Source organism: Dryobates pubescens, chromosome 4, assembly GCF_014839835.1.
Source record: "Dryobates pubescens isolate bDryPub1 chromosome 4, bDryPub1.pri, whole genome shotgun sequence".
In the NCBI taxonomy this organism is placed as follows: domain Eukaryota; kingdom Metazoa; phylum Chordata; class Aves; order Piciformes; family Picidae; genus Dryobates; species Dryobates pubescens.
In genome coordinates, this window is record NC_071615.1 from 33,464,015 (window position 1) to 33,585,910 (window position 121,896).

Here is a 121,896-nt window from a genome sequence, read left to right on the forward strand (position 1 = left end):
TGGCTCTAGTCTATAGGATAAATACTAGTGAAGTGGTTCTATAAAAAAAAGAGTTCTTAGAAGAAACTTCCTCATTATTCAGCTGCATCTTATAGATAGAAGAGAATTAATTTACATGGCCTTTTAAACCAAACTCTGTGGTTTCTGATTCACAGACACATTTGACAACTGATGTGTTTTCAGTTGTGAGTCAGATAAGTGCTCCAAGTTTGTTGGCTAAAGACCAAACCAGCCTGATTTATCTTTGTTTTCCATATCGAAGTTGACCTCACACCTAAAAGAGATGTATGTACAATCAGACATGGCTTTAAGATGGAAGAGGGCAGATTTAGACTGGAGATTAGGAAGGAGTGTGGGTGAGGAGACACTGGAACAGGTTGCCCAGGGAGGTGTTCAAGGCCTGGCTGGATAGGGCCTTGAGCAAGCTGGGCCCATGGCAGGGGGTTTGGAACTAAAAGATCTTGAAGGTCCCTTCCAACCCAAACCATTTTGTGATTCTGTGCTTCTCCAAGACAGCAAGTGAAGCTGTGAAAGGGAGCATGGCACAGTATTTTCTTCTTATACACCAAAACCAGCCATCAAGTGTAAGAACCAAGTAACAGTTATGATGCTGGATACCACACACACACCCCCACCCAGGAGATGCTCAAAGGCTACAACTTGCTGATTCCCAAAGGCTCTGTACACATAGCACCAAATGTCAACATTTTGCAAACATAAGAGCCTCATTTTCTGGTGTGTTTTACAACAGAAACAACACAGAAAATAATTCTAACATTTAGCCCTGTGAGCTAAAAGGCTGCAAGCCCCTAAAGTGTGGGCACAGTCTGCACACAAATATGCACAAAGCCTATTTTTAGAGGTTTACTTGGCACAAAGAAGGCAACACAGGTGTGTGTCAAACCATGAGTAAGCAAGGAGTTGCACCAAGAGCTCCTCTTGTATTCATGGTTTCTAGGCTGTTGGGGTAACAGAAGCTATGCTTAGCCATAGACACTGTTACTGTAGCTACTGAAAACATGGAAGAGTCTTATTGGAAATAGCACCTGTGAGCGTCACTGAGACCTCTTTCCAGAAGGTTGCTGAAGGAGAAGAAATGAAGAGCTGAGAGTGAGCATGGAGACAGGATGAGGAGAAGAAAGGTTCTGCTCCAGATGTATTGCTATGGTTTAACAATTAGCACCTCACTGGATGGCTTGGGTAATTTTTTTTTCTTTGCCTGTTGGATCTGTTTTTCCTGAAGAATTCTGTAGTAGTGATAAAGGGTTAGTGGGAGACAGAAATGGCTCCTTCCATCAGTGAGAACACCCTGTTCTCTGCTGAGAAGAGCACAGTGCTTGCTTGTGAGTACTCTAGGAGCTAACCAGCTATACTTACTTTATTCAGTGGGGTTTAAGGTGCTGCTGAAGTGCTCCTGCAGAACACACATAGGCCTAGCTATGGCTAAGAAGAACTGCTTTCTGAACTCCTATCACAAAGAGTTTTCATCACAGTCTGTGTCCAGGAGCACTTTCACATAAACAATTCCTACATCCTACATGCACACATAGCAGTAATGAGTAAAAGTACTCAAATACCAGAGCTACACCAAGCAAATAAAAAGAGCAAGGGCACAGGCTCCAGCAGAGTCCTTCAGTTATCTGCCTTGTCTAATTAGGAGTGTGATGATTGCTGGCATGACTTTAGCCAGTGCCAGTATTTTGCCCAGCCAATGAATAGGCCTTCTCAGTTTATGAGTGTAAGTGAAGCCCCAGTTTGGCAGAAAAGACTGGAACAGGAGTAATCCTGTGGAGTGTCAAATGGAATTCCTGCCTGAAGAGATTTTGCAAAGGAGGTCATCTGAGAAGTCACTGGTCCTTTGCATCTAAGCCCTTGCTACCCCCCTGCCAAGACAGAACTTAGATTTCTTATCTTGTTCCTGCCATTCCCACTGGAAGGCTGTTCCAGAATGTGACCACTAATGCAGCCCTTCTCAAGCTGTTGTCTTGCATAGCCTCATTGATCACCTACTCCTATAGCAGATGACATACAGCAAGCACCATCTTGCTTCTGATCCCATAAGCCAGCCATTGCTTTTCTCTGTTGTTCTCTGAGCTCTTCTGATACTACTGGTTGGGAAATACTGTTCCAGTAGTTAACTTCCTTGATTTTCATATTCTCTTTAGTTTTGAGGCCAACACTTACCTTTGGCTTAAACTATTCTCTTCTCTCCTTTTTGTTTTTACCGTAAGGATGTTTCTACATTCAGCAATCAGATCTCTTCTAGCCTTAGCTTTGCTAAGCTTAATAGAACAAGCACAGCTGCACATCTCTGTCCGAGAGTTTTGAGTATGATTTGAAAATATCCTCTTTCCTCCTCCATTTGCCCCCTATGTTAGTTTTTGGGGAGCTCTGGGCCTGTTCCCTGACAGCAGCTGGAAAGCCACAGCAGCTGAATAACCTGATGAAGTATGTCTGATAGCTCAGCCCTAGGTAAAATGTGGAATGGTTTTCAAAGTGCTCAGCTCCTATGAAAACTTTGCTATTTGTTACTGTGGCAAAGTTCTCCTTAAGTCTGTCTCTTGGTGTGGTAATTAGTGTTCAAAAATGGTTAAGCAGAAATTTCCCCCTGGCTTGTCCTTTTATGTGAATGTTAAACACTGTCCACTGACCCATGGAATAGAGCTGGGATTACACCAGTGCAATTGGTTTACTGTTCCTCTTGGACCAGAGACCAGAGAGAATGACAGAGGCATGGGCAAGACAAGAGGGTTAGCTGCCATCACCACTCTCTGGCCTTCACCTTGATGCTGGTAGAGCTTCCCAAACCCTCCTGTTATGCATCTGTGGTGTCTCTGGGTGCAGACACCTCATGCATGCTCTTGCCAGGGATAATTTTCAGCTTGCCTGTTCATGCTGGTGGGTTTTTCATAGGCACCACTCTGGGCATGAAGAAGAGCTCAGGCCACTGCACACACTCCACTGTGCCTTTTAAAACCTGGCTTATGTACAACAGCTCTCGTTTAACCACGTCACACACTTGGGTGTTTAACAGTAAGGAAAAGTTTTATCCAAGAGACAGACAGGACCCACTCACTACCCTAGCCATGGGCTGTGTCCCAGACAGTGCAGATACCTGAAACAGAGTGAAGTTGGCCAGCATGCCCAGTCTATCAAGTCTGTCAGAGGACTGAGGAACCTGCCAGCAAGATCACTGAATCACAGAATTGTTTCAATTGGAAAAGACCTCCAAGATCATCAAGTCTAACTGTCAACCCAACACCACCATGGCCATTAGACCATGTCCCCAGGTGCCATGTCCACACATTTCTTGATAGTGATGTGATGGTTACAAGCTCCCATGGCACAGCCCAGAGAATTATATTGCTCAACTCACAGCTTAGGACCCACTTCTGCCAAGAATGCTGTGAATGAAGGGTGGTGGAAGACGGCAACGGGTTGCCCAGGAAAGTGGTGGAGGCACCATCCACCATTCAACGTTTGGATTTGATGGGGCTCTGAGCAACCTGATCCAGTTGGGATGTACTGCATAGTGCAGGGGGGTTGGACTAGATGACCTTTAAAGGTCCCTTCCAACCAGTTCATTCCATGATTCTCTAATGATGCTGGCTCACTGGCTAGGCAAGATGAAATGGAGATGACTATCAGCTGTAAGCAGAGCTAACTGCCTTCATGAAATAGTCTCTATTTATTGGTTGATGGTAAGGGCTAACTCATTGGATCAAAATCATTTCCACGTAAATGTTAGGGAACAGCTTTTATGGATTTAAAAGATTAAAAGACTTTTTTCTTTTTTTTTTTTTTTCCTTTTTCCCCAGTACAGCATTAAAAAAATAAAAGCTTTTTTTCTTTATTATTTTCTTTTTTCTTTCTTCCCCCCACCCAAAATACTGAAAATATCTAAAAAATACTACATATAAAAATTTAAGCTAATATTTAAAACATAACTGTGCTAGAAAGGCATGTGAATTGCTTAGTTATTTTGACATTCAGTGATGGCACAGTAATCCTAGGGGAGAAGGTGCCTGTCGACCCACACGGTGGTTTAGGAGAGGAGCTCATGCATTTCTGCACAGAAACCAAATCTGCTTCAACAGTGACATCCGAGGGACTTTGAGACAGCAGTGCCCACCCACTTGTGAGGCAGGGAGGGGGTGTTGCAGGTAAGGCAGCGCATACAGCACCCAGTGCAGCACAGACACTCAGCTGTGCTCATGGCAGGTACAGGGTTCCCAGCTTCTGAAGGGGAATGTCTGTTTTTTAGTCTCTATTTTATCAGAACAGGTTGAAGGCAAAAAAAAATAATAATTCAGTGTTGCTTTTCATTGCTGCAGATCAGAAAATGTGGAATGAGAGAAGGAAAACGTGCTTGCAGCTGTTTCCGGGGGTGGGGAATGATGGGTTAGATGACGGGCTAGAATGTGCATGGATTTCAGTACAGTCACCATTTGGAAACCCAAGGAGTCTTAGAACAGGACTCCAGAAGCTTCTTAGAACATTTGGGTGGTTTGTTTTGTTTTGGTTTTGTTTTTTGTTTTTCAACATGCACACAAATGTAGCTAGGTCATAACTTGTTTGTGCCTGAAACAACCAAAAAGTTGAGACATTTATTATGATCACCATCATCACTGTCATTTTTATAGAGCAATGAAATGATAAAAGAATCCATCCAAGTTTTCAAGTGGGGAAGCAGCTGCGAATAGGCTACGAGTGAACTGTAGCTGGATGCATTAATGTGTGCCTCAGTCAGCTGCAGGTTGCAGAGACCTGATGTTTCAATGCCATTGTTTAAATATCACTGTAAGAGATCACATCATAATAATTTAAAAAGTACCAAATCATGCTTCAGCAGCTAGAGAGAGAGAGAGAGATTGCATCATGTTTTGGCAGGGACTCGCTCATCCTACTCCACACAGGCAGCGTTCAATACGAGAAGGATAAAATGGCAGCAAAAACAACGGACAGCAGCTTCTCTTCATCTGGAGCATTCCCAGGTAGATAAACAAAACAAACCCAACATGAAGCTGCAATGAGAGTAGGTCAAAGCCCTGGCCTTTGTGTTGCTCTGATGAAAGTAAACTAGATTGATTTCCTTGGATAAGCACATCACAAACCCAAAAGAAAAGCTAAGTGCATAAAACCTCCAAATAAGGGTCTTCGCTAGAAGAATGATGTGGTTTGTACGGGACAGTGGTCTTGTCAGCTACACGTCTTGGTCATGCATGCTTCATCTTCAGTCAGCATTAGGATGTGTTCACCTCACTGGAGTTTTGGCTGGATGACATGTGAGAGTCCAGATTCTCCTTGCATTTCTCCAGGTCATGGAAATAGGGGTGAGAGAGGGCAACATAGGCAGATATTCTCTTGGCTGGATTAAACGCTAAGCATTTCTGTAAGTACGAAAAGAAGGTGTTTTTAACTCAAAATGCAGTTACCAGTGCTAACGTTACATAGATACATCAATGCATACCTCTTGTACTTCAGCATCAGCATGAGATACAGCCCCACAATAAGAAGAACATCCATATTAAAAGAAGCAGTGGGGGCACAGGTGGTGAACAAGACATCCCCAAAGCTATTGGATAATAGCAAGTTAGCAAACTCAAATATTCACAGTTCAGGAAATCTCAGAATTCAGGTTTTCTTGAATTCACATGCACAGGATGTGTGTCTCAAAGACAGCAGAGAGCAACTATCAGTGACCAACTTTTCAATCTCTTCAGTGTTCTATGCACTGGTCTCTTGTGGGTGTACCAACATGGATGGCATCATAAGGCAGATGTTCATTCCTGGACTCACCATTTCTACAGACTTTTTAGCCTTCACATGCTAGTGATCTGTCTTCAGTTTAACCCTCTTCCTATTGTCCTTTCCTTTTCTTCTCTCCAGATCCTTATCCCAGCCTCTCACCAGCCAGAACTGAAATATCTCCATAGCTTGTTTTATACCTTGTTCTTTTTTCCTTGATTCACCTCCAAACAGTATTCTTCCTACTGTCCTTGTTTAACTGCTTCCTACTCCTACTTTCCTTCTTGTATCAGAATTCCTGTCATTTAAGTCCTGAAATTTAATTCAGTTACTTCCAGCCCCTTTTCCCTTTTCATCTGTGGCTCTCAAGTTCTTATCTCTTTGCCCAGCAGGAACAGCTTCACTTCCTGCCTCATCTTCTGGGTAAAGATATTTGTCTTCTTCCTCCCTCACACTCACTGAACTCTCTGTTGTATTTAATTCCTTGTTGTTCACAGAATCTAGTTGTTGTCCCATGTCTAGCTTCCACTTCCAGGCTGCCTGCAAGTACAACAGATGTGTTGCTCCCTTGTCATTTCAAGTGTCCAGATGTAGCCCAGTTGTCACAAGGGCAGTGGGAGATGATGTGCTGTTCTGTAGGGATAAGGATGGCTAGAGACAGCGGTTCTTGAGGGGGTACAGCAAGTTTATCAGGAGTTGCTCTGAGCCCACTCTACCAAGCCCATGTGAGCCAAGACCTTTTCAAGGCTTCTAGCTTAAAATTTTAGATAGATTACAAGAAGCAGGGCAAAAGACAACCTGAGACAAAGCCATTCCCTATACTCCAACCCAAGACTGAAACTCAGGGCTGGGGTTTATATAAGGATCAAAAGCATTTGCTGAGTTCAGTGTTTTCAGCTGTACCAGAATAATTTGTATGCTTCTGTTCAGGCCTGCCATTTGTAAGGTACAACTGGTGAATTCCAAATCTCAAGTTTTCTGCATTCAGCAGAAGGCCTGCAGATGTAACCCGCTTCTGCAGCCCTTGTTCTGCTTTACACTGGTCCACTATACCACAAGAAATACTAGTTTTGAGCTCCTTTTTGAGCTCACCTCAGGCTTATACTGTAAGGATGGCTGAATCAGTGGCACAGCAGTGGTCAGTAATGAGGATCTAAGCACAAGGTAAAGACAGGTCAGCTAAGCACTTCCCTCACACAGCTTCCTAATCTCTAACTGTTCTCAGCTCTGACACCTCTTGAGCCAAAGGTGATGTCTTTGTGCTGACTTTTCACAGACTTACCTACCTACATTGGAGCTTTTCTTTAATAACTCCATGAAATGGAACCAAAAATGTTTCTTGGTATGTTGCATGCACAGTGGGAGCTATCAGTCATGCCACTGGGAGAAGAACAAAATGGAACTCACAAGAAGCAGGTCTTTGCCCAGTTCATCAATATCGGGTATAAATTTTTCAATAGGTTGTGCAGGTCTGGAAGCAAAAGCATTTCTTGGAAGAGCAACATCATTAGGCCAGTCCTCTTCCTCTGGGAGTCCAATTACACTGCAAAAGGCAAAACCCATGATGTTAGGTCTCGATTTTTATGTAGTATCCCCTTCATATTGATCACATTGTATGGCACTTTAGAAATCTTTTTGTTTACATTAGATGAATTGTACAGTGATGAATTGCAGTGATCTCTGTGAACACTCTCAGGCTGGTGGGTGTTGATCCTCAGTGTGCTTGGTAGAAATTATTGTGTGGCCAAGGTCTCAATCTTCTGAGCCTTTTTTTTTTGGTTGTTGTTGTTGTTGTTGACAAAGGGCTGAGTGCTTTGGAAGAAAGTTGCTGAGCCCTTGACTGGATGGTGCAACATATATCGCTGCAGGATGATTAAAAGCAGTGAGTTTCAAAGGCGAATTGCATGCAAGGAGCTTTAGTCACAAGAATGGGGACTGAGAGAATAGTATGGGTCAAGAGAAGGGTAAGGCAATAAAAGAGATGTTTCATAATGCTTCAAAGCTATGGGCAGGAATTGTTGCCCAAAGTTAAACAATTTATTTGCTTCAGAAAGCAGGTTTTAAAGTCTCAGTTCAGAAGGGGCATAGGACTTGAGTGTCTTGATGGTTTAACTTTCAATTGTATTTTAGTTTTTCTTTTTCCCCTTTAAGAGAATGTTTTAATTTCTTTTCATAACTTATTTCTTTATTCTTTAAATTCTAGAAGATATTTATATTTATTAAACCATCATGCTAAGGTTTAAACCCCAAATAAATGATGGATAACATCTCATGCATTTTGTGCTTTGGGCTGATGCTGTTGTTTGTGAGGTTTCTGATGGAATAGCTGGAAAAGCCAGAAAAGCCCATATGTTACTTGTCAGGCTTCAGAGAAAATCCATTTTTACAGCATGCAAAGTCGAGATTTAATAGAAATGCTGACAGGGTAAGAAGGAACATGAGAAAAAAGTTGCTGAATATTTGGTCTGCACTGAGGCAAATGCCACTAGGGAGCAGCATTGGCCTTTCTTCTCACTGAGCTTTGTGGGAAGGTTTGATGATGTGCTTGGATGTAAATCCCAGGTTACCTCAATGAATTTAGTGGAATTACTCCACATTCACCTACATGGATTTCACACTGGAATTTGGCTCATCTAAAATACCTCAGAAAATTAATATGTGCTCAAAACAAGAGCGTGGGTAGAAGGGCAAAGCAATTAAAATCTCAGAACAATTTAATTTTGCTACATCTGAAGAGAAGGCTCCAGGCAGACCTAACAGCAGCCTGCCAGTACCTGAAGGGGGATACAAGAAGACTGCAGAGAAACTGTTTGCAAAGGCCTGCAGTGACAGGATGAGGGACAATGGTTTGAAATGAGAGCAGAACAGATTTAGATTGGATGTGAGGAACAAGTTCTGCACTATGAGGGTGCTGCAACACTGCAACAGGTTGCCCCCAGAGGTGGTTGAGGCTCCATCCCTGGAGATATTCAGGGTCAGGCTGGCCAAGTCTCTGACCAAGCTGCTCTAGTGGAGGATGTCCCTGCTGAGTGCAGTGGGGTTGGACTTGATGATCTTTGTAGGTCCCTTTGAACCCAAACCATTCTATGATACTCTTCTATGATATCACAGCTGTGGGAAAATGGTTAAATCGATATGAAAAATGGAATTTGACTTTTTATCACCAGAGGTACCGTGGGGGGCATGGGGCAACTCCCTTGGCCACAGTGGTTAAAGTCATGAAATTAACTGTTGGGAGAATCTGGACCCATATTAAATTTAATGCATATAACACCACAGGAATATGGGAGAGCTAAATGTTTTAAATAATCATGAATTTTAACCTGCTATTCAAATGGGTTTGGTTAGTCTCAGTTTCTTTAATGTTTGCCTGAGAGAGCCTGAGCAGGGCAGAATAAGCACAGGGAAAGCAAGGAGCCAGCAGGTCAGACAGGTATGGTGGACAAGACCAAGAGTGGAACAGAGAGACCTTTTCAGTTACACACTCAGGTAGCACTCAAAACTCTCAACAATAGATGCCTGAGTAGGTGCCCTCACTCTGCTCTAGCAGCACCACCATTTCAGTGACTAAGTTTGGGCGGATCTTGGATGAGTTTCACCTCCTGCCAAAGGTTCAGGCCTGGTCTTGAGAAATGCTGAGAACTTCCCACTCCCATTGATCACAGTGGGAGACAAGTCTGCTCAATGATTGCAGTGTTTAGCCTGGAATCTGTGAGGATCTTCTACATGCTGATGGTGTCCTGGGAAAGCAGGAAACTGCTTCGGGCCACCTCTGAGGGATTTACCCTCAAATGTGGTGGGATTTTACCTGATGCAAATCAGAATGCCCATGTAAAGCCAAGGCAGAACCCAGCCCTGTTATCTGAACGAACACATCAATCCAGAGTGCACCAAAATCCCCAAACTAGTTTCTGGCCAGATCAGTCTGCAGAATGAGTCACTACTGTAGAAAGAAACAATCCTCCTACAAGAAGAGCTCTGCCTAACTGTAGGGGGTTCTCCAGCTGTGAAAACACAAAATAAACACCATTTAGCCTAAAACCTACTCCCCACAACCAAAGAAAGAAATATGTGAACTACTTAAGAACTGCAGAAAAGAAGCAACCCCAAACTTTCTCGATAAGCAGAAGTGTAATAAGGAGTTTCTTCTGAAGTTAGCATGGCGTTTTCCTCTCTTGATAGATTCTTTTCTACATGGGTAATCTCAGCCCCTAGGGGTGGAAAGATCCCTGTTGGAGGCTGCTGCCAGGAGTTGTGCAGTTAATCTTAGACCAGTTTATTTTGATTTTTCCTCTCAAATGGCACAAATGAATAAAAATCCTTAAAAAAATAGGGGCAGTGTATATTTTTAAATTATAAAATATGCTGCATATATCAATACTATCTTCATTTTCATAGATTCATAGAATGGTTTGGGTTGGAAGGGATCTTGAAGATCATCCAGTTCCAACCCCCATGCCATGGGCAGAGACACCTCCCACTAGACCAAGCTCCCACTAGGCCTCATCCACCCTGGCCTTAAACACCTCCAGGGAAGGGCATCCATATCCTCCCTGGGCAACCTGCTCCAGTGTTTCACCACCGTGACTGTAAAGTATTTCTTCATAATCTCCAGTCTAAATCTGCCCTCTTCAGCTTCAATCCATCCCTCTCATCCCATCACTGCAAGCCCTTGTAAAAAGTCCCTTTCTGGCTTTCTTGCAGGCTGCTTCATGTGCTGGAGGCCATAATAAAGCAGAACACATTTTTTAGTTATAAAATATGCTGCATCATGGATGAGTCCAAACCTTTTAGGAGCAGTGGCTTCAAATTAGGGGCAGTGGCTTCAAACTAAAGAAGAGCAGATTTAGATTGGATGTAAGGAACAAGTTCTGCACCATGAGGGTGCTGGAACACTGGAACAGGTTGCTCAGGGAGGTGGCTGTGGCCCCATCCCTGGAGATATTCAAGGTGAGGCTTGACAAGGCTCTGGCCAGCCTGCTCTAGTGGACCATGTCCCTGCTGATTGCAGAGAGGGTTGGACTAGATGGCCTTTTGAGGTCCTTTCTAACCCAAACCATTCTATGATTCTATGATTCTATGTATCAAGAAGAGACTGGATGAGGCACTTGGTGCCATGGTTTAATTGATTAGATGGTGTTGGGTGATGGGTTGGATTTGATGACCTCAAAGGTCTTTTCCAACCTGGTCTGGTCTGGTCTGGTCTGGTCTATTCTATTCTATTCTATTCTATTCTATTCTATTCTATTCTATTCTATTCTATTCTAAAACTGTCCTCATTTAATAAAGCAGAATATTGCAGGACTGAAGGAGTAGCTTTGGCAGAAGAAGAAGAAGTAAACTTTCAGGACTGATTCTTCTTTTTTTTTTGGATTGGGCAGGAAGAGCTATGCAGCGCATGACAAATTAACCATGCAAGTGAGTCACCCAGGCCGCTGTGGTATGCAGGAAGGGGAAATCAACTGTGTGAAATCAAGACCTGCAGTTTAGGAACCTTGTATTCAGTAATGAAAATGCTTAGAAACAGATCTGTTATGATTTGAGAACTGGGAACTTGGTTAAACAGAGAAACTGATTATCTGTTCTCTTTAAGCTCTTCTCCTTAGAAATGTTACTATCTCCTCCTTGGAGTATCTTGAAGAGAATAATATTTCTGTCTCTCTTTTCCCTCTTTCCCTATCTATTTCCTAAATGATTCTACGATTCTATTTCTTGTTTCATCTGGATACCTGCAGCCCCTCCATGTCAAAAGGGCAGACAAAGGTGCAGAGGAAATAGGTGCTCATTCTCGGGGGTGGGAGCAGCCCTGTGAGGTTTTGATTTCCTAACTACATGACATCTACATCAGATATTAAATCTACATGGTCCTTTAAATACAGAAACATTGCTTACTCTGAAAAGCTTTCACAAGAAAATATGACATAATTCCACTTAATTATAATATGGGTAATATCAATAATTAATTTTCTGGGTTTTAAGTAAGACCATATTTTGGAAGAGAATTATTCTGCTTCAGAGAGTTTAGATCTTCCCTACCTCTGATATATCTGAAGAAGAAAACCACAAACTTCTAGAACTGTACAAAGGTTTTAAAATAAAGCAAATTAGTTTGTCATTTTCACTGGCACCCAGTGACAGGACAAGAGGTAATGGGCACAAACTTGAACATAAGAAGTTCCATCTGAACATGAGGAGGAACTTCTTTACTCTGAGGGTGGCAGAGCACTGGAACAGCCTGTCCAGAGAGGTGGTGGAGTCTCCATCTCTGGAGGCTTTCAAAACCCACCTGGATGCCCTCCTATGAAATCTGCTCTAGGTGAACCTGCTTTGGCAGGGATGTTGGACTGAATGATCTCCAGAGGTCCTTTCCAACCCCACCATTCTGTGACCCTATGATCTCTGATACAGCTCATGTCAAAGAGCTGATACTTCCTCTGCTCTCACATCCTGTCCAAAGTACGGACTGTAGTCATTTTAACAGGCTACAAAGAATGCTTTCAAAGGTAAGGCATTTCTAATGTGCAGCAATCTTTTGGTCAGGGAAGCTATTGGTAATCACCTTAGAGAGATCTTAAAAGTATTCTGATCTTGTTTCCTGAAATTCACAAAGAAATCACTGAAAAATAAACCCTCTGTGTTTGCTTCAGTGAAAGAGTCTCCTGGAGCTCTTTAGGAACAGCACAAATGGTACCTGCACAATATGCTTAAAAGATTTCGAAAGCCCAAAGCAGAAGTCTCTCCCAGCTTCCTGCTGATGGCTGTTAGTTCTGCAGAGCTCTGCTCCATGCTGCTTCCTCCTCCCACTCTGACACAGAATACACAGAAAGATCACGTTGCACAGGGCAGCAATAGGAAATGTGTTCAAGGAATACTTTGTTCTAGTCACCCTATTGCACAAAAACATGGCAAAGAAACCTCAGTGTCTCAGTGTTAAACAGATAGTGACAGCATGCAACGAGTTGGTACTTACTCAAAGATTTTTCCTAGCTGATCAACATCTGAATTTCCACGGAAGAGTGGTCTGAAAGAAGAAAGGAAGGTGTTTAGGATACAACAGGCCTTCATTAATGTGAATTTACATTTGTCATTGACAGCTGCCAACAGAGGGTGAAAAGGTGTTATGGTTGTTTTTATTTTTTGGAGACCTCACTATGACTTCTGCCTCCAGATTTTATCCAGCCTGGGAGTGCACCTCTCAAATTTCTACTGAAAGTGATAAAAAGATGGACAGATGGAGATGTCTTTTGAATATGCTAATTTTGAAAATGTAATTGTGGCCTTTAACATGAATGAAATAACTTCCAACTAATATGATTCTATAAATCATAGAATTATAGAATCATGGAGTTGTTTTGGTTGGAAAAGACCTCTAAGACTGTTGAGTCCAACCTAACTCGTAGTGGACAGCAAGTTCTCCCTGGGACAGCAATGTGCTGTGTGGCCTGGGGTGCATTAAGAAAACTGTGTCCAGCAGGTCTACGGAGGTTCTCCTCCTCCTCTACTCTGCCCCGGTGAGACCACACTTGGAATACTGTGCCCAGTTTTGGGCTCCCCAATTCAAGAAAGACAGGGATCTGTTGGAGAAAGTCCCATGGAGGCCATGAGAATGACTGCAGGACTTGAAGATCTCTCCTATGAAGAGACTGAGAGCCTTGGGGCTGTTTAGCCTGGAGAAGAGAAGGCTGAGAGAGGATCTTATCAATGTCTATAAATATCTGAGGGGTGGGTGTCAAGATGAAGGTGCCAGGCTCTTTTCAGTAGACAAGGGACAATGGGTACAAGTTGGAACACTGGAGGTTCCACCTCAACATGAAGAGACACTTCTTTATGGTGGGGTGACAGAGCCCTGGAGCAGGCTGCCCAGAAAAGTTGTGGAGTCTCCTTCTCTGGAGACTTTCAACACCTGCCTGGATGTGTTCCTGTGTGACCTGAGGTGGTCTGGCTCTGGCAGGGAGGTTGGACTCAATGATCTCTGAAGGTCCCATCCAACCCCTAACATTCTGTGATTCTGTGATTCCACCATGGCCATTAAACCATCAAAATATCATTTACAAAACAGTTCTCACTATAAACACCACACTTCAACACCTTTTACAGCCAGACAAAACCAGAGTGATTGTCATGCAGTTCATCACAACATAATAAAATTACAGATGAATTATTATGGATAAAAAAAAGTAAAGATTAAATTTCTTGTATGTTGTATATTGGAAATCTGTTCCTAGGTTGAAGGAGTCAAAGAAATGACAATGAATTTATGAAGGTCTGTAAGGAATGGGGTGTGAAATGGTACAGAATTTACCTGGAAGGAGAAGATTACTTCTGCTGCATAAAGATATGTTCAGGGAAGAAACAAATTAATAGGCTGAATGTCCAAAGGCTTTCAGAGAAAACAGCGACTGAAAATACTGTCAGAGAGTGGTGCACACCTTTTGTGGAGCCACAAAGATGCTGAGGGGCCTGAAGCATCTAACTCATGAGGAAAGGCTGAGAGCTGTTTAGCCTAGAGAAGAGCAGCCTGAGGGGGGGTCTTCTCAGTGCTGATCAATAGCTAAAGGGTGGGTGTCAGGAAGATGGAGCCAGACTCTTCTCAGTTGTGTCCAGTGACAGGAAAATGAGCAATAGACACAAGATGGAACACAGGAGGTTCCATGTAAACACAAGGAAAAAATTCTTCCCTTTGAGGGTGGCAGAGCAGTGGAGCAGGCTGCTGTAGTAGTTTTAGGCTGTACCTTTAAAATTTTCTACAAATCTTGAATAGAAAGCAGTAAAATGTAAATAAATCACCATTTGATATAGAAAGGAAAATAATGACAGTTCTAAACAAATACCATTGGAGGGATGTCTACCATAAGAATTAGTCTGTTAAATAATCTTTCTCTCTTTTGCCTTCTTGCTCTGAGAGATACTAATTTTGTGCTTCTGCTGTCTCTGCTGACCTTGGCTGCATTGTTTTAGCTAAGTCTAACAAAATAACCCCCTGCTCTGTCACATGTCCCTTTCCATTCAGGGGGGTAAGGGAGGGGGGCAGGGAGTGGGAAGCTATTAGCTCCCCTGGTTTTTGGCCACAGGGGTTTCTGTGCTATTTATAAATTGCAGATACCTGTAAATATTGCAAATACTGTATATGTTGTACATATGCATTGCATTCCATTGTAGATTGTAGCTTTGCTTGTAAATACAGCTTCATTTGCTTCTAACTGGGCTTGTCTGGCAAATTCAGTACTGGGGGGGGAATTTTCAACCCACCACAGCTGCCCAGAGAGGTTGTGGAGTCTCCTTCCTGGGAGGCGTTCAAACCCACCTGGACATGGTGCTGCTTGGTTTGCTCTGGGTGATCCTGCTCTAGCAGCAGGGGTTAGACTAGATGATCTTCAGAGATCCCTGGATTCTGTGACTCTGTGATACTCAGCTGTAATCTTTCCCCTCTCATTGCCCATACTCAGGACCTGGATCTCCTTTTACTAACCATGAGTTCATCCCAAAACCCGGCACCTTATGCGTTGACACTCAGACAAGAGAGATCCGTATCACTGATGGCCTTGAGTTCACACCCAATACAGCAAGCAGCCCCAGAGCACTGTGACATCTCATTCAGACTTACTCACCTCTGCACAACTCTGCCACTAAGACAAAGAGGAGAGCAAGGACTGGAGGACAGGCTGACCATCGTTAATGAGATAAACATGCATTTTGGCTCCTTTGTGCTTGCTGCCACTCCAGTCATCTTCTACCTACTTGCAGTGCTAGCTGCTTTGTGCAGGGACATTAAGAGAACAATTTCCTCAAGCTCAACTGGAAACCATACAACATCAGACTGAAACCCTGTTATCTGTCATCCACAAAGAGCTCTTCACTCAAGAGCTACAATCCCAGGACTGTTTGTGGCAGCAGATACTCCATAGCAGAGAATCAGAGAATGATGGGGATTGAAAGGGAACCTTGGGGATCATCTAGTCCAACCCCGCTGTAAGAGCAGGTTTCTCTACATCAGGTTGCACAAGAACATGTCCAGGCAGGTTTGGAATCTCTCCAGAGAAGAAGACTCCACAATCTCTCTGGGCAGCCTAGGCCAGGGCCCAGCAGCCTCAAAGTAAAGAAGTTTTTCCTTAAGTGAAACCTCCTGGTTCTAGTTTGTGCTTGTTGCCTCTTGTCCTGTAACTGGACACCACTGAGAAGAGCCCAGCCCCATCCTCTTTCCTCCCACCCTGTAGCTCTTGCTAGACAATGATCAGATCCCTTTTCAGGCTGCTCTTCGCCAGGCTAAACAGCCCCAGGCCTCTCAGCCTCTCCTTGTCAGAGATGCTCCACTCCCCTCTGCATCTTTCCAACCTCTGTTGTACTCTCCCCAGTAGTTCCCTGTCTCAAACTGGGGAGCCCAGAACTGAACACAGTACTCCAGGTGTAACCTTACCGGGGCAGACCTGCTGGCTACACAATAGAAGATCCTCCAAAATCAGGGAATATGTCAACCTGAGACATTTTCTTGACTGACTGCTTAGAATTACTAACAGACAGTTTCTTGAGTATTTCCTTGTGGCTCCAGCACTGGAACACGAGGACAAAAATCCCCACAATCCAGGAACCCTCTCCATGCAAATGAGAAGTTGATCTAACGTTTCTAAAAGTCTGCTGAGCTTCGTGTTCCGCTGAAGGCTTGGCACAGCCAGCCCTGCTCTCACATCACCTTAGGCAGTGTCATGCCAAAACAAGTCTAATTCTTGGGATTTTTAAGGCAGGTTTTTCCCATCCTTGCTGCTCTTTCAAATCCACTAAGGGCTGAAGCAAGAATTTAAATTCTTCTGAATCTGAAATTACCCACCACAAGGTGACCTTCCAGTGGACTTCGGTGTTTCACCATAATGAAGTGTTATTAATTCACCTCTCAGCCTCCAATCCATCCCACCACCCTGACTACAACAGGATGCCAACTCCAGCTCAGGCACCTCTAATGGAGTGAGATCTGCCTGATGAATTTTGGCTGGAGGTTCAATTGGAATGTTGGACGGATGACTGGGGAAGTAGATCTACTCAACCAGCAGCCACATGAAGAGCACATCTCACCTCTTGGCACTGTCTGCTCTTCACGAATCACTGCCCAGCACTGCAAGTCCAGAACACATAAAAACTTTCCCCTCCAGCTGATTGGTTTTTCACTTCTGTTCTTAACGGTGGACACCAGTTCCCTCAGCACCAATGAACTGGGAGCATACCCAGCAGCAACAGAGATGTAAAATTTCATAGAATTATTAAAGCTGGAAATGACCTCTAAGATCATCAAGTCCAATCATCAGCCCAACACCACCATGTCCACTAAAGCATGTCCTGAAGTGCCATGTCTACACACTTTTTAACACCTATGGGGACTCCACAACTTTCCTGAGGAGCCTGTTCCAGGCTTTGAGAACCCTTTCTACCAAGAAGTTTCTTCTCATATCCAACCTAACCCTAGCCTGGTGCAACTCGAAGCCTTTTCTTCTTCTCCTATCACTTGTTACTATGGGGAAAAGACCAAAATCTACCTAGCTCCGATCTCGTTTCAGGGAGTTGTAGAGACCCAGGTGGTCTCTCCTCATCCTCCTCCTCTCCAGACTAAACCACCCCAGCTCACTCAGCTGTTCCTCACCAGCCCTGCTCTCCAGACCCTTCAACAGCTTTGCTGTCCTTTTCTGGACCTGCCTCAGCACTTCAATGTCTTTCTTGTAGTGAATGTCCTGAAATTGAACCCAGGACTCAAGGTGCGGCCTCCTCAGTGCAGATTCCAGGGGCACAATCACTTCCAAGGGCACAACCCCCGCCCTGCTCCTGCTGGCCACACCACTGCTGATCCAGGCCAGGATGCTGGTGGCTTTCTTGGCCACCTGGCCATACCCTGGCTCATCTTCAGCTGCTGTCACCCAGCACCCCGAGGCCTTTCTTTGCTGGGCAGTTTTCAGCCACTCTGCCCCAAGCCTGGAGCATTCATGGAGTTGCTCACCTTTGTTCTTGGTACCTTTTACTTGACTCACTCACCCCCTCAACCCCTGAGGTTTATTTATGCAAGCCAAATCCTGAGATGTTAACTTAGGCATACTTCTCTCTGTGATGCTAATCTGTGTAAGACTGATTGAATGTCTGATTTTGGAGAATTCCTCCTTTTTTTCTCAGGAGAGGCTTGGAGCTAGGTTTGCCTCCTGTGGCAGAATAGATGAGTCTGTCCTCTGACTTCAAAGAACTCCTGAAGACTTGTGTAGCTTTATCACAGGAAAGAGGCATATTCCAGTGGAGGAAAAGGCTACCTATAGGAACAGAGTTGCTTTTTGTGTGCTTCCTTGATCCTCTCAGTTCTCCCTGTCTTTGCTTGCTAGAAAATCCATGTTTTGAGGGCTCTAACACCATTCCTGTTACAAAACACCTACTTGAGTAGGGTAGAAGATGGGATGGAAAGACCTACCATGCACCTAAGACAACTAATTTCCCTATTTATTTACTCAAGAAGTCTCAGATATTGTTGTGTCCCTGTGATTTCCTATTTCTAATGACTGTTGCTTCATTGATTATTTTTTTAGGGAGAGGGGGGAAGGAAAAGTTACAGGGTGTCTACAGATGTCTATCTTGTTTGACTGCTCTTCCCCCATGATTAAGGGACTGGAGCACCTGACATATGAGGAAAGGCTGAGGGAGCTGGGACTGTTTAGCCTGGAGAACACTTAGGGGAAATCTTCTTAATATATAGAAATACCTGAAAGAAGGGCAAAAAGCAGATGGAGCCAGGCTCTTTCCACTGACACCCAGTGACAGAACAGGAGGCAGTGGACACCAACAGAAGGACAGAAAATTCCATCTGAACATAAGGAAACACTTTTTTACTGTGAGGGTGACTGAGCACCAGTAGAGGTTCCCCAAAGAGGTTGTGGCATCTCCAACCTTGGAGACATTCAGAAGCCATCTTGATGCAGTACTAGACAACCAATTCTAGGTGGCCCTGACTGAGGAGGGAGGTTGGACTGGATGGTCTCCAGAGGTGTCTTCCAACCTCAACCATTCTGTGACTCTGTGATAATACAGAAATAAACCCACAGATCACACGAGGCTGCAATGCAGAACACCACAAATACTGAAACAGTTACTATCTGCTTGGAGTTTAGAAGAACTTGCATCACCAGTCTTCTGGGGAAAGGCTCTCATGCTTACATGCAGCTGAACAAATCCAATCTCACCATTCAGCAATTTCAGGCTCTTTTTTTCTTCTCCCAAGGAGCAACCTCAACTCATATTGTTGTTTCATGCTGAGTTTTACCTTCACTGAATACCCTGAGCTGGATATTGGTGTCTGAGAGTCTGCCTTCTTTATTTTATAGCCACTGTGTGTCATGTCTATGCTACTCAGTAAAAACTGAGACATAAACATTTCCTAAGCAAGTCCCCATGAAAATTCCTCTGCTGCAACTCCACCAACATGCCAGAACAATTCTAAAAGCATTGTATACAATGACAGCCAAGAGATAAATGAGCTTCAACTGGAAACTACCCACACTACTTCTAGGCTTTACTTTCAGCCTTTGGTCTCCACAGCAAAAAGGGTCTGTAACTTTTCATTACAAAAGTTAGAATTGTCATCAAGTTTGGAATTTGTCAGGGACATGGACAGTGCCATCGAGTGCACCCTCAGCAAGTTTGCTGTGTGGTGTGCTGGACTCACTTGAGGGCAGGGACAACCAGAAGGTTCTAGACAGGCTTGAGAAATGGGACAGTGACAGCTGCATGAGGCTCAACAAGTCAAAGTGCAAGGTCCTGCATCTGGGTCGAGCCAATCCCAGGCACAAATGCAACTGGGTGCAGAGTAGGTTGAGAGCAGCTTTGAAGAGACTTGGGGGTGTTGGTTGCTGAGCAGCTCCCCATGCTGAGCAGCTCCCTATGCTGAGCAGTGCCCTCATGCAGCCCAGGAGGCAGCTGTGTGCTGGGCTGCGTCCAGAGGAGTGTAGCCAGCAGGGCAAGAGAGGGGATTCTGCCCCTTGACTCTGCTCTGCTGAGACCCTGCCTGCAGTTGTGGTGTCCCCAGCAGAAGGACACAGAGTTGTTGGAGTGAGTCCAGAGGAGGCCACAAAGAGGATCCAAGGGCTGGAGCACCTCTGCTATGAGGACAGGCTGAGGGAGCTGGGGTTGCTCAGCCTGAAGAAGAGGAGAGTCCAGGGGGACCTTAGAGCTGCCCTCTAGTACCTGAAGGGATCCTACAGGAAGGCTGCAGAGGGACTTTTCCTGAGGGTGTCTAGAGACAGGACAAGGGGGAATGGTTTGAAGCTGAGGCAGAGCAGGATTAGACTGGATCCAAGGAAGAACTTCTTTAGTAGGAGGGTGGTGAGACTCTGGATAGGCTGTGCAGGGAGGCTGTGGCTGCCTTCTCCCTGGGGGTGTTCAAGGCCAGGCTGGTTGAGGCCTTGAGCAGCTTAGTCTAGTTGAGAGGTTTCTCTGTGCATGGTGGGGAGGTTGGAGTAGATGAGCTCTGAGGTCCCTTCCAACCTGAGCCACCCTATGAGTCTGATATTGCTGTGGTCTGTCCTGCAGTGCAGACATGCACTGAGGTGCAGGACAAGATTTCTGCAGGTGCCTTGGTAGTGGCTGACATTTTGAACCAACTGTTGACATTCTGGCTGGAAACTTTCATTTTGTGATATTGAGTTATTAAACTATGAGTAAAATGGATATATGGGATGAAGGTCATGTGAAGAAAAACAATATTGAAGGAAGAAAAAGAAGTCTAAAAACTATCTATCCAGACAAATTCTATTACAAAGCTATGGTGACAGTTTTAGAGCTGACAAAGCAAGTGCCTCCAAAGCTAGACAAGACTTGTATCTTCCCAGATATGTAAGAAAGAACTTCCAGAATATCCATTTGGCTTCCTCCTGTTAGACCATTTGCCCAGTGTGGTGACAAAAGCAGCTGGAAATTGGAAATTCCATCTTCTTCCTTGTTATCCCAGAAAACCAATAAGGATAATTTCCTGATTCAATAATCAATAATTTTGGGGGTTGGAGTAGATGACCTTTGGAGGTCCCTTCCAACCCAGACCATTCTATGATTCTATGACTTAAATATATACAATATCATCAGTGAAAGGTCCACACGTAAGTAGGGAAGTCATACAAGAACTCCCTCAACTGAAAAGAGCAGCATGGGTGGAAAAGGTACAGCTTGCTTTCTGGCCTTAGAGAGTCTGGTTGAAGAGATGGTAAGGAGAACTGCTGGGAAGAAGAGCAGCGATTCAGAACTAGCAGCTGCTGCTTTGAAGGCATCAGACAAGATGAGGAAGGTGTCAAAAGTCCATGGAAATTTGACATAGTGTAGACAAAAATGTGAAGTGTAAAGTCCTGCATCTGGGGAAGAACAACCCTGTGGATCAGTACAGGTTGGAGGCTGATCTGTTGGGAGAAAAGTTCTGGGGAAAAGGACCTGGGATTCCTGGTGGACAGCGGGATGACCATGAGCCAGCAATGTGCCCTCATGGCCAAGAAGGCCAATGGCATCTGGGGGTACATCAAGAAGAGTGTGGACGTCAGGCCAAGGTAGGTTCTCCTCCTCCTCCACTCTGCCCTGGTGAGGCCACATCTGGAGTATTGTGTCCAGTTCTGGGCTCACCAGATCAAGAAGGGCAGGGACTTGCTGGAGAGGGTGCAGCAAAGGGCTATAAAGATGCTGAGGGGAGTGGAACATCTCTCTTATAAAGAAAGGCTGAGGGATTTGGGGCTTTTTAGCCTGCAGAAGAGAAGACTGGGGGGGGGGTCTCATCAAAGCTGAGCAATACTTAAAGGGTGGGTGTCAGAAGGATGGCACCAGTCTTTTTTTCAGTGCTGCCCAGTGACAGGACGAAGGGTAAGGGGCACAAACTTGAACATAAGTTCCATCGAAAGATGAGGAGGAATTTCTTTACTTTGAGGGTGACAGAGCACTCTAACAAGCTGCCTAGAGAGGTGGTGGAGTCTACATCACTGGAGTAATTCAAAAGCCACTTGGACATGTTCCTGTGTGACCTTCTCTAGGTGACCTTGCCTTGGTAGGATGGTTGGACTGAATGATCTCCAGAGTTCCCTTCCAACCCCACACCATTCTATGACTCTCTGAAAAAACACAGCAGCAGTTGATGGAAGTGGTAAAAGATTTTAGAAGGTGGTAAGGTTGTAGTAGTTAAGTGTAGGAGTTTGTATGTCTCTGTGTATAAGAGCAACAAGGGGGCTGTGGAGGATCTAAAAAGGCCAAGCAACATTAGCCAAGGAATCCTGTCTCATGCCATTGGAAAACTGCCAAGCTCCATAGTCTGTGACTCAGAGATATTTTTAAATGATGGGGTTGGCTTCTTTAGGTTTATGTTACAAAATGTGAAGAGCTGGCAAACAATTTTGTCAGATTCTTTGTTAGGAAGAAAATATTTTCATCTTTGGAATCAAAACCAAACAACACCTTACACCAGCATTATGAGGTGACTTAGAAATAGCATGACCTGGACTGTCCTATGGAAACCTTGATTCAGAGGGATTATTTCTGAACTGACTCCTCACTCTTGTTCTCATCACAGTTTCTTTTTTGATGGATCTTCTGGACAAGTCTGTCCTACAAGCATGAAAAGAGAATCTACGGCATGATAAAAGAAAAAAAAATACTTATCACTGTTCAGGGGTGGAGATCATTTGCCCTTCTGATGGGTAAAATCAATATAGTGCAGTAAGAACACTTTAGCCTGAAAACAGGCCACAAATTCAACATTGCAGGCTCTGGACAGTTACCCACTTCCAGTCACAAGGGACTTGCCTCAGCTGTTGTGCAATTCCAAGTTCTCATTTGAAACCTAACAGTTCTTGTACTTCTCCCTCTCCTTTCCCTTTAATAATATCTTTGTGTGGGTGGCTGCCAGACACAGCATAGGAAGGATTTACTTCATGTAGAGCTTGATCACAACTGGCTCAAAACTTATAAGAAACTTCTCCTACACAAAAGCAAAAAACAACTTTGGCACAGATAAACGTTATGGGTGAGGAAATGCTGACAGAAAGCACAGCAGCCATCTTGAGGTTCTCCTTTTGGTCTTTAACAACCCAACTTGTGGACTCAAAATCTATCAGTCCTCAAGCAGAATGGTACCACAGTCATCAATAACCTTGTAAGATCATTTGAGCCATGCCAGCAGTAAACTATTATTAGAATCCACTTGATGGCCACTGGTGGTCCTTTTCCAACCCCTACCATTCTGTAAATCAGATCGAATGCATCAAAAGAACTACAAGAATTATTATTTTCTTTGGATTTTTCATGTCCCTGGGTCAACAGAAGCAGATAAAGGAAAACAGACAGCTTCTGAAAAACTATTGCAAACTTGCAGTCCTGGAGTGCGTTGAATTTGCTCCCCATTGCTATCTAAAATGAAGCAAACAAACTCTCAAAATAATATCCTGACACTCCCTTCTCTCCCCACCCCCAAAAGCAGATTTAGTCTGTTTCCTAAGAAACATATGGAATTGCTGCCTGAAATGAGAAAGCAAGGTGCTTTCTGACCTCCTTATAGATACCAGTCAACAAGGTTTAGGTTGGCTATGAGAAGAAACTTCTTGACTGAAAGGGTTCTCAAAGCCTGGCACAGGCTGCCCAGGGAGGTAGCTGAATCCCCATCTCTGGAGGTGTTTCAAAGAGGCAAAGATGTGGTACTGAGGGACATAGTTTAGTCCCAGACTTAGTAGAGTTAGAGAATGGTTGGACTTTCTTTCCTGCAAGAGTGGTCAGCATGGGAACAGGCTGCCCAGGGAGGTGGTGGAGTCACCGTCATAGGAGATGTACAAGAAACATGTGGACATGGGACTTTGGGACATGGTTGAAGGTTGAACTCAATGATCTTAGAGGTCTTTTCCAACCAAAACAATTATCTGTTTCTGTGTTCCCTTTGCATGCAGAGGTGAAAGAGAAATGTGACTAAAAGGGAAACCAGAGGCACTGTGTACAGCTTTGCAACCAGAGCAGGCTCAGCCTACTGTGTAGATTGAGTTGCTGATTAAAATTACAGCAAAAAAGTAAGAGAAAGAGCATGAGAGAAAATATTATGAACATCTGCAAGGCTTCCTTAGCAACTGGGCAAGGGAAGGATTTTTTTTTTCTGGATGCTTAACATTTGCTTGACAGCTTTCATGTCAGTGTCGTGTTTCAAGGTCCCAGGTGGCCCTGGAGCAGAATGAGGGGCCTTGTCCCCCACCACTGACATAAAAAGGAGCTTTATCACAGACATCAGTGACCCCAGGATCAAGCCATGTTAGATCTGGTTTCACCACCTCTTGTAAGAAAAAGAAAGGTGCTTCACCTGAAGGACAGACATATATATAAACTCCTGAGAGTAAGGTAAGTGCAGGTGTCATCTTTGACCAGAATCTGCTCTAACATGGGTAGATCTCATCTGTTCCTGCTTCAGCATTCATCATTCAACACTACTTTTTGAAATGGAAGAGCCTTCATGTGTTGAACATCCTTCACTTACTGCCTCAGCATGCACGTCACAGTTCTCTGATCTGTGGACATTTGCTTCTCCAGAAGATTTGTAGGTTTGTTTCACCAGAGCTTTAAGAATCATCCTCTCAGCTCAGGGAGAAGGACATAAAAGGGGTATTTTGAAAACTGTCCCAACATTTGAAGCAAGTTCTGGAAATGTCCACACAACTGACCTTGGAGAAAGGGGAAGGAAGAAAAATGTGTATCTCTGCTCAGTGCAGAAGAAGGAGCATTGCTCTTGTTCAGATTGACAGTTCTACCAGCAATGTGAGTAACCCATTTGTGTGTCAAACAATCCCTGCCCCCATCACTGCACACAGTTAAATGATATCTGTCTTCTCAGCCAGATGGTTGAAGTTTAATGATGGAACTGAACTGCTCTTGTGTTTTTACAGCACCTGGTATGACAAATCTAATGTGGTGGCACAGTTCTCTGTATTCTATTTCCCTCATGACTCCATCTCACATCTGCTTTCACAGAATCACAGAATTGCTCTAGCTGGAAAAGACCTTTAAGATCATCGAGTCATTGGAAATTAGGAACAAGTTCATTACTATGAGGGTGGTAGAACACTGAAACAGGTTGCCCAGGGAGGTGGTGGAGGCCCCATCCCCAGAGATATTCAAAGTCAGGATGGATGAGGCTCTGAGCAGCCTGATCTAGTTAGGGATGTCCCTGCTTACTGCAGAAGAGTTGGAGTAGATGACCTGTGGAGGTCCCTTACAACCCAAACCATTCTGTGATTCAATAATTCCAACTACAAACTAAAATTGCACTCTAAACCTTCCATGCTTCTTTGCTCTTGTTCAGCTCAGTTTGAGGGTAAGCACCATGTCTAACACTGGCCCTTCTCAGGATTTATCAACATCTTATCAACATCTATAAATATCTGAGGAGTGGGTGTCAAGATGATGGTGCCAGGCTCTTTTCAATGGTGCCCACTGATAGGACAAGGAACAGTGGGTAAAACATTACAAGCTAAGAGAGGGAATCTTCAAGTTTCCTCTCCAATTGGGCTTCAGCTGCTCCTGTGTGGTATTGAGCAGATGTTTTGATCTCTGCTCACTTCTGTTGCCCCATATTAGGTGTTAGTGGCACCTGTTGTGCTAAGCCTCTGTAATTTTCAGAGGAACTGCCACCTTCCCCCCACAACTGAATGTCTCATCACCTTCAGCTGTAACAAAACACGCTTGGGTCAGAAAAAAAGATCTCAGCAAGGGGGTTACAATCCTCCAGACAAGAAAGGCAGGGAAACCATCTCAGTACTAACCAGAAATCTGTTACATGAGCAGCAGTAAAATTTCAACTTCAACCTTGTGCACCAGCTGCTGAGTCAGGGTGTCAAAAGAGGATTAGAAGGATGGTGTGAAGAAAATAATTTGTAGCAGCTGCGTTGGCTTACAGTGAATTAACAAACACCTGCAGAAGAACTTGAGATAAGCACTGAAGGTCACAAGTATGTCTAGCAAGCATGCAAGGAAAAGGGATACAATTTTCAAAGGCCAGTTACTGCACTTTTCCCTGAGCAATGCTTTGTCCTATCCAATTCATTCTGGTACTCAGGCTGGAGAAGCTTCAAGATTTCCGCTCACTGGCCCAGGACAGTGCACAGTAACCTGAGTTCATCTGTTGAGAGCTCTCTGGTTTCTTATCCTGTTCAGCTATTAGTGATTTCCCAGGAAATCTTTCATTTGATTCCTGACCAAAAGAAGGAGTAAGTGAACTTCTTCTATTAAAGAGACAAAACAAAGCAGAACTTCCAGGTGATGCCACTGCTCAGATGCCACCTCCTCCATGCAGCTGCAGTATCAACACATTTTATGTTGTAGATTCGTGTGTTCAAAGCCTCCCGAATTAATTTTGTGACAACTTTTATGCTGTTATTTCTTCCTTGCCATTACTGAGCCATAGCCCTGCTCCTGTGTTGTCTGTGGCACAACTCTATGAAGATACTGAAGGGAATGGAACATCTCTCTTATGAAGAAAGGCTGAGGGATTTGGGGCTTTTTAGCATGCGGAAGAGAAGACTGCAGGGGGGATCTCATCAATGCTGAGCAGTACTTAAAGGGTGGGTGTCAGGAGGATGGGACCAGGCTCTTTTCAGGACAAGGGGTAATGAGCACAAACTTGAACATAAGTTCCATCTAAACATGAGGAGGAATTTCTTTACTTTGAGGGTGACAGAGCACTGTGACAGGCTGCCTAGAGAGGTGGTGGAGTCTCCCTCTCTGGAGTCACGCAAAACCTTCCTGGACATGTTAGTTTTTGACATTATTTTAATGGGCAGAGCATACAACTCTGTCTTTATGGAATGAATGTTTCCTCTGTCTTGGAAGTACTGAGCAGCTGTAGCTCCCTGAGCCACCCCAGACCTTGAACTTCTCAGTCCTACACTACCAGGTTGTTCACCACCTTCGTGACCACTTCAAGGAGTTCCCCAAGATCCAGATGGAGCTGGCTTTCATTTCTGGAAAAAAATTCTGCTCTGCTCAGAATTAACCCCTCCAAATCCCCTTCTGGAGTAAGTGAATAACTGAGTAAAAGCTTCCCTCCCTGGAAAGCCCTTTTCTGCCTTGCTTTTCATACAGTTGTGGCTGGAGTCTTTGCCAAAAATGGAGTTTCCCAAAAAGTCTGGGCCCTCTTCAAACTCTGCTCTCACTTTCTGGCTAAGTGCCCTCACCATCAGACTCTTAAAAGATCGAGGAGATGAGCAACACCTACCTCTCCTTTTGCAGTTACTTTCCAGAAAAGGAAAACTGATTCCAAGGCAGGAGAGATGCAAGCAAGCCTGCTTCTGTGCCTCACTGGGTAGGACACTATCCAGCTAAGATACAGCTCTGATTTCATACACTCCTCCATTGTTAATGGCTGATGAGATCTGGTCCTAACTGGGCATCTTCATTCTTACAGCAGCAGAGTTTGATTATCAGTGCCAAAAAGGCTTTAACATAACAGCTACAGATAGGAAAAATCCCTTGCTGTGTGTAGTTCTTTTAAGTGATGAAAGGTCACACTCTAATTATTTGGACATAAAGAGCACTTGAAAGATTATTCTATTGTATGGAGCAGTGTCTGTGCTGTGCTGACGTAGGAATGAAACCTGTTTCATGAATATAATCTAATAACAAATGATCTAATAATTCACTAGAGGTCAAGTTCTGGATGATGTAGCTGATGGAGTCAGTTAGCTTCAGGTAACAGATTCCAACTCAGTCAAAGTCAATAGTAACTGAATCTTCATGCCAATTTACTTCATCTCAGCAGAATGAATGAATGAAAATGAAGTGATCCCTTGGATGAAATTCTTATTTGACAAATGTCTGCATTCCAAAAGCACTTATTGCTGACAAACCTGGATATGCTAGGAGAGAAGCTATGAATATGGAGAATATTTAAGTAAATATCTACACTGAGATTGACACATTGTGGTCTTTCTCCTAGCCACAAGGGCTTTTACTATGACCTCAAACCAGGCTAATCCAGATTGTCACAGAGTGTCACAACTCAAAGGAATGTAGAATTTTTTAAGGCTAATGTGTTCTTTCACTTAAAAATAATGAAAAGCTTCTTTACTTGGAGCACTGGAGCAGGCTGCCCAGAGAGGTTGTGGAGTCTCCTTCTGCCAAGCCTCACCATTCTGTGAGTCTGTGAATCTGTGATTTCAGACTAATGCTGTGCCACCTGCACATGAAGAAGCCGCACAGGTTTTTCAGAAGGGGAGCTCTCCTGCTGGACTTGAGTTCTGTGTGGCTGCCAGCTGTCATCTCAGAGCCACTCAGTCCCAATCTCTTGGCCACTGCCTTGCCTGACCCCACACCTGAACTCAACTCAGCTTAAACTTGGTCAACTATTTCTGCTGGTTGTCTTAGCCCTGCCTCAAGGTTCCCTTCTGGGTTTTGTGTCGTGGGTAGTGACAGTTTTTGGTTTCTATGGTTTATCAACCGTTTCCCTTACCAACAGATCTATTCCTCTGACTGAAAGCCTGGCACAGCTGGAAACTAGAAGGAAAACCACAAATGAATGGCCTGGCACTCACTCACCACTCATCTCCAACCACAGACCCATACAGTTAGTGGATCTAACGGCTATCAATCAGCCCAACTGTAGACACTTAGAGAGATATCAGCTAGAAAAGGCTTGAGGGAAAATGTGAGCTAAAACCCAAAAAGGTATGTTACTCTGAATAGGGTCTTGGAAACTCACATCCATTTTGTGCTTGAGAATTAGTGGTATTATTCTGACTGCTTGCCCTTCTCTCCATTAATGTGCATTTGTCCTCTGCCCAAAGCCAATGGGAGTTCTGCCTGAGAGGTCAGATTAAACAGAAAACAATTCCTGCTTATCCAAACCCAGGAATAATGTGAACAAGTGCAGCCTTCTACCTTCCTTTGTTAGTTATGTTGGAAGCAAAATGTCACTGTTGTTCCATCAGATCACTGAGGTCATTAAGCTACATTGTGGCTTGGGTCCATTCAACTTTAAAAAGGCTAGACAAAAATCTTTGCAATAGACTTGCCACTTATCTGGGGAGGAAGAAAAAACCCCATTTTATTAGGTCTGGTATGGAAAACCCATCAGCCTCCCACACACCCATATGCACATGAATGGCAGAAGACTAAAGGAGGAAAAGTGCAAAGTTTGAACGCTGACAAGATCTTTCCAAGGAAGGAGCCTTCTCCCCATACAGCTGGGCCTGGACTGTGGTGAACTTTTATGGCACTTGCAACTTAAATCATTCTCCTAACAAAACAAGCTAATTCCCAAAAATGGCAAAAACAAACTCCAGCCAGAACTGTACAGTACCTGGGTTCAAAGGTTGCAAATCAAGCTGTGTAGCTTTTACAGTTCTAAGCTGCAGCCTCCCACTCTGCTCGTGAAAACAAAGACAAAACAGAAGAAGGGGAGGGAAAAAAACAAAACCAAACTGTTGTTGTGTTAAACTTCCTGCTACCAAAATCTAACGGCAAGCAAGCAGACGAGTGAATGATTACACTTTGGAGCTCTCGGTCCACTAGATATGTTGGTTTAAGGTTCACTGGAAAACAGCAGATAATATAATTGCAAAGCCTGCGCTCAAAATCGCTGCGTGATAAAGGGAACAGTTTGCATTTAAGGTGTTTGCCAGCTTAGATGGGAAACCCAAATTATAAGCAGTGCTCACGCCAGTATTTGCTTGGTTGCGTCTTGCCTAGATGTCTCTGCTATCTTGGTTTTATTCTTCCTTCCCTCCCACCACCCAGTTGTACATCCTTCTGGAACAAACTGAGGTGCAGAATCAGAGACTTATGGAATTGTTTAGGCTGGAAAAGACCTTTAAGGTCATTGAGTCCAACCATTGCCTAACTCTACCAAGGCTGGGGCTAAACCATGGCACTCAGCACCACATCTTTGCCTCTTTGAAACACCTCCAGGGATGGGGATTCAACCACCTCCCTGGGCAACCTATGCCAGGCTCTGAGAAACCTTTCAGTCACGAAGTTTCTTCTCATGTCCAGCCTAAACCTCCCCTGGTGCACCCTGAGGCCATTTCCACTTGTTCTATCACCTGATACTAGGAAGAACAGATCAGCCCCCACCTGGCTCCAACCTCCTTTCAGGGAGTTGTAGAGAGCAATGAGCTCTCCCCTCAGCCTCCTTTTCTCCAGGCTAAATGACCACAGTTCCCTCAGCTGCTCTTCACCAGACCTGTTCTCTGCCCCAAGCCTGGAGCATTGCAAGGGTGGTAGGGAAAGAAGGCAACAAGTACCCAGCAAGAGAGTAAAAAGAAAAGGTTGCCTCCATATCAAACCTCCATCGACTTCTAAACTTTAGCTGCATTCTCATACCCTTACTCTATCAACTCCAGCAGAAATGCAGATTGGTGATTACCCAAAGGCACTACCATGTTCCAACAGAAACAGCTGTTTGATGTTCAATTTTTTGGAATTCCTCCATGGAGTTTGCAAAATTTGACAGTTGATTGCTATTAAGGTCACAGTAAGATGGGTTTTCTTTTGCAATCCATCACAAGAATCAGAAAGACACCGTCTATATATCACAGAGCGAGAATTGCAACATTAACCCAACACAACAGCCCATGGAGACAGAGTTCAGTGCTGTTCAGTGTAGCCTTGTGGCAATAAGCCTTGAGATCAGGCTTCCAAATCATGCCTGTAAAGTGGAGTATGTGGAAGGCACATTGTTTCTAGTGAGGCACATAGGACATACAGACTTGGCAGATTCCTGACTTCTGCAGCTTTTGACAAGCTCCCAAATTGAGGACTGAGAATGTCAGACTGACCCTGCCTTTGGCAAGAAAAAGAGAAGTCCTCATTTTATCAAACTCTGCTTCAAGTCAGATCTAATTTCCATTTTCTACATCCCTCTCTGGAGCCCTCAACACAGGAGGGAGATGGACCTGATGGACCTAATGCATTGGGTCCAAAGGAAGTCCACAAAAATGATCAGGGGGATGGAGAACCTCTGCTAGGAAGACAGGCTGAGGGAGCTGGGGTTGTTCATCCTGCAAAAGAGAAGGCTCCGGGGAGACCTAACAGAGGCCTGACAGAACCTGAAGGGGGCTAAAAGAAGGCTGCAGAGGGACTGTTAGCAAAGGCCTGCAGGGACAGGACAAGGGGCAATGGTTTGAAATGAGAGCAGAGCAGATTTAGATTGGATATCAGGAACAAGTTCTGCACCATGAGGGTGCTAGAACACTGGTTCAGGTTGCCCAGGGAGGCAGTTGAGGAGATCCCTGGAGATACTCAAGGTGAGGCTGGAGAAGGCCCTGAGCAACCTGCTCTAGTGGAGGATGTCACTGCTGAGTGCAGGGGGTTGGACTGGATGACCTGTGGAGGTCCCTTCCAACTCAAACCATTCTATGATTCTATGACAACGCACTATTTGCATTTGCAAATAAGTAGAAAATAGAACTAGAACTCTCCCTAATTCAGCTGACCATGTGGGATTTGGAGTGTCAGTGAGCTCACACATCATAAAAGGACAAAGAAAATTAAATTGGTGGTGTTGCTATGTGGTAATATTTCTTATCTGTCAGAATACTGCAAATTACATGAGGGGGGAAAATAGAAGTTTTAGGATGGTATAAAGTTCTGTATTCAGTTGTTTTGTCCTGTGTCACTCTTGCTGCAGATGCTGAAATGAAGTTGTTGACTTTGCTACTGGCGGTGCCTGGGACAAGAGGAAATCTTTCGAAGTTTGCAGGGTTTAATTGATACTCCTAAAATCCACATTCTTTTTGTTGTTTCTTTCCCTCTCATTTTCTGACCTCATTTCTGAGTCATAACAGAGAGGGTGGAGGATAATAATTCTACCCAGGCCATTTGACCAGGCAGGAAGCCCAAGAAAAATGATTTTTCCATATACTAACATTAATAAGTAGTAGAATTCCAAAGTTATTTTGCAAGAATTCAATTAGTATTTTTAACTTCATGCTATATAAATTCAGTAGTTGTTTCTCAAGCCCCCTGCAGTATGGCTTCTCCTTGCATATTGAAACAATTTTGGGGTTTAGGCCAACTAGTTGATATTTTTTTTTTCTTCCACATTGTCTTTATAGACATTCTTTGACTTCACACTGGGTGTTATAAAATGTCACAGTTTCTAGATGAAGAGCTCCCAGGTGATGCCAACATGCACTTCTTGCAGTAAGCTCAACCAAAATGTGTGTCATTGGGTTAATATGGAGACAGATTTACCTTGCTAAGATTCCTAGATTCCTGGGGGGTTGTTCCTCTCCTGTGTGGTACAACTTCCATACCAGTGTCCTTCCTTGGGGAAAGACCAGTAGGCAAGTGCTCCTCTTGCCCTCACAACTCATCTGCATCCAGCTGTTGTGTAGCAAGATAGTTCTGATGGGCAATTCAATGGAATTAGCCCTAAAAAAGGCGTTTATCTGTTTCCTTTGAGCTACAATTGCTCAATACTCACACTGAAGACCTTATTCTTAAAAAAATCCTATTTCTCTTTCCCATTTCTAGAAATCAACATTACAGTGACTACTGAGATCTCAAATATGCCTGGGGTGGGGGGACTATGAACAACACCTGATGCTCCAGTGCATGAACTTTCCAACGTAACCATGACGAAGTGCATGAAATCAGACATCACTGCCCACCTGTTCAAGTTTCAAGCTGAAAAGACAGAAGCAATAAAACTGGCTCTTACTTTCGACGGAACATCTCTGCAAAGATGCAGCCAACACTCCAAAGATCAACTGGTGTTGCATAGCTGGACTGCAGTAGAACTTCAGGAGCTCTATACCACAAAGTAACAACCTGCAAAAAGAAAAAGGAATGTAAGAGAGAGCAGGCTTAGCCACAGAACTGCAGTGTCCTAGATGCTATGCTTTGTTCAAATCTGAGAAATTAAGCCAAACTGCTTTTACCAGGAAAGGGTCCTCCATGGAAAACCTGAGTATGGATGGCTGTAGTGACAAGGAGTCTGGGAGCGAGGCCACTTCTTGCCAGGAACAGTGCAGTTCAGGGTGCACCAAGACCAGAGCATCATAGAATGGGGTTGGTGTGGTATCAGAGTATCACAGCACCACAGCACACTCTGAGGACAACTCTGGGAAGCTTGTGCAGCTTACAGAGCCCAAACACCTTCCAGTGGAGGTCTGGATTCTTCATAGAGCAAATCTTGGTCTGTTGAACTCCTTTTCTTTAAACAATGTTTTTGGACCCCTTAGATGTAGTCACCAGAGCCAAAGTGGAACCAAATAAGCTAGGGGATACTGTGAGTTTACTCCTAGGACAAGCCAGAACCTGTAGCCTTTATCTGTCCTGAGCCCTTTCATAGTGCATATGATTTTTTTTGGTAGAAGAAATGAGATTAGGTCAAGTCCATGGGCGAGCCTGGGCTAACATGTCAGGCCTCTTTGAAATTCACCATGAGCCAGCCAGGAGACCTTGTGACCAAGGTCAACAGTGTTCTGGGGTGCATGAAGAAGAGCGTGGCCAACAGGTTGACAGAGGCTCTCTTTCCCCTCTGCTCTGCCCTGGTGAGGCCACACATGGAGTACTGTGTGTAATTCTGGGCTCCCCAGCCCCAGAGGGACAGGAACCACTAGAGAGAGTCCAATGGAGGCCACAAAGATGCTGATACTAGGGAGACTCATGGAATCACAACATCATAGAATGGTTTATGTTGGCAGGGATCTTAAAGGTCATTTAGTTCCCAATTCCCCTGACACAGTCAGGGACTCTTCTTACTAGACCAAATTGCTCAGAAGCCTCATCCAGCCTCGTGTTGAACACTTCCAGGGCAAATTTACATTAGATTTAGACTGGATATTAGGAAGAAATTTTTTACAGTGAAGGTGGTGAGACACTGTAACAGGCTGCCCATGGATGTTGTGGATTACCCCTCCCAGGGGGTGTTCAAGGCCAGGTTGGATGAGGCCTTGAACAAGCTGGGCTAGTGGAAGGTATCCCTGCCCATGGCAGGGGGTTTAGAACTAGATGATTTTCAAGGTCCCTTCCAGTGTACATGATTCTATGACTCTATGAGGTATCCACAACTTCTCTGGGGAACCTGTTCCAGGGTCTCACCACTCTCATAAAAGACAAAGATTAGAATAACTCATAAAGTTATGTTAACAAGGGTAGGGTGTTGTGAAGCTCAAAACCAGCACAAAGAAAGGTGCAAGAAGAGCGGGTTTTGTTGTTTGGTTTTGGGTTTTTTTAAGTGCTAACAATGTAATTGTCTTCTAAGCAAAAAATAACAATGGAAGCAATCAGCTGAATTTGCTGGTCAAAGGCAGCTGAAACAAAAGCAAACACAACATCGATTGCGATCATTACAAGCCCTGACAGCCTTTGGAACTCCTGAATGGATATTTGCACAAGTGGTCATACTTGCTAAAGTTCCTCTTCAGCACTTTGATCTCTGTTCACAAAATCTGTCTTGGAAATAGCTCAATAACACAGTGCAAAGTTCTGCACTGTCAGGCTCAACTCCCAGATAGCTGCCCACAGAAACGCTCCTGCATAGAAGCTGGGCACTACTTAACTCCATTCATTTTGGTTTGGTACCATACCAGTGATGCTTTCACACGGATCACAGAATGCATGGGGTTGGAAAGGACTCCCAAAGGTCACCTTGTCCAATTCCCCTGCAGTCAGCAGGGGCACCTGTAACACAGATCAGTTTGCTCAGGGCTCCATCAGGTCTGATGATGAATATCTCCAGGGATGGGGACCCCACCACATCTCTGGGCAACCTGTTACAATATTTCACTACTGTCATTGCCTTCCAGTACCTGAAGGGGGCTACAAGAAATCTGGAGAGATGGTTTGCAAGGGTGTGTAGCACTAGGACAAGGGGCAGTGGCTTTAAACCAGAGCAGTATAGATTTAGGTTAGACATTAGGAGGAATTTCATTACAGTGAGGGTGGTGAGACACTGGAACAGGTTGCCCAGGGAGGTGGTGGAGGCCCCATCCTAGAATAGAATAGAATAGAATAGAATAGAATAGAATAGAATAGAATAGAATAGAATAGAATAGAATAGAATAGAATTAACCAGCTTGGAAAAGACCTTTGAGATCATTGAGTCCAGCACTATCTAAACCATGGCACCAAGTGCCCCATCCAGTCTCTTCCTAAACACCTCCAATGATGGTGACTCCACCACCTCCCTGGGCAACAGGTGGGCCCAGATTGGTTTTGGTCTGTTAAATGCACGCGTCCCCGGAGGTCGGTGCTCAAGGTCAGGCATTCAAGGTCAGGCTTGATGGGGCTCTGAGCAACCTGATCTAGTTGGGATGTCCCTGCTTACTTGGTTTGGATTAGACAACCTTTAAAAGTCCTTTCCAACCCAGAGCTGTTTGTGATTCTGTGAACACTTCTGCCAATGTGTGCCCTAAACCAAAGCCCCTTTTCCAGCGAAAGGAGGCACAGGAGAGTTGATCCTTTCCTGACTGGAGCATGGCAGCTGGTGGGCAGTGCTCAGGTGCTGAATGAGTAGCACCCCAAGCTCTTGCACCCTGCCACACTCCATTCATGTATGCACAAGGCACTGGGAGATTTCATTGCTGAGACATTTGGAAAGTTAGACCTTGAAAAGAAGCCATTTCCCAAGTCCTACAGCTCAATTCCAGCAAATGCCTGATTGCTTTCTAGTCAGGGGGGGAGGAACCCGTGCTGAGCTTCTTTGATATGCTCTGTTATTACCCTGTAATTAGAAAACGATCAAGAGAACCATTCTGGTTTGGAATGGGCAAGTCTGTGTTTCAAAATGTCAACCTGAATGGGATCAAAGTGTGCTAAATGCTAGTGTGCCCACAAGCAATGCCACAGATGACTCCTCTGGTGATGCAGGTCTTCTCCTGAAAAGCACAGGATGATGCAGACAAGGCAGTGGTTTTGACACAAGGCTTCACACTCTCTTTTCTCTTACCATAGAAACCAAGAAAATATTTGTGGACATTCCATTAACATTTGCAGATAACTAAAACTGAAAATGGTTCTGAACACAGGATATGGTGAGGCTCAACAACTAGATCATCACTTCCTCTTTAGCAGGCTTCTGACTTAAGAGTGAAAAAGAGCTTTGTTTAGGTAAGCCTCACCAGCAGGGAGACAGGCTCCTGCTTTGCTCTGTAGACAACAGGCTCTGTGCTCACATCTTGGTGGACATCCCAAATTCTGCACAAGATTCCTAAAACACTTTTGGAGGCTGAAGGCTTTAGTGATTGTCTTGCATTTTAGTACTCTCATCTAATAGTGTCCCTCCTGGGCTTCCTCCTTGCTTCTCCTCTCTTTGCCTGGTCTCTTTAGCCTCCCTCTTACACCAGCCAGGTTCCTCCCACCTGTCCCCTGATCTCCTAGCTCCTCTCCCCTGCTTCTGCCTTTCTGCCACGTGCCAGTGCCACTGAAGATGCCTGACTCCTGCCTTCCCTGTGCAAACACCCAGATGGACACAGTCTGCTGCCCAGTCATGTTCTGTGTGCTCTGCCTGTCCTCATGTTCCCTGCCTGCTTCCTTCCACCATCAAACTGCCCCCAAATTCACATCTTCTCCCTCCAACTCCCTCCAAATGCTCCTGGGCCAGATTAGCTCCTTTCCCCCCTTTTAGCTTCTCAGCCCCCTTTGCCTGTTCTGAGGATATCCTGTGCCATTTGGATCTCATGGATTAAGCCACACACGAAAAGACAGAGAATAATTAAAACACTGGAAAGAGCCTGTACCTACAGGAGCAGCTCTGCTCCTTCTCCAGTGCACATCTTATGTTTCCATTACCCAGATAAGATGGGATGATAGCAGATAAGGATGTTATCAGTAGCTGCAGATTGCTGCTTCTAATAATTTAAATGTAAATTGATTCTGGCAGAACTTCATGACAAAAAGAAATGAAAGGTGGATCTGGGAGGCATTAGAAAGAAAAAGAACATCTGCAAAAGTCTACCAGGGCTGTGCCTGAGCCCTGCAGAAGGAAATGTGCTCAGTAAGAAGCCAGGGGAGAGCTGCATTTAGTCAGTAAAAGAAAGGCAGCTTCATTCTGACACTGAGCTTTCTGCCTTATTGTACCTGATAGATGCTGCTATGTGGGATTATCTGGCCTCAGGAGTCCTAATTTTGCACTCCATGGTACCTTGTCTCTGATGAAAAATCAAACTGGTGGTAAGAATCTGCTGACCTGCAATGCCAGCACAAGACCCAGGGCTTGTGTCAGTCTCATTTAATTTCCATTTACTTCACAGAGCAGATTTTCAGTTCTGGATAACTGCTGAATTTAATTGCACCATACATAGCCCTTTCCAAATATAGTTGCTGCCTGAACAGCAGAACAGTTCAAAAAGGACAAAGCCAAACAGAGGTTTAGGATGGGGTTGAGTAACACAGACACAAAAGGCTACATTTTGGTTTGCCGCAGACTCTAAGTACAGACCAGTGCCCAGTCGCATGGCTACAGGAACAAAGCAGGGATCAGACTGGAACACAGCAGCTATGTCTGTGCTGGGAAATTAAATGGGACAGGAAATGCTCCTTTGGCACTGAGACCAACAGGCACAGAGTGCCCTATGTCCATATTATTAAATTCTCAGCCTCCCAGAAAAGGTGATTGGATGCAGGCTGCTTACTGGGAACAGTCTTTGGGCCATGCTTTGCTGTGCCTAGGAGCTGTCTGGGGGAAGCTGGTTGGCATAACTCAAAGCCATGCCAGGAACTCCTCTAATAATTTAACAGTATAGACAATTGAGCTCCAGTACCCACGGATGTTTCCTGGCGCTCTTTAATCCACTCCCCAGTGAGTCATACTGTGGCCCCAGGTCTTCCTTTCACTCTCAAGAGAAGGTGGTTTGCTATGCTGCCCTCATCTCTGCTGGTCAGAGGGGACTACAGAGGGTGATGGGGTGGAGAAGGCATGGTCCAATCCTCATCTTGCCCACTGACTGATCTGATGCTAAGTGCATTGTACAAGTCAGGTAAACACATGTTGCAACTGCTGACTGTCTACAAGAATTGACTTGCCTAAGTGGTCGTGCTTTGCAAAGGGGTTGGACTTGATGCTATCTGGAGGTCCCTTACGGTTCCATTCCATTCCATTCCATTCCATTCCATTCCATTCCATTCCATTCCATTCCATGGCTCTATGACTGGCCCATGTGTAGACATCTTCCTTTTACACTTCTAAAGCTGAATGAGATTAATTCTATTCTAATTAGAATCACAGAATTATCAAATGGTTTTGGTTGGAAAAGCCTTTTAAGATCATCCAGTCCAACCATTCTCTAACCCTACCAAGGCTGGAGCCATGGCCCTCAGCATGACATCTCTGCCCCTTGGAAACACTTGCAGGGATGACAAAGAAACATATGAAACCTTCTATAGCATTTGCTTTCATAGAAGTCATTCCACAAAAGCAATTACCAGGGTCCTTAAATTCATACCAAGTATCCTTAATTGCAAATAAAAGTCTGCTTCCAAATCTTTTGCTTTTGGCATTATGGTTTCTACAGCACTCTTTTTGGTGCTGATCTTGTTAATTCTGTTTGCCATCAGACACTGCCTCATTTCATTGCTTAAAACATTTCAACATCAGAAAAGATGATGTGTAAATTAATTTTTTTTTAAGTTCCCAAGTGGTTCTTAAATTAATTTATTATCTTCAGTCCTCACTAACAAGACTTTCACATTGTCTTTGGGGCATCTTTTTGACTCTTATCTATTTTTTAGCAAAAATGAGGGATTGTAGCTACAGAATCTCTGGTGCAGTTTGTAGAATACAGCTTTTAGTCTTGCTTGGTGGTCTCCCAACTTCACCAAAACATCTATTGCTTCAAACTCTTCAGAAGGATTCAAAGTTTCCATCTTCACTATGGAGCTGCTACTGATTTGCTGCTTCTTCAGGGGACTCCAAAATGACCTGCAGAATTTGCAAGCATCATAGAAAGTTTCTTCTCATCGCTATGATCAAGCCTGACACATTCACCAGTCTGGTTGGGAGGACAGAACTTTATCATCACCCTTCATCCCGTCACTCCATGCCTTTATCACAAGTCCCTCTACAGCTCTCTTGGGAGCCCCCTTCAAATCCTGGAAGGCTGCTCTAAGGTCTCCCTGGAGAGACATGACTGGTGGTTCTTCATCCACCATCTAACTGTTTCCATTGCAGGGACAGGTATGATTGGAGAGAGGTGTTTTGGTTTTTTTTTCTTAGAGACAGAGGATGATATTTTGTCTGTTTATAGAAACATGAACATAGTTTCCCTTTTAAAGTAAAAATGTCCCAGACTAGCCCTGGTGGCTTTTAGAGAGCACTTTGTTTCTTGACAAAACCTTTAATATATATAAAAATTACACCCTTTCAAGTGCTGGGACAGCGATTTTATCTTTTTATTCCCATTTGTCTCCCTTTTAGGCAGGAGCTTGATTAGCTGCCTTGTGAAAAGTGGAAGGATTGCTGCTTTTAATTCATTAGTTAAATCATCAAGCAAAAAAATGTTCTATTTATAGAAGGCACAAATCCTGATCACATGCACTACCCACTAGCAAGTTGTTATTTTCAACTGAGATCTCCTCTTGTTGATGCTGAAACATTTGGGCTTTGAAGAAAGCAAGGTTTAGCTTGCTTGGAAGATAACCTGACAAAGAAAGAAGCCATTCATTGCTTTCATGCACACAAAACTCGTCAGAATTTTCCCTTTTTGATTTCCAGGAAGAACCACAGAAGCCAGCTTGATGGTGCTGCTGAAGAATATTTCTAGGTACATCCGTTGTTAGTAGGAATGCATCTGTGTGTGTCTGCACATCAGGTGTGTGCATGAAGATATTTTATCTACACTCAGTAGCTTTTACCTCAAAAGTCTCTGTGCACTAAGCCACTGTGTGCAGCAGCTCCTAGAGAGGGAAACTGGCTCTTCAGATGAGGTAATATTTGTAACCATTACTGATAATTCAGAACTTATCTCAAAACTAATACAAGGAAATGTATTCAAGGAGCTGATTTCATAGAATCCTCTCCTGATACCACATAGATCGCAATTCTGAGAGACTACCTGAAACTTCACTGGAAAAGTGGTTTATCTTTGTACCAAAAGAAAGAAGCAAAAATAGTATCAGCAATATTGTTGTACCTGGCCCAGGGCCCATGAAAGTCAAAGAATCATAGAATCACAGAATAGTAGGGGTTGGAAGGGCCCTCCAGAGATCATTGAGTCCAACCCCTCCTGTCAGAGCAGAATCACCTAGGGCATGTCACACAGGAAGGCCTCCAGGTGGGTTTTGAAATTCTCCAGAGAAGCAGACTCCACAACGTCTCTGGGCAGCCTGCTCCAGTGATCCATCACCCTCACCATAAAGAAGTGTCTCCTCATGTTGAGGTGGAACTTCCTGTGTTCTAGCTTGTACCTGTTGTTCCTCATCAGTGAACACCACTGAAAAGAGCCTGGCACCCATCATCTTGACATCCACCCCTCAGATATTTACAGACATTGATTAGATCCCCTCTCAGCCTTCTCCTGCCCAAACTAAACAGCCTCAGGTCTCTCGGTCTCTCTTCGTAGCAGAGATGTTCAAGTCTCATCATCCTTGTAGCTTTCCATTGGACTATCTCCAGAAGATCCTTGTCTCTCTTGAACTGGGGAGCACAAAACTGGACACACTATTTCAGGTGTGGTCTCAGCAGGGCAGAGTAGAGCGGGAGGGGAACCTCTCTAGACCTGCTTGTTCAAAACCATGATGTCCTAAGCTGCATGGAACAGAATTTTTTATGGACTGTGGGACAACTCAGTTCTTTACAGAAGTGGTCAGGAGTCTTGTGCTTATATTGAAATGTCTTTATCTATGGAGATACTGGACAACAGCACCTGAAATTGACAGCTTTTAACAGAAGCTAGTCATTCTGCAGCCATGCTCCACAGTCAATAACCAACATTTGTAGATTGAAACAGTAAATTATAATGATCTCTCTCAGGGCTGAAAAACCCAGAAAGGCAGAAAAAAAACCAAACACAACTGGCTTCTTATGCTGATCAAGGCAAATATCTGCTGTAAGAACAAAGAGAATCCCTTCCACAGGACCAAAACCAACACAGCACTAAAAGGTGGCAGCCTTGGAATGCAGGTCTTGTTCTGAAACCTGGCACCTTTCCACTCACTCAGTCACCTGCTGGCACTGGCTAGCTGAGGGAATGGTTACAATTTCTAGTACCAGATTTTGGGCCTTGCTCCAGTTGCTTTGCTCTACTCCGTATCTTCAAGTAGCCACAAACCCAGCACATCTAGCACCCTGTGCATTCCTACTGGGTGGCATCCAGCTCTCCTGATCTCACACCACTTATGGACAGTCCCTGGGAGAAGGAGAATATGGAATCACAGAACCATTTTGCTTGGAAAAGCTCTTTAAGCTCATCAAGTCCAACCATTCTCTAACTCTGCCCAGGCTGGTGCTAAACCTGGCCTTCAGCACCACATCTCTGCCACTTTGAAACACCTCCAGGGACAGGGATTCAACCACCTCCTTGGGCAGCCTGTTCCCATGTTTGAGAACCTTTTCACAGTGAAGAAGTTTCTTCTAATAGCCAGTCTAAACCTCCCCTGATTCAGCTTGAATATGTATCTCTAACTTGTCCCAAGGACCAAGCCACAGCTGGCTCCAAGCTGAAATGCCCAGAAACTGGCCTGGTCTCTTCCTAAATTCACCAAACTAGAGAATCTGAGCCTTGCCATTTAGGCCTTGGCTTTCTAATGAAGAGCAGCTTTCCACTGCTACTAGAAACCCTGAGTCTGGTTAAAAGAAAAATAGTCTCCCCACTTCCTGGTGCTGTGCTAGACTTCAGCTCTGAACAGTAGAAACCTAAATAAAGTAAAACCATGAAGGCCACCACAGACCTCTCTCCCATAGAACTTGGGCCTACTTCTGTTTCAAACCATCTTTAGCAAAAGGAGATGATGCACAAAGCAAATAGTGCCTCAGAGAAAGGATTAAATCCTGCCAGTCCTCCAGAGGAGACTGTCCTGTGAAGTCTGCAGCTGCTTCTCGATGAGGAAGAAGCTTTTAATGAAACATGGCCACCAAAACTGACCTGAACAAATGAGTTGCCCTCAAAAGGAATCAGCTGTACTGCTCTGAGGCAAATGTAACCACTGGGTGGGAGCTGAACACAGAATTCTCTTGGGATCCTGACTTGGTACAGAATGCTGTGAATAAAATAAAGCTTTTCAGCTTGGGACTCTAAAAAAGGGGAAACTTGGTGCAAATAACTTCTACAGGATGCTGTTTTCATTTAGTTAAGAATGAAACATAAGAACTCATGCTGGGCTTTGAGTTAATGGCCAGAGCTGGATAGGAAGGATACAGGGCATGTAAAAGAGGTGGTACCTTGATGGCTACAGCAGAGGACACATGTGCATGAGCAGGTTAGCTGCTGGGTAAGAGCATGCCTGATCCTTACTCAGTATGTGCAATGAAGGTAAAATAAACTCAATTAATCAAAAAATATTTCTTCAAATGTATTTTATGCTGAAAGTCTGAGGTGGGCCTAGCACATCTAAGATTAAGATATTTGTGTGGACAAGTTATAAAGCTGATACTTAGGAGAAATTTCTCCTCTCTACCATGTTTAGGCTACAGTTGTTAAAAATACTTGTGGGTTTGGGCCCTCTTCATTTCTATGTCCCAGCAACTCCCAGGAAAAACAGCACTGTGAACTGTAACCATTCCCTAGCAGTGTGGCATGGGATGGTGGAAGCTTTCACAGCACCTGATAGAAACATGGAATCATAGAATCAGGAAATCAGAATCATGGAATCACAGAATCATATAATCATGGAGTCATAGAATGGTTTGGGTTGAAAGGGAGCTTAAGGGTCATCTACTTCAAATCCCCTTGCCAAGGACAGGGACACCCACCCATCTTCCTCCAGGCTCCATCCAAACTGGCTTATGGTGTAACACAGCCTCACACCTCTCCTTCCTCAAAGTGGATTGGGACTGTGATGCCCCTGGTGGAAGTGGACGTGTGTGTTCCTACTGAAACAGACTCCACCAAGGCTTGAGTAGGGGTCTGATTTCATTGATGTCCTGATAGCAAATCAAAGGGCTGGTGGAGCAACATGTGTCAGTGATGCTCATGAGAAGCAAGAGCTTGCAGTTTAACCTCCTGTGTTACAGCAAAACCTGAAGGGAATCCAGGGCTGCAAACAAGGCAGCTTCTCTGCAGCTTGGACAAGGGGAGCCTGAGGGGTGACTTCATTCATGTTTATAAAGATGTCAAGGGCAGTGTCAGGAGGAAGTGTCTGGTCACATGCATTAGAAAGGCCTTTGCTGGAGAAACAAGCAGCTGCATTTCAGCTGAAGCTCAGCTGCGTGTGAAGCATGTTTAGGCAGATACCTGAGACACATGGATGTTCTTAACAGAAGCCCACATGGAGTCCCACCTGGTGAAGCCTGTAACTAAGTGGTGGTGGAAGCAGTGCTTCTTTGCATCCACATTAACATCCTGTACAGATGTTATGTTGTTAACCACAAAGTGGAAACTCACCCTGAAGGGGAATTCACTGACACCTCCTCCATCCAAGCAAATACTTTGACCACGAGGCTGGGGGGGGGTGGTGGGGGGGGTGGGTGACAGCTCTTTCCTTGCCTTTGCTGAAGCCAACTCCCTATTCTGCCAGGAGTATGTGAGTCATGGGGCAAGACTGTGTCTGAAAGTAGCTTAGTGCTTAAGAACAATCAGCTGGAAGGGGCGAGTTCCTGGATCCTGCTCTCTGGAATGTGTATGCATTTTACATTAGACCATCACTGGATAAAAATAAAAGCAGGCATTAATTACATTGACCAGGCTGGATTCAACTTTAGATATAAGCAGACTGTGTTCCATTTCTCTGTCTCTAAAAGCTCTAGAAGATGGCACTCTTCTTTTATTCTGTGGACAAAGAAGCAACATCTCCTCCACTGCTACTCGATACACTACTCACTTGCCAAAACTCAGGAGTCACAATACAAAGCAAAGCCCAAAATATTTAAAGTACCCAAAAGAACATTTCCTTCACTTGTAAACACTTCAAGATTTTCTGAACTGAAGTATCTTAAGATTTAGTAGAATGGTTTGGGTTGGAAGGGACCTTAAACACCATCTACTATCAACTCCTTGCCACAGGTAGGGACACCTCCCACCAGCACAGCTTGCTCAAGGCCTCATCCAACCTGGCCTTCAACACCTCCAGGGAGGGGGCAAAGTTACAGTTGGTCCAGTACTAGACCTTGCTAGGCTTTATTTCCTGTTTTTAAAGCTTGTGTGATTAATTCATGCTCTTTTCAAGAAGCCAGATTCCAAGGGAAATTAATTACAGATAACATATTGGATGAGTTGGATGAAAAAGCCCTGAATTAGTTCATATCACTGAAGACCACTCCAGAGGGCTTACAGACTGTAAAAGCTATCCAGTGTTCTGTTTCTGACAATGATACTGCAGAACAGGGGACTCTTCTCTCTCAGAACTGATACAAAGCATCTTATTTAAGCTAAAGAGATAACAGCTGAAGCCAACACAAACAGGAATGTTCAAGGTAATGGCTGCTTTCATGTTACAAGTTCTCATGTCTGAGGGCACTGCATCAGGCTAAAGGACAAGCAGATAAGGAGATATTGCTAGTTCCTAACAAATGGCAGATAAAAGAAGCTCTTCTGGATTCTGATTAAGTGACAGCATTCTACACATTCCTGCCAGTTGAGAAAGTTTGCCTGAGAACAGCAGCTATGTTACATGTGAAGCAGCACTGAACAAGCATATCTCTATGTTTTCAAATTCCAGGGTGAGTAATGGCCCTTGCCCTCAGCCCTTAAACGTGAACAGAAGCTGCCTCTCTCCTCCTGGCCAGGCAGGAATAGCTCCCCGTGCTTCACTTTCCATTAAGATGTGTAAATGTGTATGCTGAAAGTAAAGAGAAGTTCTGTAGGACTCCATGGCTTGCAGCCAATGTTTACAATGCCCTGGGTGGGAAATGCCAAGGGAAAGGCTCTCCATGGCAGGCTGGAGGAGTCTTTGCTGTTGCCGCTGGTGACCTTCTGCCTGTGTTTTCAAAGCAGCTCCTGGTTAACCCCTTCCTTGCACACTGTGTGCACAGAGGCCTCAGGGAGAAAACACCTTCTCTGAGAGTCCAAGTCCACCTCAAGGCATCTGGTTGCAGCCATGGTTAATGGAGTGTGGACTCTGCATCTGCTGCTGCAGCTGTGAAACTGAGCTGATATTTTAATAGTCTGGGGTAACTGGGTTTAGCTGTGCTCTGCATGGTGCAAGGCAAATGTTCTCAGCTTCAGGCAAGGGACACAAGATGGACACAACGTTTACAAGCACAGGGCTTGTGAAGCACTGATAATACAGACTCTTCAGGTTAGAAGGAAACATCTGCTTTAGTTGTCCCTGGTCAATCAGTAGCAATGCTGTTTGCTGGTAGTAGCACTACCTTCTGGGATCTCCTCAGGAGAAGGACGATGCTTACAACTGAGGGCAGGCTGGCCTGCCCTTGGTTCAATGGAGATACACCACGAGGCAGCACTCAGCGTGGAATGGAGAACATAGAATCACAGAATGGTTTCAATTGGAAGGGACCTTCAAGATTACCTAGTTCCAGCCCCCCGCCATGGACAGGGCCACCTTCCACTAGAGCAGCTTGCTGATCTACTTTAAAAGGTTTTGCCCCTCTCTCGCCTGAGAATGAAAAATCCAATACTGAGGAGGTGTCCTCCTGTGTTACATCCCTTTGTCTGCTCCACAAATCACTCATGGCTCCTAACTGTTCAGGATGAGTCCTTATAAAGATGACAAAAAATTAATGTGCATAAAAGGCCTTCCAAACTCTTCATCACCATATGCAATGCATCCTTGGAAAGGGAGAATGAATCAAATGGTAATTTATCTTCAAGAACTAGTGTAAATGTTCTAATGGTGTCAGATAGGGAGAACATCAAAATTACTACCAGCTCACTTTGGAATAAGCAGTTTCATAGATGTTTCCCCATCATCATAATCAAGATGCCTCTCAATGTCTTTTTCTCACAAAAATCTGTTCTCAGAATCAATAATTCCATGCAAAACCTCCTTACCTATTCCCTGCAAGTGAATGACAGTGTTGCCACCTCCAGCAAACTTTCACAGCATTAACAGCCACAGAGGGACAGCAATATGCAACCCCCCTTGATGACCCTTCAGAGGAAGTCCTGTAAATAACATCCTCATGGGGTCAGGAAATCCTTCATTGCATGGCTCCATGGATCCTGAGGAGGAGAGAAGGGAGAAGCAGTGCTAGAAGTGAGAGCTTCTTCAGAGAAACAAAGCCTGAATGCCATCAGCTCTGGGACTGACACAGATCAACAGCCCCTACAGTTCCTGCCTGGTCTAAAAGTCTAAACATAAAGGTAGAGGAGGTACAGAAGAAGCTGATAGGACCTCATTTACTCTTCTGAGCATTAGAGAAGGTACAGAATAAACTGATAGGACCTGCCTTGTAATACCTGAAGTGATCCTACAGGAAGGCTGGAGAGGGACTTTCATAAGGGTGTCTAGCAATAGGACAAGGTTTGAAGCTGAGGGAGAGAAGGGTTAGACTGGATGTGAGGAAGAAGTTCTTCAGTACAAGTGTGGTGAGACTCTGGAAGAGGCTGCCCAGGGGGGTTGTGGATGCCTCCTCCTGGGGGGTGTTGAAGGGCCAGACTGGATGAGGCCTTGAGCAGGCAAGTTTAGTTGAGAGGCATCTCTGTCCATGGCAGAGAGGTTGGTGCAGATGATCTCTGAGGTCCCTTCCAACCTGAGCCATTCTAGAATTCTATGATCTGCTCTTCTGAGGTTTAGAGAAGGTACAGAACAAGCTGATAGGACCTCATCTATTCTTCTGAAGTAAAAAAATGTCATGCTGATGTTATTAGGCTGTGTTAAAAAAGCCAGCTGCACAACTTATAAAAAGCTCCAACCTAACTCCAAAAAGATATGAAATTCCTACTGCTTTCAGTGGAAGCTCTGAGTGGTGGGAGGAAGACAGATTCAGAGAGTGGAATAATTTCTGTTTAGATTGATACTTGGGTTTAAATGGTAGTGTTTGAAAAAGTAGTTTCAGAAATGAAAAATAAGAAGTAATCCATGTTTTGTAGACAATTCCATCTGATCAACACTATTTTCTAGGAAAGAGGCAGTCTGCAAGGAAAAGGAATTATTGGTTATGGCAAAAAAAGTGTCTTTAGCTTAGAATGTTATTTTCTGTATAAATCATGAAACTTTTAAACTGCTGTTTAAAATCGTTAATGATTGTGGGCTCAGAAACTAAGTGTTTTAAAGAGCTAACAGTGTGGTTGTTTTTAGGAGGATTCTCTCAGGCAGAATTTAGTCCAAGCTGGTCTTTGTATCCTGAAGCTTTTACAAAACATGGGCCTAAATGACCCCTCCTTAAGCTTTTATTTATTTTGTTATTGTTGTTTATTTTATTTTATTTACAAAGCATCTTTAAATACCAGATAAACTTTGTTTTGTTTTGGGCTTCTGCAAGAAAATCTGAAAATGAAACTTGTTTGAAATGGAAGTAGGAACAAGACCAAAATAACCCCATTAGCATAATTCAGCAGAAAGGAAACAGAAGTCAACAGCACAACGAATAAAAGAGAACAGGTTTTCATAGAATCATGGAATTGTTAGGGTTGAAAAGGACCTTCAAGATCATTGAGTCCAACCATCAACCCAACACCACCATGACCATTAAACCATGTCCCCAGGTGCCATGGCCACATGTTTCTGGAACACCTCCAGGGACCGTGACTCCACCACCTCCCTGGGCAGCCTGTGCCAACCCCTGACCACCCTTGGAGGAAAGACATTTTTCCTAATCCTCAACCTAAACTTCCCCTGGCACAATTTCAGGCCATTTCCTCTTGTTCTATCACCTGATACTAGGGAGAAGAGCCCAAGTCCCATCTCACAACCTCCTTTCAGGGAGTTGTAGAGAGATCATTTCAGTTGCAGTAAAGGTGTTATCAGCAATAATAAAAGAGGCCTCTGAGGAACTGAGGTGTCAGTCTGGAAATGTGCCTCAAAAGCAAGTATATGGAAACTCGCAGCATTTCCTAAACCAATTCCAGGGAGCTATCTTCAGGCTGAAAAGTAAAGTGTTGCAGATGATGTCTCCCAACAACCCTGTCCCTCCTGGGATGAATGGCAGTGGAACTGGAAATGCTGTGGACAAGAATGTCAAGTGTTGTAGCTCACAAGTGAGGAAGAAATGTAATTTTAATCAATTACATTTCAGGCAAGCACAAAGTAAATGACTTACTGCTCCTGTAATAAGTGATATATAAATCAGCTTCTTTTCCAGAGCTTAAAGCCTTGCCTTGTCCTTGACTGGAGAAGGAACGAGTTTTACATATTTTATGATGAATGGTAGCAGTTCACTAGGTTGGAAATAGAGGATTTTTCATTTTAATAAGAGAAAAAGACCAAGCTCTAATTTGGAAAGGGATGCTGGTGTCAGCATGTTTATAAGCACAAACATGCTTTTGAACTTTGCTGCCTTCAGTGGATCCTAAGGAATCACAGAATGGTTTGGGTTGGAAGGGACATTCAAAGGTCAGTCAGCAGAGCAGGCTGCTCAGAACCTTGTCCAGCCTGACCTTGAATACCTCTAGTGATGGGGCCTCAACTACCTCCCTGGGCAATCTGTTGCAGTGTTCCAGCACCCTCAAGAAGGAGTCTCCTGCCTGTCGTGACCAGAAGGTTGCCATGCTCATCTCTGCTATAGACCCTTTACTTCATCTAGTTTTTTCATGCTTGTTCCCATCTGACATGCCTAACTGGGACTAGATTACATTTTTTAAGTGCCCTTAGGAACTGAAACATTTAGAGAGTCTTTAAAGTAAGATTCAGTTTCCACACATGGTAGCATACACAATGGGTGGATACAAGAATATGAAGAAGGGATCCATGCATAGGAAACAGCACATGTAGTAGTGAAAACTGATTGAGTTCACACTTTGGCTTTTACAGAGTGAAGCAGGAAAGAGTCTTCTGGGACTTAGAACTCTGCAGATCCCTTCTGGTCGGGGACAATCATCAGACGCAACAGGTATACGACACACTCAAGCTTAACATACTCAAGCTTCCAGCACAGCCTCCGACTGACGTTATCTGCACAAGACCCTGTTCTCAGCAGTTTTTAACTTCCCCAATATTTCACTGACTACAGGGACATTTTCCATGATGAATCTCTTTGGAGATTCAGCTTCAATGGAAAATTTCAGCTGAAGCCATTCCCATGAGTGAGACCAGGGAAAAATACATGGTTTGCCCATCTTAAATTCTGGTGACCACCTCTTTGAGAAGCTCTGGTACCCTCATGTTTTGGAACAAGAGCTGTGGAATTTGGCCTCTATGTCAAGGAGGTGCCTTTTGCTGTCCTTGTAAAACTTGGCTCCAAATTTGGCCAAGTCATAAATCTGAAACCCAGCACATGCTCAGTAGGGATTTACACTGGTGCATAATTATTGCACTTCTGGATTTTGTGATTCCTTGATGTTGTGATTCTGTGATTCCATGATACCATGATTCTATGACTCTATGACCTGCAAGGCTGTCTCACCTGTAGGTGAAAGTAAGAATAACCTGCTCTTATTTCTTCTCTTCTTTGCTGTGTACTAGTAGTAGCAAAATCACTCACTGCACTGTGTGTAGTACATCAGGAGTATAAACCTTCCTTCAAAGGATGCCAATAACTTAACTGTTTCTAAAGACAAAGGAAATAGAAAAGTAGTAACCAACTAGCATGCTCCTGCAGCCTCCTGTGTTCTCCAAGCACTGATGAGGTATTTGTGAACTATTCCCTAAAGCAGATAACTGTTAAGGACTGATTTCATTGATGAATTAAAAAAGGCAGCATTCAGTGCTGCTGAGGGTCTCCTCTTTGCAGCTGTTGCTGTGATGGGCTGCCCTCAATGAAATTTTCTCCCTTTTCCTTCCGAAAATGCACCACCTATAATTTAACCTTTAAAACACAGCCACTGTTTAAACGTCTCCCCACAACAACAACAACAACAAACTGCACGGCTTTATTTCTTGTAGCAAACTCTTTAGATTCATGCAGCAACAACCGAGCTGCTCCATACACAGTATATAGTTAAAACTGCACAAGTGAAGCCAAAATATGCACAGCTAAAAGGAATGTTACAGGGGGGCCTCTCTTAGTGAACAAAGCAGGCTCAGTTTGGCTCTTTTTCCCTAGCGCTACCACATCCGCACATCGTTAGTTGGAAAATTCCAGATATATGCTGTAATTTTTTGTGCTTTTTTTTCCCCCCAGTACACTTGAGGCTTTAGTGTCCAGATGCCATTTCTACCCGCCCCCCCCCCCCCCCCCCCCCCCCCCCCCCCCCCTTATCTGTCCCTGCTCGTTTGGGCTATTGCCAGTTGTGGTCAACAATTAATACAGCAAAAAGAAAAATACAGTACACTCCCTGGCAACTGGCAGAGGCTCACAGGAAATACCAAATAAAAACTTTATTATGTATTGTTTAACTATTTTGTTTGCCTGTGGGCCACCCTGTTGTTGGTGTAATTTAGCAGAGCATGCTCCATCTGGATGATCTGTGCGCAGGCTCATTGTTCCCAGAAGCTGTCACGCACAATCACTGCTTCAGCCTGTGGCCCTCTGCAGAAAGAAGCAAAGGCATGGCAGCCCTCCAGCCTGCATTCCTTTTCATTAGACAACTTGTGACCAAATGTTAGAATAGAAGAGTAACCTTTTAATATTCATGTAATTAATTTACTTTCCCCTTTAATTATAAACCTGCATGTAAAAAGAAGAAAATGAAAAAGACTTCCCTTCGTGATTCTCCTCCCTCCCCCATCCTTTCTATTTTCTTCTTTTGGGGAGACAGGGAAGGTGCTAGGGCACTTCATTCCACATAGGTACCAGCGCTTCTGCCCACTGGGGAGCTCTCATGGCCCTGATAAGTTTGTGAGCTTTAACTTTCTGTATTAAGTGCTCTGCTATATGGAATGTATTCTGAATTACCACAAAATGGGAGAAATTAAATTCAGTCATGGAATCATACATTTGTTTTGCTTGGAAAAGCCCTCTAAATTCATTGAGCCCAACCATTATCCCAACACCACCATGCTCATTAAACCATGTCCCCAAGTGCCATGGCCACACATTTCTTGAACACCTTCAGGGATGGTGACTCCTCCACCTCGCTGGGCAGCCTCTTCCAATTCCTGACCACTCTTCTAGCAAAGGAATTTTTCCTAATCTTCAACCTAAACTTCCCCTGTCACAATATCAGGCCATTTCCTCTTGCCCTATCACCTAATACTAGGAAGAAGAGACCAAGTCCCACCTCTTTACAACCTCCTTTCAGGTTTCCTTCCATATGCTCTTGTAGCATTTGCTTCCTTGTCTTAATCAGAGGGTAATCCCAACTCTAGATTTGCCACCTCAACAGGCACCTAATGGAAGTTCCCTTTCTTACACAGGTCAGTGGATGACTCAAAACACTGTCAGATGCGATTTTCGCTGTGCAGACTGAGGTGCACAGGCAGCACATTGTCAGTTCTGCTTTCCTGGAAAACAGTGCCATTTGCTGCTGGTGAGGTTAGACCAAAGCTCAGATGGTTAATGTGATGCAAAGCTTGCTCACCACAAACTCAGAAAGTGCCTTTGATTGCCAGGTAAAGCATATGATCCTGTGAAGTCCCACCAGGGGAGCTTTAGGTTGGATATTAGAAGATCATTCTTGACTGAAAGGGTTCTCAAGCATGGAAAAAGGCTGCCCAGGGAGGTGGTTGAATTTCTATCCCTGGAGATGGTTCAAACAGGCAGAGATGTGGTGCTGAAGGACATGGTTTAGCCCTAGCCTTGGCATAGTTAGAGAATGGTTGGGGTTGATGATCTTAAAAGATCTTTTCCAGCCAAAGCAATTTGAAGCTTCTGTAATTTCAACAGACTGAACTGGGACCTGGACCTACATGTGGGTACCTCTTCCATTCAAAGGAATTCAACCACACTAGGGTGTAATTCAAGCAGATGAAGCCAAGATAGAAGTGACCTCTCTTCAAGTTGCAGCCTTCAAGTTCTTGTTGCCTGACTTTGCATTTTCCTCAGGCAAGGAGGACACCAAGGACTGACAGAAAGCCACTTGGCATAATAAAGGATGGGGGTCAAGTATCCTGTTCTAAGATGCAATGGTTTCTATGGCAACTGAGGAAATGCTAGTGAGCTTCACTCCTTTTTGCCTTATTAAATAGGTGCACTGCCATGTTTTGTCTGCAAGTGATCAAGGGAGATGTTAGTGGTTTTGATTAGTCCGTGCACCAACATACCATAGGATTTTCTGCTGTGGCCACAAAGATGGCATAACAAGTCACGATGTTGTAGATGAGGGCATGACCTCCAAAGTTTCTGGAATGTCTTTTATTTCCTTTTAAAATAGCACTTAATTGAGTTGGAATGATTCTGCCTGTGAACACCTTTAGCGGGGCACAGAACAAACCTGATGCCATTTGTCATATGCATTGCAAATTCAGGATATAATATTTCAAATATTCCCTAGGAAAGAACTGGAGCTATGTGGCAAATTAAACTGATTAAAACTTTAAAAAGTAGTATCTTCTGTCCAGAAGGCAAAACAACAACTGCAAATAAAAGTGAATTCAAACACTCCTTGGCCTAAAGCAACAAGATATTAAAAAAAATCCAACCAAACAAAACCCAACAAAACAATCCCCTTGACGCTGTGTTTCACATGGCCTCACGGTCCCTGTCAGTGCAATGTCCCTGCCTTTTCATGCCTCCTCACTTTCTGTTTGCTCCCTTTTCTCCTAGCTCCTTCCATGTAGTCTACACAGCCTGCCGAGGATGTGCTATCAAAGATACAATATCTGAGGGAAAGGAAGGCATTAGGAACTGTGCTAAGCAGGATTCAAAGGAGGAGGTCAAATGGGCTGGGTTCTAGCCAGCACATTTCAACTTTAACAAATATTACAGTATACTGAGGGCAAGGCATGAGAGATCTAACAGAGGCCAAGCTGCTCCTACAATTCCAAACTTCTTCCTCATTTTCTCTTCCTGACCTTGAATACTAATGTAAAAACACAGTAATTTAATAAATAAATAGTAATAACAACAACAACAATAATAATAAATTTTTAAAACAAAACCAAACAGAACAAAATGAAGCAAAGCACAACCTCAGTAATTTAATCATAGAATCCTAGAATGGCTCAGGTTGGAAAGGACCTCAGAGATGCTCTCATCCAACCTTCCTGCTGTAGGTAGGGACACCTCTCAACTAGAGTCAGCTGTTCAACGCCTCATCCAACCCGCCCTTGAACACTCTCAGGGAGGAGGCATCCACAACCTCTCTGGGCAGCTCATTCCAGAGTCTCACCACCCTCCTACTGAAGAAATTCTTCCTATGATCCAGTCTAACTCTGCTCTCCCTCAGCTTCAAATCATTCCCCATTGTTTTAAGCTGAGGGAGAGCAGGCTTAGACATTAGACAATGTACTTTAAATTGTATTCCTGAGAGAAGAAACCCCTGAGGCTGAAGAGCAATGTGGCTGCTTACAAATATCAAGAGAGAGTAGGACACTCACATAACACTCAATATCATGGGAGTCGGTTTCTTCTGCCTAGTAACAAGTGATAGGATGAGAGGAAATGGCTTCAGGTTGCACCAGGGGAGGTCTAGGATGGATATAAGAAACTTCTTGACTGAAAGTGCTCTCAAAACCTGGCACAGGCTGCCCAGGGAGGTGGTTGAATACCCATCCCTGGAAGTGTTTCAGAAAGGCAGAGATGTGGGGCCGAGGGACATGGTTTAACCCCAGCCTTGGTAGAGCTAAAGAATGGTTACACTGCATGATCATAAAAGGGCTTTTCCAACCAAAACAATGCTATGATTCTGTAAAGAAATCTTTCCTCTGAAGAATAGGAGATATTGTTAAATGCTTTGATTAAAATAATTATGCTGACTAATGGGAAAAAATAATATATTAACTAGGAATTTATCATTGTGGAAAAATTGAATGCTTGGCCATAAATATATAATAAGATAAAATGTCTTCAAAGGTGGCTATGAAAGAAAATTAGATCTTGATTCATACTTGTACAGCTCTTCACACAATGATGCTGTGTTCCACAAAGAGGGAGTGTCAAAAGGAATTGTTTGTTTTGAGGGAATTATGACAGCAAAGGCTTAACTGTAGGAAAGTTCTTTCCTGATGCTACAGCATAAATCTGTAGTTCCCCTGAATGAGCTTAGCGTGACAGGACAGTCCTGTAACCTCCCTCGTTTTACAGCCCAGCATCCTCAGCTCCACCGACCAAATCTGAAACCCCTTGCAGTGTAAATACTGTGTCTAGGCCATGTGCAAATGCTGTCTCTCTGCCACTTCAAAGGCAGGTTAGGTGGAGTCTTGAGCAAGCTGGTCCAGTAGGAGGTGTCCCTGCCCATGGCAGAGGGTTGGAACAAGACGATTTTTAAGGTCCTTTCCAACCCAAACCATTCTATGAGTCAATGTATACATACACATGCCATATATGTGGAAGCATGTGGAAGCATGCAGGAAGAGTTCTGCTGACCTCCCCACTGGGACAAGGTGCTTACACAGGCACATTAATTCTTGGAAACACTCAAAGCAGTGTTCAGAGCATTGTTTTAGTCCTGAAATGGAAGTTCAATCAGGATTAAATGGCTTCTCTTCTCCATTTTCACATGTGTCTCAACAGGATTTAGTTAGGGATGTGTGCTCACACTTCTGAATGGGTTCCAGAGCATAAAGAACATGTGGGGAATCCTCTGAAGAAAATGTTAGCTCCCACAGATATTATTGTCTGTTCTATACTCCTGCTGTCTTTTCAGACTTCTGGGCTTAATTACAGCCACTATCTACTTAGTTATTCATGTTCTTAATCCAATCTGAGCATAGAAACATAGAATGGTTTGAGTTGGAAGGGATGTGAAAGATCATCTAGTTCCAACCCCCCTGCCATGGGCACAGACACCTCCTACCAGACCACCTTGCTCAAGGTCCCAGACAACCTGCCTTTGCGCACTGCCAGGCTTGGAGCCTTCACAACTTCTCTGGGCAACCTGTTCAGTGCCTCACCACCCTCATGGGTAGGTAGGATTTGTTTCCTAACTTCTCATCTCAATCTGGTTTCCACCAGTTTGAAGCCATTAACCCTCATCCTGTCACTACATCTTCTGAAGGTTCAAGGTGAAAGCTGCCCTGCCATGAGGATTTTGACAAGCAACACTGAAAATCAAGGACAGTGTTTCAACTGCATTGAAATCTTAACTCCCTTTGATTTCACAGAAGGACTGTTTCACAGCATGTGAAATATAAAATGCAGAGTTCCCCTCACCTCCAGCCGTTACAAACCACCTGCCATTCTGCCATACCAGCTATCTGTGCTCTCTAGCCTACTACTGCTGCTTGAGGTGTTACTGAAGGTCTAGTTTTACAGTTCAGTTCTACAAAAGTACGGAGGCTGGCAGCCCTGCCACATGAAGAAAGGCTCAGAGAGCTGGGTTTGTTCAGCCTTGAGAAGAGAAGGCTTAGAGGAGACCTTATTACCATGGACCTGGACATAAAGGGTGGCTACCAAGAAGATGGAGACTCCCTTTTTAGAAGGAGTCCCATGGAAAAGACAAGGGGTGATGGGGACAAGTTTCTCCTGGGGAGGTTTCCATTGGACTCCAGAAGATAATCTTTCCTCATGAGAACAATTGGACACTGGAATCATTCCCAAGGGAAGCAATGGAATCCCCTGCATTGGGCAGTTTTTCAAACTCAGCTTTATGGGATGCTGGGCCAGATCATTTCAACTACAGTATCACCTAGAAAGGTTGGAACAGATGAGCCTTGGGGTCCCTTCTAACTTGGAGTTCTGTGATTCTGTGAAATACAGCAACTCCCCTTGCAGAGGACCTGCTATTTGCACACTATCCTGAACACTGATGATGTAAAGAAGGGCAAATGATAGCTCCAAATCTTTTCCTGGGGAGCCCATTCTTGATGAAAAATGTCTTTAAAGAGGTGAGGGCCGAAGCTCTCAGGCAGATCTGGATGACAAACATCACTCAGAATAGAAGGGAAATGAGAATGAGCACACATAAAGGTTTTGTTTTGTTTTGTTTTGTTTTGTTTTTAAAAAGAAGCTAATCAAAGTTTGGGCAGAAGAGCAGCATCAATGTAAATTCTAAGAAGAGCTGTTCTTGCTTTTCTCTGAATTGATGGGGATGTCCAAGGCTGCGGGAGGGGACTGATCCCTGCACGCAGCCAGAGCCAGCAGCACACGACTCCCATCTGCAGCCCCTGCTGGTTTGAGTCTGGAGCAGTGTGACAGTCCATCCATCAGATGTGACTATACATAGAAACTGCATACAGCCTTCTCACAGCAGGGTGGGAGCTCCACCCCAGCACGGGCCTCCAGAAATCTGGGCAGGGTAAATATATAGCTGATGTTGTAAACACTAAGTGGAGAGAGGCAAAAGTCAGGAAACTCAGGCGAAGTTCAGGAGGTGTTTACACTGACTGTAAAAACCTGAAAACAATGTTTACATTGAGAGAGGCTTTCTTCTCTGGCTTGATAGATTCTTTACTCACACTGCTCACAACCTAATGTACTCACTATTTAATTTTTCATATGAGTTTACCTGATCTAAGCACCTTCCCCCCCCCTTCATCTCACTTGTTTTATCTCATACTGTTTTCCAAACAGTTCCATTTATTACTGCCTACCTTGAGTTTAATTTTCCAGCATGGAAATGTTTCTATTTCAGTAGTTTTCCTGATAACTGCAGCTAGGGAGACATTTTTATTTCTATGCAGCAATGATTGCTGCATAAGGGAGTGGAACATCCCCCTGCTGAGGACAGGCTGAGGGAGCCGAGGCTCTTGGAGCAGAGGAACCTGAGGAGTGCCCTCATTCATGTTGATAAAGATGTGCAGGGCAGGAGCCAGGCTCTGCTCAGTCCAATGGGTGCAAGCTGGAGCAGAGGAGGTTCCATAGGAACAGAAGGAGAAACTTTTTCACTGTGAGGGTCCCAGAGCCATGGAGCAGGCTGCCCACAGAGGTTGTAGAATCCCCTTCTCTGGAGATATTCAAAATCCACCTGGATGTGCTCCTGTGTAACCTGCTCTAGGCTGGCAAAAGGATTGGACTTGATGATCTTGCGAGGTCACTTCCAACCCCTAATAAATCTGTGATTCTGTGAATGCTGCCTCAGTGGAGCTCAGCTGGCTAGTTGTTAAATGCTACACTCAAAATCATATTAAATAATGTCTTTAAATCTTAGCTCACATTCTTAAACTGTTGTAAGATGTTTCATTCACTCTTGCATTAAAAAATGGATTACCTGCAAGGCCTCGAGAATTTTAATACGCTGTTTGGACACTGTTCTGTTAATACTAGGAGAAGAAAACCCAAGAGGTTGTATTCTACAGGGGGCATGGAGAATATTTCTTTAGGGTCTGAAGAACAGATCGTGTGAGGAGTGGCTGAGGAACATGGGTTGTTTAGTCTGGAGAAAAAGAGGCTGAGAGAAGACTTCATCACTCTCCTTAATTGCAAGTGATAAGACAAGAGGAATTGGCCTCAAGGGGAGGTTAGGTTGGATATGAGAAGAAACTTCTTGAATGAAAGGGATCTCAAAGGCTGGAACAGGCTTTCAACTACCCAGGGAGGTGGTTGAATCCCCATCCCTGGAGGTGTTTCTAAGAGGCAGAGATGTGATGCTGAGAGACATGGTTTAGCCCAGACTTGGTAGAGTTAGAGAATGGTTGGACTGGATGATGCTAGCAATGTTTTTCAACCAAAATGATTTGATGATTCTATGAAGTATCTGTGAGAATTGTCTGGTCAATGCCTGTGAAGTGGATAGGCACTTACATCAAGGCCATTTCCAAAGGTTATTGCTGTTCTCGGAACACTCCACTGCTCCAAAGCAGCTTGAACATTTGTTCAGAGAAAGTGTCTGGATTTTTCAAATAAAATCTGAAAACCTGGGATGAAATCCTGGCCTCAGTGAAATGAAAATATCCATGGATGTTTCCCAGTGACTACATTGGAGCTAGGATTTCCCGCCATGGAGTTTCAATGACAGTGTGCCAATTTGCCATCAGTGAGTTTGAACCAAGTTTGCCATCAGTGAATTTGAACCAAAATGGAGCAATTTTCATCCTCCACATTTTTTCTTCCTCATTAGTATCACAATATCCTTGCTAGCCAAGTGACTAGGTCTGGAGATACTAAGATGCAAACCTTATCTCAAATACAGATTTACTACAAACTCAGGGTTTTTACACTTCCAGATACCAATGGCAATACAAATGGCCTTGATTTCTGTTGAAAATTACTCACTTATCCTATATATGACTCAAATTCATCTGGCTACAGTGTCTGACACTCTGCTTTCAGCATCCTCTGAAATGACAGTTCAAACCACATTTAAAGCTCACTGCCAACTTCCCCACAGCCCAGGGAAGTCCACAGCTGAATCCCATGTTTTTTAAACTCTGTTCCACCTACATGATTTTTTCCCCTAGAAAATCCAGTTGCACTTTTAATAAACTTATTTTTATTTTCACAGGCAGCTAACCCCCAGTTTTCTGGAACTAGGTTATGCATGGCCTTTGGTCCATTTAACAAGGTCAGACTGTTTATTCTTGATCAAATTCTTTCCCACTGTAAAAAGGTACTTTTAAATGCCACATTCCAAGCCAGTGCCAGTAAGTCACTGAAGCATATTTTCCCACAAGAACTGATACCATGGCACAGGCCTCTCCTTATTTGATTCCTCTGCTGCTTAAATGACATAAGGTGCAGAGTAGCTTTAGTGTCACAAATGACTTAAATCTATCCCTAGCTTAGGAGCACTGAATCTACACTGCGCCAGCTGTGTCTTTATGAACGTCAACAGCCCCATTCATTTCCAAGCAATAGTGTCTGAGCAGCACCAGACAGCGGAAGAGGAAACAAAAAAGACAATTAAGGGCAAAATTTAAATATAAAATAAGAAGAAACTAAATGCAAAATATTCACTGCTGATTTCAAGACAGACCCTCTTACTTGGCTTGTAAATTTGCTTGGTTGGATGAAGCCATGCTGATTTACACCAGCTGAAGTATGTAGCTGTTACGACTTATGCAACAGTCATATGAAAATGCAAACCAGCAAAGCACTTCCAGTTTTCAAGCTGGCTTTGCAAGCTGGTTTTTATTCTGTGGAGCCAGGATGTCAATATAGAAACAAAAGGAGAGACAATGTCATTGCATTAAGAAGATATACATCTACCTCTGATCCTCTCTCTTTATATCTTATGGTGAGCATGTTTTGAGAGATGTTTCTTCTTAATGTAACCTGGCAGCCAGATAGCCCCAGCAGACAAAGCTGCACACCAGGAGCTTCCAATTTTCCAGTCATTTTAAGAATGGCTTGATTAGTTCTGTCTTTGCCAATGCAATATGAAGCAGAACATGTAAGAATTACGTGAAAAATCAACATCCAGATAAAGCAGTGCTAAAAATAGTCAGCTGAATCCTTTACACTGCACCTGAAATCTTAAGAAGGCAAATACAGAGATGTGGAACTGGCATGGACTGCCTCAGTCATCAAGATCTGCCAACTGCATCACAAAGCATCACTTAGCAAGCTTTCTCTCAACATCAGTTTATTTCTTGCCTGCACTGGTCCCACTGTAAGCTGCTTCAGAATTTCACTGCTTGCTTGCTAACTCCCTGTCTAAAGTTATTTAAGCCCAGTTTAAATTAACTAGTTCTCATTGATTCAACTCATGTTCTCTCTGTCTCATTCCTGACAGTTTCAGATTTAAATGGTATCTACCCTCACGATTCACTTTGTTGACTTAAGTCAGGTTCTTCTTGCCTTGCAGAAAACTTCATCTCCCCTACCTTGATCCTTGAAAAAATCTGCCCTTTCCCATGCCTGTTCCTGTCCAAAATCGTCTCTCAACCACAGAGAAACTGAACAGCTCAGTGCATTCTAGATAAGGTCTGATCAATTAATTTTGTCCTGTGGCATTAATATTTTCTTATTTCTAATAAAATATCCTCCATGTAACAGCCAATTTTCCATGTGCTCTTCTCCTGCATCTAGAGAGTGACTCTCAGCCTGCCTGTCATATCTGTAGCTCTTCACCAAGCTCTTTGCAAGATCCCCCAAACTGAGGAATTCACCTTGTAGCTCACTAATTCTTTTATAAGAGAATTCCCTCTGTGTTTATCCAGTTACCTAGATGGTTAGAAGCCTAGAGAAATCTAGCTTAATCTAGTTCAAACTGACTGAAATGTGGACAGTCTAGGATGATCATAATCCCACTGTTTATCAAATGACTGATCTTCCAACATTTTGAAGGGATCAATGTCTACAGCAATACCTAACTGCTGTCTCTAGCACAGGGAGCCAACTACAAGGCCTTGGCCATCTGCTAACACTCAGCACAGAATAACAAAGACTAGAATGGAGTTAAATTAAGAATGGGAAATTGAAGGCTGGACATCAAGGGAACTTTCTGAGAGTGATTATTACAGAGGTTTTGGAACAGGCTCCCATGGGAAGTGATGGAATCCCTATTTCTTGGCACATTTCAAGTTAACATAGGCAAAACATTAGGAATTACATAACAGAGAACAATTCTGCCTGATTCACAACAGGACTGGATGGTTTCACATCTCTTCTGCTTTTAAGCTCTACAATTCTACACCAGCAACACCAGACAAGTACCTTAAAGTAGCCTTAGAGCATCCTTCCAATACCTGAAAGGCAGCTACAAGAAAGCTGGGGAAGAATTGTTTCCAAAGGGATGTAGAATGGGGCAAGGGACAATGGTCTGAAACTCGAGCAGGGTAGATTTAGACTGGACATTAGGAAGAAGTTCTTTACTATGAGGGTGGTGGAACACTGGACACTTGCCTTCCTCCTGGAGCAGCAGGAGCTCCCAGGAGAGCATGTTATTTTCTCTGCTCCTCTTCCTTTGCCTGTCTCACATCCAAGCACCAAACAACAGGCCCATGCCTGCCCACCCTGTGCGCTCTGATAACAGCATATCCTGAGGCTGTATTTCAGCCTTTCAGGATGGTTTGAAATTATTTGGGAACAGTATTGTAAATACACAGGGAGAGAGACCTTGTCAAACAATCCAACTGTTTTTTCAGTCCACCCCAACTTGATTATCTCTGGGAGGTGATGTAAAAACAGACCTGCTTAAATCAACAGAAAGCCAGTACAAAGAAGATGTAAAGCACTGGGTGGGGGAAATGCAGCACATAGTTTGGTATTTGAAAGCAGAAGATAGAAGAACAGTCACACAATAGCAGGATGCTCTTTTATATTATAGAGAAAATATACAGCAGGAATTTTCTGCCTTTCTCCTTTCTGTAACCTCCTCACCCTCTTCTTTAGCAGATGAAGTGCAGCCTGTTCTTTATAAACTCAGTTCTTCTGCCTCCTCAGTTCCATTGACCAGATATTTGTATGAAAACTGAGAGTCCACTACTAACTGTATCTCCAATATCTGTACCATTACTAACAGTATCTGAAATATATCTATCATTACTAGCAGTATCTTTGGTATCTCTTTGGTGAACAACCTGATCTAGTTGCTTACTGCAGTGGGGTTGGACTAGAGTACCTTTAGAGGTCCCTTCCAACCCAGTGTATTCCATTACTCTATGAAAATGGGAAGGGGAAGGGGAAGGGGAAGGGGAAGGGGAAGGGGAAGGGGAAGGGGAAGGGGAAGGGGAAGGGGAAGGGGAAGGGGAAGGGGAAGGGGAAGGGGAAGGGGAGAGAGAAGGGAAGGGAAGAGAGAAGAGAAGAAGAGAAGAGAAGAGAAGAGAAGAGAAGAGAAGAGAAGAGAAGAGAAGAGAAGAGAAGAGAAGAGAAGAGAAGAGAAGAGAAGAGAAGAGAAGAGAAGAGAAGAGAAGAGAAGAGAAGAGAAGAGAAAAAGAACATTCCATTTTATCTTTACATCAGTATGTGAAGGTCTGCTTGCATTGAGTACATTTTCCTTGCACCAGTGGAACTCTACCACTGCAAGATAATAACCCAGTTTTCCCCCAGAGATGAAAAGGGAATGCCTCACAAAAGCAGAATTAAGGGGAGCCTAAGTAAAATGATGAAGGGTCAAATTCAGAACAAAATAAAGAGCTTTTTATACAGTGAAGAAGTTAACTGCAGCCCAAAATATAAATGGCTCAAAAATAAGTAATTATGGAGAGTGGGTACTTCAGTAATTAACAGCTGCCTGAAAGGAGGCTGGAGTGAGGTTAGAGTCTCTTCTCCTAAGTAACCAGGGATAGGATGAGAGAAAATGGTTTGAGTTGTGCCAGAGGAGGTTTAGGTTGGACAACAGGAAAAATTCCTTTACTGAGAGAGTGGTGAGGCATTGGAACAGGCTGCCCAGGGAGGTGCTGGAGTCACCATCCCTGGAGGTGTTCAAAAAGCTGTAGATGTGGTGCTTCAGGATATAGTTTAGTGGTTATGGTAGTTGGGTTATGGTTGGACTCGATGATCTTAAAGGTCTTTTCCAGCCCTAATGATTCTGATTCAGTGATCCACACAGAGTCTCCAGCACTGGAAACTGCTACATTTCTGACTGCTGAAAGCTGATTCTTACCCTTCTTCCTAAGTATCTTCTGCTGATATTACCCTCTGATAGGGAACAGCAGGTTCAGCCCAGCAGAAACATCCTTTTTTTACTGCTATGAACTGTCCTCATAGTCAGATCTTTTTCCACTTTTTCCCCCAGCCCAAGATAAATTTATTCTGCAAAGTTGCACTGGGGCTGCAAAACCTGCTCAGCTCAGTGTGGACTAACTCTGTCATCATCTGATGAATATTCTGATGGCTGCAGCTCTGAAAAGGAGTTTTCCAGGACAGAAAATGTTCTCCTGCAGAGCCAATGTGCTTGTTTACTGTGAAATCATTGACTTTCTCTGGAAGATTAGAAGATAGGAGTTTTATGGTTCATGATATGGTTCTGGATCAGAGCAGAAGGCTGCATTCCCTGAATTCCTGACAGGTCTCCAGGGTTAGTTGTGGCATCAGCTGTGGAGGAACAGCGCAGAGCCCTGAACTCAGGCCTTGGCATTGTGAGGGTAAAAATCACTTTGAACATTGATATGGACAGCCTTAGAAGGCTTGTTGAAGTTGGATGAAGGAAGAGCCTTAAATGAACCAGTCATTGGTTCATCTCTCATCTTCAAAACAGTGGAAGTCAGCAGGGGTTGGGAAGCTTTGAGAAACATTTCTGCCTTTGAGATAGTTTAGTTATTCGAATCATTGGCTGAAGACTTCAGAAGAGGTTTCATAACTGATTCCAACAAATCTAGGACTGTGATGCCCATGGAGTGAATGATCCCATCTTTCTAATCCTCCCTGTGTGCTTTCACTCGTGTGGTCAGACAAGGATCTGAATCTGCTAATCCACATGAAAATCACAGAATCGTAGAATGGTTGGAAGAGACCTTAGAGATCATACACTTCCTACTCCCCTGCCATGGGCAAGTACACCTCCTACTAGCCCACCAAGGCTCCAGCCATCCTGCCTTTGAATGCTGGTGGGCTTGGAGCCTCCACAGTTTCTCTGGGCAAGAAGAAATTCTTCTCCATGAGAGTAGTGAGGCACTGGAACAGGTTGCCCAGTGAAGTTATGGAGTCTTCAGCCCTGGATGTGTTTAGAGGCAGGTTGACTGGGGCCTTGATGAAGCTGCAATAGTAGAAGGTGTTCCTGGCCATCGCAGGGGGCTTGGAACTAGATGATCTTGAAGGTCTCTTCCAACCCAAATCATTCTAAGGTTCTCTGCTCTCCTTTGTCCATGTGTATTTGTGTCCTGCCCTTTGGCCATACTGTGACATTGGGCAATTTAATTTTTTTCACTGTTATTTCCCTCTAAATCTGAGCCCTCTTGGTGAACATCTGAGGGAAGTCAAGGTAGATATCTCCTGCGATGTTTCTAGTCAGCTGCAGACTTTACTGTCAATGTGTCCATAAGGATTTTTGTTCTTAAGATGGCTCTGGAGATAAATGACTCATTTTATGTAAAGGAAATAACTTTCCTATAGGATGTTTGGGAGGATGCAATAAAGATTCCTTCAGCCATCCAGATGTTGAAGTGTATGAGGAATTCCCTTGTTCCCGCACAAGGCAGAACTCTCTGTCAGAGGGAAGACAGCTTTCCCTTAAATAACCCAACCAGTTTCATCACCCTGCATTCCTAAATAGCCACAACCTTTCAGCAGCAGCACTAACAAGCTCAGCAGCACATATTTGGATCCCCCAGATGTCTGTCCATGACTCATTTTCCATTCCAGGGACATTTGGGTGGACTGGAGGAAAGCACCATGAAGAAAGAAGTGGAGATACCAGGGCTCAGATTGAAGGTGATGTGGTTCCTCACAACAGTGAAGGCTCAGTGCATACCACAACAGCACCTCCACTGGGCAGAGGGAGATTTATGCTTGTATCAAATCATGTGCAAGATAAAACCTATTGTCACTGTACTGGTTCCATTAGAGCACTCCTTAACACAACCCAGACTTTGACATTGATGCACCAGAGGCAGCTGCTTGCTTCATTTCCACAAGTCTACTCCTATGGTTGATGCTAACTATGAGCTCTAAATCCATTGCTGAATCAGGTCCACTGAGGGCTACCCAATGAATGCATCTCAGGTTAAAGCTGTACTGCAGCAAACTCCAGGTCTGCTGGATCGTACCTTACACAGGAATGAAGTCTCTGGTGAGACCTTATCTGGAGTACTGTATCCAGCTCTGGGGCCCTCAACACAAGAAGGGCATGGGCCTGATGGAGGAGGTCCAGAGGAGGCCACAAAAAATGGTTAGAAGGCTGGAGCACCTATGAAGACAGGATGACAGAGCTGGGATTCTTCAGCCTGGAGAAGAGAAGGCTCCAGAGAGATTTATAGCTGCCTTATAGTATCTGAAGGGACATAAAAGAAAGCTGGAGAGGGACTTTTCTAAAGGCCATGTAGCACTAGGACAAGGGGCAAGGCTTTAAACTGGAGCAGTGTAGATTTAGGTTGGACATTAGAGAGAAGTTCTTTACTATGATGGTGGTGGAAAACTGGAACAGGTTGCCCAGGGAGGTGGTGGAGACCCCATCCCTGGAGACACTCAAGGTCAGGCTGGACAGGTTTCTGAACAACTTGGTGTAGTTGGGGATGTCCCTGCTTACTGCATGGGGGTTGGACTCGATGACCTCTAGAGGTCCCTTCCAACCCAAACCAACCTGTGATTCTCTGAGTACATACACATAAATGTGTGGAGTTGGGGAAGCACAGCATCAGGAATATATGGCCATTTAAAAAAAAGGAAAAAGCCCAAACCCATAAAACAAGGCAAAACAAAAGGAAGTTAAAGCCTTGAGTGTGCTCTTGACTCTCACATTAGATTCATAGAATGTTTTGGGTTGGAAGGAACCTTGAAGGTCATTTACTTCCAACCTTGTGTCTTGGGCAGGGACACCTTCCACCAGCCCATTGTGCTCAAGGCCTCATCCAGCCTGGCCTTGAACACCTCCAGGGAGGGGCCTTTCACAATCTCCCTGGGCAACCTGTTCCAGTGCCTCCCCACCCTCACTGGAAAGAATTTCTCCCTAATCTTCAGGCTAAATGTCCCCTCCTCAAGCTTCACACCATTCCCTCTCATTCTATCACTACAAGCCCTTGTAGAAAGAGCTCAGATAGGCTCTCAGATGGGAATTAACATGCACAGAATTTAGAGAGCAGAGTTGCCATGCACATCATTTACTAATAGATGGCATTTGTTAGAAAATCACAGAGCAGCAGTGGGCAGAAAGCAGAGAAGCACTCCTTCCTCTTTGGCTTTGCTCTCTTTTTGTTTTTGTTGTAACTCATTTATATGTTAATTCTTCCAAAGTAATCCCAGTTAGTGACGATTTTATGCTCCCTTGCTACTATACCAACAAAATGAAATCCAAATTCCTGCATGATGTGACATGTAAACCATTTGTGCTGAAAGGATTGCCAGGAATGGGTGGAAAGTTTTCATCCTGAAGATACACTCCAATAAAATGCTGGTGTCATCTGAAATGATTCACTGACTGTAACTGTAGGATTTGTGGTGGTGTCAAGTTAGATGAGCATCAGCAGAGGAAGTGATGTGTTTTCCCTTCTGATGTTCAGCAAATCCAAAAATCAAGTGGAGGTTTGTAAAAAGGAAGGCATAAAACAATTTTATTTGCCTTTCATGGGGGAAAAATAACATCAGTGATGCTGCCTTCTAAGGTAAAGCACACTGATTTTCAAAGCAAGTATTAAGGGTGTGCTCCAAACACTAACATTTTGCTAGTGACACTCAGCTCCTGATGCAGGTTAGGTTTGAACAGCCTCAGTTCCACCCCAATCACAACTATGTGCACTTAGCTCACTGAGCGTTCTTGTGTGCCATGATTCAGCTTCATTTCCTCCCTCTAAAGCAGTTAGAAGGCAGCAAAAATAGATAATGGCTTATTTCTTTGTCATAATATAACTTCAGATTTGCCAGCCAGCCACTTGCTCCTTTGCTCAGAGAAACTTAGAACTGAGAGTCCGTTTTTCTACACCAGGGGAAAAAAAAAAATAAGGTCACAGTTCATTAAGTTTTGCTATCAGGCTGTACAGAGTCACATCAATCCACCTTCTCCATCCTGGGGAGCTTCTCTGTTATCACAAAGACTATTCATCATCTCCCCAAGGGCCAAGACCAGCACCGGAAAAAGAGCCTGACTTTGTAGGAAACCAAAAGCTTGCCCTGCTGGTCATCAGCTGAGACACCCCTGCCCAACCTCCTTCTCTTTGCTGCTCTTATTTCAGACCTGTCTCAGCTCAGACCACAGCTGGGATCTCCACCCTGCCCCACCACCTCCCAGCCTGTATAACTTGACTTGGATTCTTTTATTCATTGACTGACAGAAGTATCAAGAGGTTGTTTTAAATGACAGCAGAATGCCTGGACAACTGATCTGACAGAAGGATTCTATGGCAATACCCAGCTCTAAGAGAGAGTCTGCTTTGAAGTCACCATTGCAGCACTTGGGTTGGATCAGTTTTTACTGGATCACTTTCCTGACAAGCTCTTTTTTGTCCCATCTTGAAGAGTTTCTTTGTGAGCAATGAATGAGGAGGCATCCTGGGAATGATCTGATACTTCAAAAGATGATTCTTGTAGTTTATCTTGCACCAAGCTTCTCTTCTGAAGGAAATGCTGCAGAGCCATTGTATTGATCAGGATGATAGAGCATGCAACATGCCTTTTATCAGCAGGCTGCCTGCACTAGCACTGTTCAATATAACTCAACAGCAAATCTGTGCAAGCTGAGACTTTCATTAATGGATCCATACACTGTCTTCTACAATTCAATGTTTTCTTCTTGCAAATACTTCAAAACAAAGCTGAACTCAATGAAAGTGGAGAAGAAATGCAATTCAGATGCTTTTGGTAGCCTGGTTTGAGTTAGACCAGGACAAATTCTTGCCAGTGCTGCAACCTCCCAGCTCAGTATCTGCTCTCTGAGGCACTTTCTGCAGCTCAGAGCAGGTTTGCACAGCCAGTGGCTGTTTCTGGCAGTGAGAGTGCTGATGGCTGGATATGGCACCAAAGGTTGGGATGTAGACCAAGGTCACTGCTAAATCTTGTGTGGCATGTTGTTTGTTTGTGGGGTTTGTTTTGCTTTGTTTTGGTTTTATTTTTTTTCCTTTACTGAATTTTAATGAGGGGGAAAATGAGAAGAATTTGCACACCTTCAGAGAGCAGTGGTAGGGAAAGGGACCTGGGGGTCCTGGTGGACAACAGGATGACCATGAGCCTGCAATGTGCTCTTGTGGCCAAGAAGGTTAAGGGCATCCTGGGGTGTATTATAAGGGGTATGGTGCGTAGGTCAGAGAGGTTCTCCTGCCCCTCTGCTCTGCCCTGGTGAGGCCACATTTGGAATATTGTGTCCAGTTCTGGGCCCCTCAGTTCAAGAAGGACCTCAGGGAACTGCTTGAGAGAGTCCAGTGCAGAGCCACAAAGATGCTGAAGGCAGTGGAACATCACCCTGTGAGGACAGGCTGAAGGAGCTGGGGCTCTTTAGCTTGGAACAGAGGAGCCTGAGGGGTTGATAAAGATGTGCAAGGCAGTGTTGGGAGGATGGAGCCAGGCTCTGCTCAGGGATGTCCAATGATAGGACAAGGGGCAATGGGTGCAAGCTGGAGCAGAGGAGGTGCCACAGGAACAGAAAGAAAAACTTTTTTTACTGTGAGTGTGCCAGAGCCTTGGAGCAGGATACCCAGAGAGGTTGTGGAGTCTCCTTCATTGGACACATTCAAAACCCACCTGGGTGTGTTCCTGTGTGACCTGCCCTAGAGAATCCTGCTTTGGCAGGGAGGTTGGACTGGAGATTTTTGGAGGTCCCTTCCAATCCCTAACATTCTGTGATTCAGTAATCAGTCATGATGTAATTTAGCACCAGTGATTGGTAATTGATGACTTGTACAACCCAGCAACTTCAACCCTGGCTGTGCAGTAGTTGTTTTTGGAGACACAAGTAACCTCAGTGCAGAGATGGTTCTAGAAGCAGCATTATAATACAGAACAGAACTCCAGAAACACACAAAGTAAAGCACACTGCTGCATTAAGGAAAAAAGAAAAAAAGCCTCCAGAAACTTACCACTGAGGTAAGAGCCATCTGAAAACTGTAGATTCGTGCAAGGCCAAAGTCAGCCAACTTTATCTGCCCGCTGCTGGTGACGAGGATGTTCTGGGGCTTCAGGTCCCGATGCACCACACGATGTGAATGCAGAAAATCCAGGCCCCGAAACAGCTGAAGCATCATGTCCTAAACAGAAAGCAGAAATCAATATGGCAATTATCAAGGCAAGGTGGTAAACAAATAAACTCCTTGTCATAATCTGCAACTCTAATTTGGTATATATTGACTTAAATATGTGCACAGGAGATAAAACCAACTATTAATAGAAAGTCGGCAGGATGCTGCTAGAATCAGCTGAGTTGAGTAGGTGTCCTTATCAAGATATATTGGTTCTAGTTGGGTTATTTGAGCTTGACTGATAGAAATATAAAGACTGGTCAATATATTGAATCTTTATCCCTGGAGATATTTAAAAGTGACATAGATGTTGTGCTGAGGTTTAGCACCAGACTTGGTATAGTTAGAGCACGGTGGGACTCAATGATCTTAGACTGGCATTTCAGAGTAGATGATCTTGAGACTGCAGATTTTAGGGAGAAATTCCTGATAGTGAGGGTGGTGAGACACTGGAACAGGTTGCCCATAGAGCTCCCCTGGAAGCTCCCTCCCTGCAGGTGTTCAAGGCCAGGTTGGATGAGGCCTTGAACAAGCTGGGCTAGTGGAATGTGTCCCTGCCCAGGGCAGCAGGAGGGGTGTGGATCTAGATGATCTTTAACGTCCCTTGCAGCCCAAACCATTCTACGAATCTATGACTCTTAAAGGTCTTTTCCAAGCAAAACAATTTTATGATTCCATGCAATAGCAAAAGCATGTCTGTAAATCCCAAGACAACTTCAAAAGAATCCTCTCCAAGCAGGAAAAATGAACTGCAGCTTTTTGCTCTTAACACTAAGCCACACACCACTTTGCATCTCACAAGCTTGTGCTTCACCCTGCCCCATTGAAGCGAAATTTTATTATTGACTTCAACAGGCAAGGATCTGTTTCAGTCAGAAAAGCTGTCTAAATGACAAATTCACCACATTTTCATGTTTTAGAAGGAAAAAGTTTATTTGGCAAAATCCATTGCATAGAATTTACCGAAAGGGACAGAAACCACCTTGAGTTCAAAGTTCAGCACTTAAGTTAGTGTAGTAATTGTAAGTAACAGTTCTCATTTTGCTTTCTGTTTTGTCCTAGTGATGTAATCTTCTATGACATTTCCACAGCTGAAGAAACTATTTCATCTCTACTCATGTTTTCACATTCATCTTAGTAACGTGAAAGGAATGAACCAACAGAGTCAAAACTAAATACTAGAAATCCCCTAAATTCCATATCAGAGGGTTATTGTCAACTTGAAAGTTCTGTTTGCAAGCCAGGCAGTTACAGTAAGATGTACCAACAAGTAAGAAGCAAATGGGATAAAATCTGTTTGCTGCAGGCACCTGACTTGAGTCTAGGGAACTCCAGGTCTGCTGTTACCAGATGCCCTTTGCAGAAGCCTCCCACCAGGCTGGCTGCCATTCAGCTTACTAGCAACCAAAATGATCTTGGAGAGGTGGATGGCAGGAAATAGGAGAAAAGTGGTGGAGGATAGATGGAAATTGGCTGCTTTTCTTCTTCTCTCTGGACACGGGCAAGTTTCAAGTATGTATTCAAGGCACACTATGGAAAGGGACCCCTGAAAATGCGTTTTAAAACAGCTCAAAACATTCATCTTGATCATATTGCTTTAGCTGGATGAAAATTTACAATACACTTTTTAGAGGTATTGTTATGTAATTTAAAACAAACTTACTACTTTCATGTAATGCTCTCTGATATGCTCTAAGAAAGTATTCTAAAATCACAGAGGGGTTGGAAGGGACCTCCGGAGACCATCTAGTCCAACCCCTCTGCCAAAGCAGGTTCACTTAGAAAAGGTCACACAGGAACATGTCCAGGTGGATTTTGAAATCTTCCAGAGATGGAGACTCCACCACCTCTCTGGGCAGCCTGTTACAGTGCTCCATGACCCCTAAATGAAAGAAGTTCCTCCTCATGTTCAGATGGAACTTACTATGTTCAAGTTTGTGCCCATTACCTCTTGTCCTGTCACTGGGCACTAGTGAACAAAGCCTGGACCTATCCTCCTAACACCTACCCTTTAAGTATTGATCAGCATTGATGAGATGCCCTGTCAGACTTCTCTTTTCTAGACTAAAAACACCCAACTCTCTCAGTCTTTCCTTATCAGGGAGTTGTTCCAGCCCCCCTCAGCATCTTTGTAACCCTCTTCTGTACAAACACAGGTGGACTCCATGATCTTAAAGAACTTTTCCAACCTTAATGATTCTAACCTTAAAAACCACAAAAATATTATTTTCATGTGACGTTCCCTGATCACCTCTACAAAACCACTCTGAAATGTGTAGATCTGAAAGCTGGAAGCTCTAATCTGGCTTTTGATAAAACATGGCCACTTCTAGATAGAGCTCATAACTCTGCCTGCCCAACGTTATTAACAGTGGACTGTTCAAAAAGCAATCAGCTTTCACTTGAAGACCCTGCTGATGGAGGTATTACCATGGGAGTATGGATGCTGTGACAGCATTTCACCATGATCACATCTGGAGGAGGGGGGTAAACTGAGAAACCCATTCTCTATTAGCTGATGCCTTTTATTCTCTTTGCTTCCCCTAGGAAACCTGAGATCTGATCATTTTGGTAACTAATATAACAGGGTCTGCACCTCTAAAACAAAAACATCTTGTGTTGATATAGTTGCCCTTTGCAGTTCAGAAGTATGTGGAAGAGCCAGGACTACAGCTTCAGTCAGAAGCAGAATTAAAACATGTCATACCTGCTCACTCTGGGCTACTACAACTTAAATCAAATCCCAACAGTCTTTGGATCAGTCTTGATGCCAATAACACATCAAGAACACTAAAATTGTCATTATCTTAAGCATAAAGTTAATGGTTTCACTGAATTTGGACCTAATTTTTGTATATTAGGTAGAGATAATGTCAGATAAAAGAAGAAAATAGATGAAAGAATGTAAGGATTAGTCATTGGACCCTGGCAAGTCCCTTTTTGGTGATGTTCCTGCATCCTACTCATTTGTCAAGTATGTAAACTCATTCCTGCAGTCACCAAACAAAGCAGGGATATTTTTTTGCTTACAACTGATGCTGGTTTTGTTTTGACTTTCTGCCTCAAGCACAGCAAAAGCAATTCTGCTATGCTAGCTGCAAGCTTCAAGCACTGTCTTCAATTCAGAGTCTTGTTCCAGACACAGGTGAAAAAAAAAAGGGAACTGGTGTATCTTCCCCTTTCCTCACAGGACTCAAAAGATGAATATAAGTTACTGAAATTCTCTCCACACACACAACTGAGATGTGCTGCTGAAAAGTGTACGAGAATAGTATAAGTGTTAAATGTATTAGAAATAAGAAGGAAAACATCATAAGGACACAGCTGTTGGAGTGAGTCCAGAGGAGGCCACGAAGATGATCCAAGGGCTGGAGCACCTCTGCTGTGAGGACAGGCTGAGGAAGCTGGGGCTGTTCAGCCTGGAGAAGAGAAGACTCAGGAGGGACCTTAGCGCTGCCTTCCAATACCTGAAGGGATCCTACAGGAAGGCTGCAGAGGCACTTTTAATGAGGGTGTCTAGAGACAGGACAAGCTGAGGGAGAATAGAATTAGACTGGGTCTTAGGAAGAAATTCTTTGCTATGAGGGTGGTGAGACTCTGGAACAGGTTGCCTGGGGAGGTTGTGGCTGCCTCCTCCCTGGGGGTGTTCAAGGCCAGGTTGGATGAGGCCTTGAGCAGCTGAATCTAGTTGAGAGGTGTCCCTGCCCATGGCAGGGAGAGAGGTTGTAGTAGATGACCTCTGAGGTCCCTTCCAACCTGAGCCATTCTGTGATTCTACGAGAAGTGGTGAAAAAAAAGTGCTGTATTTCCTCTACCAGGAAATTCAGAGCTACTCCATACAGGCTACTCTCTGGCATTCCTTTTGAATTGCTGATGATGCTCCTGTGCTGCGCTTTACTACTTACTACTACAGACAGGAACAGGTTACATATCAAAATTACCTTGGAAGAGATGCCCAAAGATCTCTGTGTATAAAAAGGGCATTTTGGTCGAAAAAGACCATTAGCTATTTGTGATTCTTGACCTGTTTTTAAATGTTCAGCCAGTAAGGAAAAAAGCAGAAACCAAAATGACATGGCATAGGTTTATTATCAGGCACTTTAAATGAAGAATACCAAATTGTGCAGCTCAGAATTTGGGGTTTGTTTGCACAAACAGATTTTCAAGATCAAGGCAAACAAAAGGAAGAGCTTTTGAATCACTTTTTAATCCATAATGAATGATTAATTTTGTGCTACACATAGTCAAAGGCCATTAGGCTTCACGTTTGGAAAATGACTTCATACTCTCAGTCAACCCCTTGCAAGGAACATCAGAGCTAATCTGGGCTGTGTGTTCTTTGATACCAGAACTAATATTGGAAGATATTCAACTTTTGCTAGTCAGTTGGATAGAGGTTGTAAACATCCTTGAGCCAGATCATGAGATAATTAAATCAAGATAATTTCACTCCTTAACTGGAACCTCCTATGTTCCAGTTTGTACCCATCGCCCCTTGTCCTGTCACTGGGCACCACTGAAGAGCCCAGCCCTATCCTCTTGCCCCCCTATCCTTTACCTATTGATCAGCATGTAGAAGATCCCATCTTAGGCTGCTCTTCTACAGGCTAAACAGACCCAGTTCTCTCAGCCTTTCTTCCTCAGGGAGATGCTCCAGGCCACTCAGAATCCTCCCGGCCCTCAGTTGGACTCTTTCCAGTAGTTTCCCGTCTCTCTTGAACTAGGAAGCCCAAAACTGGACACAGCACTCCAGGTTACTCCTTGAAGGGTCACTCATTGTCTTGTCGTCCAGCTAAAATACCTGTCACTTGCCTGCAATAACTTGGTTAAGACCAGACAGATCCTCTGCAGAACTCTGCCTCTCTAATCCCAAACAGGAGGCATAGCTCAATTTCTGTGCTAACATCTGGTAGAATGCAGCAGTCCTTTAGAATCTCCTAATGTTTCTCCTGCTCCTTTGTGAAGAATCTCAGCACAACAACCTGCACCATTCACCCAGATTTTCTTTTGTAACTCCATTTTGTCTCTTTGCTGAGCTGAATGGAATGTCCCTGCTTTGGATGACAGGTGCTGCACATTTCCTGTAGGAGTATTTGTGTAAGAGATGTAAGAGAAAACCACAAGTGTTAACAGCAATGGGTGTGAATGAATCATCATAGAATGGCTTGAGTTGGAAGGGACCTTCAAGATAATCCAATTCCAACCCCTCTGCCATGGACAGGGACACCTCCCACCAGATCAGCTTGCTCAAAGCACCATCCAGCCTGGACTTAAAACACTGAAGGATGAAACATCCACAACTTCCCTGGGCAACCCATTCCAGTGTCTCAACACCCTCAGTTGAGCTGGTTTGATGAAACAGCAGGACCTTCCCTGAGTACAGGAGGAGCAGGATGAGGCTCCCTTCATGTCCTACAGGATCATACAGGACCTCCCAATCACTCAATTGCTTTTGTTTTAAAGGGTGATTTTTAAACATGCTGAAATGAAAGTTGAAAGAGTTTTCACATGCTCTGGGGCCTATTTTTTTGAAGCATAATAATTACAGCACTTCTCTGGTGATACTTTGTAACAAACAGTCAACATTCATTAATGCCAAAAAAACAATGGCATTCCTGAGGAATTACACAGTGCAGATACATGAATAGCAGAAGACATGATTCATGTTGTTACACTGAATCCCAGAGGCATTAGTAATAATGGAATGACTCCCTCTTAAATGCAGTGATCCTGTTCAAACCTTGTCCTCACGCTGGGCTGGCAACCCTTCCTACAAGTCTATCTAGAATGCCATGACTGTGATGGTGGTGCTAGAAAAGCAATTTGTCACAACCTGTGGAGCTGCAGGATGCTCTCCTCCATTCAGTTGGTTGGGTGAAGCCGTTGGGACACAGTAAAAGACAGAGATCCCTGCCCTCGTGCCATTTCTTCTCTCAGGAGAAAGCTTTCACAGATTGCATTGAGAGATTGCACTGGGTTGGAAGGGACCCTCAAAGGTCATCTTGTCCAACTACCTTGCAGTCAGCAAGGACACCTCCAACAAGTAGTAAAGCAACCAAGATTAGAAGTCACAGAATCACAGAATCATAGAGTGGCTTGATTTGGGAGGAACCTTAAAGACCATCTAATTCCAACTCCCCTGCCATGGGCAGGGACACCTCTTACTAGCCCAGCTTACTCAAGGCCCCAGCCAACCTGCCTTTGAACACTGCCAGGCTTGAAGTCTCCACAACTCTGGGCACCCTGTTCCACCATCATGGGGAAATCCTAAATAACTTTTTCAATATACTGAGGCTTTTCTTGTCACACCCCTGTTTGCAGATTGAACTCAGTTTACAGCCACTATGCAGGTTTAACATGTTCTAGTCCTTTTGCTTCAATTCACCACCTGAATCTCTGAAGTTATACTGTTGCAGGAGGTCCTGCCCAAGCATATCTTGAACTGCTCCAAACACCAGTGCTCAACAGCAGTAAAGGTGACATCATTAAGACTAGATTAAGACAAACAGATGCACTCAATGGTGTTCAAGGCACTGTTCTGAGCAACCTTCCATCTGCCCTCCTTAAAACAGAGAACTAGATAATATTTTTGAGGTCTTTAAAAGTTTCAGTGTCTGCTTTATCAGCATCTTAACACTGCCAGCTTTCCATACTGACCTGAATGACTGAAAGACCAAATGCAGCATACAAAATGTCCATAAATGTCTCCACATCAGTTTCTCATTTTATAGCTCAACACCTGTCAAGTCACTTTGCAATATTGATCTTTCCAGTTTGACTTTATCAGCTGCTGTTTGTCATATTGGAAACAATTAAAAGGCAACCTGTTTAATTATTGTCCTACTTATTTTCAGGTCAAGGGAGATTTTCCTCCCCCCTCTACTCTGCCCTGGTGAGGACTCCTCTGGAGTATTTGGTCTAGCTCTGGGCTCCCCACATCATGAAGGACAAAGACTTGCAGGAGAGGGTACAGCAAAGGGCTATAAACATGCTGAGGGGACTGAAACATCTCTGTTATGAAGAAAGGATGAGGGACTTGGGGCTTTTTTAACTTGGAGAAGACTGAGGGAGGATCTCATCAGTGATGATCAATACTTACAGGGTGGGACTAGGCTTTGTTCAGTGGTGCCCTGTGACAGAACAAGAGGTAACAGGCACAAATGTGAACATAAGAAGTTCCATCTAAACATGAGAAGGAACTTCTTTGAGGGCGGCAGAGCACTGGAACAGGCTGTCCAGAGAGATGGTGGAATCTCCATCTCTGAAGTCATTCAAAACCCACCTGGGTGTGTTCCTGTGTGACCTTTTCTAAGTGAATCTGCTTTGGCAAGGCGCTTGACTTGACAATCTTCCAACCCCCGTCATTCTGTGATTCTGTGATTCACTGTACCAAAAACTCCTGTCAAAGTGGAACTGCTGGGCATGCAAATGAAACACAAAACATTTTCTAGCTGGCTACTGGTAGTTTTAAGAGAAAATACATGCACAGTAAGTGAAAACAGAAGGGAATTCTATTTTAACAAATTGATAGAGACTGGCAAATGTGGGACTGTCACTAAGACCTGTCCTGGCTGGGAAATTTTCACAGCACATAAATTTAACTTTGTGATTAACAATCTTTTGCACTGCTTAAACTTCCATTCTTTGTGCCCAGCAGAAAAACCAAGAGGAGGCACAACACTTAACAGAGGGTTATCAATCTGAGCCTAGATAAGGAAACAAGTATTTTTTCCCCCTGCATATCTGGATGCTATCATCCCAAATTTGTACATTCCCAAATGCTTTTTGGGAAACATCCTTTTTTTTATTACAAGCTTTTCATAACTCTCTGTTGGAGACAATAGTGTCTCCCAGTGCATCCTGGTTTGACAGCTGTTACCCACTCTCTCCTTTCATTCCTCATACCATCTGAAAAAGACATGAGGACTGAAATGAAATGAGAAATCCCCCTAACACTTTTTTTCTGGCTCACCCTGTTGGTAAGCCCCATACAAATGACTCAAAATAGCATCTGTGGCTTGTATGCATTGGCTCTGAAGCCCCTTCTGGCACATGCCTGGGGACTGACAGCAGTCAGAATTTGGCATCTGAGCATCGCATCAGGTCAAGCTGATGAATTCTGGAGTACACTTTTCATAGAGCTCCAGCTTCTTTAATTATCCTGTTTCTCAACAAGGCAAGTCCTCCTTCCTTAACTGATGCTGTGATCCAGACCTGCCTTTGACTCAGTCCATGTGTTCTGGAGCACTGTGTATACTCCCCTATCTCTGTCACCTCTCAGTGTAGCTCAGTGATTCCAGAATTTTAAAAGGATTCTTGGTTGCTTCTAAAATAGCATGTATTTCCTTCTCTCATGGAATCATAGAATCAGTAAGGTTGGAAAAGACCTCAGAGATCATCAAGTCCAACCTATCACCCAACACCTCATCATGGGACATCACTGCCATTTCCTCCTCACAGACTCCGCTTCATTCCCCAGCTGTATTTTGGGATGTCCTGAGTGTATCATCAGTTGTTGCAATCCTTGTGGAAGCTCTCCTGATGTAATCACTGAAGTGAGCCCACCCAGAAAATGCACCAGGCTGGATATTACTTCCTTTAACCACTTCAGCATGCTGCTGAGAGGAGTTCACAGAAATCACTGTTTCATTTCCTGCCAGAATCTACAAACTACAGTAAATTATCAACCACTGACAAGCTGATTCTCCAGTACCCATTACACTGCTCTTTTATGAGGGATGGTACCAACAAACCAAACCCCTTCCCTAGAGGACAACACTGATCACTCAGCCCTACAGCTACCTACCAGCACCTTCATGACAGTGTTGGTCACAACAGCCCTTTTGGATTTCCTCAGACTCCACGAAGAGTTAAAAATACAACATATGTTGACAGCCGAGGCTCCTTGCTAACAGGAAAGACACGTTGCTGTGGGGCCCAGATCTCAGCTTCTCCTTGCCTGCAGCTGGTCTGTGGAGAGCAGCTAATTGTATCCACTTGTTTAACCTCAGGGATAACGTCTGGAGGGGACCAAGTGCCACAAGCATACTATTTTTTTCCCCCCTCTCTAACGGTCATTTCCTCTCTGGTGTAACTTGCATGACAGCCTGTGACAAGCAGAAATTAATGGGGACACTGCTGTGCCAATACCTCTTGAATTGCCTTGACACTGGCTGCAGGCTGCCTGCTTGGACCCAGCCAAGACCTCACATGAAACGTGGCAAGGGGCCCACAGCTCTATTCACTAACAAGCCAGCTGGTCAGTGATTAGAAAGCTGAAACAATGCTCTGCACATACATCAAGAAAAATGCTTTACAAACAGCTTAGGAGGGAAAGCTTCCTGCAAGAGTAAATCTGTAAATTTATCTTCTGGGGCCTGCTAACTTAAGCTACCATTAAAGATAACGTGGAAGAGCCTGGGAGATGGCTGCCTTACATTGTCACCTGAGCACAAGAAGGGCTAACCATAGAACAAAACCTCACTTAATATGCTCAAAATCATGTGCAAACAGCTTAGACCACATGGATTCTGGTCCAGAGGAGCATTCAAATTATGTAAATACAAAGAGATTTATGCCAGGCTACTCCTCCTAAAGGTCTATCAACACCTTGGCAACACTACTGACATTTTTGCAGAAATTCTCCTTGGATTTGCCTGCAGTGTGCCATCAAGCAGCCTGAGATTGGTTTATATGCTGATACATAACAACAAAGGATGAGACTTTAGGGGGATCTGGAAGCCCAGATCTCCTACACCCACGACACCTTTGAACATTTCAGCCAAGACTTTTCTGAAAACTCCAATCCTTGGCTAGACACGAAAGGCTCCAGAAGACTGTTCCTTTAATTTCTCTCTTAGATATATGTTAATCTCCACTAAAACCTCATGGGTTCTTTATAAAACACCTGCATGGCAACAAGAAAGTAAGTTACGCTATCTCAAAACAGAGACAAAAGCAGTCAATAGAATCCTACAGATCAGAAACCCCAACATCCTGTAAAATCACTAGGACTTAGGCACATAATTCCTAAGTCTCCTTCAAAGTTACAAATTCAGTCCAGCATTTTCTTCTTTAATAGAAAACTTATTTAAACCCATAACCCAGGCCTGCTCCATTTCCTGATGTATAAGGAATTTTATATACAGAAGGCAATGAAAAGAGGCAGGCAGGACAGCAGAGTCACATTTGTGAATTAGAAATTTGGGTTACTGTGGAGTTTGAACTTTGGGCCCAAATAATTTTCTTTGTTTCCATCACAAAGGGAGGTGGTGGAGTCACCCTCCCTGGAGGTGTTCAAGAAATGTGTGGACATGGCACTTGAGGACGTGGTTTAACAGGCATGGTGGGGTTAGGTTGATGGTTGGTCTTGATGATCTTAGAGGTCAATTCCAACCAACTCAATGCTAGGATTCTATTCTATGATTCTACAAAACCACCTAGGACTTCAGCATAGTCATGAATGGCACTTACATGCTGAGGAAGATGGCCTAATATCAGGCAAAACCAATGGCCAGTGAAGTCACTGGGACTCCATGCATCAATTTTCAAATCCCTGAGCTGGTCTCAGGGTTTTTTAGTATTTCCATCTTCCTCCCACACTCATTGGAACCTGCAGGACTTTCAGAGAGATTCACAGATTCGCAGAATGGCTTGGGTTGGAAGAGGCCTTAATGATCATCTGGTTCCAGCCCCTCTGCCATGGGCAGGGACACCTTCCAACTAGACCAAATTGTTCAAGGCCTCATCCAGCCTGGCCTCGAGCACCTCCAGGGAGGGGGCATCCACAACCTCCCTGGGCAACCTGTTCCAGTGTCTCACCACCCTTACTGTCAAGAATTTCTTCCTAATCTCCAGTCTAAATCCGCCCTTTTCCAGCTCAAAGCCATTGCCTCTCATCGTATCACTATGAGCCCTGGTGAAAAGTCTCTTCCCGGCTTTCTTGTAGGCCCCATTCAGCTACTGGAAGGCCACTAAAAGGCCTCCTCGAAACCAGCGTCCTCTGAGACTAGTGTCAGCATGACAGCAGACATGGAAATGCAGCAGTTCTCTAGAGTTAGACACTCTCACTAAAGAGCTTACAGTTTTTATTGAAGAGGTGAACACAGAGGAAAATAAAACGACTATTCCTTCCTAACCTCTCCAGGGAACATGTAACAAATTAAGCAAAAAAACAACTTTCCACATATTTTTTTTTGCTTATACATGTACTTGCAGGGCAGAAATGATGCTGATCAGTGCTGTAGACTGGCTATAAAATGAGGTCAGCTACTATGTGAGCTCTACTCACAGGAGGTTGTTTGACTTTGCTGCCTCCCTTGCCCTGTATTAGAAATTCCAGGATAACGGTTAACTATTTCACGAGTCTTCCAAAGTGTAGCTGGTTAATGTTTGTTAAGTACTCCAAAGAGCTAGAGTTTGCTTTCAGTTATAAAGGCAAAGAACCAAGGATATATACAAGGGGAAAGGTTTCTTGGATGTAAATTATGGATAGAAAAGGGAGATCCAAGAGGTGACAGTGACTGACTGGAACCAGCTTGGCCAGGAACACCAATTCAAGACTTCACAGAATCACAGGATGTTGGAAGGGACCTCCAAAGCAGCATCACCTAGAGCAGGCCACACAGGAACACGTCGAGGCTGACTTTGGAAGTCTCTGGCGAAGGAGACTCCACAGCCTCACTGAGCAGCCTGTTCCAGTGCTCTGTCACCCTCACTTTCTCCTTTCTTTTCTGATTTCCTGCCTTCTACTTTACTTCTTTCTTTTCTCCCTTTATGCTCTGTCACCAGTTCTGACCCTTTTTTTCACACCTCCATTACATCCCATCCCGCTCAGCCATTTTCTCTCTCACCACACTCACCCTCAGGCCCAGTAATCATCCTCCTTCTCTTTGGGTTGCTGCTTCTCAGAGGCCAGGAGATTAACAAGCAAGATAGATCAACAGAAGGTGTCAGCTATTAGCATGCCTCAACAGCTCATTGCTGGCTTTCAGACCCAACAGACTGTAACAGGTAGTGGTGTGTCTTGAGATGTTTGCTGTGGCTGTGTGGTCCCAGACATCTGCCTGGTCTCTCTGAATTGCCATGGGCCACAGCACAGCAATGTGACACTGATTTACATCAGTGTAAATTACTGTAAACCTCCCCTTGTTTTCTCTGAACACTTGACTGGTCCTTCAAAAAAGGAGGCATCTTCCCCTCATCCTGACACATGGAGTGATGAGCCCACTTATTTCTTCATGTTAGCATAACAGGGAAGAATCAGCTCTGTTTGGGGGTGAAGGTGAGGCTTGGGGATGGGGGGAAAGAGAGTAAGGAGTCTTCTTGAGAGGGCAGAAAGTTGTCTGTGGTGTTCCACAGGCATGATATTGTCTCCCTTCCAAATCACATAATGATCTAGATTTGAAAAGACTTTTAGGATCCTCAAGTCCAGTCATTAGCCTAACACTGATAAGTCTTTGGCTAGACCATATCCTTAAGCACTACAGCTACGTGACTCTTAACTACCTCCAGGGATGGTGACTCCACTATGTCTCTGGGTAGCCTGCTCCAATACCTGACAATCCCTTCTGTGAAGAAATTCTTCCTCAGATCCAACCTAAACTTCCCCTGGCGCAAACTGAGGCTGTTTCCTCTCGTCCTGTCATTTCTTACTAAGGAGAACAGACCAACTTCGACCCGGCTCCCGCTTCCTTTCAGGGAGTTGTAGAGAGTGAGAAGATCTCCCCTCAGCCACCTTTTCTCTAGAATGTTCTCCAGAATGCTTTAAGAGATTTTTAATAAAAAGCCAAAGGTATGTTAGAAGTTAACTTGTAAAGCCAACAAATCGATGGAATGAACTGCTTCCAAGAAGCAGCATCTCTGTGAAAGTGTCACAAATGATGCATGTGACTAATGTAGCTTGTGAAAAATGCATTCTTGCTTCTCAAAAGGGTAACTTGTGAAAGGGTGAAGGGTCTGGAGAACGGGTCTGGTGAGGAGTGGATGAGGAAACTGGGGTCAACTGGAGAAAAGGAGGGGGGACCTCATTACTCTCTGCAGCTACATAAAAGGAGGTTATAGTGAGGTTGTGGTTGGTCTCTTCTCCCTAGTAGGGAGAGGAAATGGCCTGAAATTGGGGAGGATTAGGCTGGAGAAAAGGTTTAGGCTCCATCCCTGGAGGTGTTCAAGAAACATGTGGACATGGCAGTTTGGGCCATGGTTTAATGGTCCTGGTGGTGTTGGGTTAAGGGTTGGACTAGATGATCTTAGAGGGCTCTTCCATCCAAAACAAATCTACGATTCTATGAAGAACCCAAGAGCATGCCATTAATTATTGCAAGCCGATTTGGAAAAGCAAACTACTTCTTGTGCATCATGTTGTAACCATTAATGGAAAACCTATGGGAATAAAAGCAGCTAGGATCCAAACAACCTGGAGCACATCCTGCACTGTGTTGAATCAGGCTTCAGAAAGACAAGCCTTTTGTTTTCCCTATTAGTAAAACCAACATGACAAACCATACAATGCCATATCAAACTTGACATGATTTCAAAACGACAGTCAATTAAGTAGAAACAAACTCTGTCCTCATCAGGACAAATGAGAGATGCTGGGGATCACTATCAAAGGACTTATGTTTTCTTTTGTTTATTAAATAGCAACTGTATTATTTACTGCAGCTTTGCAAGCCAGTGAGCAGCTGGGTGTGACACATTTCCATGCTGTGTAACCTCTCCTTCTGCTTCGTTAGATTCCTTATCAGCACCAGAAGAAAAGAAATCTCCCTGTTATGCTTTTCCTGTGGCAAAGGAAAAGACAAGATGATGACTTTCCAGCTCATTTCACTTGTACAACGTTCTCATCAATCACCATGGGGTAGGTCTTTGTTATTTTCAGTGGAAGACTGTTCTTAGTTTGCTGTCACAATAAAGCGTGACTCCACTAACTAGCAAATCAAGGTTACCTCCACCACATTTGAAAGAGCATTTGAAAGATGCAAACGTAAGACTAAAGCTAATTCTGAAATGTTTTTGAAAGCCCCAGTTTCACAGAAATAAGTGAAATTAGGTCTAAATTGTTTTCATGGAAAAGAAGGCTAAAGTCTGAAACACTGAGAGCAGCTGAGGCAAGGAAGCTAACCAAACCATTTCATCAAGAACCAAAGGTTTTCTGCTTGTTTTGCGACTTTCTGCTCCAGAAACCAAGCAAAGAAAGTGTGGTTTGTTTTTATTTTCAACTCCCTGTCAAGTCTGCCTCTCTTTGCAGTTTTGGTTCACTAGAGCCCATGCAATTGGCCTCTGATCTCCTTTTCCTACATCTTCAATAAGCCCTCTAGACATCAGTGGGAGTTATGTGAGGAGATAAAATGCAAAGGAGGGATCCATTCTAATCAAGGCAAAACCCTAACAAAAACTGTTCTGTAAGATGGTCTCTCCTCATTCAACTTCATGTTTTTAGAGGTCTTTCCCTTTCTGGTCTGTGTTGATTCTCACTGAAGGCCAGCTCTACACAACACACTACTGTAATAACAAGCATATGGCTAGGGATGGCTGCTGCCTTTCTCCAGTCTCAAATTAGACATTTTAATTTTTTTTTATTTCAAATACATGAAAGACAATTGTAGACTCTCTTATTAAATGCATTTTACACCCTACATGTTCCTTTTGGAACCAGTTCCATGAAAGTGCTGACCCTGGGTTTGGATAGCAAGAGCTTCCTTTGTAAAGCTAAGGGAGGGGTACGTTACTGTCAGAATTTCTCTTGAAGAAGTCCTTGCTAAAATATTTACTCTGCTTGTCAGAACAGGAATATCTGAAGTTAATTCCAAATGAAAGAAGATTTTTAGAATGAATCATAAACTAGATGGTAAAAAACAGGCAACTTGCTGCCATTCCAGTACCCCTTCCCTGCTGCAAAACTGAAAGAGAAATGAGTCTGTGTTTGCATCCTCAGAATCTTCTGGCGGCTCAGAGCCCTGGAGATTCCTGAATTCCAGTTATGCAACACAACTGTTGCATCCCAAAATAAAGAACAAAAATTCAGCAACTGGAAATGAAATGCTCTTCAGAGATGGCTAAGATGTCTTTTTGACAATTTGGGGGCCTTTTAAAGTTAGGGAGCAATGCTTCTGATTGCATGGACCAAAGAAGTGGGACACTTTGGAAACATTTGGAATTGTTATGGTGTTCTTTATTAAAGTCACTTGTTTAGCAACAGTGAAGCTGTTGAGCAGTAACCTGCTTTGCAGTTAAACCACCAATTTCACAGGGCCCTTGATGGTATAAGAGACTGAAGAATGTTAATAAAGATTGTGGAATGGCTTAGGTTGGAAGGGATCTTGGAGATCATCTGCTCCTACCTCCCCACCAAGGGCAGGAACACCTCTCAACTAGACTCAGCTGCTCAAGGCCTCATCCAACCTGGCCTTGAACAACCCCAGGGAAGAGGCATCCACAGCCTCCCTGGGCAGCCTATTCCAGAGTCTCACCATCCTCCTACTGAAGAACTTCTTCCTAAGATCCAGTCTAACCCTGCTCTGTCTAAGCTTCAAACCATTCCTACTTGTCCTGTTGATAGACATCTCTCTCCAGCCTTCCTGTAGGATCACAGAAACATAGAATTGTTAAGCTTGGAAAAGACATCAAACATCAGCAAGTCCAACCTTCTACCCAATGCCTCCATGATCACTAGACCATGTCCCAAAGTGCTATATCTACTTATTTTTTTTAACACCTCCAGGGATGGTGACTCCACCACCTCCTGTTTCAATGTCTGACCACTCTTCCAGGAAAGAAATTCTTCCTAACATTCAAACTAAACTTCCCTTGTTGCAGGTTGAGGCAATTTCCTGTCACTAGTTACTTGGGAAAAAAGGCCAACACTGGCCTCGCTACAACTTCCTTTTGGGCAGCTGTAGAGAGCAATGAGGTCTCCTCTCAGCCTCTTGGTCTAGTGGGAGATGTCCCCACTGATAGCAGAGGGACTGGAACTTGATCTTGAAGGTCCCTTTCAACACAAACCATTCTATGATGTTATGAAATTTCATGGCCAGAAGAGTTATGATATTAATAACAAAGGAAACAAGCCAGTCCATCAAACCTGCGATCCTCCAGAGCCCTTTTCCACCCAAGTCAGTTTACCACAATGACCAACACAGTCAGGAGTCTGACTGCAAATGCACAGTCATTGCTCACATAGAAGTTTTGAGGGAAGACTACTTCCTTGCTCAGACAAAGCATTCAAACACCAGCAACAGACACGTTTGTGACTAATCTGAGACCACAGCCACAAGGGTTTCAATTCTTCTTTGCTCTAACCTTAGAATTTATCAGGTCAGTGCTACAGGATAACAACTGCTTCTCCTCTGTAAGCTCCTCTGCTTTACAGTCTTTCAATCCTATTCCTTGTAAAGCTGGAGCAATCTGTTTACATGAAATTAAGCACAAGATTAAGTGCTTTGCTGGAGCTTCTGCTCCTTTGGGGGTTTCTTCTTTAAGGTCTGAAGTCGCCCCTGAAGGCTCAGGTAATAAATATTCCAGCACGAGTTTAAATGTTTTATGTACTTTGATATAGGTGCTCATACCATAGAGCTGCAATAAGAGAAGCAAGAAGAACCTAAAATACTGATGGTTATGAGTCTTCGCATAAGGGCCTTCAACCCCCAAATTAAGACAATTTTTATCTAGGAGCTTGTAATTTGCTCTTTCTTCATTCTAAACTGTTCAGGCTTTCCATGGAGTGATGAAGGGCTGCTGCTAACTGACGCTAAGAGCATGACACCACACTCACCCCTGGAGGAACCCCAAGAAGCCAAGAGTTACACCACGGAGGGATTTGACCCATAGCTGTGCTCTGGAGTACCAGCATTGGCAAACAGCACAAAACCAAATCTGCTTTATTAAAACAAGAAAAAAATTAATAATTGTCATTTCTAAACATTTCCCCTTGGTGCCTCACCAAGAGAAAACAACAAACAGCATTGCTGTTATTCCACTCATGTTTCCATTCTAAATACTCTGTCTTCTGGCAGCTGTTTGTGGACTCACTAGTAATTGTGTGTCTTTGTTTGGACTTCTTAAAAAGAAGGATGGTCTCCAAATAGGATCAAGCTCATTTGATTTCCCTTTGAAACCCGAGGAACCTGTAACATGAACCATGCAATGATCACAGAGCTGCTGTGTGAAGGAAGCAGTTGCATCAATGCATGAAGTGGCCGTGGTGGGGGAACAGCAGAGCTGAGGAGAACAACCGCTTCAGTCAATTAATTTTGTTGTAGGAGCTGATTGTTTAACAAGGTATTGAGTAAAGGCCAGCCATAAACAAAGACTTATTTTGGTGGGCACTATACAGTCAAGGGTTTCCACACAACATCTTCCATTAAATGCTCACCAATAAAATGGACAAGACAGACCCCAGGTGGAGAAACAGTGTGACAGTTCCATGAGATTCCTTTTTATGGGGGTAGAGTCAGTTAGGACGGGGTAAGGAAAACGGAAAGAAAAATGATGAGGAGAAAAGTCCTAGAGAGAGAATGAACAGCACCATATGGAGTAAATACAGAGTGCATGTGAGGTGAAAAAATAAAGGTGGAAGGGAAGGATGGAAGGAAGAAAGGGCTGGAAAAATTAGAATCCTAGAACAGAATTGTAGAATTGGCCAGTAGGAGCAGGGAAGTCATTCTGCCCTTGTACTCAGCACTGGTTAGGCCACACCTGGAGTACTGTGTCCAGTTCTGGACCCCTCAGCTCAGGAAACATGTCCAGAGAAAGGCAACAAAGCTGGGGAGGGGTCTGGAGCACAAGCCCTATGAGGAGACGCTGAGGGAGCTGGGGGTGTTTAGCTTGGAGAAGAAGAGGCTCAGGGGAGACCTTATTGCTGTCTACAACTATACATTTCTTGAACACCTCCAGGGATAGTGACTCCACCTCCTTCCTGGGCAGCCTGTTCCTATGCTTGACTACTCTTGCAGTCAAGAAATTGTTCCTAATACCCAACCTAAACCTCCCCAGGTGCAACCTGAGGCCACCTCCTCTTATCCTATCACTTTGTTACAAGGGAGAAAAGACCAACTTCCACCTGGCTCCAAACTCCTCTCATGGACTTGTAGAGAGCCAGAAGGTCTCCTCTCAGCCACCTTTTCTCCAGGCTGAATATCTCCAGATCCCTCAGGTGCTCCTCAGATATCAGACAAAGGAAAGCATCCTGAGGAAGTGTCCATGGCTTGCTCTGGACCAGTACAGTGTTGTCTCTGATGTGCTGCTGCCAGTCTAGCCCCACTTTTACATCTGCTTGAGCGTTAATCCTGCCACCTGCTCCCTTTCCTGCTTCACAGAATCACAGACTGATTTGGGTTGGAAAGTACCTTAAAAATACCTAGTTCCAAAGCCCTGCCATGGGCAGAGACACCTACTAGACCAGCTTTCTCAAGGCCCCATCCAGCCTGCCTTTGAATACTTCCAGGCTTGGAGCCTCCACAACTTCTCTGGCCAACAGTCAATTGATTTGAATTTTGTAGGATGTTAATCTTTTGCTTTTGTCCATAGAGTTCAAACTAGTTAACAGATAATGAGGAATTTACTTTAAATGTTGGTTAACCAACCAACCAACCATGTTAAGTTGGTTCAACTTACATGGTAAGCCCTGCACAGGAGAACCTGGCTCTGTGTTCCTCTTGTTGCCAGATGTTAATCAACAGTTTATTACTTGATACTGGTGGAGAATTTATTTAGTAAATATGCATGCTGATGCTAGTAAATAATATGCTGCTTGATAATTAATACTTAGAATTCCAGTGTCACCAAAGCATTTCACATATCAATTGCTATCATGTTCCAGTAGCAAAAACTCAGTGTCATGAATTATCCTGGAGTGGCTGAAGGGAATCCAGAGCAACAGGATGATGCCTAGGTGGATTTTTGCATCACATCAACATCCAGTTCTGCAGAACTAACACGATAAAATGAGCTGATAGCAACATTTCACTTCCAGTGTTTGTCGTCCTGCAGTTTTGCAGACTTGGTTATAAATTGTCTTCTACCAAATGCTCTTCTGACTTTCTGAATAGAGATGATTGCTGGCCCTCCATCTCCTGAAAACAATAGCTTCCTTCTGACCTCAAGAAGTATGTGTCCCTTAGGGCCCTACTGGACTGCACTGCTGCCTCCAGAGTGGGGGCCATAAAAGAAAAGTAGGTTGAGATGTCTGGAGAGTCCTTGGTAGACATCTGTCCAGTGACATTTCCAGTGCGGTGTTACTGTTTTGAAAGATTCAAATGATTATTTCAGGCAGGTTGCTTCCATGCACTATGCTACAGTGTTGCTTGACTGCTTTCCAAACTGGACCAACTCTGAAAATAGGAAGTGCTCCAATGATTTTAAATCACTCAAGACAGGACAGAGTGATTTAAAATTATTGGAGTGCCTCACATTTTTATCAGCTCTCAGATTGCAAGCAATGGAGGTTTGGGAAGTCCTGGGCTACAGCAGTGAAAAAAAAATTATCAGTTTGAAAATCAGTTATCAGCACTTTGAAAATGTCTGAATTTGGAAGTGGTAGGGGCTGGAGATTTGTAATGCCACCGTAACTAAGATCAGTATGCTGACTGCACAATGGTCCAAACTAAAGAAGTAATTGTGCAGCTACACCACTGGGTTTTGCAGTATCCTGTGCTCAGAAATCATGGAATCAGAATTGTTTCAGTTGCAAAAGACCTCTGAGATCATTAGGTCCAGCCATCAATCTGAGACTACTATGGCCATTAAACCATCTCCTGAAGTACCATGTTGACACCTTTCTTAAACACCTCACAGAATCACAGGATCACAGAAAGCATCCAGTTGGAAGAGACCTCCAAGATCATCCAGTCCAACTCTCAACCCAGCACTGAAGGGTCAACACTAAACCATGTCCCTAAGCAACTGGTCCACATGCTGCTTAAACACCTCCAGGGATGGTGACTCCACCACTGCCCTGGGCAGACCATTCCAATGTTTGGGAACCCTTTCAGTGCAGAAGTATTTTGTAATATCCATCCTAAAACTCCCCTGGTGCAGCTTAAAACCATTTCCTCCAGTCTTGTCACTCTACACCAAGGAGAAGAGGCTGCTCCTCCTCCCTTCAGACTCTCTTCAGCAGGTCCTTTGTTGGAATCATGCCACCTCCTTGGGCAGACCACACATTGCCCCCTGCACTTCTGCACCAAAGGAGATGTGGCTGTAGGTCTACATGCAGCATAGGGTATGAAAGAAATGACACCACCAGCAACAGAGAGACCTACCACCCTTTGCAGAACATTCTCTTTGGAATGTTCATCTCCTTCAGGGCAGCTGCTCTCTCTCATGTTGCTGCTTCCATGCAGCAGTCCAACACCTGGCAGTAGGATAACAGAGGGAAAAAGACAAGACTGACCCCCAACAATAAATCCCATCATGTCAGTCCCTTAGTTTTCCATTTATTTATAGTGCCAACTCTTCTGTAATTCGTAACACAGATTCTTACAAGGACAGGCTGAGAGCTCTGGGGCTGTTCAGCCTGGAAAAGAGCAGCCTGAGAGCAGATCTGTTCAATGCTGATCAACAGCTGAAGGGTGGAGGTCGAGAGGATGGGGCTGGGCTTTTCTCCAAGCTGCGCAGTGACAGGACAAGGGGCAATGGGCACAAACTGGAGCACAAGAGATTTCACTTAAGGCTGTGAGGGTGACAGAGCACTGGAACAGGCTGCCCAGAGAGGCTGTGGAGTCTCCTTCTCTGGAACTTTCAAAGCCTTCCTGGAAGTGTTCCTGTGCAACCTGCTCTAGATGAATGTGCTCTAGGAGGGAAGATGGACTGGATGATCTCCAGAGGCCTCCTCTGACCCCCACCATGCTGAGATTCCATGATTCAGAACAAAATTCACTGGAAAATCCTCCACAAAGCCTGAGATCCTTAGTAGCTGTTAACAGGCATCGTTGCACTAATGTAGTGACATCTCAGCTGGGGATCTGATTCATTACTGTGGACACCTCACCACTGAAGTGTTTAAGACCAGGCTGGATGAGGCTCTGAGCAAGCTGGTCTAGTAAATGTACCTGTCCATTGCAGGGGGGTTGGAACTAGATATCTTCAAGGTGCCTTCCAACTTGAGCCATTCTATGTTTTATGAACTCTCATTCCTCACTAAATTTTGTTTCTTTTTTTACCACAGAAGTTCTGACAGGACAATTTAAGAAACAGCTCCTCTCTTAGCAGCTTTCTTTGATTTGAATAGGCTCTTTTTTTCAGTGACTTTTCACTTTGATGTTAATGTGGTCACACTCTGAAGACTCTCAGTGCTGCCAGATCTGTTTTCCTGGAATACCTTGTGCTGTTTTCAGATCTGCATCATTGTGTGACATCTGCTCCACATCTCATACGTGATCCAGTGTGTAGTTACAAGCATGGCAGATGGCTGATGACTCACCTCACAGCTCTGAACACTGGTTTGCTTTCTCAGGAGCAACATCTTCCTATTAATTTTCTAAGAGTCTTGCAAAGGTGTGACCAGCCTGCCTGGTTTGGTAGCACGCTCTGTAAGCTGCAGGGAGTGCACAGGGATGCAGCAGCAACATTTCCTCTAGCGCTGAGGGTAATGTTTTAGAATTCAGTTTATGGGCTCTTATTAGATAAATCCATAAATGGTAATGAGGTTCACTGCTCTATTTTCTACAATTTAGACACCTGAAGAGTAAAATAGAATCATAAATCGTTCGGATGGGAAAAGATCTCTAAGATCATCGAGTACAACGGTCATCCCAACACCACTGTGGCCATTAAAACCATGTCCCCAGGTGCTGAGAGGATGGACTCAGGCTCTGCTCAGTGATGCCCAATGACATGACAAGTTGAGGCATAGGAAGTTCCTTGGAAACATGAGGAAAAAAATTTTTCACTGTGAGGGTGACAGAACACTGGAACAGGCTGCCCAGGGGGCCTGTGGAGTCTCCCCCTCTGGAGATACTCAAAACCTGCCTGCATGTGTTCCTGTGTGAGCTGGTATAGGTGATCCTGCTCTGGCAGGGGGATCGGCCTGGATGATCTTTCAAGGTCCCTTCCAGCCCCTAACGTTCTGTGACTCTGTGATTCTGTATGAAGTGCCATGGCCGCATGTTTCCGCAACACATCCAGGGACCATGACTCCACCACTTCCCTGGGCAGCCTGTTCCAAGCCCTAACCACTCTTGCAGGAAAGAAATTTTTCCTGATCTCCAACCTAAACCTTCTCTGGCACAATGTGAGGCCATTTCCTCTTGTCCTATCACCTGCAACTAGGGAGAAGACACCAAAACTCACCTCAACACAGCCTCCTTCCAGGGACTTGTAGAATGCTTTCCCTCAGTCTCATCTTCCCCAGACTAAACACCCCCGGGTCCCTCAGCTGCTCCTCACCAGCCCTGTTCTCCAGACCCTTCACCAGCTTCATTCCCCTTCTCTGGACACACTCCAACACTAAAGTCCAAAAGACTAACACCTCAAAATGCCTCAGTGGCCTGTTAACTACTTTTTCTTTTAAAATCATTCTGTGGCAGACATACCATTCCCATTTCTACCACCACTGTGTCAACTAACAAGTTCCTAAAGAGCCAAGTCTCTCAGAGGCTCAACTGCTAGCACCATTAAAAGTAGTGAAGAGCTGTGTGTGACTAACAGCTGTGTCCTAAGGAAACTGAACTCATACCTTTCATTTCCACATCAACTGCCCTCAAGTAAAAGAGTATTCCAGGAAGGAAAGAAGGGAGGAGATGATGGATAGAAAGGAGAGAAGGAAGATGCTGTCATTGCTGATCCTGACTCACCCGTTATGGAAAATGTATTAATCAGGTCTGACAGAGGAAGCCAGGGTGAGCAGGGCAGTAACTCAGTGTTTGTAAAGACATATTAAGTAGATTAAGGGCTTGAACACATTTCTCTTTCAAAGGTGAATGCCATGCCATGTTCTCCATCCCTCTAGCCCAAAGTCTACCCCATTAAAAAACAATGAAAGTGCTCCAGAAGAAAAAACTTAATGTGTCTTTGTGCAGAATAACCTAGAGCTCAGCAGACACTGAACTGCAACTGCAGCCCAGAAAGCAGCTGTATCCTGGGCTGCATTAAAAGAAGTGTGACTGGCAGGACCAGGGAGGTGATTCTCCCTCTCTGCTCTGCTCTCGTGAGACCCCACCTGGAGAACTGTGTCCAGTTCTGCTGTAGCCAGAATAAGAGGGACACGAAATCACTGGAGCAGGTCCAGAGGAGGGCCACAACAGTAATCAGAGGGCTGAAGAACCTCCCCTATGGGGACAGGCTGAGAGAGTTGGGATTGTTCAGCCTGGAGAAGAGAAGACTCTGGGGAGACCATAGAACAGCCTTCCAGTACCTGAAAGGCCTACAAGAAAGATGGGGAGGGACTTTTTACAAGGGCTTCTAGTGACAGGACAAGGGGTAATGGCTTTGAGCTAGAAGAGGGGAAATGCAGACTGGAGATTAGGAAGAAATTCTTTCCAGTCAAGGTGGTAAGACACTGGAACAGGTTGCCCAGGGAGGTCATGAATGCCCTTTTGCTGGAGGTGTTCAAGGCCAGGCTGGACAAGGCCTTGAGCAACCTGGTCTAGTGGAAGGTGTCCCAATGGCAGGGGGGTTGGAGCTAGATGATCTTTAATGTCCCTTCCAACCTAAACCATTCTATGAATCTATGAATCTGTCAGATCTACATCTTGGCCAATACTCCTACTACAAGCCTCCAAGGGAAACTGCCTCTCTTCTGCCATTTTATGGGCACTTGGGCACACCTCTGGAGTGACTCATGCTGCAGGGCTTTAGACATTAGAAAGGCACTGCTGAGTAGCATGAAATCAAAAGCTTCAATGATTGATAAGGTTAGTTCCTGTGAGCTGCTACATCTGGCTACTATCTACTAAAAATAAAGGGCACTCTTCAAATGGTACCAGTGTCACTTATATTTGTCAACAGCTGGGAGCCAAAAACCCCAGCATGCCCCAAACCAGCAAAAGCTGAGTTTCCCTTGCCCAAATGGTACATAATGATGGTAGGTACTTCACACAGAAAAGATCTATTGGGGCTGATGCTTCTCTCATAGTCATTTAATGTCACTCAAGTTCCACTAACGACTGTTGAGTTTACACCATGGTGCCAAAGAAGTGTATGAGATCCTTCAGCTTCAAGCTATCCAGAGCATACTTGGCTCATTTGGCACCTCTGTGTTGCTGACACATGCAGAACCTCAACAGATGGTCCTACAATGATGGCAGCTGTTTTGTACTGTGCTCCTGGTGAGGGGAAATACTCTACACAAATGGTCTGCAACTCTGGAAAAGAAATGAAGTCCAAATCCATGCTAACCTCATAAGCCAAACTATACCAAGTCAGGCCAGTCCTCTAATGATATGCTCCGAGTAAAATGCTCAGCTGCTGCAGGAGGTCAGTATTTCCCTGCAGCCAGGAGAGCCAGGCTTTGCTTCAGTTCTACCAGGAGTATCCACAAAGACCACATAATTAGAAAGGCATCAAAGTGCATTAGGAACAAACTTTGAGACCCTGCCTTGTGACCAGTCCTGACTATCAGCAAGAACACCTCCAGAAGCTGGGTGTTTTCACACAGTGAACCACAGGGTGCAACTTCAGTTTCCCAAATCACTCTTTTTACCCCTTGCCAAACAGAACTCAAGAAACAACACATCAGCTCCTGTGCAAATGTTGACATCAACAGGAATGACCAAGCAAACAGCAAGTCTACATGCTCCCTCACCCATTTAGCAAGAGCTGTGCATCCCACAAGCTGAGCTTTACAGTAACTGATTTCACTAACTGCAATGGAACCTGGAAGGCTCTTCCTTCTTCTTCCTGTGTGGATAAACTTTGCTATTTTATTGTTATAAAATCATAGCATCGTTTTTGTTCATGGATTCATAGATTCACAGAATGGTTTAAGTTGGAAGAGATCTTAAAGATCATCTAGTTCCAACCCCCTACCATGGGCAGGGACACTTTCCAGTAGACCAGGTTGCTCAAGGCCTATCCAGCCTGGCCTTGAGCACTTCCAGGGAGGGGACATACACAACCTGTTCCAGTGTCTCTCAACCTTCAGTGTAAAGAATTTCTTTCTAATCTCTGGTCTAATTCTCCCCTCTTCCAGCTCAAAGCCATTGCCTCTCCTCCTCTCACTACAAGCTCTTGTAAAAAGTCCCACTCCAGCTTTCTTGTAGGCCACTTCAGGTACTGAAAGGTCTCCTCAGAACCTTCTCTTCTCCAGGATGAATAGGCCCAGCTCTTTTAGCCTGTCCCCACAGGGGAGGTTCTCCAACCCTTTGATCATCTTCATGGCCTCCTCTGGACCTGCTCCAGCAGTTTCAGGTTGGAAATGACCTTTAAGGTCATTGAGTCCAACCAGTCTCCAACTCTACCAAGTCTGGTGGATTGAAATGCAGTGTTCTTTGTGATTTATCTCTTTTTGGAAACAACAACCAAAATCCTGCTTCTTACATACCTTTATCGTTTCAGTAGGCACTCCAGGCTCTGGAACTTTATCCAAGTAAGTAGTCAAATCTTGATCCACGTGTTCAAACACTAACGTTAACTTGGTCTCTCTGTCTGTTCGTGACACAGTGCACACATCAAACAATCTGAGAGAGGAAAAGAAAAGAGGAGGTGAGTACACAGGAACCAGTATAGACAGACATACCTTGCAGCTCACACATGCCTAATTGAAATTCTTATCAAATACAGAATGGAAAAAAGAGCTTTCCAAAGGTAGAGCAACCTTTGAACTCTTGATTCATCAGATAATTACTGAGAAATCATAGAATCATGCAATTATAGAATCACAGAATTCTTTGGGTTGGAAAAGACCATCAAGACACAGCATTGTGTAACTCTGCCAAGGCTGAGGCTAAACCATGTCGCTCAGCACCACATCTCTACCTCTCCAAAACACCTCCAGGGATGGAGATTCAACCAACTCCCTGGGGAGCCAGTGCCAGGGTTTGAGAACCCTTCCAGCGAAGACGTTTCTTTTCACATTCAACCTTAACTTCCCCTGGTGCAACTTGAGGCCATTTCCTCTTCTATCAATTGTTACTAGGGAGAAGAGACCAACCCCCACCTGGCTCCCACCTCCTTTCAGGGAGTTGTAAAGAGCAAAGAGGCTTCCCAACAGCCTCCTCTTCTCCAGACTAAACAAGCCCAGTTCCCTCAGCACCTCCTCACCAACCCTGTTCTCCAAACCCTTCAGCAGCTCCATTTCCCTTCTCTGGACCCACTCCAGCACCTCAATGTCTTTCTTGGAATGAAGGACCTGAAACTTACCCCACTTCTCACAAAAACAGGACGTTTCACTTGAGATGTATCTCTATCTCACATGTAAAAGTCATGGTCCCACTTTGCCAGCATTTCCCAAGTAAACTTTGATCTGACACTTCCAAGCTATTAATTAGCCCCCACGTTTTGAAGATGGATACGTGCCTAAAGATACTTTTCAGTGAGTGACAATCTGGGAATTGGAGTTACAGAATATGCAGAGACTGTCCCTCACTATATGAAGGACACTGAGGTGCTGGAGGGAGGCCAAAGAATAGCAACAAAGCTGGTGAAGGGTCTTGAACACAAGTCTTGCAAGGAACAGCTGAGGGAAGTCGGTTTGTTTAGTCTGGGGAAGAGGCTGAGGGTAGATCCCAACACCCTCTACAACTACCTCAAAGGAGCAAGGTGGGGTTGGTCTCTTCTCACATGCAACTAGCGGACAAGAGGAAAAGGCCTCAAGTTGTGCCAGAGGAGGTTCAGGTTGGATATTAAGAAGACTTTCTTCACAGAAAGGGTTATCAGGCACTGGAACAGGCTGTCCAGGGAGGTGGTGCAGTCACCATCCCTGGAGGTGTTTGAAAGACATGTGGATGTAGTGCTGAGGGATGTGGGTTAGTGGTGGTGGTGGGATTGTGAGCTCTAGGTGAGTGGTTGGATGTGATGATCTCAAAGGTCTCTTCCAAGCTCAACAGCTCTATGGTTCTATGCCACCAAACCTCTACAAGCAGACTAATCTGTACTTAATCTGTAATCACCATATGACAAGAATACTAACTAAATCATGATGGTAACACAGAGACTGTAACAGCAAAGGCCTTTGAACACTTCTCATAGAGACACACACTGTTCACTGTATGATTCCCTTGGTGACAGAGGTCCTGTGCATAAAAGACAGATGTCCTGTAGGCTGTAAATCAGCTTTGTGAACAGCCACAAACCTTCCTGAAAAGTGTAATTTGCTGGTATTTGGCTGGAGGTTCCTAATCTGCAATGTATTTATATAAATCAATGTGGAATGCAGCCGGGCTGCCTATAACCCCAACACATGCAAATAGAGAGGAGCCAGACAGGTCTGAACATCTGAACATAAACACTGGAAAATATTTCCAACTCTATGATTCCTTGCTGTTGACCTACATTCACCTAAAAATGTTCTAAACCACCCTTTTTTGCCAGGTACTTAATATACTGGTAAAATTATCTTTTTGACTAGAGCAGAATTATAATTTAAGTAAAAAGGAAAAGAAAAAGATTTGACTGTACAGAATACAGAAGCAACATGGAATGTCCACGTTAATTCTTCTCTGTGTGCCTAATTTGGATTCTGGGATTTTCTGGCACAGTAAAACAAGGATCTGTTGTGGCCAGCAGGACCAGGGAAGTGATGGTGCCCCTGTACTCAGCACTGGTCAGGCCACGCCTTGAATATTAGATTCAGTTTGGGGGCCTTCACTCCAGGAAAGACATCGAGGGGCTGGAGCAGGTCCAAAGAAAGGCAGCAAAGCTGGGGAAGGGTCTGGGGAACAGGGCTGGTGAGGAACAGCTGAGGGAACTGGGGGTGTTTAGTCTGGAGAAAAGGAGGCTGAGGGGAGACCTCATTGCTCTCTACAACTCCCTGAAAGGAAGTCGTGATGTAGGGGTTGGTTATTTCTCCCTAGTATCAGGTGATAGGATGAGAGGAAACGGCCTGAAATTGTGCCAGGGGAGATTTTGGTTGGAGATCAGGAAAAAATTCTTTGCTGCAAGAGTGGTCAGGGATTGGAACAGGCTGCCCAGGGAGGTGGTGCAGTCCCCATCCCTGGAGGTGTTTAAGCAATGTATAGCCATGGCACTTGGGAACATAGTTTAGTGGCCATGGTGGTGTTGGGTTGATGGTTGGACTTGATGATCTTAGAGGGCTTTTCCAACCCAAACAATTCTATGCTTCTATGATTCAGAGGAGCACAAATCTAGCCACCTATTATTAAACAATATCTCTGAGTAACAAATACTATCTTCATGTGAAACTCAAAATGCTTTACTGTTAATAGTCAAAACTCTGGGCTTAGTGGAAGCATGTGGTGTTTACTCACAGAAAATACAGCTGCTGCCATTGAGAGATAATAATTTATAAGCACAGCTTATAAGAATCTCTGATATTAAAGAAAAAAATGTCTGGCACTGCCCGTGCTAATTGTTCTGAAAGCAGACTAAGCACCATAGAATGCACTGGGTTGGAAAGAAGCTTTAAAGGACTTGATGATCTTAGAGGTCTTTTCCAACCAAAACAATTCTATGATTCTATCCTTCTAGTCCACATCCCCTGCAGTCAGCAGAGACATCTGAACTAGATCAGCTTGCTCAGTGCCCCATCAAGCCTGACCCTGAATGCCTCCAGGGATGGAGCCTCCACCACCTCCCTGGGCAACCTGTTCCAGTACCACCCTAAAACACAGCCTCTTTATTTAGTAGTAGTTTTCCTAGGGATAAAATTACTGTGTACAAATTCTATTCTTTTATATCCACTGTGAGAAAATCACCCCTGGAGTTGTGTCCTTTAGCCAGGAATATCTCTGCTCTCTGAAGTGCACAGCTCTCAAGCCATTTCCTCATGGTTTTCTGTACGTGACAGGCTGGTTTTGGATGTGGTTGCCTCTCTGGAATAGGCAACAGCAAAATTCCTTTTATTTAAAGTGTTATTATGTGGACATTGTCCTAAGTGAAATAAATGTATCTCAATTAATACAGGATTTCCATAGGGAATAGTCTGTAAACACAAGCCCTGCCCTTCCATTGTGCTTACAAAAGGAGCGTTGGAATGATTTGATTAAAGCAAGATCCGCTCTGGGAAATCCTGTAAGCACTTCACAAGATGTTTGGCTGGGACTCCTACACCTCCTGAGGTGTCCATCTGAACTAGATGGTGTTGAGCAGGCACTTACAGAGTACCTGTGTTTGAATGCAGGTCTTTTTTTCAAGGAATTGTTTTGTTCTGCAGAAGACAAAGCTCCAGGAAGACCTTAAAGCAGCATTACAGGATTTGAAGGGGCCTCCAGAAGAGATGAAGATGGGCTTCTGACAAAGGCATGGAGTGACAGGGTGAGGGGTAACAGCTTAAAACTGGAAGAAGCTCGGCTGAGGTTAGCCATTAGGAAGCAATTCTTGCTCATGAGGGTGGTGAGGCCCAGGAACAAGTTGCTCAGAGAAGTTGTGGAGGCTCCAAGCCTGGAAATGTTCAAAGGCAGGTGGGATGAGGCCTTGAACAAAGTGGTCTGGTAGGAGGCATCCCTGCCCATGGCAAGGGGGTTGGAACTAGGTGCTCTTGAAGGTCCCATACTAGGAGGAGTTACTGCCTACATTATGTATGACAGAGAAAGAGAACTGGAGCCACTGACTAGGAGGAACGCTTAAGTAGACTGTGGTGTGGCTAGTTTTAAGGTTTCATAAGGCTGGACAAAGATGCAGATATAAAGAGTTTGGCAGACTCAGCCTAACTCTGTAAGTTATTTGTCCCCATGACACACAGAATCTAGGTATGATGGGCAGTGTTTATGCAAACATCACAAAACTGGGATACCAAGACTATGATAGTTCATGACTGACAAATATGTGGGGAGGATCCTCAATAGCTTCTGCTTTCACTGCTTCTTGCCCAGGTTAGCTTTGAGTCCATCATTTTCAAGGGCACAAAGAATTTCAGCCTCTCATACTTAAAAGCATTAAATAATGAGAGGCAGGCATCCCTCGAGCCCTTACTTTAGCAGCAGCCTCAGAGTCTTCTGTTCTCTGGAAGCCACTCAGCAGCAAGCCCTTCAGTCATCCCAACTTCTACAACTACATACTCCTGGAAGAAAAAGTTCCCCCCCCATTTCTAATATTAACTACCTTTCTTGCTTTTGAAGAGGAAAAAAGACTGCTAACAGAAACCACTCTCTACTTGGAATGACATATACCACATGTACTGCAACAAAAGGGTTGTATTTCAGATGAAGAAGACAATAGCTGGGCAAGTGGTGTGGAGCATGTGTGTCAGGAGAACCATGTCCCATGTAGCAAAACAGGAAATAGAGCTTCACACTCTGAGACCTGCTAGAGAGATCTTTCCCTTTGTTCAGGCCATGCTGCTTTGGCTCATCTTAGTTGGCAATCACCTACTCCTCCATGCCTTTGAAAGGTGGTGTTTCAGACACAGATTTTCTTGCTCAGAGGAGCTTTAACAAAGCACTTTTAGATGGAAAGTGAGCACATGTAAATGAACAGGCCACTAAATGAAAAACACCTCATCTTTTAACTGCATTTTGTCTGGGATAACATCTGTCAAACTACGTAGTGATGTAAGAGCTAAGTTCCATTTTCAAAAGCATATGGGGTCTTCAGGAGCTTCCCAACATGCTTGGCACACCAGCTGCAGCTGCACCAGTGTGCATAAATACTTAGGGTGTTCATCCTGATTGCAATATAATGCAGAGACACTTAGAACACACTAAACTGACCTACCCTGGTACTGAAAACGTTGACTGGGACAGCACAATGTGGCAAACTAGCCCACCACAAGCTTCATCCAGTAGTGGTCAGATGCATACAGTCCACCTTGATTAATTAAAATAAGCTTGGGTATCTCTACACTGCCCATGGCAACTTTGCATCTCAAATCCTTGTTCTCTATCCTTCTGCTGGGTTCTTGGAATTTGTGAATATTTGTCCTGCTTCACTGACCTTCTAGGAAAGAGCAGCAGGATCTCCGCTCGTCTTCAGAAAAAACCTCACTCAGGCAGACAGCAGAAAACGGCAGCACATTACACCAGATAAAATAAATGAATTTATCTAGGCCAGGCAGATGTTGTGCAGATAGATGTTTGCAGCTCTGCAGACACTCATTCATTATCTGCTGTGCACAGAGCAGAAAGAGCTACCATGAAGAAGCAATTGCATGAGGAGAGCAAGGCAGCAGAAAGTCCTATCCTGGAGACCTACTCCAGCAGAGCCCAGCCAAGATCCTTGCTCATAGCCCACTCAGCAGTGAGGTTTTGGGGCAGGAAGGGGAGTATTAGGATGACAAGGCAATCCTTCATCTGCAAGCTGAGCTTGGTGCTGTAATTTTTTCCAGTCCCTCTCCCTTTCTGACTTGGAAAAATTATTCAAAATGCTGAGCTGTATAAATGGGGTTTTTGTTCTTTAAGTGTGTGTGAGGAAGAGAGACAGAGAAAGTGACAGGGAGAAACAGATGCTCTTGAAAGGGAAGTAAATAGCACTGGCTAAAGTCCGATAGTGTGGGCTGACTGGGCAAGCTTTCAACTCTCCGTCCCAACTGCAGCCCTGACCTGCAGCACCCAGCTCTCCTGTCCTGGGCCCCACTCGAGCAGCAACCAGCCCTGGTGCCAGACTCCATGGTTCTGTGATGCAGACAAATGTCTGCTCAGATGAAACCACCAAAAAACTTCTTTTCATTTTGCAACAGAAGCCAAGGTTTGTGCCCAAGGATGAAGAGGCCAAGTACATTTACTCGCAGTGCCACCCAAGTCACTAACGTGCAGTTGTTGAAGAGCCTGACAGGATGTTCTCTGCACCTCTCTGTGTTTCTTTCTAGCAGCCTGCCGGCTTCTGTAACCTTCACACTGCCATTTCTTGTTCACCTTCTTTGCAAAGGGAGATTATTCTTAACATGCAAGGATCAGAAATGGATCTGGCGAGGCTCAGTAATTCAAACAATATCCTGCCCTGTCAAAATTCACTTTCAGGACCCAGACCACAAGTTCATTGGGTTTTTTAAGTCCATTAACAGCTTCATCTCCTTGCAATTGATTTTAAATCCAAACTGGCCACACACTGAGGATTGCCATTAGCAAGGTTAAACAGCAGCCTGCTGGTGCTCACTCCCATGCGCTGCCATACCAAACGCAGTCAGATTTTCTCTGGCAGGCACTGGCCAAGTGCCCCCCAAATCAGAAAACTAACGTGGCCTGTTGTGAAGCCAGTTGCTGACAGATTGTTTAGGATCTGACCTATTCATAGTGCTCTCATGTGATCCTTCAGTAAGCAAATGTACTCTGCCTTCGAGAGTCATGTACGCTGCTGTTGTACAGTACTGGGAGCTTCCAGTAAGCTTCCAGTTCAGAGGACAAATTAAAGATGCTCCAATCCACTCTCAGGGCAAAGCGGTTTAGACTTTGTGTAGAACACCTTCCTTAGAGAAAGTTGCACTCCTTTCTTTATTCCCATCACGTACATAAAACTTAGGCCTGAATATTGGTTTTGTTTAATTCACATGAAAGGTGCATAGAGGTTACTCTGGACTCCCATCTGTTCCTGGTGAAAGATGGGATACAACAAAATTCAGGCTTTACTCACCTGTAGCTCACAAACTGATCATTACAGGCTGCACATTTCAGTTTACATTTGGAGTCCATGCTTGTGCCAAACCAGGATCTAAATCAAAGCTGATCATCTCTTTCCTAGATTTAAATCAAACCAGCAACTCATCTCCAGAATTTTACAGCAGTCTAAATCATCATTTGGTCTTTAGTAGCTCAATAATCAAATCTATCTACATTTGAGACTCAGTGGTGATGCCAACGTAGCAAAAATAACAAAGGAGGTAAGAACCATACACTTCACAGAATCACAGAATAGTAGGGGTTGAAAGGGACCTCTGCAGAACATGCAGTGCAACCCTCCTGCCAGAGTAGGATCACCTAAAGAAAATCACAGAGGAACACATACAGGTGGGTTTTGAATGTCTCCAGAGATGGAGACTCCATCACAACTCTAAGAAACTTGTTCCAATGCTGTCACCCTCATGTAAAAAGCAGGCACAGCAAAAAGTCAAATGTGCTGTTTGATCCTCTGCATCATCTCAGAAAGCTTTTTTAATCCTTGCAATACCACAGCTGTTCCCAAGGTGTTTCATTCAGCATTTTGCAAACAACAAATAATTCCAATGCCAATTTGATTCCACGCTCTTGTTGGAAGTGACCTTGAAGATCATCTAGTTCCAACATGCAGTCATTATTATGTCTTAGTTTTTAAACATACGGGTTTCATGGCTGCTCTTTTCCCTCTCAGTCATTCACAGGTGGCCATGCAAGCTCCTTGCCTGCTGTGTCATTTCTTTGCACATGCAAAATTTGCCTATTTCTGTAAGATTCTCAGGTACTTTCATCCTCTAGATCTTCAGGTAGACATCTAAATACACTTTTCCTCCTTTTCCACTCCTTCGCCGTGACTCTGGGAGCCAGCCCTTTAAAACTTCATGCCCAGGGAGTCAAATATTCTACAGGCTGTAGAGCTCTTCAAGTATTTCCTTTAAACTCTTGCACACATATGTCAAAGAAAAACAAATTAAAGATTATTTGCAGAGCCTGGCAATGAAAATGAGGTGTTAGGAGCATTTTGAGCTGGCAATAAATTTTATTTGACAGTTTTATTGCTTCAGGGCAAAAGCAACTATTTATTTTGGGGTGTCTTTTAGAAGCAGGAGATGAGGGGCTGCACTTGGATACATGAAATAAATTCAGGAGTTTGTCAATGATGGGCTATGACAGACATAAATAAATCCATGACAAAAGTGTGTTGGGGTTGCTTTGCAATTCTAACCATTCACATTGGGGAAAGAAGTGAGCAGACTGTAATCAAACTTGGAAAACAAAGGCTGCTTCCTGGAGAGCTAAGTTTCTCATGTCTAGGCAAATGAAAACAAAAGTACATCTATCCAAGCTCTGCAATCAGAGCAGGGTCTCCTGCATCCTCCAGGCAGCCAGTGTCACTCAGGCTGAGCTGATGACTTCTGGAGATCATCTAGTCCAACCCCCCTGGCAGAGCAGGTTCACCTACAGCAGGTTGCACAAGGACACATCCAAGTGTGTTTTGAAAGTATCCAGAGATGGAGAACTCCACAGCCTCTCAGGGCAGCCTGTTTCAGTGTTCTGCCACCCTCCAAGGGTGCATGGACTTCCAACGCAGCAGACACAGATTACTTAAGGCCATAGAACAAGTTGGATTCAATACTATAGAGCCTTGCTTTGCCAGAAATTACCACATCAACTCTGTCCTGCTCTTCTACCATGCCCTAAGCCATCTGCTCTCACTTCAGAACAGTACTGGGGGAGATGGAAATTGTTCTAACTCTAAGCCATAGGTGAAGGTGTTATTGATTGTTTTCATTTTGAGAATAGGTCGACAGACATCAAGGACTGAAGGAGTTGCTCCTTGTTTTCTCAAATTCCTCCCCAAACCCTACAGCAGCCTATTTGCCTCTGGTCAGAGAAACAGCACAACTCACACCACAGCTGATGGGCTTGAGCCTTGGACCAGCTGACTAAAGAGGCAACACCACACAACACACAGGGCCCACAGAACCAGCGCAGCCTCCAAAATCCTCTTCTGGCTGTGCTCAGCTTGCCTGTTCCAGTCACACATTACTGCTTTTATTCAATTTCCATCTCCTTTTCCATCTAAAAGAGACAATTACCCTTCTTAGTTCCTTAGAGCTTCCACTTCTAGTTAAATATATAGTGAAGGAAAAGCCAAATTTTCACACTGAAATGGATGTCATCATTATTTACATACAAATTTCAAAGGAACTGTTATGCTTACTGCACCACAGGCTTTTAATTCAGGTATTTATGGTTGACAGCACTTTTGATAATCAGCTTGTCTCAGATGTCACTTCTCAGTGATTTTCAATTTGTATTCCAATGCCTAAATTACAGGAATACAAAACTGGAAGAAATAAATGAGATTCATTGCCTGCATTAGTCAAGAACCCATGGAACAAACATTTATGAGGATGCACAGATACCACAAGCTGCAAAATGCTTCCTACCATCCCACCCCAAATTACAGAATCATGAAATGGTTTGGGTTGGAAAGGATCTTCAAGATCATCTAGTTCCAACCCCCCCTGCCATGGGCAGGGACACCTTCCACTAGACCAGCTTGTTCAAGTTCCCATCTAACCTACCTTTCAACACTTTCAGGCTTGGAGTGCCCATAGATTCTCTGGGCAACCTGCTCCAGTGCCTCACCACTTTCATGGACAAGAATTTCTCTCTCCTGTCTCATCTCCATTGAGATTTTTCCAGTTTGAAACCACTACCATTCATCCTGTCACTCCATGCCTTTGTTAAAAGTCCCTCTGCAGCTCTCCTGCAGGCCCCCTTCAAACCCTGCAAGTCTGCTCTGAGGTCTTCCCTCAGCCTTCTCCTGTCCAGGCTGAATAACCCCTCTCTCTCAGCCTATCCCCGTAGCAGAGGTGCTCCAGCCCTGGAGCTTCTCCTCACAGCACATTTTCATCTGAGAGCCTCACCGTCCGCCCAGGTCCCTGCAGCAGTAGAATATTCATGAAATAAAACTCCTGAGTTATTCCAGGAAGCTGACCTCTACCATTTCACACAGGATATTAAATAGACCCCAGCTGTCTCCACTTAGAAGTGACTTGGTTTGTATGTTTTCTAAAGGCCCATTCAGCCACTTTCTGAGTTATCACAGAATTAAAATGACTCGGGGAAGAAAAAGCCAAACCTCTCATGGAGGTATGTCTTGGGTTTCAAACATCACAACTGACATCTTCCATGTCCTGAGATGTTTAACTGAGAAATAACTGACTCAGATCCATTTGGAGGACACACACGCAGCAGAGCATTTCTATTTTGCTAAATTCAGGGAGACAAAAAGAATTTTCATTGATGACCGCTGGTCTGAGTGAGAGCAGCCTGGGAGACTGCACTCCAGCAAACAGAGAACTTACACAGACTGACATTTTTCAAAGCACAACAATATTTTTTCAGGCTTGTGTATATGACAGTGTCATGATAATGTCACGCCCCCTCCTTGGAGGTGTTTTCCCATCCCTGGAGTGTTCAAGGCTAGGCTGGAGGAGGCCTTGAACAAGCTGGGCTAGTGGAAGGTGTCCCTGCCCATGGCAGGGGGGTACTAGATGACCTTGAAGGTCCTTTCCAACCCAAACTACTCCATGATTCTATGCCAAAAATGACCATTTTTCTTGGAAAAAACAGAAAACTGTAGTTCAATTATTTCAAGAACTCAAGAGAACCTTGAAGAAGAGTATCAATTTAGAATAGGAGAGAATAGAATTAACCAGGTTGAAAAAGACCTTTGAGATCATCAAGTCCAACCTATCACCCAACACCATCTAATCAACTAAACCATGGCACCGATTGCCTCAGCCAGTCTCTTCCTAGACACCTGCAGTGATGGTGACTCCACCACCTCCCTGGGCAGCACATTCCAATGGCCAATCACTCTTTCTGTGAAGAACTTCTTCCTAACATCCAGCCTAAACCTCCCCTGGCACAGCTTGAGATTGTGTCCTCTTGTTCTGGTGCTGGTTGCCTGGGAGAAGAGACCAGCCCCCACCTGGCTACAACCTCGCTTCAGGGAGTTGTAGACAGCAATAAGGTCTCCCCTGAGCCTCCTCTTCTCCAGGCTAAACAACCCCAGCTCCCTCAGCCTCTCCTTACAGGGCTGTGCTCCAGACCCCTCCCCAGATTTGTTGCCCTTCTCTGGACACGTTCCAGCAACTCAACATCTCTCCTAAACTGAGGGCCCCAGAACTGGACACAGTAGTCAAGGTGTGGCCTAATCAGTGCTGAGTACAAGGGCAGAATGACCTCCCTGCTCCTGCTGGCCACACTGTTCCTGATACAGGCCAGGATGCCGTTGGCCTTCTTGGCCGCCTGGGCACACTGCTGGCTCCTGTTCAGCTGACAAGATGATATTACAATATTTTTGTACAAAGGATGTGCTCTGGGATGAGTGAGTTCTGGAACTGAGTGAATAATGCATCTTAAAGGAAGTTCTCTGCGATGAATTCTGGAACTGAGTGAACAATGCAACTTAAAGGAGTTTCTCTGGGATGAGGGAGTTCTGGAACTGAGTAAATATTTCAATTTAAAGATAGCAATTTCAGGCTTGAAAGAAGAATGATCAAAGTCACCTTAAATTGTACAAAATCTGTAAATGTAGAACAGGGGCAATGCTAGAAGAAGTCTGATAATCCTTCCATCTGAATCTTCTCTAAAGCTTTTAAAAAATATATTTGTACTGCATAAAGGAGGAAAAAAAGACTGCTTCAAAACTCAGTTCTGCAGCTTTTAAATATTGCCATTCACTGCTCAGCTGCCTGCTGCAGAGGACGGAGCCCCAGTTAGGGTGAGCCATTAGATGTTTACTCTCCTGGATATTGCCTGGGCTCTTTGCCACCCACATCAGGCTTTGTATTTTTCATTTACTCTTTCCAGAATGCATTTAATAAAATCTACTATTTTATTACACTTAGGAGTGAGATGGCATTTCAGTTCCAAGTCCCCATTTTCAATGTCAAATAACTTTTTGAAAACAATTAGCTTTTAGGATGGTTGGTTTGGGGGGTTTGTTTTTGTTGTGGGTGTTTTTTTTTCCTGGCTTGAATTTATTCCTTTTCAATTTTTTTTTCTTTTAACTTGCAAAAAGAAAACAAAACAAAACATTCAGATATTTTTAAGGCACAGACTTTAAACTAATTGCAGTGCTACACATCCAACAATCCTCATCCATGTTACAAAATAATAATTCTGAACTTCCTGATGTAAATGCAGTCAAAACTTGACATTTTCATGGATTTCTTTTTCCATATAAACACACAAGTGTAATATGAATACCCAACCCGCTTGATCGAGCAGCTTATTTGCTTTACTAAAATCATATTGTCTTAGCAGTTCCATAACAAAAAAGCTGTCCTGCTCTATCCAGCACCCAGGAGGAACCTACACATCTACTTTGAATCTTTTCAAAGCAGCAGTCAGGATTTCCAGTGAGCAGACAGAGCATCACACCAGGGAAAAGTGTGACCCAAGTGACAAAATGTGCTTCTACAAATCATAGACTGAGGCTGGAGATTAGGAAGAAATTCTTTACAGTGCAGATAGGGAGGCAATGGAACAGGCTGCCCAGGGAGGCTGTGGATGTTCCCTCCCTGGAAATGTTCGAGGCCAGTTTGGATGAAGCCTTGAGCAAGCTGGGCTAGAGGAAGGTGTCCCTGCCCACGGGGGGGTGGGTGGAACTAGGCAATCTTCAAGGTCTCTTCTAACCCAAACCTCTGAGGAGACCTTATTGTGGCCTTCCAGTATCTTAAGGGGGCCTACAAGAAAGCTGGGGAGGGACTTTTTAGGGTGCCAGGTAGTGATAGGACTAGGGGGGATGGGAAAAAAATAGAAATGGGTAGATTCAGATGAGGGTGATGAGATGCTGGAAGAGGTTGCCCAGGGAGGTGGTAGAAGCCCCAGCCCTGGAGGTTCTTAAGGCCAGGTTGGATGCAACCTGATCTAGTGTGAGGTGCCCCTGCCCATGGCAGGGGGTTTGGAACTAGATGATCCTTGAAGCCCCTAACAAATTCTATGATTCTGTGATTCCATAACTCTGTGACTTTCCAGCTTCTTCCAGAGTTATAGGGTAAATCCTTTCATCAATCTAGAGGATGGCAGAAGATTTAAATTTGCTTTTAATGACTTAAACTTCATTTCTGCAGAGTGACCTTGTCCACTCTCAACTTTGGATCACTGGAAAACGAGTAGTCTTTGACATATATTTTCTTGCAGATACCACAACATGCCACTGATTTGGGGTGTTCCAACAGACTTAAAATGTCTTCTAAAATGACTCTCTCATCAGTGCTGCTCAGCTATCTGGGTTTGATCTGCAGCCACAGATACTTTTCATTTTTAATCAGATGGGTTACCTGACTGTTCTGTGCAACTCATGCAATCACAGAATGGCTTGGGTTGGAAGGGACCTTAAAGATCATCTGCTCCAACCTCCCTGCCATGGGCAGGCACATCTTTCTGCTAGACTCGGCTCCTCCAGGCCTCGTCCATTTTGGCCTTGAACATCCCGAGGGAGGGAGGCATCCACAACCTCCCTGGGCAACCCATTCCAGAGTCTCCATGGTCTTCATTTCCAGTCTCATTTCTGGCTGTATTTTTAACTTGCTGCATACAGATTTGCTTTTGAAACAGCTGACATCTCTAAGAGATGTCTTCATCTGACCCAAAAAAATCGAACAGCATAAAGCCACCTTGATTTCTGAAGAAGACAGACACTATGAAAAATAAATATCACAGAATTCAACATTTAATTCTGATTTCCAGACCATAGTAACTGATTCCAGCCTGTTTGGATAGCAGCATTATTGCTTTGATCAAAACTTGCTGCTCAGCATTTTCTAAACAGCAGAGATGAATATTAAAGCAACAAATTGATTAGAGATGTCTACAAGGAAACCACAAAGATCAGTGAGTGGTAGGCCTATCTTCACTAACAATCTAGAAGGTTATCTAAGGATAAACAATTAAAAGTGCAGATGCTGCTCCATCTCTCTGTAGTAAAGATCACAAGTAGGTAGAAACATGCTGCTGGATAAAATTAGACAATGAGATTCACCTTTCAACCTGGTTCTAAGCAGAGTGAAATAATCCAGGTCATTAACTTTAACCATCCCAAAGAAACCTGGAAATCAGTAAAAAGGTTCTAGTGCTGTGCTAGTGAATAACAAGGCAGACATGAACTTCCAATGCTCTACAGCAATCAGGAAGTCTCTGATGGTAGCTATGGAAGCATTTTCTCTTGAAGAGGGAGATGTGAGGCCACACCTTGAATACTGGGTTCAGTTTTGGGGCCCTCAGTACAGGAAATAAATTGAGGTGCTGGAGCAGGTCTAGAGAAGCGCAACGAAGCTGGTGAAGGGTCTGGGGAACAGGGCTGGTGAGAAGCAGCTGAGGTACCTGGGGTTGTTTAGTCTGAGGAAAAAGAAACAAGACGGGAGACCTCATTGCTCTCTACAACTCCCTGAAAGGAGATTGGAGCCAGGTGGGGGTTGGTCTCCCTAGTAACAAGTGACAGGAGGAGAGGAAATGGCCTCGAGTTGCACGAGGGGAGGTTTAGACTGGATCTCAGAAGAAACTGCTTGACTGAAAGGGGTCTCAAAGTCTGGTGCAAGCTCCTCAGGGAGGTGGCTGAATCCCTATCCCTGGAGTTGTTTCCAAGAGGCAGATATGTGGTGCCAATGACATGGTTTAGTCCCAGCCATGGTAGAGTTAGAGAACGGTTGGACTGGATGATCCTAAAGCTCTTTTCCAAGCAAAACCATTCTATGTACACAGCACTGAAATGACCACGTCTGCTGCCTGCTAAGGACAGTGCTGCACAAACTGTTTAGGTGAAAACACAGAGATAGATATCAACTATTTCTGAGGGTACTTACTAAGGTAGAGGGGAATTATTTGTGGTGTTAAAACAGAATGCCATTAAGAGGAGTGGAATGAGTCAACAGAAACTCTGAGTCTGTGTCAGTGAAAAACCTCCCAATGAAAACTATTTTTGTACCTCACTCTGGTGAACTCAGTAGTTGCAGCATCTAAAACCTCAAGGGCAATCAATGTCTTAAGGGTGAATGCTTGATGGGACACCTCTGCACAGTCTGCCTGTTCTGAGGCATTTTTGTTAGCTTAGCATTAAGAACTTCTGATTTGAACAACCAGAGCTGTTTGAAGGGAAAAAATATATTAATATCCTACCTCTGATTTTAATATCATGGGGTGGGGTTTTTTAGGTATGATTATGTATTTCTGTGCATGGAAGGCTTCCAATTTTTTGTAGGAACTCTCACAAAGAGGCTAATTCCTTGTCACAGAGCCACAGACTGGTGGGGATTGGAAGGGACCTCTGGAGATCATCTAGTCCAACCACAGCAGGTTCATCCAGAGCAGGCTGCACAGGATGGCAGCCAGGCAGTTTTTGAATGACTCCAAAGATGGAGACTCTACCACCTCTCCTGGCAGCATGTTCCAGTGCTCTGTCACCCTTAAATTAAAGAAGTTCCTCCTCATCTTTAGATGGAATTTCTGATGTTCCAGTTTGTGCCCACTACCCCTTGTTCTGCCACTGGGAACCACTGAACCAAGCCTGGTCCTAACCTCCTGACACCCATCCTTTAAATATTGATCAGCACTGATGAGATCCTCCTTCAGTCTTTTCCTCTCCAGACTAAAAAGTCCCAAGTCCCTCAGCCTTTCTTCATAAGGGAGATGTTCCAGTCCCCCTAATCAACTTCAGTCATAATCAAAGTTGAATGTGACATTCAGTGGCTTCCCAGCCCTCCCTTTTTATGGGGAAGGAGCAGTGTGGGCAAAGTCTTGTGAGGTTGTTTCAGTTGGGCAGTAGCTGTGTGTCCTCCCCCAAACATCTAAGCACAGTCAGTACATTCCCAACTCTGACTGCCAAGAGAAAATGAAAACGGTCTCAGTTCAGAACTGATTGAGGTGGTTTGCTCTAATCAAATTAAACCAGCCAAATGTTCTTTTCAAAGGTAACTGTCTACTCTGCAGCTGTATGCAAAATACCACATCAAATGTGGAAGGAAAAAAAAAAGTGATAGAATTCTGTCCTTACAGTAGAGAAACAAAAGCAGCAGTGCAGCTAGGAATTAGCCTCACAGAAAGCTCCTAGAAAAATGCTAACTTCAGAAAGAGTGAACAAAGTGCTGAAATTCCCAGTTTATAATTAATTGATTTGAGGGAGAAAGGAATTCTCTGACACTGTTAAACAGCAACAGACACCTTCAGTTATTTGTTAGAGCTACCACACTTCAAATAGATATTAAAAGACTTCAGAGAAAAGAGAGACAAAAAGAATCACATGGCTTTTCCATTCCATTTCTCACTTCTTTTCTCTGTTTCTATCAAAATATGGAACTGTCTGCACTGACTAATGCTGCAAAAGTCCAGACTCAGTTGGTTTCATTTAAACTCACTATGATTCATCTGCACTAGTTTTCAGTCATTCAACATGGGAAATTCCTGCAATGATTAATTCATTCATATGCAAGTTGGGTTTTGCTTTTCCTTTAGGAAGCAAAGATAAGTCACCTGGTAACGACAATCCAGTGATGGCCACTCAGTGTTAGGTTGAAGGCTTTTAAAACAGTATGCAACTTTCTGCTAAGCTTGCCAATTATGTCATAGAATTGTTTGGGTTGGAAAAGACCTCTAAATCGTTGAGTCCAGCTGTCAACCCAACACCACCATGGCCATTAAACCATGTGTCAGAATGCCATGGCCACACATTTCTTGAACATCTCCAGGGATGGTGACTTCACAATGTGCCAATGCCTGATCACTCTTGCAGCAAAAAAATTCTTTGTAATTGCTAATCTAAACCTCCCCTGGAACATTTCAGGCCATTTCCTCTCATTCTATCATGTAACACTAGGGAGAAGAAGAGTGACTCCAATGTTACTTCAACCTCCCTTCAGGCTGTTGTATAGAGCAATGAGGTCTCCACTCAGCCTCCAGACTAAACAAGCCCAGTTCCCTCAGCTGCTCCTCACCAGCCACATTCTCCAAACCCTTCACCAGCTCCCTTGCTCTTCTCTGGACCACAGCTTCCCAAATGCAGGTTTCCCAAGTAGAAAATGTCGAAGTACACAATGGAGATAAAAAAACCCACAAACCACCACACACACACAAACAAACAACAAACAACCAAAAAACAACCACACCTTGGCACTGGGACAGGCTGCCCAGGGAGGTGGTGGAGTCACCATCCTCAGAGATGTTCAAGAAACATGTGGACATGGTACTTTGGGACATAGTTTAATGGCCATGGTGGTGGTGGGTTGACGGTTGGACTTGACGAGCTTAGAGGTCTTTACTTCCAAATCAATTCTATGAAAATTCTGAAGGGGTTTGCTTATAAACTTTCCAGTTTAAAGGTAGAGCTGATAAGTAGTCATGCCTGGGTAACTGAAAGTACTTTTCAGAACATAAGAGAAATCTATGAACATCTGATACAGGATGAGAAATTTCTTCTCTTTTGAAAGCCAAACCTCAGCTGAGTTCTGTGTGCACATCAGCACAGCCAGCTTTTTATCATTTCTTAGATCAATAAGACTCAATTTGTTCAGCAAAACTAGGCAACAACTACATTGCACAGCAGTAAAACCCCAGCTGCCAAGGTCTGTAATGAACGGCAGCTTCTATTTCATTTGGGGTTAGCAAACTTCATAAAATCATTTTAAAACTTTAGAACTACACTCAGTCAGTGAAGGACTGCTGCAAAGAACCACTCCTGATGGCAAGGCCACATCACTGCTCTATCAGGATAGTTTCAGTATTTGTTCTGCCTGGTTTATTGGAACTTTTAACAGACAAATTCCCTACAAATAAGGCATTCCACACCTCAGCTGGGGGTAGGTAGCATGAAGCTAACTGGAAAGTCCCAACTGATCTACTCTATCCATTCTTGGCTAAGGTGGACCATCCACCTTCATGTCCTTGCCAAGGATCACTTCTGAATTGCGGAGCCCACCCTGCTAACCTAGGGAAGCTGGCACTCTGCTTGCCAGTCACAGGCTGTCCACAACAATGGTTGTGGTGACATGAGTGGGTTCTCCATTCTGGGCAGAACCCAGTAAGACTAGACCTCTACAAGAAGAGCACAGACAGAACCATCCCCAGATTTAGAGAAGGGAGGAAGCCATAATCTAAAATGAGTAACATTTACTCACACAAAGACTGGAAACATGGGGGGGTTAAAATTTTAGATTGAGATTAAGATAAAATACCTTTAGCAGAAAGTTTGTACTCACTCCAGAAACTGAATTTCCTAAGGCTCAGAGGAATATTCCATATTCAGCCCTTCCTTCCTGACAGGCCCTTATCTTGTCCTGCTTTTGGCAGACCATGTAGGCAAACTAAATCATCACATCCATTCCTAGCAAACAATTCCTATGGGCAGGAAGAATACAACTTATTTTCCCTGTACATAGGGTTGCAAGCAGATAATGACAGGATAGGATTCATGAGCATTCTCCCCACAATGTCCTCTGCCTACTTAATAAACTTCTCCAAATCCCACCTATTGCCAGACCCTCTTCAGTGTCAATCACATCATTCCCTTTCACCTTCATGATATCAGAGAAGCCATATTTCCAGGTCCCTCCCTCTTCAAGACCTTTGCAGTGTCCCTCCTCATTGTGGCCAGTCAGTGCAGGGACCATCTCCTTTCCCTTCCAACCACCACTGCTCTCCAGCCTGGAAATGCCTGTCCCATCAAGGCACTTCCTGTCTTCACATCTGCCTTGAAGACCATCCTGTTTGTGTTAGGCTGAAACAGACTCTGAGGCTCATTCAGTTTTTCCTTCCCATTACTCATCCAGCTCCCATCCACCTTCAGCCGAGACTCATCTGCCACATGAATCCCTTTAACTTTGGCAAGTATCAAGCCGAGTTTCTTCTGCTTCACTCCATCCCTGCATGTTCCAGGGAAGGTTTACATTGAATATTAGGAAACACTTCCTTGGTGAAAGAGTGGCCAGGCATTGGAACAGGCTGCCCAGGGAGAGTCATTCAAGCATAGAATTGTTTCAGTTAGAAGAGACCTCTAAGATCATGGAGGGAGGTGGTAGAGTCACTGTCCCTGGAGGTGTTCAAGAAACATGTGGACATGGCACTTTGGAACATAGTTCAGTAGGCATGGTAGCGTTGCGTGGCAGGTGGCCTTGGTGACCTTCTTTACCATAAGGGAGTTGGAGCTCTGGAACAGGCTGCCCAGAGAGGTTGTAGTCTCCTCACCTGAAGACTTCCAAAACCCACCTAGAAGTGTTTCTGTGTGGCCTACCCTTGGTGATCCTGCTTTGGCAGAGAGGTTGGACTGGATGAGCTCTGCAGATCCCTTCCAACCCCTACATTCTGTGATATATCTAAATATAGATACCTCTTACATATAGAAAAGAAGCAGGGCAGAGATGACAGTATTCTGTCACAGAACCATGGAATCACAAAAAGTAGGGTTGGAACAAACCTCTGGAGTCTAGCTGAGTCAAACCCCCCTGCCAGAGCAGGGCAGGCCACACAGATGAGTCTTGAAAGTCCCCAGAGAAGGAGACTCCACAACCTCTTGGGCAGCCTGCTTCAGGGCTCTGTCACTCTCACAGTAAAGAAGTCTCTGCATGTTGAGGTGGAAACCCAGTGTGCAGATTCACAGCCTGATGGATGATTGACATGGGGGGGAATTATTCACCCGATTACCAGCAGGAGAGAGCTAAACAAACAGGAGATATTGGTGAAGTTGGCACTCCAATCACAAGATGACTTGTAACAGATACACTGCAGCAAGGAATACTCCCAGCAGTACACACAGGAATTTCCTGCCTCCAAGCTGTCATTTGTTCCTGGCAAAGGCTGCCCTTTGTCTACATAGAGTTCATTTTCTCCAACACAACAGCACTCAGCTACACAGTGCTGGACCAACGTATACCAAATTCAGCTACTGTCTATGGTAAAGCTCTAGTAAAACATTACTAAAGCATTATTAAAGAGGCTTGTGGGGAGACCCTCTGGCTCTCTACAATGCTACAACCTGAAAGGAGGTCTGGGCCAGGTGGGGGTTGCTTTCTTCTCCCAAGAAACAAGTGACACAATGAGAGGAAATGGCCTCAAGTTGCATTGGGGAGGTTTAGGTTGGATATGAAAAGAAACTTCATCACTGGAAGGGCTCTCAAAGCCTGGCACAGGCTCCCCAGGGAGGTGGCTGAATCTCCATCCCTGGAGGTGTTTCCAAGAGGCAGAGATGGGGACATGGTTTAACATCAGACTTTGTAGTGTTAGAGAATGATTGGAAGACTGAGGAGGGATCTCACCAGTGTTGATCAATACTTAAAAGGGTGGGTGTCAGGAGGATGGCACTGGGCTTTGTTCAGTGGTGTCCAGTGACAGAACAAGGGGTAATGGACACAAACTAGAACATCTGAAGTTCTATCTAAACACAAGGAGGAACTTCTTTCGTTTATGAGTGCCTGGAGCGCTGGAGTAGGCTGCCCAGAGAGGTGGTGGAGTCTCCATCTCTGGAGTCATTCAAAACCCACCCACTGTCTTGTATAACCTGCTCAAACCTGCTCTGGCAGGGGGGTTGGACTGATTGATCTTCAGGGGTCCCTTCCAATCTCTACCATTCTGTGGACTGTAATGTTAAATATCTTTTCTAACCAGCTACTGATTTGATGATTCCTTGCTGCACTCTCTGGAGATGCCATTGGAGTTGAGGACGACATGCAGCAGAAGCTGATGTGGCCTGTGATTTCTGCCATGGCATCAGCTGCTCTAGAGCAGCCCAGACAAGCAGAAGGCACACATGGCTCATCTCTTTGAAACCTCTCTATATTCTGACTCACAGAGTGACTGCTGCTTTGCTCTGAGCCACTCAGGGACCACAAATACTCAGGGGTAACAGACTCAACATTGTATCTGCAGCTCTTACTTATTACTCTCAGCCTAGCTGCCTGTAATAATCAGAAAAAACTAGATGTCATAGAATCAGGGAATTGTTTGGGTTGGAAAAGACCTCCAAGATCGTCGAGTCCAACAGTCAACCCAACACCACCATGGACATCATACCATGTGCCCAAGGGCCATGTCCACACATTTCTTGAACACCTCCAGGGACAGTGACCAGCACCTCCCTGGGCAGCCTGTTCCAATGACTGACCATTCTTGCAGCAAAGAAACTTTTCCATATCTCCAACCTATACCTCGCCTGCCACAACCTCAGGCCATTTCCTCTCACTCTATCACCTGATACTAGGGAGAAGAGACCAACCCTCACCCTCACCAGCCCTGTTCTCCAGACCTTTCACCAGCTTCGTTGCCCTTCTCTGGAGCTGCTCCAGCTCCTCAACGTCTTTCCTGTAGTGAGAGACCCAAAACTGAACCCAGGACTCACCAGTGCCAAGTACAGGGGCACAATCACTTCCTTCAAAATAAAAAAAGGAACTGCTTCCAAATGACTGTATTGTTATCCCAGTGCTCTAAAGATGTACATTTTAACCTAGAATCTAGACAATGGATCTGAGATGATTTTTGTTTAGTAGCCTGGTGATGATGCCAGTTTCCAGAATGCATCCCTGAACAATGAACATTTTTTGAGCATAGTATCTTCAGTAATTATGTGCAGCTAGGTCAGCTGCTTAAAACTGCAGTTCTTCTTTTGCAGGATTTCCTTTTTCTGAGTATATTTACATAATACCAAAATAGACCTTTAATGTCAATCAATCACAAACCCTTCTACCCCATTTTTAACCTAATGGGGGCACTGAAATATTTTCAATCATTTTTCGTTGTAACAAAAAGAATTTCAGTCACTCCACAGTGAGCTTCATCTGCACAGCAGAGGTGGCTTTTGATATGGCACTCCTCATGTTTTAGCAGATATAATGTTTGAAATAGTTTATTAATATTTCCCTGTTTGTGGCAAAAGGCATCCAGTGGAGGTCGCAAACATCCTGAGATGTCACAGACCAGCCCCTTCCATCTGAACTGCTGCCTATGGCAAAAGGTATAGCATCACAGAATGCATGTGGTTGGAAGGCACCCCCAAGGTCACCTTGTCAAATACCCCTGCAGTCAGCTGGGCCATCTCCAACTCGATCAGGTTGCTCAGGGCCCCATCAAGTTTGACCTTGAATGTCTCCAGAGGTGGGGCCTCCACCACATCTCCAGGCAGCGTGTCCCAGTATTTCACTACCCTCATTGTGAAAACCTTCATTCTAGTATCTAACCTAAATCTCCCCTGCTCTAGCTTCAAACCATTGCCCCTCGTTCTATCCCCACAGGCCCTTCTGAACAGTCCCTCCCCAGCCTTTCTGGAGGTCCCCACCAGATGCTGAAATGCAGCTCAAAGGTCTCCCTGGAGCCTTCTCTTCTCCAGGCTGAAGAAATCCAACTCTCTGCTTGTCTCCATAGCAGAGGTTACTCCAGCCCTCAGATCATCTTCACGGCCTCCTCTGGACCTGTTCTACTTAGTCACTGCATATCTGGGTATATGCAAAGTGAAGCTTACTTCTTAAAGTCTGTAATATTAATAAAAAACACTCAAGGCCTTTGGCAGTGGCAGCCTTGCCATGGTGACAATCTGAGAAGAGATCATTTCTCCTCCGTTTCTAGCAGTGGCATGGCAGAAAGGACATCCTGGAGCTATTGTCACCATTTTGAAAGCACAGCCCAGTGTCTGTCTTGGCACCACACTCATCAACACGAGGTGAAATCGGTACCAGCCAAACAGTACCCAACTACAAGGTCACCTGCAGAGCCTGAAGTCTAAACTATTACTTCTCTTTAACTTGATCATCTACAACTGTCCTCAAAAGCACCTAAGAAGTTCCACTGTTGCTCTCAGAACCTGTGCCATTTCAATAGTGAACAGAGTTGCTAAAAATCAGATAAAGCTGGCAGAACTTTCACTTGAGACAAAAGCAGGGAGAGGTTGGGTTGCTCTCTGTCTCCCTGATGCCTGAGGAAACAGTGGATATGTGGCTCCTTGCCCATCCACTCAAACACTTAAGTCACACACCTATGCCTCTGGAGATGGGTGTTTGTGTGTGTGGGAGGCAATGCACAGGGATGAGGTGAGGTCTGGCAGGCAGCACCATGGCCTGCTGAAACCTCAAACCACACTTCATATATGCAGTTTAGTGCTCACTTCATCCACAAACCCAAACTAGTCTCCACCTGATTTATGCACCCAAATTTGCCCACTTCATGTACTAAACCCCAGGCCCTGCTGATGAGGATGCCTCCCCCACCTCCTCACCTGACCACATTGGGGTGTTCGAACGTTTCCAGGTGCCTCAGGACTGCCACCTCTCTGATGGTGGACAGCGGCATCCCCTCCTCGCTGGTCTGCACCCGTACTCGCTTCAGCGCAACAAAGCGACCGCCGTTCTTTAAGTCTCGAGCCTTGAACACCTTCCCGTAGGCTCCTTCCCCAATCTCAGCCACACATTCATACTGCTGGTCAGCCAGGTTTGTGCTGTCCTTATCCATGCTGGCACTGCTCCTCTTCCTCCCTTGCTCCAGGTGTCTTAGGGTGGCTTCCAGCTCGGTCCTTCTGCCAAAGGGGCACTGGAAAGCTCTTGCCCCTTCCTTCTCGTTCCTCTTCTGTGCAGACCTCAAGGTATCTCCTCTTTTGGCCACCAGGAACTATCATACAATCTTTGGGACCATTGTCTGTGTAAAGCCAATAAGATCTGGAGGACAAACCAAGCCAGAAAATGAGTTTGTTAGAGTTGTTCAAAAATGGAGACAATTAAGCTAATACTGTAGATACCTATATGCAAAGGAAGAGGAGAACCACCAGGGTGACACAGTATCTAGGTCCCTGGGTGGCCAATACAACATTAGGAAACTCTCATAGTTTGCACTGAAGGCTGCATCACAGAGCAACCATGCTGCAGGACTCTCCTGAGGAATGGGCTGAGCACAACCACCATGTGAGACATGGATGATGGTGACGGCAGAGTTAACTATGTACGTGTGGAAGGACGTTATGTCCAGGAACTTATGTCAGGTCTCTTCAGTGCACAGGTGGAGTCTTGGGAATGTATCTTGTGCTATGTTACTGTTCCTTATCTGTGAATAACAACACCTGCATGGTTCAGCCTTGCTCTGCCCTCCTCTCTACTAAGTCCTGCATGAACACATTGCAAGGGACAAGTTCCTGTCCCAAAGCACCTGTGAGGGACAGTAGTATCTACATATTTCAGTGAGTATATTTCAGGTTGGACTCGATGATCTTTGAGGTCTCTTCCAACCTTAGTGATACTGTGATACCTTTGAGCTGCATTTCAGCATCTGATGGGGACCTCCAGAAAGGCTGGGGAGGGACTATTCAGAAGAGCCTGTGGAGATAGAACGAGGGGCAATGGTTTGAAGCTAGAGCAGGGGAGATTTAGGTTAGATATTAGAATGAAGCTTTTCACAATGAGGGTAGTGAAATACTGGGACACGCTGCCTGGAGATGTGGTGGAGGCCCCACCTCTGGAGACATTCAAGGTCAAACTTGATGGAGCCCTGAGCAACCTGATCTAGTTGGAGATGTCCCTACCTACTTCAGGGGTGTGGCACAAGATGACCTTTGAGGGTGCCTTCCAACCCAATGCATTCTATGATTCTGTAATAATACTGTGCTAGCACGCATTGTGTGCAAGGTAGATTCAGAAATGCCTGCTCCAGCAAACTTAGGGACATGCAAGGGGTTTGTCTGAGGCTACTGCTGCTGCTGGACGTGTGACGGGCAGCTCCTTGCAGAGCAGCATGACGGAAGATGGCCTTCAGGAAGAGCATGCTCTGCTGTATAATGCATGAGGCTGGAGAGCACAAATGCTTTCTCCTGCACCCAGCTTCATCCTCACTTTCTGCAGGACTGTGGGCATAAAGCTCCACATCAACCCTCTCCCTTGCGCCTGCCTCTTTTTAAGATGATACTGTGAGCTCTGGGCTGTGACCCTCTGCTACATTGCATTTGTGCTGTGCTGGGAGTAGAGAGCCCTGGAGAACTCAGTCAGGGATCCCCAAACTTCAGTCCATGCTCAGAGGCAGAGGTACTTTGCACGTTTACACTGATCTTACACCTTAGCTGTGGATGAAAAGTAGAACAAGCTGGAGGAAACCTGTGCCCTCAGCTCATCACTTTGTCCAGTGATGGGATGTGATGGCCAGAGGCACCACGCAGCCTGACTTCAGCTGGCCCCACCAGAGCTGCCACCCCCACCAGAGCCGCCACCACTCCGCCGCGTCCAGCGGACAGCCCTGAAACCCCCGCACCATCACCCCAGCACCGGACGCGTACCACCGCGCTTTGCTCCGCCGGCAAAGAGAGGGGTTGGGGGCCACACACCTGCCCCGGGGCCGACCGGCCGGAGTCACTCACGCCGCACCCCATTCCCGCACCGCCGCGCTGCGGAGCTCGCCCTCGGGCGGCGGGCAGTGCCGAGGCCGCGGGGCCGCGGGCCTGCCTCTGCGCGGCCGCGGAATTACCGAGCACGGCGGGTACCCCTCCAGTTCCCCCTCATAGCACCGACCTTCCCCTTCGCGGGTGTCCCACACGCAGCGGGGGCTGTCGGCGAGGGGACTCCGCTTTCCTCCCGGCTCTGTCCGCCCGCCTGGCTCGGCTGCTCGGCAGGACGCTGCCGGCAGCTTCCCCCCCCCTCGGCGGCCCCTCCACGGTCACCCACACCGTGTGTGTGGGCCGGCGCGGGGGGAGGGTGTTTGTCCCCACGCCGACCCCGAGGGGGCTGCGGTGGCACCGCGGGGCTAGCTACCCCCGAAGGGAACGCGTCCCGGGGTACAGCTGGCGGGGGGCTGCCCCGACAGGGTGATGTGTGGCGGGTGAGACGGACACGGCCACACACACACGGCCACGCCGCCGGGCCGGCTGCGCGGAGCACATGGACGTCCCGCTTACCTGGTGCGCCGCACGGCTGGCCCCGCCACCACCGAGCCCCGAGTAATCCCCAGCCCCGGGGTGTGCGGCGGTGCTGGGGGGTGGGGGTTTGGGGAAGGGAAGGGGTGAGTCCTCCCTAAAACAAACCTCCCATGGAGCGAGACGGGGTGGAGAAATCGGCCCGGCTCTGCCCCTTCACATGGCGATGTCCCCGGCAGGTCCCGGCCCGGCCCACACAGGTAGCTGCTGCTCCGCGGCTCGGCCGCCCTCGGCTCGCATCCTCCTCCTCCTGCTGCTGCCGCCGCCTCCAGCCTGCACCTTGGCTCGGAAAGCAGCTCTCACTATTCTCACAGCCCTTCTCCTCCCTCCCGGGGGAAAAAAATGAAAGCGAGAAATAAAAACCGCTGCCGGCGAGACCCCCACACCCCCTCCACCCCCTTCCCCGTCCTCTCCCCGGGGAGCTGCCGCTGCCCCGCTGCCTGCCGCGGCCTCTCTGCAGCCTGGGAGCAGCAGCAACAGCTTGCTGCCTTCCACCCCCCACCCCCCCCACCCCCCCTTTTTTTTCTTCTTCTTCTTTTTTTTCTCCTCCTCCCCTCTCCTCAAGTTTGGTGTGTGCTCCCCCCCCCCCCCCCCCCCCTTTGCTTTCCCACGCTGGCTGAATGTGACTTGACCCCGTTTCAAAAAAAGTTTGACATAGTGCTTCAACATTTCCGCATTCCTCCCCGACTACAAAGGCTGCAGCCGCCTCCTTCTGCTTTCTGTCTCTGCTCTCTGTCTTCACACTCAATGAAATCCTTCATCTGCCTCTGCCAAAGGCAGCCGCATACCGCAAAAGGTCTCCGCAAGCTCCTCGCCCAAGCCTGGGCCAGGGACAAGCCGCCCCCCGGGGGTTTGAAATTGGGGTGGGGGGAGGGTCCCGGTAGGGCCCGGCCCCAGTCCCGGCCCCGCCGCCGCTGCCGCCGCCGCACTCGGGGCTGTAGAAACGCGGACACAGCCGACTGCGGCAGCACTGAGAAGCCCGACTCGCTCCCCAGGGAGCTGGGACAGAACCCTTTCGGGGTTTGGTTGGTTTGGTTATGTTCTTCCTGGGAAATAACCGGTTTGTTTTGGTTTGGATTTTTGTTTGTTTGTTGGGGTTTGTTGGTTTCTTTTTCTTCCCCCCCCCCCCCCCCCCCCCCAAACCCACGGATTCTTGGATTCTTCAGTGCTTTTTTGCAGCTTTCCATCCACAGAGAGTGCGGAGCTCCGGCAGGAAGGAAGTGCCCATCAATGCTTTCAGGAAGCATCAGGAAACTTCTACAGAATCATAAAATCGTAGAATTGTTTCAGTTCCAAAAGATCATACTTGATGAGGAACACAACCACCACCATCCCACTAAGGTGCTTGGCACGACAGGCTGGAGATGCACAGGGCAGGGTGTGTGGAGGAACTGGGCACACTGTCACAGAATCCCAGAATCACAGGATGGTAGGGGTTGGAAGGAACCTCCAGAGATCATCGAGTCCAAACCCCTGCCAAAGCAGGATCACCTAGGGCAGGTTACACAGGAACGTATTCAGATAGGTCTTGAAACACCCCATAGAAGGAGGCTCCACAACCTCTCTGGGAAGCCCCTTCCACGATGTGGGGAACATCTTATACAGAGCCAATTCCTACAAATGTTGAAACTCATGGCAGAAAAAAACCAACCAAACAAAAAACCCCAAACAAGACTAAACAGATGCTGATCTACTCTGTCATCACAGGGGAAAACACACCTGGAGTACCTA

General features: G+C 44.7%; 1 protein-coding gene across 2 annotated transcripts; it reads right to left on the reverse strand.

Moving 5' to 3' along the window:
* Window positions 1–4,511: 4,511 nt before the first annotated feature.
* CDK6 (cyclin dependent kinase 6) lies at window positions 4,512–121,049 on the reverse strand. 2 transcript variants are annotated; one of them, XM_054161079.1, is made up of 9 exons: window positions 120,954–121,049; window positions 120,274–120,481; window positions 117,496–117,931; window positions 94,070–94,205; window positions 68,434–68,601; window positions 32,420–32,529; window positions 12,719–12,769; window positions 7,156–7,291; window positions 4,512–5,390 (listed from the first exon to the last, which is right to left on the reverse strand). In XM_054161079.1, the coding sequence occupies exons 3-9, from the start codon at window positions 117,726–117,728 to the stop codon at window positions 5,244–5,246; spliced, it is 981 nt and encodes a 326-aa protein (XP_054017054.1). In that variant the 5' UTR covers window positions 117,729–117,931; window positions 120,274–120,481; window positions 120,954–121,049; the 3' UTR covers window positions 4,512–5,243. The 2 variants fall into 2 exon arrangements, with proteins under 2 accessions (XP_054017054.1, XP_054017053.1); XM_054161078.1 differs by lacking the exon at window positions 120,954–121,049 and having other exon boundaries at window positions 120,274–120,530.
* Window positions 121,050–121,896: the final 847 nt, after the last annotated feature.

Excerpts from the sequence above, each read along its gene's own strand:
- CDK6 (XM_054161079.1), bottom strand. The coding sequence starts at position 117,728 with ATGGATAAGGACAGCACAAACCTGGCTGACCAGCAGTATGAATGTGTG. Across the intron at positions 68,602-94,069 it reads TGCCTACTGAAACGATAAAG|GACATGATGCTTCAGCTGTT; the intron begins GTATGTAAGAAG and ends CTTTCTGTTTAG. Across the intron at positions 12,770-32,419 it reads GCAGAGATGTTCCGTCGAAA|ACCACTCTTCCGTGGAAATT; the intron begins GTAAGAGCCAGT and ends TTCTTCTTTCAG.